Genomic DNA, 129744 nt, shown 5'->3' with positions numbered 1-129744 from the left:
AGCTGGCAACAGTCCCAGCGTTTTTATTACACATGTACCTGCCGCTGTCCTGTTGGCAAACTCAGAGCTGGTGATGATACTCCACCTGTCTTTCTGCAGGATCACAATCACTGCTTCACATAGTGGCCTCTGCAGCTTTGTTTTACATCTGGAGTCCAGTCTGGCTTGTGACGCCTCACTTCTGATCATGCCAATCACTCCAGTCAGAGATGTGTGTGTGTGTGTGTGTGTGTGTGTGTGTGAGAGAGTGATCTCTATCTATGTGTGCATGTGGACATTTCTTGTCAACATCACCTCCTCAGACCTCGTGTATGAAACTTCCCTTTGGCAAGCATCATCTGCCTGCACCCTAATTAGTGACAGATGCTGTTAGGAGCACATGTGTGTTAGCAAGTGTGTGTGTGTGTGTGTGTGTGTTTGTGTGTGTAGTATGTGTGTAGTATGTGTGAGTGAGAGAGACACGCCTGCAGCCACACAGATAAAGGTTATCATTCCAAAAATATGTTCATCCGCTGACTCCTCTCCAGCTTAGCTGTCCCCCAGAATGCAACTGTGGCACATGAATTATTGGTCCTGTTTGTGTGTGTGTATGTGTGTGTGTGTGTGTGTGTATGTGTGTGTGTGTGTGTGTGTGTGCATGTGTGCATGCACATACTATGATGTGCCTTGTGTGCACATCAGAAAGCCTCATCAAAAAGCTGACATTTTAACCACAGGACATGGCGTGGAAGCTAAGCAGGCCTGAGCCTCCTAAATTATACAGCGTTCTGGCTCCTTCTAGTTGGAGGGGGGTTGAGGAGGAATACTTGTCAAGCTAGATTCCTTCCCAAGTGTCTTGTGAATTTGTGTTTTAACTCCCACACAGCCCATGGCCATGGCATTAGCTTGGCTTAACTATGGCGCTTTAGAGGAGGACACGCAAGATGCTTGTAAAGTGTTTTGATGGCTTATGTTCGTCACAGCCTCTTAATATATGAGTGTGCCACACTAATGCCGCTAATAAGCCACAAAATGTTAATGACTGACTTATGAGGCCACATTTCTTTAATTTCCTGGAACAACAAGAGAAAGAGGAAATTTGCCCTTTTATTGTTTTATCCCTGATTTTTTTTTTTTTTTTAACATTACTGGATATTGACTTATTATATGTTTATTCTACCCAATCACAGAATTTTATACAAACAGAGACAGAGCAACCAATTTTTCACCAGAGCAAACTGTCACTGCATTGATTGATGCGTCAGTCAATACAGGACAGGATAATGAAATTGACCTCTCACCACTCCTACGGGGGGTGTCATTGCTGTATGGCCCAGCTCTGCTCAGACCCACATAAATTTATTTTAAATTCTAGTGGACTCGCCAGTGTTTCCAAAGATACCCAAATATGATGTGCTGAATTACAGAGATTTGTACAAAATGATACATAAGACATCTAGATATATCCTATTTAATGTAACGTGTAGCCGTAAAACTCAATATAAATGTTAAGTAGCTTATACAATGTGGGAAAATTTGTTTTTTCTAACTTTGGAACTTCAAAACTACTAGTACTCGTGTGTTATCATTTGTATTCTTTGTATAAAGGTAAAAATTATTTGCATATTGTTAGGCTGTCTCTACCATTTCTCTCAGATTTAGAGAAGTTTCACAAAGGTGGGGAAATCAGTACTTAACCGGAATTGATACCACACGACTATTCAGTCCTCACCTTCACTTGGAGGCTATCATTTTTGTCCTCAGGTGATGTTTTTGGTTAATTAAACTGATTGTGTAATTAAGTATTGACCACAAGATAATGTGTATGGACAAAGTCATTGCCTCCTCCCTGTCCTCCTTTGTCCTTCCTGCCAATCAGCCTGTTGTTCTCTCCCAGCACACCAGCCATCAAGCTCTCGATTTCTTTCATTTCACTGCTGCCTTCTGTCTTTCGTCTATTTAAAACTTAACCCTCAGTCCATCGCCTCTCATCTGTCTGCATATCCATCTGTAGATGTGAAGACTTGTGAAGTAGCCGTGTTCCTCCACACAGTGAACCTTAACCCCGTCTTCTCTCTCCCCATTTTCTCTCCAGAGCACTCGAACTACTTTGGGACAGATGACAAGCTGGGCCCGGTGGCTGTGAGCATCCGCAGGGAGAAACTGGACGACACCAAAGATCTGAAGGACCAGTACCAGTATCGCCTCATTGTCAGAACAAGCGAGGTATACAAAGACTGAATGGCTGTGTGTGTGTATGTGTGTGTTATGTGTGGATGTGCGAGAGACTGTGTGCACAAGGGATTTTTTTTCTGTCCACTTTCATTTTGGCTGTGCCTTCTCTTTGTCTCTCATGGCCCCTAGCTGGCTCCCTGACACCCTTTACCCCCTCTTCCTCCCTGTTAACCTCCCCTCCTCCCCCTCACCTCCTCACTCCATTCTCTGTCTTTCCTGCCAGTGGAAAATTCCACCTGCCCGGGCCTCGCACAACAAAGCCAAGCCAAACACCGGCTGTCTTGGCCTCAACCTGCTCTGATAGGATTCACACAACTGGTCCACTGTCCCTCTTTGATTTGTTCGACACCTCTTTACTCTCATGGGTTCTGATTTAAATGCTCCTCTTACGTTTTCATACCGTTGGGCTGTGATGGCATGAGGTGCAAATTAGAAACTTCCAAAACTGTCACAAACCTGTTTCCCAATCTCTGGTCTTATTCTCGGCACAGTTCTTAAAAAGCTGCCACAACACAAAATCATGCAGCTTTGCTTAAAGGATCACTTGACCCAAAAAACTATCCATAATTTGTATTATTTATTCTCTTGAATGGCCAACAAAAACGGTCTTCATCTGTCAGAATGGTGTTGATCGGCTACTTGGATGAAGAGCAGCAAATTCTCAAACTATTCATGCAGCGTAATCCAGGTTTTGACTCTTCATTTGTATGATTGAACATTCAAGAAACTCGGATGAGTCAGTGATAGAAAATGTACAGCTTTTAGGTAAAGCATTCCTCTAAGATCTGATTCAATCCAACTTGCACTGACTACATTGCCCGCGTTCATTTTGATAAGACGCAGTTCAAACCCCTGGAGTGGGATTGTTAGGGAGGACATTAGAAATATTCATTATGTATTTCTTTCAGTTTATATTGGATGAGATAAAACTCATAGGTGTAAGCTTTCTATGAGCAGTTAGGTTTCTTAGTGTTTTACTTGCACCTGTCATTTTCTGGGTTGCACAAACAAACAGGAAGGCCTGATTCTGACTCTGTTCTGTGTATCCTTGTAGTCTTTAGTCAGTGTATGGCTCTCACTAGCTGGCGCTGTGTTGTTTTTAGCTGGATTACATGGCTGCCTGGCCTCATCACCTTAGCTCTGATACAACAATGGAGCAGCTCCGCCATCTAAGTACACAGAGCTCAGCTCACAGATGCAGCCAGCACACCCAGGCCTTCTGTTCCCACAGAGAGATTGATTGCAGACTTCATTCTCTCCCAGCAAAGCCGCAACTGCTCTCAGATATCAAACCCCCTTAAGTCTGTCATTTAATTCTGTGCAGCAGTGCTGACACAGCAAGGTGGAGAGACCCTCTTATTCTCTGTCTCTCTTTTTTTCCCCTCTTGTCTGTCCCTCCCTCCATCACACATTCATACATACCCGCAGCCCTCTGACATTCCAGCTCAGCATATTGCAGTCTCCAACTCCAGTGTCACACACAAGCTGAGTAGTTAAAACCGTAGCTCCATAACTTCGGCAGAGTCAATCAGCTTTCATTTCCCTGCGGCGGACTCCAGACCATGAGGTTCAACTATCTCTGTGGCCCCTGCCTGCCCCAGAGTCCGCCTTGCATTTTTAATGAATCTGTGTGTGCGTGTGTCTATGTTTGTGTGCATGTGTGTGTGTGTGTGTGTGTGTGTATGTGTGTGGTGCAATGAAAGCACAGCCCACTCCTCCCAGCTGTACCTCAGATTATTATAGCACCATTGTTTCAAAGCGAGTCACTTGCCCCTTTTCCAGGGAGCAGCACTCCATGGCAGAAAGACACCGAGGAGAATATTAATTCTCAATACAAGATTTTAAATACCCCATGCAAAGAAGCTGCTGTGTGTATGTGTGTGTGTGTGTGTGTGTGTGTGTGTGTGTGTGTGTGTGTGACACAGAGAAGTAAAGGTTAGTGTTGAGGCAGCAAGACACTGTAGTGAGACCATCCTGATCATGTCAATCATACCAGGATATGTCCTTGAGGAAGATGATGCATGAGCCCCATGGTGCTGTACTGTAGCTCACCCTGACCTCTGACCTCTCTGCACAGGGAGCACAGGGATCAATAAATTCATTATAATTAGTATCACTGATTTGTTAGAGAGCTGTATATGTGTATTGCCTTTCTGCACATGTGCCAGTATTTTCACAAGCTATGACTTATGTGCTCACTGATTGATCACAGTGGAATAATCCCATGATGTACTATGTTTAGTTTGGATTATTTACAGACTTATATTTTGGTAATGTCTTATTAACAGTTTGATAATCCTTGTACGTTCTCTGCACACAGCTGGTGACCCTGCGAGGCTCCATTTTAGAGGATGCAGTGGCGTCCACAGGGAGGCATGGCACGGTGCGGGGTTTGCCCCTCAAAGAGGTCCTGGAGCAGGTCGTCCCTGAGCTCAACGTGTCCTGTCTGAGACTGGCTCTCAGCACGCCGAAGGTCACCGAGCAGCTCCTCAAGCTGGATGAACAGGGGGTGAGTATGAGAATCTGTTGAGGACTGTGCATCTGTTTCTGTTTGTGTAATAAAATGTTATAATTAAACGTTGTCTAGTGAATCTTATAAATATATCCACTGCTATCTAATGTGTTGATAATCTATCTATGTAAAAAAAAAAAAAAAAAAGCGAAACAGTTCTTCTAATATTGTTCATGGGCTGCAGCTGTTTTTAGTTGGTCTTGTTAATTTTGTTTTTTTAAATAAAAGACTCATGTGGGGCACTGGTAGAGAAGGGAGGAAAAACTAGAAACTAGTCAACCTGCTCACAGGCGACCGACTGTAGGGAGGTGCTATCATTGGAAAAAAAAATCCAAAAACATAAAACAAGTAGAACTTACACTCTGTAATGGAAAAGGACCCTTAGAGAGAATTACAAGGTCTTTAGCTAGGTGTGACGTGTTTTCAAGCACGCAGATTAAATGCAGAAATGTAAAAAAAAAAAAAAATGCAAAGTTGGATTAATAGAATAAGAATAGGGTGTGTGGTGCACTCAGAGTTGTGTGAGGTTGTTTTTAATCTTCACAGTTCAGTCAGCAGTAGTCTGGAGTGCAAAGTTGGACGGATGGCAGTGAAAGCTGTGTGAGGCAGGGTGTGGCGCGTTTGCATGAGAGTGCAACCGTAAAAGCTTTAATGTTTAGCCATGTTATCTCATCTCTTATTTAGTGGAGGGTGAAGTGCAAGTAGACGAGGTGGTGTGCCAGTGGTATGTGTGTTTGTATTTGTGCAGGCGGCGTATGCAACCACATAGTCTTGCTTGTTTATCTACCACTTTCTGTTAAATTGCATGTGTGTGTGTGTGTGTGTGTGTGTGTGTGTGTGTGTGTGTGTGTGTGTGTGTGTGTGTGTGCACATGTGTCGGTGCCCCCTCATACATTTAGATTTGATGCTGATCTGTAACATCTCTCCTGACAATAAGTTGCATCAGAAACACAAAGTTCAGAATGTGGTGCACTAGCTCTTTCTGTGTGTGTGTGTGTGTGTGTGTGTGTGTGTGTGTGTGTTTGTGTGTGATGTAAATGTGAACATTATCTCCTCTGCCTTGTAGTTAAGTCAGAAGCACAAGGTGGGCGTTCTGCTGTGCCGTGCGGGCCAGAGCACAGAGGAGGAGATGTACAACAACGAGGAGGCGTCGCCCGCCTTCTCTGCCTTCCTGGAGCTGCTGGGGGAGCAGGTGCTCCTCAAAGGGTTCACCAAGTACGCCGCCCAGCTCGACACCAAGAGTAAGTCCTCTCGGGCAGCAGCCAGGCCCAAGTGTCACCAGAGAAGACAAGTGTCAGTCTCAAACACATTTTATACATAAGTGACAGGTGCATCTCTGCACCTAAGTTGATGCTAGTTGACCCATATTTGGGGTCAAATAGCATCAAGGTACATGTACAGTCTCCATGTTGGTGCCATGTACCTTCTCAAGAATCTCCACTTCATCATCAAATCTGTGTGAGATCGTGCTCTCTGATTGGTTGGTGTTTGGGACATGTACAGCAATTCAGCAATATGCACATGATTGCAGAGGAATGAAAGCTTCAATACAGTATGCACCGTCTTGTTGTTTATATTCACTCTTTACGTTGCATTTCCATTACATCCGACTATAAAATGTGTCTTAGTTTTGCCTGTAAACGATTCCAGTATGTTGACAGTTCCCAAGTGTCCTACAAATAGATCTGTGCTTCTGCTTTAGCTGCCACTCAGCTCATCCACAGTATTTCATGCTCCTCATCTGTTTGCAAAGCTAACATAAAAGTATAGCTTATCTTTCTCTCTCTCTCTCTCTCTAATCTCCCCCTCTTCCTACTCTTCCCTGCTCCAGCGGACTCTACGGGCACCCACTCCCTGTACACCACCTACCAGGGCTATGAGATCATGTTCCATGTGTCCACCATGTTGCCGTACATGCCCAACAACCCACAGCAGGTAAGAGCTTATCTGAAAACCCTTCTTCCTGACCCCGACACCAGAAAATTTGTGTGTCGCAGTTCAAGCTCTGACGTATACAGTCGACTAAAATAGCGAAAGCGCATAAGGAAAGTACCCACACGTCCATGCTGTCACCCAAAGCCTTGCAAAGCCTAGTTGCGGTTAGTTACAGCCTCTGTCATTTGCCCCGGGACATAAACTATTCCAAGCATTCACAAAATGGAACCTCATGACTAGTGTCGCCCTCCTCTTTCAGAGTGTCCTTTCTCTTTTTTACTCTGCCTCTGGTGTTTTTATAGAGGCTTTGTTCTCTCAGACTGGTGTTGTCTGTCCTCTCTTACTCTTTCGCTCTTTCTTTTGCTCTCTGCTTGTCTGCATTCTCTTAAATGGATCAAGGCAGGGTGGGGTTCAGTAGTCCCTAGTTTTTTTTTTTCTCTCTCTCTCTCTCTCGCCCTTTCTCTTTGCTTCTTCAAATAAAGCTGCCTTCCTACATATTCTCTTGGGCAGTGTGTTAACAGCGTGGGCTTTGTATGAGTGACCTATGTGTAAGGTAACGTGTTTTGTGCATATTGTTAATAGTTTGCAGAAGTGTTCGCATGAGAGGTTCACGTGGGTGAGCACATGTTGTGCTCAGGCAGACTTTGTGGGTGCTCATGATTATACATTTGTAATGTGTCAGCCTAACATTGTAGAAGAGTCCTGGCTATGGTGGAGTAGTCATTAGTTACTCCTTGTAAGTTTTGTTAATCAAGCTGTGGTACGGTCAGTTTGTAAACTGGAGAACTACATTTGCTGCAAACATTCATCTGTTGTTGCAAACAGGCCTTTCTGACGGTTACATCATCCAGTAAAACACCTTGTAAAAGGTGAGGAAGCCAGTAATGTTAGACTCACACATGTTGGGGTGAGCAGGTTATGTGTGTTTGAACAGTATAGAAAGCACCTGGTATCAGCTCTTCATTCAGAGAGTTTAGGTTTATAAACAGCACAATAACTCCATCCAGAGGCTTAGTGAATGCAGCAGCAATGGGGGCCACTTCCTCAAATGGGCCCCTAGGGGGCAGCACCCACATTAATAAAAAACAAACAAACCCTGCAGTGGATGAGGGGAGGCTGTAGAAGAATGAAGCTGATGTAGTTACTGTGAAGGCTCTTACATTCAAGAGAGAGGAGATGGAAAGCACAAGCTCAGACTGCACAGTTAATAATGGTTTCTTGTATGAAACAACTGCTTCCACAGTTAATAGCTATAATATCTTGGCCATATTGGAGCAATTTGTTTTATATTCAGTGTCCCCTATGGTGGAAAATGGACATGATGCTAATATAAGAAGCAAAATGTCAGGTAACAACATTTTATTTTTCACATGATCAAGACTAATTGTCATGAGGCTCAGTGTTTTAAAGCATGTACTATCTAACCGCAGCGTCCCAGGTTTGTATCCGTCCAGGATCTTTGTTGCATCTCACTCCCTTTTCTCCTCCTTTCCTGTCTCTCTCAACCGTTCTGTCCAATAAAACAGAAATGCCATTTAAAAAAATAAATAAATAAATAAAAAATAAACATGATTAATGTTTGCTATGTCTAGCAAAATAATCTGGATTATCGTTTTAGCTAAAATAGTGCAGCCCTAGTATGAACACGGGTGGTCCTGAGGGCTCTGGTGACCCTGGAGAATGTGTGTGTGTGTGTGTGTGTGTGTGTGTGACCGAACAGTGGGCTGGATTACATAATTGAAACTTTAACACTTCCCTCTGCAGAAAAAGAGAGGACTGGCGAGCTCTGTAACGCAGACACAGCCTGGTCTCTGTGCCATGTCTTCCTACGCATACACAGACAGACGCACAAACCAGCACACACACACACACACACACACACACACACACACACACACACACACACAAACAGACACAAATAGCCCACACACCACATAGACACAAATAGCTGCACACAGTGCGGCTAATCACACAATATTCAAAAAAACAAATTACATAAAGAGCTGTTGTTTGGTTTTCTAGTGTAGCTCTCCATCTCTCACTTGCCTCGTTGGTATGTCTCTGTCTTTTCCTCTCGTTTAGTGAGTCAGGAGTGTCAGCGCAAATTGTTCACTCAGTTTAATTTGTATTTTTGTCTTTCCATGCTTCCCTCTCTTTTACTTTCAATTCTGTTCTTCTGTCTCTCTCCATGGTGATTCCACTCTGATTTTCTCTCAATCAACCCCACAAATTTCTGTTTCCCTTTACTCTTTCTTTGTCTCGCACACATTGTCATCTTTTACTTTTTCTTGTCATCCATCCTTTCATCCCTCCTCTTTTTCTCCTCTCTTCTTCTCTCTCAGCTCTTGAGGAAGAGGCACATAGGGAACGACATTGTCACCATCATCTTCCAGGAGCCTGGAGCGCAGCCTTTCACCCCTCAGAATATTCGCTCACACTTCCAGCACGTCTTTGTGATTGTCCGCGTGCACAATCCCTGCTCTGAAAACACCTGTTACAGGTAAATGGATGGTGTGCGACACATTTTTGCACAGTTCATATACACACAACTACAGTGGCAGTTTCTGTGACAATCATTTTTCAAATTTACACTTCCACTCCTTAACTTTCAGTGTTGCTGTGACACGAATGAAGGACGTTCCCCCTTTCGGCCCACCTATCCCCAGCGGTGTCACCTTCCGTGACCCGGAAACCTTTCGCAACTTCCTGCTGGCCAAAGTCATCAACGCAGAGACCGCAGCACACAAGTCAGAGAAGTTCCACACCATGGCGACACGGACGAGGCAGGAATACCTGCGTGACCTCGCTGAAAACTGTGTCAGCAGCACGCCGCTCGACTCTGCAGGAAAACTCAACAACCTCATCTCCCTCGCGTCGAAAAAACGTGAGCGCTCAAAGGCAAGAGAGGGAGCGGAGTTGGGAGCGGCGGGGGCCGTAGCCTGGAGGGTGCTGGCCCAGGACTTCAGCGGGGGTGGGGCAGAGATCCCCTGTGCACTGGGTTTGTCAGCTGAATACGTCGTCCTGATAGACTGCTCCACCAAAGAGGTCGTGTTTAACTGTTTCTGTGCTGATGTGATCGGCTGGACGCCGGAGCGGCTGGCGCTGAAGATCTTCTATGGCAGAGGAGACCACATCGCGGTGCAGGTGCCAGAGGGCTGCGCCCAGGACATCAGGGAGGTGGTACAGAGGTTAAAGGTGAGAGAGTACAACTTGCAGGGATTGGACCAAATTCAACTTAAGATGGATGAGACGCTGTTTTCCCTTTGGGGTCTTGGGAATTTCAGCTGAAAAATGATTATTTAGATGTGTGTGGATGTGCACCTTCAAGGAGCAAAGATGTCTTTATTATCTCCGAGGGCCAATTTGTTATACTGCCATCACTACCAAACAACCATCAGGCAAACAATAAATAATTACAACATAAAAAACTCATTGAGATATTTCAAAAGGCAGTTAGTGCACACAAAAAAAATCACATTTCTTTCTTTAAAAGGCCACTGGCCATCGGGACAAATGAGCACTAAGCACCATATAAACCTTTTTGTCAACACTGAAAGACCAATGTGTGCTACACTCAAACCCATATACCAACTCACAAAATAAAACCCTGTAAGGGGGCACCTACAAGACCTTCAAAAGACCTTAGAGTCAAAATTCAGCAAGTCATTATGTTTCTGTTAATATGTGATTTATGACAGTTGTGTCTTCATTATCTGTGACTCTGCCTTCATAGACTTCATGTTAATGTAACACCTGTCTAACATTTGACCAACTGGTGCGCTTACATCTGCTGTGAAGCTTTGAGGCCTGAGGGACTTCTACTGCTGAAATTATTATTTTTTTATTACTAGACAGGTTTCCCAAGCATCCGGAAACCTGAAAATTAACACAGTAATTTTCCACTCTACCTTGCAGCAAATATGTTCATTCTGTAAAAGTCGCAAGAACTGTTAACCGGGAGCTCGTAGGATAACCAACTACATTACAGGCCCATTAAATGTATTTTAACATATTTTATGCTTTAGCATATTTGTTTAATATGCCACCACATTATCAAAGTTGAATCTTTTGAATGAAAAGGCACAATTGCATGCACATGGTGGCCATTAAACACATTTCATATTGACTTAATCATGGCAAATTTTGATTATTTACATCCTGAGAAGTGGATATTCCCACACTGGGGATGGCAAAAATGGAAAATTTTCTTGGTCGACCACCGGGCCTCATTAATCGGTTTATTTCAGTTAACCAAGAATATTATTTGACTGTCTGTAAAGTTTACAGACAGTCAAGAACGCGACCATGTCCGTTCTGTACCACGGATGTCCCCTCAGCAGGCCCAAAATCAATTCAGACATAAGATAATATGGAACACCATTCAGCCCAAAGTCAAATATTGTACATAGCCTACATGATATCCTACAAACATTATGTAATTTATGCATGTTGCTTACCGTGGTGTAGAAGAAATCTCTCTCTCCTCGGGAAAAATATTGTCTCCAGATTCCTCGATGAGTCTGTTTGGTGGTTTTATGACTCTTGCAGACTTGCATGACATACTTTGTTCAAAACTATACGTGATCACCATAAGCTTTGCTCGTTTCTCCGGTCTGTCTCTACCGAGCTGAGCTCTGTGCGTGATGACGTAATCTAAGCCCGGCAGAGCGTCCCGTCGCCATGTTCACCGTATTAAACTGTATGTGGGTTCATGAGCAACTTCTTAGCTTTCAGGAACAGTTGGAATTGTTTTGATAGAGCAAACTTTACGGACGTTACGGTATTTACAATATGACATGCGCATTTGTGTCGGCAATGACACGTTCGGCCTTAATAGAATCTCTAGTCGTAGACGGGCTCTGCCTTAGCCGACAAAATTATTCAGTTAAAGTTCAAACGGTCAACAACCGGTCAAACGGCCACCGGTTAGCAGCACTATCCCACACAGTTTTCTTTTAATCTACCAGAGATGGAAAAAATGAGTCCATCTGTCTAGCAGTACCACATACTGTACTGCGTACTTAAGGCTCATAAAGCTCCCAAAGCAGTGGCTGAAGTCGTCACCTGATACTGTTCAGATACATGAGAATTTGAGCATTTCAAATTCAAGAATTAGACACAGTTGCAGATATAGATCTACTGAATGGTGAACTTCCCAATTAAATGCTTTTTCATTTCAGGCTGTTTGATGTCTTTCATATTTAAAGAAATAGTTAATTCTCATAAACATGAAATGATGATGATAAATGTGTTCATCAGACAGAAATATTTCAGATCCACCGCTCTTCATCCTTCTGATAACCTCTCATCCTCGTTTCCCTCCTTGGCCAGTCGCTGACAGTGGGCTGTGAGACGGTGGATATGACCCTGAGGAGGAACGGACTGGGACAGCTGGGCTTCCACGTTCGCCTGGATGGCACCGTGGCTGAGGTACCGTCAGATGGCCATCTGCTGCAGCGTGTCCTAATAAATAAACTATTCCAATACTGGAGCTCATGTGTACAGAATCTTGGCTGCACAATATGTACTTGCTGTTTGTTTGAAGGCCAGTTTCAAAGACTTTTTTGTGGTTTCCTCAACGCAGGTGGAGGAGTACGGCTTTGCCTGGCAGGCAGGGCTGAGGCAGGGCAGCCGATTGGTGGAGATCTGCAAGGTTGCCGCGGTGACACTGACTCACGAGCAGATGATTGACCTGCTGAGGACGTCGGTCACGGTCAAAGTTGTCATCATTCCTCCGTACGAAGAGGGGGGCCCCCGCAGGTGTGTGGGAGTGTGTGGGCGTGTGTTGGAGTAGATGTGTTCTGCACAAAGAGCAGTGTGAGTGATTCATTCCTAAATGGCCATTGTGCCGCTGTTTGCGGTGAGTGCAGATGTTGAGGCGGTAGCTGCGATACCTGGAGGTAGTTGAGCGCTGGCCAGCAAACAAGGCAGAAGCGAAGAGTGCAGGAGGGAGCTGGAGCGAGTACAGGACGCTCTCACTCAAACACACAAAAAGTACGAGTGAGATGGTGGCCAGACTCCAATGTTCTGAGAGGATTCTGTGTGGGAGTGTGTGAAAAGAGGGAAGCGAGCGAAAAGAGAAAGAGAGAGATGTGTGGTTCAGTCGTGTGATTCCCTGCGAGCGGCCGAGAGAGAAAGTCAGAGAGATGAGGGGTGGAGATGGAAAGAAAAAAGAAGCATTTGTTTTACATGAATTAACAAAATCTGTCATTCTTAGTCTCCTTCTGTTCTTCATAGCTTATCTCGCAGCGTTCTGTCGCTCTCTCCCTTCCTCCCCCGGCCCCATTTAATTTCTTTTTCCTGCCGTCATCCTTTTTTTAGCCTTTCATCCTTGAAACAAGGATTTGACTAAAACTGAATAACGAGGCCTTACGAGACACTGATGTGGCGTTATAGAACGGTTACGTTGGTGAACATACAACCACAGACACTGTGACTATAGTGTGTGTGTGTGTGTGTGTGTGTGTGTGTGTGACTGAGTATCAGGGCTCCTAAATACAGTAATTGTGGTTGGCTGTGTGATTGCACTGTGGTTAGATTTCTTTAATGTTTGAGGCAGTTTAATTACACCAAGTTAAATCCCTTTGATACACACACACACACACACACACACACACACACACACACACACACACATACACACACACACACACACACACACACAACCAACACACACTAATACACACACTCTCTACTGTGGCATTGGAGCAGCTGATAATTAGAGTCTTGTATTTCACTCTTTCCCTTTCCTTCTCTCTCTCTCTCTTCCTTTTGCCCCCCACTCCTCTTCCTCCCTCCCTCCCTTTTTCTCCCTCCCTCTCTCTCTCTCTCTCTCTCTCTCTCTCTCTCTCTCTCTCTCTCTCTCTCTCTCTCTCTCTCTCTCTCGCTGTGACTCACTCACTGTTGTGTGCCAGGCAAACAGATTGCATGAGATTAAGGCCTTGAATCTGCAGAAAGAAGGGAGGAAAAATAAATAAATAAATGGAAGCGATTAATTAAAAATGCACTCCCTGCACGAATGAAAAAAAAAAGGACTCAAAGAGGGAAGAGAGCAGGAAAGAGGAGAAAGGCATGGGTGTGTTCAGCTGGAGAGGCGTAGAATCGTTTGGTGAAGAGGACGTGTCTAAACACTACCGAGAGTGAGAGGCGAAGTGGGTGGGAGAGAGAGAGAGAGAGGGAGAGAGAGAGAGAGAGAGAGAGAGGGAAGTTGCACGTCTCTTTCCTTTTCTCTCTCACTCTGCCTCTGCTGTGCACAAGAGGGAAAAAGATAGATGGATAGAGCGGAGAGAGGGGTGTGACTGATGTTCTCAGTGCGTTAAAGAGTGTGTGGCTCTGTGTGTGTGTGTGTGTGTGTGTGTGTGTGTGGCTTAGTTGGTTGAGCTCCAGTTGTGCCATCTCAGCCAGTGTGATGGAAGAACCTCTCCATGTGAGCACAGGATTTGCTCGCTCTAAGGTCGGTGCTCGCTCATTCTGTGTGTGTGTGTGTGTGTGTGTGTGTGTGTGTGTGTGTGTGTGTTTGAGCTCAGAGCACACACTCCTTTTATGTGATCTAAGAATATGGGCATTAATTGACTCAATAAGGTGATAGACCTGTGTGTGTGTGTGTGTGTGTGTGTGTGTGTGTGTGAGGGCTAGACAGTGTATCAATATTATATGAACATTGCGATATGAAACTAGATATTGTCTGCGGTTCAAATATTGTAATATGGAAAAAACACTGATATGATATGACATCATTGTTTTTCTTCTCCTTTTTCCTGATTTACAGTAAAATGATGCAATTTTCTGAGCCTCTATCTGTTCTGTTCATTTGCCTCGACCTGCTTGGTTGTCATATCATATTGCTAGTGAATGAAATGAAATGAATGAAAAATCTCTTGTGTGTAAATATCTTCTGAAAGCACCGGTAGTCCTCACAACAATATCGTCAATATGTTAAGGTATTAGGTCAATCTGTCTGTCTGTATATATATCTTTATCTATATCTATATATTTATTTGTTTATTTATTTATTGTCAGCATTGTGTGCCATTTTCATCATCATAATACTCTGTCCAGCGTACTAAAATTCGTTTTCTACCCGTATTCATATTTCCTTGTTTAAAATCTGTTGGTGTGTGTGTGTGTGTCCTCTTGTTGTGTTTACCTTTCTCTGCACTTTTCATGTGATGTTGTGTTTGTGCTCCTATAGCTGGATGGAGGGCTTAGTGTGGCCATGCACTTGGATTAATCCAGGTCACACACACACACACACACAAACACCCACCCACCCGCACACACACACACACACACACACACACACACACTCACATTTGCCAATCCGTTTCTCCTCTTGCCTCCGGCCTCTGCTGTGTTGTTAGTTTATGTAGGTTTTTGTTTTCACTGGATCGTCTACCTTATTTCACCTCGTTTCCTTCATGCCACACTCTTCCTTCCCAATTTGTTACCCCCTTTTCTCATCTGTTTCTCTCTCTCTCTCTTGCTTCCTGTCAGCATTTAGGTAGATTGCCTTGTCTTAAGTACGCCCTCCATGCATATTTGATGTCTCCTCACCTCCGGTAATAGACTTGCGGCATAAAATAATGATGATGTGTAAAAGATGTATTTACTGGATTTGGTGTTTCAGCCGGTGGCTTCTGTTAGCACATGCAGATTTATTTTGCCTGTCATGTTTTGGTGTGAGTTATTTGCTTGTGTCCACCCTGGGTTGATCAGTAAAGACAGATCAGCCCCCCTCAGCCCCCCCCAGCCTCCTCCACCCCCCCAGGAGGGCACTGCGTGGATGGCTCTATAATTGATGAGCATAACTGCCAGCTCATCTTCATTTGAGGGCTCTTTTCCTCACATGGGGTTTAATTTCGTTGTCTGACAGGCTGTTAGCTGTAGTGGTTCGTGACATCCCTTGTACCCTGGATACACGTGGTGGACAGTGTCACACACCCATACACGCTCACACACGCAAAAACACAGTACACATACACAAGGGTCAAGGCTAGTTCACTGCTCACGGTTCATTTCAAAATGTGAATAATGTTTTCACTTTCAGTATTTTCAGAACATCTCTGATTTAAGAATTCACTGGTAGATGAATTATGCATATATGAATTTCTGGAGAAAAGCCACTTCTTGAAATGACTAAATTCAATGTGAATTGACTTTAACTATGGCACGTGTACATGCAGACACACACACACACACACACACACACACACACACACGAAAGATACATGCACATATGTGAAAACCTTGAGTAAGAATCTCTTTGATGGGATTAGAGGGTTATAACTGCGCTGTTGTCTACCAGTTCATGCTTAAGTAATAACTGGGTCATTGCTGGTTTTCGTATGCACACACATACACACACAGACACACACACACACACACACACAGCTGACCTCAGTCTCACAGTAGGCAAGGTGGAGTCCTGATGTTCCAATAATCTGTTTCCTCTCCTCTGTTTCTCTTTGCTTGGGTGTCAGGGGAGCTCATTAGCGCACTTGCTTAAATATCTGCACTGTGTTTAAGCCTGTGTGTCTGTGTGTGTGTGAGAAAGAGAGAGAGAGCATGCACAAAGTGTGTTTCGAGAGCATGATAATGGAGAGGACACTGAGGAAAGAGCAGTAAGCAGGTTTGATGCTTTGAACTCGGTGGCAAGCACAGTTCAGGTTCAGCTGCAGTTCAGCTCTTCAGAGGAGACGCTGCTGCCTCTCCTCCGTGTTTCACACTGACTCGCATCTGAGCAACAAACTGAGGATGAGGGGTGTGTGTGCAAGAAAGAGGAGGAGTGGGGGGGTATCATCGGAAGCATTTGGTTCACTTGTTGAGATTTCCTAACAACCCCAAGCACTACTGGGCTCCTGGTTGTATTTATATGTATGCTAATATTTTTAGCTTATGTACTCATACTGGAAATACAATGCTGTCGCGATATTTTATCCATGATTACATTGGTATCACGATTCAGGCAATTCTGCCATATATTGTTCAACGGTCAGCGATGATACATCACAATATCTGTGACTGCAGAAGACAAAATACCCTGGAAAAGGCAAAATAATTTTGCAGTAAGCAGGAATCAGTTGTATTTTTCAGTGTTTTTGATGCACAGTAACTGCAACATGAACATGACACAACAGTCCCAGGATAGTGCTGTATAGTTATTTGTTGATGGCTGGTCTTCCTGGCAGCTGTAGCTGACTTAAAGCTTTCATATTGCTTCCCATGATGATTTTTTAAAGTGTTTGCTTAGGTTGCTGGTGTTACACAATTTCAGATTCTGCCTACATCTCCTCAGAGTGCAAATCATGCATTCTGTAGATTAGTTGTTCATGGTGAAGTGCTACCAAATTGCTGACATTTATGTATTTTAATACTGTTGGAACACTTAACCCTGAGTCCTCAGTCTGTACAGGATCGTGTCTCACAGTCTGTGGTCTCATATCTTTTGGTGTCGGCGCACTTGGCCTGGTATCAGCCCCAGTGCTGGTATTGGTGCACCCTACTTTGTCCCAGCAGGCCTTCATCTATGTGTCTCTCTCCAGGGGCTGCACAGAGGAGTATGAGATGAAGACCATGGAGCAGAAGCCGGAGCCGGAGCCTTTGGCAGCAGGCTACCGGCCCTCCCCTCGTCCCCCAGCCTGGCGATGGGACAGCCCACCCATCACTCCAGGGCTCCACGCTGCCCCCAACCCACAGCGCTGGACCCCCATGGGCCCCCCGCTTCCTCCGCTGCCCCGCTCACACAAGGCACTGGTCCCTATTCCCTACAGGGAGCCTCAGCACCTCAACTCCAAGAGGTAAGACACAGGACACTCTGTGTTTTTAGGTGCATGTTACCAAAGATGGTGGCTGAAAAGAAAGACTTTGGACTTAATTGTGAGAGTCTGGCAGCATCTGCTTGCCACACTGATCTGTTTGTGTTTCTGTTTGTTAACTATTCGGTCCGCTCTCCCCCAGGCCGGTGAGTTACCCAGAGAACCACTACAGCCTGTCTCCTGCAGGGGGCGACAGAGTGGTGCCCTACAGGAACCCCTCGGCCAGTTTCTCCTCCCCTTCCTCTGGCCTTGTGGGCCTGTCCACCATGGGACCCCCTGGAATCACACCGGGCCCTTTCGTACGCTACAAACCTTCACCTGAAAGGTGTGTGTGTGTGTGTGTGTGTGTGTGTGTGTGTGTGTGTGTGTGTCCCACGTGGCCTTGAGCTCCTCTCAGTCACTCCATTGATCTTGAGTATACATGTCCGACGTTATGTATAACAACCGTTTGTGCACAAGAGGAGGATTATATGGGTTCATAACAAACGCTGAATAATATTCTGTTGTGGGTTTTAGGTAGACATGTATGAACACACACTCTGCTAGAGGAGGGATCTGTTGTGTGGGTGGCTCGTCTCGACTGTGTGTGGGGGTTGATAACATCCCACCCAACCTGAGGAACACGTTTTAGTCAACCGCCATTCAGAAGCAGAGGAAAAACAAAAGAAACAAGAAAATCTCTTCATCTGCTCAATCACATTCCAATATTACAGGTTTCGGGCCTGACCATTTGATATAATTAAGTACTGTGCTCGTTTTTGAGTTTGCTTTAAACACAGATGCTCTAATAAAGAAAGATAATGCTTTACAAGTGGCAGTGGTATGAAAATGGTTGACACCTCTGGTCTCAAAAGTGAGAGTGTGGTTGGCCTTTTGCCTTTTTCTTTTTTTTTTTTTTTCTGTTGCCCGGGGATGTCTCTGCAGCAGGGAGTGCCAGCAGATAGTGGTTAGCTGAAACAGCGCAGGTTACAAACAAACTCACTTTCCTCCTGACTTGTTGATCTGAAAAATACCAGTTTGATGTCAGAGTGTTTGAAAAATAAGTGGCTTGTGGAAAACATGTCCAATATTCTCTTCAGTTCCTAGGGGACATAAGAATTAGTGCAGAATCTGTACTCAGGTGTGTCTTCCTCCATTGGAGTGAATAGGCTCTGGCACTTGTCTCCTGATGTAGGGAGGGGAGGTACAGGGGGGTGCAGCACTGCAAATAGAGGAAATGAGTCAGAGTTGTGCTGTCCTGCTCTGCCCTCTGAATCATCTCTGCTTTAACTTAATCCTCCCTTTGTTCCCGTGTGTCACTACAGTTGAGTGTTCATATGATCATAAATCACATACCCTTCCTCCTCCTGTGTTTTGTCTATAGGTATGGGACAGCACCGCGCTCCCTGCTGCCCTTCGAGCCCCATCTCACTCTGGACATCACCTCCAGCGGAGAGTCTTCCTCTGGCTTCACCAGCCAGGACAGCACCATGGAGCGCTGCAAAACAGGTACATCTACATTAAACTGCAAGCCTTGTTCTTACTAACTAATAAATGTGCAGAAGTATCAGCAGTAGTGTTTACTTGCTTTGCTTTAAGGTTGACATGTTTCCATTTCCAATAATATCCAAGATGTCGCTGTTGATAAGTGTGTTTACTGGGGGAGAGGGTCATTATTCATATGTGCTATAAGTATTTAATCCTCTTTGCCAACCATGGAGGTCCAGTGTAATTTGCTTTAATCCTGTTTGTGTCTGTGTGTGTATTTTCTGTCCAGAACCGCTGTGGCATGTCCCAGTGTCGTCGTCTCGGGGGATGGGTGGAGGAGGGGGGCAGAGGAGGCCAACCAGACAGGACGTCCCAGGGAAGGACTCTCCAAACCGACACTCAAAGGTCAGACTTGGCTCATCTGTAAACTCTCCTACACTGCGCTCAGTGCTGAGCAGGCATATTCCTGAAATTGTTGCTTCTTTCACATGATCACATGCACCATCTCTCACCTCCCGCCTCATCCTGTCCTGTTTGTCCTCCTCTCTGGCTGTTTTTTTGACTCTGCACAGGGTGAGACTCAGTACTCCAGCCACTCCAGCAGCAACACGCTGTCCAGCAATGCCTCCAGCAGCCACAGTGATGAGCGCTGGTTTGATGGAGCACCTGGAGGAGAGAGAGGAGGCGGCGGTGGCAGCGGCGGTTGCCTTGGCGACCCGGTCGACCCCGACCATGACTTTCTCAACAAGGGGGGTTCCAGCGACAGCGGCATCGACGCCCCGACCCACTACAACCACACTCGCCATGGAAACGTGTCCAACAGTCAGCCCCACAAGCCCATGCACTCCTCTGCGACTTACAGCGGCCTGCAGGAACTGACGGTGGGAAGGAGCGGCAGCGGAGAAGCAAGGAGACGAGAGTCGTCACCCGTAATACCGGCGTCAGCCAATCAGAACAAAGGATACAGGACCAAGACATTCCCGCCCCCCGGCTCCAGCGCTGAGAAAACAGACGTTTTCAAACCCAGGTAAGAGACACTGACACTCTCCAGCTGCATGCTGGACCCAGTAAATCAGAGTGAAAATGAAAGACAGCAGAAAGAGGAAAAGATACTAAAGGCCCAGTAAAGAAGTTTAAATTCTGTCTGATGTCTCGTGTGATTTTTAAGGTTCATGTAATCTGTTGTGGCTGTTTTAGTGGCGCACACTGCATGCTGTGTCAGCTGTCATGACTCCTGTCCACATGCTTAGCATCACCTCTTTGTTGCTGGGCATCATATGTAAAATAGAGGCATCTAGCAAACATTCACACTACAGTTGGTGCTAATGTAAATTCTGTATTATTATGATGAATTAAAAAAACATGTTTAATGTGAAAGTTAGGAAGTATTTTCAATGCCAGATGGCAAATTTTATGGCAGACAGAAAGTACAAGCCAAGAGTCAAAGTGGCAGTCTCTCACTCCCTCCTTCTGTTTCAGTCTAGCTCCTATTACTCATACACCTGTGCACACAGACCAGGTCCCCCACTTTCAGCTCAGCTTGTCCACGTAGGCTGACGAAAAACATCCTGCATGTAGAAGATCAGTGAGACATTACAAATATTAACTCTTATTGCTATTGCTCTCGCCAGCCACCAAAGCAAACTCTCTGTTTCTGCTCTCTCTCTTTCACACAGTTTCCAGAGTGAAGCACATAGACAGGCTGCTCTAATCACAAAATATCAAATAAGCCTCATTTTAAATATAAACCACCTATACATACACATTTGTCGTCATTCATACCAGGAAGTGGTTTGATTTCTACAATTGTTTATTCTGCTGACAAACAGAGGGATAGTTTCTCAAAGGGAAAGCATCAAATTTCCACATTAATGGCACTTGTGCTATTTCAGGTAAAACAATACCATGAAATTGGCAAATAAGATTCTTTTTACACAATTTTTTTAGAGTGTGAGCTGAGTGTGTGTGAGCTGATGTTGCACAGACGGTTTCCCTCCTCACAAAGTGTCGAACTATTACTGATTTAAAGATCAGATAAATGTGTGCATACCTTTGAGATGTTTTACATTATTGGGTGGCCATAATACACTTTGTGTGATAAAATAGAGGTGAGTTGGATACCTCAGATGTTTTAGTTGAATTACTTTTTGGATGCACTTGGAAAAATTGGGTCAGTGGATAAAGGAAATGTCAGCTGTTATGTGTTGTGTGTACCAAGGCACTTAAATGAATTGATAGATGATGCTGGTAGTAACTGTCAGTAGTTAATACACCATCTGCTGTGTAATACTGCATATCCTAGATGTATATGAACATGTGGTATTTTATTACATACTCCTGTCTTCAGTGCCCGATAAAAGAGGAAACGGCAGAGCAGAGAGGTTAATCTTGCGTGCAAAATGTCTGCGGGCTGCCAAAATGTTATATTTGTGGGACGGCTGTCTTCCATTTAATTATACAGCGGTTATGTTATCAACGCTACATCACTGCACTGGATGCATTAACCCCTTACACATCTGCTTGTGGCGTCTGTCGTCTCAGGGCCTGCTACACACCGCAGGGTTACAAGACTCCCACTGCAGAGAAAGCCCGGCCTGTCCGGGCCTCCACAACCACACCCACCTCAGCTCAGCAAGGCTCCGCCCCTCTGTCCAGCTCCGCCCCCAAGGCCTTTTACGGAAAGAGCAGACAGGCTGTGTGGCAACCGGAAGACAACAGCCCATCACCCTCAAACACAACCACAATATCCAGCTCTGACAGCAGCAGCAGCAGCAAGAAGTAAGTTTAAAACCAGGAGCTTAAAGTTTTCGACTCTGATTCAGTGCCTTCTCATAAAATGGATTCTTGTTGAACTAATCTAGCCATCACATGGATCTTGCTTCATGTGTCACCTCTGATAAAATGTTCATTTTCTTTGTTGTATCTTGTTTTGTTCACCAGTGACATCCTCAATATTCTGTAGTCCGTTCAATGTTTTGTCTTAAATCATATCCAGAAAAATAGAAATAACATCTCTACACCGTATGCATGTGATCACCAAAAATAAGTTTATTAGGAGCAAGTTTTGACTGATTGACTGAATAGATGAGTGGTTCTCAAACTTTTTTCACTTATGTACCCCCTTTGAAATATTTTTTCAGCCAAGTACCTCCTGACCAGGACAAAAACAAATTTAAAAAAAATGGTAGAAACAAAAGCCTGTAAAAAGAGTTTGTTGATTTGAAGAGATTTGTTGTATTGAAATGCCAACGGTACAGCCTCGCCAAGACAGAGACAGGAACCAGAGAAGATGGAGGAACGTGATAATGGTAGCTTCATCCATTTTGACCTCGGTGCTCATGTCTTGTTTCTTCAGGCAGGTCGACGTGAACTGTAAGAATGTGTTTGGACAGCCTCGGCTCCGAGCCTCGCTGAGGGACCTGCGCTCCCCACGACGGACGTACAAGAGCACAATTGAAGACGACCTAAAGAAGCTTATTATCATGGACAACCCCGGAGAGACACCGCCGAGAGATCCAGTGAGGAACACACACACTCAGACATACACTAATCTCACGATACGATACGATACACAATATTCAGCTCACGATACAATATATATCACGATATTCGGCCAACGATACGATTCGATACACCTACATCATTTTCTGAAAGATTTTAAAGGGACAGAGTGATTTTGGTGACATCTTGTGAGTGTCCCATTGACTTGGATTGAATTAATTGAACTGAAAACTGAAAGCATCAATCAATTACACAATATATGGCTCTGACTGGACAGAGAGTCTACAGTTTGCAAGTGCTGGACAAAATGAATCAAAGATGTGATGAGAAAATTAGTTTGGCTTGACTCCAATGATTTAACAATATGTTAAATTATTACTATTATTGTTTTAAAAATGTAAATTACTTATCAAACAGACCTAACAATTCAGCTACCAATGAATGAGCAGTGGTATGCATGTGATAACAGAGATTGAAAAATAAGCCGAAGTGATACCACCTCTCTAAATGGACAAGCTAAGCCAGTGTGCTGCTGTTAGCCAATGAAAATAGAGCGGAGTGGCAGCTCTTCACTTTGTTACACAATCTATGTCAGTGCGCTGCTGACATGGATTGAAGGTGCTGGATTTATATTCGCTGCCTCTCTCCTGAATCTCTTAGCTCTGACTGAGTAAACAGGGAGAGAAAGACGTCGGCGTCTGTGTAAAGAGAGTATCTAGACGGGTAACTTGCTAGAAATGCTCTACATGGACACTAGCGGCTGGCTGACCTTGATTTGAATGAGGCTTAATGTATCGATACTCGCGGCTGAAAAATCGTTACTTTCTGGGGAAACAAAATATCGATATATATCGCAGAATTGATAAAATTTCTCAGCCTTACTCACACACACACTCACAGAAATAATTTAGATTAAATCACCAGTCTTTCATTGATGAACATGTACACGCAACGTCTCTCACCACAGTCTCCCAGACGCACCTTGCAGCGAACCTTCTCAGATGAGTCACTGTGCAGCGGGCGCAGAGATGCCAGCTTTGCCAACTCTGAGAATCCGACCACCCCCACTGACCTGCTGTTCACCTGCACGCTGCCCACACGCAGACACGCCGTCTCTGCCAACCACTCCAGCCACATGCAGGGCAAGAAGGGTGAGTTGCACTGGTTCTTGTTTGTACAGTTTCAGGCATGATGGAACGAGGATTTGTTCCACCGTGGTGTTTTGCTGCCAAGATCGATTCCTTGAGGAAACCTGTTTTTAACATTTTGGCTGCCAAGTTTGATTTTTTTGGTGGAGTTACAGAGGTCATCTGTATTTTTTCAGCAGCCCTTGTACTGCCAGCATTAACATCCCTCACTATCAAGATTTTAAATGTGACTACTGACAACCACAGAAGTTATTTGTAGCTTCCACAGCTAACCTGTGTTATGAGGTCGCCCTGATAGCTCTCCTGGTAAGAGCACATACCACTTGTTAAGGCTGAGTCTTGATGGCAGCATTCTGGGTTCAGATCCAACCCCAGGCAGTTCTCTCTCTCTCTCTCTCTCTCTACTGTGACTGTCAAATAAAGCAAAATGCCCAAAAAATTACAATCTGTAATTCTGTGTTATAGACCTATACGTTTCATATATCTGCAGTATGTATGAATGTGACAATAATGTATCGCTTTAGATGTAGCATATATGGCAAATGACTCTTGATATAGGGCCATATATGACATTTCCATATGGGTATGACTGCTTGTTTCATGAAAAGATATATAAAGGTAAGGTAAAGGTGTATACATATACGTACAAATATATACATTTTATAGATTTTGCGTGAAACATGCAAAATAACTGGTCCTTTAAGATCAGCTGAAATATACTGTGATGGTGAGAAACTATGCAAAAAGGAAAACTGTTTTTTTTTCCCTTCCTTGACATCACATAGTGCAGGAGATGTCAAATGATGTGCCCTGCACTTCACAAATAGGTTCATCCTCTTGGAAAAAGACTTAAAATCATTGCAATGATCCCTTCTCCACTTCTGTCTTCCAGTCCCTCTGTCTGCGTCTGAGCTGTCCCTTACAGAGGTGAGGGACAAGGTTCCCCCCCTGAGGAGGCTGGACCCCGGGCTGATGCCCCTCCCTGACACCGCCTGTGGACTGGAGTGGTCCAGTCTGGTCAACGCCGCTAAAGCCTACGAAGGTGAGGGTGCAAGTCTGGCTGCACCAGACACTTGAGGAGAGAACTGGATGTGCTCTGCTTGGGCTCTAATCCCAAATGTAACATCTCAGTGATACATGGCAGTACTTCCGGGATTTTGTGGATTTTTAAGTCAAGATTCAAGATTCAATTCTTTATTGCCATACCAACTTCAATGATAAAGAAAGGACAACTAGCACAACTTCCACACAACATACTCTAGGAAAAGTACAACAACATGCCTAAGGACATAACCTCTCCTCCACTTCAACAAATAAAAAGTAAATAAAAAGTACAGGGTACGTAGTGCAACATCAGGTGGCAGGTGAGGTGTCAGGTGCTGTTTGCATTGATTACTGTGGTAAAGTGCTGGTGTTCGTCCTGGGAGGCATTCAAGGCCTTGACACTCGTAGAGTATGAACTGCTGGGGAACTGTGATGTTTTGGTCATTGCTGGAACCAAAAATGCTTGAATTAGCAGCACATTTTCTCAAATACTGCATTGCATTTTGAGATTTGTTCTGCTCTTTTACGGTATGTTTGTGGGAATGGCTGAAGATAGCAAATTTAACAAAATGAACGACTCTGCTGTTCTGTATAATTTGTCTCCCTCTGCTGGCTGTAAATTAAATGCATGAAAAGTAAACATTGGGTCGCTCTTTTAATATTCATGTTTTAAAAGAAAAACATGAGGAAAAAAGTTGAGTGTCATGGAGTTGTCAGATGACGTAATAGCCATTCTATAATTTCAACTATGCAATTCCAGTAAGAGTTGTGAAGTGTGATTGACTTGAAATGCTTTACTAAAAGTCAATCCAAAACAATGCCAAATGCAGCGAGTTTTATAGGGGCGTGATAGGATTAACCATAATATGTGGATATATTTGGGATTAGGTTGAACAAAACATTATAAATATGTAAAAAAACAAAAAACAAAATCGTAACATAAGTGCTGGAAAGTGTAATGACAGTCATGCCGTTTTGACTGTTTTATAGAGATAAGTTGTGAAAGTTGGACAAAATGTCAAGCTTGAAATTACTTTATAACGTTGCACAGCCACAAAATCCTGGAGGGTCTGATGTGTGTTGTGAGGCTGATACTTTGCACTATGATCTCCTCTCTCTCTCTCTCTCCCTCTCTCTCTTTCTCTCTTTCTCTCTCTCTCTCTCGTCACATGACACTCCTGGGAAAGCAAGAGGGATCTGGGTGTACTTCAGTCTTTAATAGACAGTCCCCTTCTCTCCTCCCCAGCCGGTTTCTGTCCTGTCCCAAGTGTCCCCCCGCTCCCACAAAGCCCCTCACAGCACAGCCAAACACACTACACCCAGGCCAACACTTGATCCCTGGCCTCAGTCGTTACTGAAGCCAAGCTGGTCTCCTTGTGGCAGGGTGTTATTGTGTGATGTATCCCAGGAGACGCCAGACTGACGAACAAGAACCATCTATGCAGCATTTATGAGGGTAACACTGTGTGTGTGTGTGTGTGTGTTTCTGTCTCCCTCCCAGTGCAAAGAGCAGTGTCCCTGTTCTCACTGACGGAGCCTCAGGGTGGCAGTCCAGACATGAGGCCGGTCATCAGTCCAGTCCACTTCCACACTCCTCAGACGCCGCGCACCACGCCCACCTTCAGCGGGTAGGACGCCACCTGAAAAACATACAGGAGCAGGAGCACGAATGAACCGTTCAGGCTTCATGGCAGAGTCAAGAGGATTTTAGGAGTACAGCTCCTCTCAGGACTCGTATTGTTAGACCTGCCTGTGTCCTGTTAGAAGCTTTGTCAATGCTGCCACCCAGTGGTCGCTCACAGTATGTCAGGTTTTGAAATGCAAACCTTCACTTGATTACTCCCCAGTGCCTTGTTGCTAGAGTCAACAGTGGCATGTTTGTGCCAGTTTCTTTGCCAGGGAGCGGCTAGAGAACAATATCACTGAAACCACTGGGCTTTTGTCTCGAAAGTTCAAGCACCTTTTGAGCATCTGCACTCCCTCTTCACTCTTTCAGTCACACACACACCCACACCCACACCCACACAGCCATGCCTGCATATACACACATGCACCTGTTAAACCTTTCTTCTCTGTATGCTTGATGGCGTGTTTGGGTGTGTTTTTAGAGAGTTGTATTGTTTGGCTTTATGGAAACTGAAAGTGTGTTGTGTGTGTTTACAGTGATGAAGTGCCCAACGATCTGTCAGGAAGACTCCACCACCTGGAGGTGATGCTGAAACAGCTGAACAATGATCTGGAGAAAGTGAGAATCTGCTTTTTTTATTGTTTTTTATCAAGTTGAAAGCAGAGAGACAGGAAAGCTTTGAAAAGGGAATGGCATGCAGCCTCTATCCTGGGACAAATCCATTTATACTATTTATTATCACAGTGTGTTCCCAAGTAGCAGGATGCCTGCCTCTTATCCTTTTTGACCTCTCAGCTTCTTAAATTCACTTATTTCCTTTTTTTGATGAAAAGTGCCTTCCAGACAGGGAAAGCCGGGGAAATTAATGAATTCTTGGGCCAAGTTACGAAATATAATGGGATTTTCTCAGCCTCAGTTTCAAAGAATCAGTAGCTGATTATTTACCAAAAAGGATATTTATTTTACAATGTTGTCTTCCCCCACAGAAAAATAAATTTTAAAAGTGCAGTATTCAAAATTGAGGAGGGTTGATTGAGTTAGACTCAACTGACAAAAAAAAACATGAAATAAGCAAGAAATTTGATGGTTGAGTTTACTTGGTCTGCACTGCAATCAACCCTTCAGTCAGTTTTGAAAACTGAACCTTTAAAAAAACACCTGAATCTGAGTGATTAAAATTTCAGTAAAGGAGGGGAAAAAGCATTTTTCTAAGTCTTAGAAATTCAAAATGTTAGTCATGGGAAAGCCAGGAGATTGCACACTCGACAGAACAGGAACCCTGTGAAAAAATGAACATGAGATTGCACAGTGACACTGGTTTCTCCTTCTTCCCTCCTTCTCTTGGTCTCCTCTCGGCAGGAGAAGAAGGACAAGGTTGTGCTGCTGGCAGAGATGGCCAACCTGCGAGAGAACAACCAGCGGCTGCAGGAGGAAAGCCAGTCGGCCAGCGAGCAGCTCCGCAAGTTCAGCATGCTGTTCAACAACACCCAGCCGGAGAGGAAGTGACCCGGCAGCTCTCCCCGCAGCACAGGGCGCTGCTTCAAAGAGGGAGCGGCGGCCACCCGCTCAGCAGGGTGCCGCGCAGGCCAGAGGAGGATCGCAGCGGGCACAGAAGAGAGAAATCGCCTTTTCACTCTGCCCCCTCAATACCCACGATTCCTTGCACACACAGGGCCAGCAGAGACCCCCCCCCCCCCCCACAGATGTTGCCTCACTCAGCTTCCCCTGGACTGCCTTAAACCGGAGAGAGCCACAGACAGATGAGCTTATTTTTGAAATGCAGAGTTCAGCGCTCCCAACAAGTGTCTCCTCGCCCCGCCCTCCTCTGCCCTCAGCCTGTGCGCCCCGCAGAGCGGCGTCCCGCCACCTCTTGCTCTCTGAGCCGACCCGTCGTCTTATTTTTCTAAACCCAAGTCTTACGCTACTATGCCAGAAGAAGCTAGTAGGAGAGGAGATTCTGACTGTAGTAGAAAACACTACTTCACCTGGAGAGGCCTAATACTGTTCCCAAGCGAATCAGCCAAAAAAAATAAATAAATAAAAATAAAAACTAAAGACTGCATCTCCCAGAGTGCACTAGAAGTAAAGGATTTTCAACTTCTAAAGACATGGTACTGTAGTCATATGCCTGTGTGGTACAATTCTCATATATCAATATTATCTATATTGTACTGATATTCTATAACAGTTGTACTAAAGAGGTGTGTGTGTGTATGTGTGTGTGTAAAAGTTGGAGGTGAAGGGTACAGCAAACACTCTGAGGCAACTTATTACACAACACAGTGTGTGCAGGACAGGATGTGTTTTATTACCCTTTGTGTGTGTGTGTGTGTGTGTGTGTGTGTGTGTGTGTGTGTGTGTGTGTGTGTGTGGTGAATGCAAGAGAGTGGGTGTGAATGCGATGTTCTGGTACAGGACGTTTTAGTTATGAACAAACTAGTTTTACTGTAATATGAATCTTAGGGGCCATGTTTTTTTTTTTTTTCTCCCTCGGTTTACATGGAATAAACTTTGGTCCATCGATGTGAAACAAGCCATCAACTTGTTCAGAGAGCAGTGAATAGTCGATGTCATAAACTCAGTGATATATAACACGACCATATCTCAAACGTAGTGCATTATTGTTTTGAATTTTCACTGTTTCCAGCGATGTCATCTCAAATCTAGATGTACTGGATCGTTATTTTTGCCTCGGTATCTCTGTATGTCTTTCAGATAATGGACTCTAATATTTAATACCTTTTTTTTGCGTACTAATTGAAATTAAGCTTCTAATTCACAAGTAATTTGTGCATATAGAGAGAAACTATACATTTACTGTTCATGTACAACACTGTAGCTCCTGCCGTCATATCAGAACCAACATGCTGGCTGTTTGTGTCTGTGTGAGAGCGACTGACAGGATCTGGCCCTGTGATGTTCGGTTTCCTTGCTCTGTGATAACTAATGAACACAAAAAGACACTATTTATACTGCTAGCTTGCTTGATGATATTCTCTACTATATCTATTTTTCATACAGAAGTGTGTCTGTCTTTTTTTTTTTTTTTTTTTTTTTTAGCAATTGAACGCTGGTACTGAATGGAAGACACACCTCTCCAGTAATGTGTGTGTGAAGATGTTTTAACTTCCTGTTTCAACATGGATTCTGCTGAAAAAAAAACTGTACTAAATTATGGCTTCCTACCCTGCAGAACAGTGAATTTTCTCCCACCAGGACCCCCTCTCTCCTCCCCAACCATCCGCTGGTCTAACTGGAACTGTTTCTATCTTCTTTTTTTTTTTTAATTTTTACTCCCCCCCCCACCTTGACAGTTCACTCAGGTTCCTCAAAATACTGTTAATGACACTACATCATCGTACACGTTGGTTTTTTCCCGGGCGTGAGACGGCACAAGCTTCGTGTTCTGACGGATCCCAGGCTGGACAACGAGACGACACTGGTGCACAGGACACTGCCACGTCCCCCTGCTCCTCCTCCTCCTCCTGTGTGCAGCCCTCAGTTCTGCTATTTCTACATCACAGCCCCACCTAAAAAACAGTGTGTGTGTGTGTGTGTGTCCCGCCTCGTCCTCCAGCAGCCTCTGTGTGGAGTGTCACCATCCAGCTGGAACGACACCAGTGACACCCGCGCCTAAACCAGACGCGACCTGAAAAGACTTTCTGTCTGCACGTCTTAAAAAATATTGCTGGAGAGAGTTTGGCAGTCAGTCATCAGGACAATTAGTCTCAATTTCAGGCTTTAACAGGGGTTGGGCTCGTAAAAAGCTCCAATCCTCAGGCTGAGTTTCAGGTTTGTACTTTTTTTTTAGTGTTTTGGGATGAGGCTCCACACCGACACAATCCTACACTCCAGTTATTCCTCAAGTGGGACGTCCTTTGTTGAACCATACAGCTGGGCAGATGGAGCTGTGATTTTGCTATCTGCAATGTCTTAATGTTAAGTTTGTTTGCATGCGGAGGGGGCAAGGTAGTTGTTTTTTTTTTGTAAGATTTTTGTTTTTATATACATGTAATTAAGCTATACAGTATGATACTTGTGGAACATAGCTTGGTGCATTGATGTTGCACTTGCACAAAATCAAACAGTAATACATTAAGGTAAATGGTAATATTGTATAAGTTTAGGTTTGCTTTTTAGATGTTAAATATTTTGATAATTTATTTTTGAACACATTGGCCACTTTTGCAAACTTTTAACAAAATGGTGAAGATGAGAGGGTACTGTTTTTATTGCTGTGTATGCTGTTTGATTTCTGATCTCTGTACAAAGCTGATTTGTATGATCCCGCATTTCTATCTCTGGCCTCATGTTTCCTCTCTTCTTTGCGTTGGTGCTGTCTGCATGCCGCAGGGGCACTAACACATAGACGATAACTTTTGGTTGAACATTGTTTTACTTGGGGTTGTATCAATGAGTGTACATTTAAAAAGTGTAAATTATGTTTTCATTATTTTCTAAGAAAATATATTAAAAAAAAAAACTTTCAGAACAGCAACTGTTTTGTCTCTTCTTATTAGAACAGATGTCATTAAATCGTCATTAAACTGGGACCACCACTCACTCCTGGTGTTTTCTGACGCCGCAGCAGTTTGTCTTGGACCTGCACCAGTTCTCTGTTCAGGCTGGAGTTTGTTCCTTTGCCTAACCTGTGATTTTACAGAGAACAGATTGTGACATGACTGACAGCGTGCAGAAGGGGGGGGGATATGAAAGTTTTCTTGCTGATCAAGGTGTGAACTCAGTCTTTCACATTCCTGAACATGAAGTACATCTTGGCATCTGACCAGCTCACTGCTGTGGTTTCAAGGCTGTCAAACTTTGTTAAATCAACTGGGCTGCACCATCAGATGGCCTGCATACCACTGCTACAATTGTTTTCTTGTAAATCCATTTTTATGTCTTGTACTAAAAACTTGCATATTTTTAAGCTCAGCAAATGTTCAGCAAAGTCTAATATTAAGTCTTAAAAATGACCAGACCCCTTTTCTGCCCTCTGTAATGTGCAGTGTGCAAACTAGCGAGTGAACCTTCAAGTACTTGACATTTTAATGACTGTAAAGTATTAAGTGAGAGTCTACAAGTTACAGCTTTCGTTTTTTGTATTACAATTTTATTTTCAACCTATAAAACACTTATGTTTATTAAACTTTACATATCCCATACATTTGACTGAAAGAGCCACTAACAGTTCATTTAAACATCTAATTCTATACATGCTGTCAAACATTTTCATTAAGACAGTGCGCCCAAGAATGATAGAAAAAAAAAAAACGTAAGTTTGTGACTGGAAGACACAAGTGCATGTAAATATCAGGCTGTGGTCTTGAAGATGAGCCAGCGACTGTAGTGGGTGCAGTTGTATCATTTTTATACCCGAAACCTCACGGCGAGAGAGATTTTAAGAGCCACACATCATGCATTCGTCCCTGTTCTCCAAGGAACAAACCATGGCAGCTGTGTTGCGCTCCCTGATCTCCTCCTCTGCGCTCTTGGTTGTCTGCGTCTCCTTCAGCTTCTCCTTGTTCAGGGTGAACTGGATGGGGTTGGCGGCAGGCTTGGTCCGCAGGTAGTACATGCCCGTCTTCAGACCCTGCAGTGGGGGAGAGGGGTGTGAATACAACATGTCTGGTGGTGTTTCTGGTAGGTTTCAATTCCTTCTCCCCTCTAACTTTAACCTGCAGACTTCATCTTACCTGCTTCCAGCCGTAGAAGTGCATGCTGGTCAGCTTGCCGTAGTTTGGCTCTGCGATGTGGATGTTGAGTGACTGGCTCTGGTCGATGAAGGCGCCGCGGTCTGCGGCCATCTTGAGGACCGTCTTCTGGGAGATTTCCCACACAGTTTTATAGAGCTGCTTCAGGTCATCTGGGACCTCAGCAATGTCCTGTTGAAGACAAACCAGGAAAAATGTGTTACTATGAAAACTCAATCAAATCCCTGGAGCTTTTTTGAAACACTAAATGCCCCATGGTATTCCACTCAGGATAACCATAATGCTACTTATGTTCTGCAAATAAATGTCATTTAGTTTAGTCAAACTGAACTTGCTAAATTGACTGAATGTCAAAGCCAAACTGGAGTTGATCTCAAACTGCCTGTGAAAAAGGAGTAGGAAAAAAAGGGAATACAATTAAATTCTAACACTTCATTACCTAGCCACACATTTTACTTCATTAAAACACCTCGATCATGTAGTGTGTACTGTACAGAAATTATTGTTTCATTTTTGATAATACAGGACAGGAAAATTTGGCCCGACAGTTTACCTGAATAGAGCCATTCTGGGAGATCAGCTGGTTCTTCATCTCCTCGTTCCACAGGCCCCTCTCCGTCAGGTCCTTCAGCAGGTGAGGATTCACGATCTGGAACTCCCCGGAGAGCACCCTGCGGGTGTAGATGTTGCTGGTGTAGGCCTCAACAGACTCGTTGTTGCCCAGGATCTGTGCCGTGGAGGCCGTGGGCATTGGGGCCAGCAGCAGACTGTTCCTCACGCCGTGCTTGGCGATCTTCTCCTTCAGCAGCTTCCAGTCCCACAGGTCAGTGGGAGTCTTCTCCCACATGTCATACTGGAGGATCCCCTTGCTGACAGGAGAGCCCGGGTAGGTTTCATATGGGCCTTGCTCGGCAGCCAGCTCACAACTGGACTCCAGGGCAGCGTAGTAGATGGTCTCAAAGATCTGAATGTTGAGCAGCTGGGCTTCGGGACTTTCAAATGGGAAGCGCATCAGGATGAAGGCATCCGCCAAACCTTGGACACCAATTCCGATTGGCCTGTGACGCTTGTTGGAGGTCTCAGCTTCCGGCACCGGGTAAAAATTAATGTCGATGATCTTGTTGAGGTTCTTGACGATGACTTTGGTTACATACGCCAGCTTTTTAAAGTCAAAAGTTCTCTCTGGGGTGACGTACATGTTGAGAGCAATGGAGGCCAGGTTACACACAGCTACCTCATCTGGGCTGGTGTACTCCACAATTTCTGTGCAGAGGTTGCTGCATTTGATGGTGCCTAGATTCTGCTGGTTGCTCTTCCTGTTGCAGGCGTCCTTGTAGAGCATGTACGGTGTACCGGTTTCTGTCTGGGACTCTATAATGGCGTACCACAGCTGCTGAGCCTTCACCACACGCTTCACCTTGCCCTCCCTCTCATATCTGGTGTAGAGCTTCTCAAACTCCTCACCCCAGCACTCATTCAGCCCGGGGCAGTCACTGGGACACATCAGAGACCAGTCTTGATTGCTTTCCACTCTCTTCATGAAGAGGTCGGGGATCCACAGAGCGTAGAACAGGTCTCTCGCCCTCTGCTCCTCCTTCCCCGTGTTCTTCTTCAACTCCAAAAAGTCAAACACATCAAAATGCCATGGCTCCAGGTACATGGCAAAGGCTCCAGGTCTCTTGTTGCCACCCTGGTCGACATAGCGCGCTGTGTTGTTATACACTCTTAGCATAGGGACTAGGCCATTGGAGTTGCCATTAGTGCCGGCGATGTAGCTCCCTGTTGATCTGATGCAGCTGACCGCCACGCCAATACCTCCAGCGGATTTGGAGATGAGGGCACACTGCTTCAGAGTGTCATAAATGCCTTCGATGCTGTCGTCCTTCATGGCGAGCAGAAAGCAGCTTGACAGCTGTGGCCTGTTGGTTCCAGCATTGAACAGCGTCGGTGACGCGTGTGTGAACCACTTCTCAGACAGCAGATTGTATGTCTCAATGGCTGCTTCAATGTCTTTTTTGTGAATTCCAACAGAAACTCTCATAAGCATGTGCTGGGGTCTCTCGGCGACTTTGCCATTGATCTTCAACAGGTAAGACCGCTCCAGGGTCTTGAAGCCAAAGAAGTTGTAGGAAAAGTCTCTATCGTAGATGATGGCTGAATTGAGGCGATCCTTGTTCTCAAGGACGATGTCGAGCGTCTCCTTGGAGATCATGGGAGAATGGCGCTTATTCAAGGGGTTCACATAGCTGAACAGATCCTCCATGACGTCGCTGAACACTTTCTTCGTCTCCTTGTGAAGGTTAGAGACGGCGATCCGTGCTGCCAGGATGGCGTAGTCGGGATGTTTGGTTGTGAGCGTGGCAGCGATCTCCGCTGCCAGCGTGTCCAGCTCTACGGTGGTGACTCCGCTGTACAGGCCCTGGATCACCTTCATCGTGATCTGGGTCGGATCCACAAAGTCCGAGTTCAAGCCATAGCAAAGCTTCTGAATGCGAGAGGTGATTTTGTCAAACATGACGCGCTCTTGGCGTCCATCTGAAATGCAACAACACTTCTAAGTCAGTACTTACAAGAAGTCAGAACTCAGTAATTTGTTATGATGAAAACAGTCAGTCTCAAACACTTTAAATCACAACTGTAGGTCCACAGATCATATCAAGTAGTGGACCGCAGTCGTCCAAATGAGACTTCACTGAGGCCTTTTTTTTTTTTTACATAAAGCAGAAGAGACATGCAACAAGTATGTAGCACACAGCTTTGCCATTTACCCCCCAGAGGAAAACTGCTCTTTCCTTCTTTCTGCACAAATTCTACACACCATGTCAACCTTTTCCTTTTTGATAACAAGCTTGCTAAACAAAACTACACAAGAGCAACTAACTAACTTTATCACAACTTACTGATGAAACACAATCTGGTTCTCTGGGTGGGCGATCAATTCATAATAACATTCGTCTGGTTTTAGATCTGATTGATTATAGTCACAAATTATCAGTTGAGGGGTTCATTCTTTTCCTAGATTTTTACAAGGCTTTCGATTCAGTGGAACACCATTTCATATTAAATACTCTAAATTACTTTGGTTTTGGTCAGAAATTCATAAACTTGATTGGTATGTTATACAGGGACATTAAGAGTTGTGTGTCTTTGGAGCACTGTACCTGTTCAAGATTTCAAGTACAAAGGGGTATTAGACAAGGGTGTAACAGCTCTCCCTTATTATTTATTCTAGTGGCCGAGCTATTATCGATTATGATAAAAAAACAATGGTGTTGAAGGAATACACATTTTTGAAAGAAATATTATAATTTGGGCTGTAGCACATCTAATGGATGATCAGGAAAATATATTAACGCATGAGGATTTTGGTGTTAAATATAACTTGCAGTGCTCAACTAAAGAGTACAAGAAAGTAATAAAAGCCATTCCAACACCCTTTAAAACAATGGCTGTGTCCGAAATCTCCCTAACCACTATATAGTGCGCTATATAAGTGATTACGCCATTTTGTAGGGGCGTCCAAATGTTTAGTGATTATTAATGTTCACTATATAGTCCACTGGATGTATCCCACAATCCACCGCGAAATGTAGTGGACATCCGATGGTCACTAACCAGGCAATAGGCCTATATCCCGTCATGCATTGCGGAACGGCGCCGAACGAGTGAAGTAGTGTCCGAAACGGTCCACTATTGAGTTCACTATATAGTCCACTACATTGAGTTCCATATATAGTGAGTAGGGAGTAGTGAGTGAGTGATTTCGGACAAAGCCAATGACCCAACAAATGATGGTACATTCAAATGTTTTTAATTTAAGGTCTCTTGGTGTGGAGGGAGTCTGTTTGGGGAGCAATCTATTCTCTAATAAGTTTATTAGGAATATCCTGACTGCTCAATATTACCCCTGTCAGCTAAAAAGGAAATATGTTCTATGTGATTTCAGTCCTGTGGAGGCAAGAATGATAAGAATGCTATATATGTCATATCCAATTCCACAGAAAGCCAAAGAGGTTACTTTTAAAATACTAAATGATATAGGCTATGTCCTTCTCATCACTTCTTACATACAAGATTTAACTGGGACAATAATTCATGTGGAACATACACTACTCACAAAAAGTTAGGGATATTTGGCTTTTGGGTGAAATTTATGGAAAATATAAAAAGTTCACGCTACAGTGATATTGTATCATGAAAGTATGGCATTTAAGTAGAAGCATACACTGGTGATTTCCTCATCTCAAACAATTTCTTGAAACAAAAGCCAACAACAGTGGTGGATATACCACAACAAAAAATGTCAGTGTCAATAACTTGTCATGTGCCCTTGAGCATCAATTACAGCTTGACAACGACGTCTCATGCTGTTCACAAGTCGACTTATTGTCTGCTGAGGCATGGCATCCCACTCTTCTTGAAGGGCGGCCCTCAAGACATTGAGGTTCTGGGGTACAGAGCTCCGAGCCTCTACACGGCGACTCAGCTGATCCCATAGGTTTTCTATGGGATTCAGGTCTGAGAAAGTGCAGGCCACTCCATTTGAGGTACCCCAGTCTCCAGCAGCCGTTCCCTAATGATACGACCTCGATGAGCTGGAGCATCAAACACCTGATGTGAATTTTGCCGTTAAACTCCTTGTTAGAGAACAGCATCTTGTGCAAAAAGTACTGAAACACTGAACAGTTGGACATGTGCATTCAAAAGTTTACAGAAGGTCACATTAAGTTCACCTGTAAAGGTTATAATGCATTTTAGGTTCATCCTGAAATTTCACCCGAAAGCCGAATATCCCTAACTTTTTGTGAGTAGTGTATTTTCTTTGAATGTGAATATGTAATGGAATTTTGGTTAAGTTTTAAAAGCTGCCAGTTATCTAAACAAATTAATTTGCACCCTCTAAATTGGCTAGCTGTAAAAGTTGGAGTGCAGTTAAAAGAAAAGAACTTAGACTTCCTGGTAAATATTTTAATTACTCTTGGAAAATATTTTATTCATAGATCTAAATTTCTCAAAGTAAGACCCCACATCAGCTGGATGGATAAACTATCTCAAATTAACTCTCACATCTTTGGCTTTCCTTTTGTTCTTTTTCTTTTTTTCTATTTTCTTTGTCTGAAAGCTGTTCAACTTTTGATAATGGAAACACAAGTTGTACCTTGAAGATGACTAAATAAGAAAGAAAAAAAGGGGGGGTGGGGGGTTTACACTAAAAACCATCGTGACATAATGACACATGGGGCATTTTGGCGCCAACCATGACAAAGGCTAACGTGATGGATCACACCACATCACTTTCTAGCCAACAGGCTGTTGGCTATTAAGACGGCACCTATAATTAAGTGTCAGACATGCCGTCAGTCCAGTTTGTGCCGAGCAGAGCAGAGAGTCACACACCGAGCCTATCGGCCAAGGCCACACGATAAACAACAGCATGCTAAGCTAGCTGGTTATGTGACTGCCTTCCTGCTGCTGTTAGCTGAGCGGCTAAGCCAGGCTCGCTGCTCCTGAAGCCTGGACGAGGTGTTCGAGTCTGGGTGCAGCAGACAGTGAAGCACAGCGTCTGGCTGGAGCACCGGTGAGGACAGACGGAGCCTGGCTGTGCTCTCTGAACATCGCCTGCAGTGAAACCAGTACAGAGGACAGCTAAAGGCAGCTCACCTCGCTTGATGACGTACATACTGCCCGTGTGGAGAGGCTGTCTGCCGGGTAGGAGATGAAGGAGCCGTGACCCTCTGACCTCCTGCTGCTGCTGCTGCTGCCGTCCGCTCCTCACACTCGACCAGGTTAGCGCCAATAACCTAAAAACCCGCTAACATCGTTTTTGTACGCAGGGCGTCGCCATCGCAAGCAGTGATTGACAGACGTGTGGACCAATCCGCGACGCCGTAGAGCGGGATGTAGGCCGGACAAAGTGACACGCCGACCAATCGCAGCGTGAGAAGAGCTGTTTCCGCTTCCGTTCATCTCTCCGGAGGAAAATCTGGCGGGAGTTTAGTTTAATGAAAGAAAGTAGGTCACGTTTGGATGAAACGCTGATTTGTTTTCTAATATAACATGAAGTCACACAGGTTTAGATACTGAACTGCGATCGGCAGCACTTCGTAAGGAGCAAATCTAAGGAACTTTCCGGCGCCGCATTTTAAGACAAATGTGCTAGTTTGATCTTTTTTTATTATTATTATTATTATTCACTGCTGCAGACCAGGCTGATAATTTCCCACCTTCATCATAAAACTCTTGTGCTTTCAGCTCCGACTGTGCACTTAGAGCTGTGAACCTCCTGTGCACATAGAGCTGTCAGTCCTCTATCAAATATATGGCACAATAACTAAACTAAAACATAAAAACTTTAAAAGGAGGAGGAGGGGGGGGGAACAAAACAGGACTGATGCACATATTTAGAGATAATGCACATATATTTTTACAATTACGATTAATCCACAAGTAGGATTAATGCGCATACTTTTTTCAAGTGAATAAGGCAAGTATTTTTATATTTATTGTTTTTTTTTTCTATTTCTTGTGATTCCGTTCTTTGAGAATTTGAGTAACTGACCCTATTTCCCCTTGTGGATTAATAAAGAAGGCTATTTCTGAGTCAGAGTCTGAGTCTGATTGTGATTTATTTTCAAAAGTAAGGTCCAGACAGCTCCAAGGGTAGTCTAGAAGGCTCTGAAGCTTTCCAGCAAGATTAAAAATCTTGTTGAATCTTGCTTATCTCCCTTGTATTTCATGCACTCCGAGTCTGAACTGGAAGAGAATGAAAATGTCCATACGATGATTAGATGATTCATGGGTGATGCTGTGTGCTGTTATATCAGTTTACTAAAACTAAACTAAAGAGTGAAAATAGGTATGGAAAAGCATTTTAGCAAACGGAAATTAAAAAAAAAAAAAAGAAAAAAAAAGACTTTGGGAGGGAACTAACTGATAGGATTCTGTTTGCTTCCGAAACAAACTGAAATAAAACCAAAATATACAGAAAATGCCTTTAGTTTTAGTCTCTGTCAGTTTGGTCAAATTTGTCAACACAACAAGTATGAGGAGGTGCTGGTGTTTACTGAGACTGAGACATCTGACCTGCCTTCACAAAGTGCTGGGTCTGTATTGAGGTCACTCTTGTCAATTTATTAAATCTTAGCCTATTTGATCCCAATCCTATTTGAATAAGAAAAAAAAAACAAAAAAAAAAAACGAAACATTTTTAAACGATTAACGCTAAACTGAAACGAGTTGGAAACTTCCTAAAACTAAACTGAATTGAAAACAATAAAGATAGAAATGAAGTTAATAAATAAATTAAACCGGTGACGCTGCGCCTTTAAGGAAGACGTCACCTTGTTGCTATGAAACCCGGAAGTGCCGTCCTGCAGGAGGCAGTAGGCTCGGCGGTGGCAGCAGGAGTTACGCCATTTGAGCAGAGCAGGTCCAGCCGTGACTTGTCCTCCTGACAGTGGCTGACAGTAGTGTTTTTGTTTTCATCATTTCTGCTCTGAGGGTGTGATTTAAAGTGAGTGCAACGTGACGAGCCTGGATGAGATGTTGGATGCGCGGCTCAAGCTAGAAGTTGGTCGCTTCACGCTCCGGGTTCCCGTGCAAAATGTCTTATAAGACTCAGTCACTGTAGGTTCAAGTTTTTCAAGACAGCCGACACCGACAGTGGAGAGTGTGGTGCCGCCAGAGACGCTGATATCTGCTGTTCACCCAGAGGACAGAGCATTATGGTCAAAGTGGAATGAGTAAGGCATCACAGATAATGTGTGCCGGCAGAGACCAGCCTGCTGGGTGCAGTGCGTGAGACCTGCACGCTTTACGGCTGCCTGCCTGCCTGCCTGCGTGCGTGCGTGCGTGCCTGTGACTGTGTGAGTGTGAGAGTGAACCCCGGCTCACATGCTCCAGGTTTTGACACGTAGCTCTTAGAGCGGCGGAAAGACGAGACGCTGTCAGCCGAGTGCTGAGTGAGTCCGTCCGGCCAGTCATGTCCAGGTCCAGCCGCCGGTACAAGTCCCTGCAGCCCGGCAGCGGCAGCAGCGGCTCTCTGCCTGGATGTGACCGGGTGCGGATGCCCCGGGCCCGGGTCCTGCTCTTCTGCCTGTTCGGCGTCCTGCTGCTGGCGGTGGTGCTGAGCATCCACCTGTCCAGCGACACCGGGGCGGGCCGCAGCGTGCCTCCTGTGGATCTGGCCAAAGACAGGGTAAGGACTTCACTCTGAGTGTAATGGCAATTTCTCCTTTTCCTTCAAACATTTTCACTCTTGCCATTACATACACAGGAGGAGCATTAGTGATCTTTACGCAGACCCAAAAGACAGCAGGTCCAGACAATCTTCGTATCTTTACTTGTTTTATTGAAGAAACAAAATTCTGACATACCAGCTCTTGTCCATCCTCCCTGCCTCAGGTCTGGTGAAAACTTGTGTGCCCTCCACCTTCCTGTGCCAACACCTATGCCCAACATATATCCTGTCTCTAATCACTGCCACCATGTGTTAGAAATAATAGTGAATGCTAAGTCTAAAGATAAAACATAATAAAAAACAATAATATGCCAACACTAAATTAAACTGCTCCTACACTGAGTGTACTGTACATACTGTAGTTAACACAGCTGAGCCAAACAGGGGCCACATGGCAGAACCGGCAAGTTCAAGCATGTAAGCATTGTGTCTTAGTGTTTGTTGGAGGTGATGAAGTTGAAGTGTGGCTTATGCATCGTAGTGATATGATTGTTTCAGCTGCACTGCTCCTGTTCCTAACAAGTTGTGCAGCTGTGCAGTCTGCTGCAGCTGGCCAGATGTGCCACAGTGTGCTGATCACCAGGGGTGGAGGGGAAAAACTTAATACCCTGATCCTTTTTTTTAATTGATTTTATTTTATTACTGAATAGGTTTAAAGCTCTCCTCTTTGTAGACATGCCCCCCTCATGCTAATCCCGTGCAGTTTGGGGCAAAAACCATGTAACTTTTTGCATGCAATACAAATGTGTTATTTTTGCTGATTCTAAAATGGTGTATTTGTGCAGACTGGGGCCTTGGAGTTGCATCAATTGGCTTTGACTAGAAAGCTGAGACTCTTGTGGATTCAATGAGCCACATTTGATTCATGTGTGATGATGTTAGCCCACTTCATATCACTGTATAAAATGACCTGTTGTGACTTTTAGGATAATCACAGCTTCATGAAAGTTTACATCCACTATCTATAGGATACTTCAAAAAACAAAAGTCACAATAAATCATAATATCGAATCGGGAGATAAACATATCATCCCAGCTCTACTGACCACATGTCCAGCTCAAACATTTTCGCTCTCAGGTGTTGTTGTTCATCTGTCCATTCAGCCTTATTCTGTCCTTCTAATTCTCCATTGTCCTATTCCACTTTACTCTCTCACATGCCCCCCCATCCCCTTAACTTTTGTTCATGAAGCACATCCTTCTCTTTAATAAAAACCCACCCACTTCTTCATCAGTGCTGTTGTCTCCTCTTCCAGCTGTCCCACAAGCCCAGCAAATGCTCTCCAGCTCAGATTCGTCGTTTAGCCTCTCAGGTGGATGGAGTTCGCCTGTGGGAGACTCATCTGAGGCCCATTCTGATACAGCGGCTCCCCGGGACACAAGGCAGCCTGGCAGTACAGCAGGTACATTCGCTTCTGCAATGGCTGAATGCATGAGTAAATATTTCAGCATTGATTAAATATGTAAATAGTTTCCTACTCTGCACACTTTTTCTCACTTTTTTATGTCTCTCTCCTCTGCCTCAGCACATCTCCTCCACGTTATCCTCGCTCTCTGCGGGCTGGACAGTCGACCTCGACTCCTTCCAGTCTCCCACCCCCCGTGGCCAGGTCACCTTCACCAACATCATCGCAATCCTCGACCCTTCGGCCCCCCGCAGGCTGCTGCTGACCTGCCACTATGACTCTAAGTCTCTGCCTCCGGACCCCCGAGCCCCAGAGAAGGTGTTTCTGGGGGCCAGTGACTCGGCGGTCCCCTGCGCCATGATCCTGGAACTCGCCACTTCTCTGGACGCCCAGCTTAGATCCCTTAAACAGCAGGCAGGTTTCTGCTTGATTTGGTTATTATACTAACATACAGTTGTCCTCTACTTTTATTCTAACAGTTGATTCAGTTTTTATTTTATGGTGGCTGTTGGTTTTAAGGCAGGAACGGAAACACAAGCTAGGGAGAGCAGCTGGAGGAGATGCTGACACGTTGTACCTTTGGGTCTATATTTTTACTTCCCCCCTCTCTCCTATTCCCTCTTGTCCTGTGCTCCTGTGCTGCTCCTCCCCTCCCCTCTCTAGAAATAAAAAAAAAAAAAAAACAAAGGGGGGAGATGCTGACTCATTTTGTTTCTAGTACTCTCATTTCTTCTCTCTCTCCTCTCTTCTGTCTACCTCTGCAGTGTAGGGCAGAAAGTGCTGACTCCAGCCACCTGCTGTGAGTGCAGCAGTCATATGTGAAAAGCAGGATCCCTCCAGAAGTTGTCATCTATGATGGCTGGGAATACACACACACACACACACACTCACACACACTGCGACAGTGCTGCAGACAAAGGAACTGGCCCCATTTGCTCGTTATAGGCTGCTCCTACTTTAATTTGATTCCCGCAAACAAACATCTCTCCCTCCCTCCTTCTCTCCCTAGAAACCTCCAGTAACTCTCCAGCTCGTGTTTTTTGACGGGGAGGAGTCATTTGAGGAATGGACCGATACAGACTCACTGTATGGCTCCCGCCACATGGCTGAGCGCATGGCGAGCACCCCGCACCCTCCAGGCTCCACTCACACCACCCTGCTCCAGGCTGTGGTGAGGAAACGTGTTTGCGCTGCATTCGCTGTACAAAAATACATGTCCTTTGTGGCCATCCTCACATCCTGATCCAGAGACAACACTCTAAATTATGCATGACTAGGCCGATTTTAGTTTCCTACCTAAATGAGCCCATTTGAAACATGGTTAGCAATAACAGTAGCTTCAGTATTGTCTTTCAGGCCTTACTCTCCTACTAGCTTTAACTATCAGGATGGACATACAAATCTAAAGCTTACTATTAACCATTTGCCTCTTCCCTTGTTTCTCTGCAGCAATGTGGTGCACCATAATTTCATGGAAACGGTGTGTGTAGAGCCAGGATGATGAGTTGTGCGTTCAGAAATCAATTCTCTCTGCTTCGGCTTTTCTTCCAGGATCTCTTTGTGCTGCTTGACCTGCTCGGTGGCCCCGACCCTCTGATCGTGAATCACTTTGATAACACGGCCCGCTGGTTTGACCGTCTCATCACTGCGGGTAAATACTGCCAAAAAGGAGTCAAGGGTTCTTGGTAATATTTCTCTCTTGTCTCTGCACGCTGACTCTGCCATCTTTGCTCATTCTCAGAGAAGAGACTCCACCGACAGGGTCTGCTGATGTCTCACCCCTCAGAGCAGACCTACTTCAGAAAGGACGTGTACCTCGGACCCGTGCAGGACGACCACATCCCCTTCCTTCATAAAGGTGGGAGATGAAGACACCTACAGACAGCCACATTACTAGTTTGATTATTTAACACAGATGTGCCCTGTACAGAGACTGGTTGAATCTGTGCCAAGGTGCATTGAAACTCCTTACTATGACACTTTTTTTTTTTTTTTTTTTTTTTGTGTCCTTGAATTTGCTACTCATCTGTATATATTTGAAAGGCACCAGTCAATTCCAGATACACTTGCAAGGTTAGTTTCATTAACAAAAACTAACAAAATAATGGGGAAAAAAAAGTTTGGAAAAAAAAAAAAACATTTTCATTAACTGAAGTAAAAATGAAAATGTGACTTTACAAAAAAGAATAATTAACTGTAACTGTATTGTGTGTTTACAAAGCTAACTAAAATAAAATAAAATAAAAATTATAGGGAAAATGTCTTTAGTTTTAATCTTTGTTAGTTTATTTGGTTGTTCATCTGTCCTAAGTCAATACATTTTTTTTAAAAAAGTTATGTTTTGTTGAATTTTTACTACACAGTATTTTTTCTGACCTCTTGAATCTTGTTCCTGACAAATACACATATTACAAAAAAAAGACTAAAAACTGAAACTGATAAAAACTAAAATAAAATTAATCATTTTCAAAAAATTAAATCAAACCTAACAATCAAACCTTGTTTAAAAACTAATTAAAACTAAACTGAAATTGAAAGCAAAAAGTCAAAGGGAAAAAAAAAAACTAATGAAAAATGCAACTATGATAATCTTTTCATATCACTTGCATTTTATCAGAAATCTCAACAGTTTTTGCTTTAAGAGAGTGTGTGTCCAGAGGTAGTCATGGGTTTGTGGAAGTGGCCACTGATACACTTTACATCGGCTCATCACCTCTGTCTTTCTCTCTGTCTCTCCCCCATAGGCGTCCCTGTGCTGCATGTCATCACGACGCCCTTCCCCCAGTTCTGGCACACTCTGGATGACACAGAGGAGAACATGCACCGACCCACAGTGGAAAACCTCACCAAGGTCCTGGCTGTCTTCCTGGCAGAGTACCTGGGCTTCTGAACGTGAACAAAAACACGAAACACTGAGGTGTCCTGCACGCCCAGACCCAAATCCACCAATTTCACCTGAGGACTTCGGCTCACTCGCACCCAGTGCTGGAGTGCAAGTGGTGCTCATCACACTGGGTGACAAATGGGGGTTTGGAGTAAACGATAATAACCCAGAACCTCAGATTCTAGGCCCATATGTGATATTCAGGAGTGGACTGGATGCAGACACACAGGAGAAGAGCCTGCTGATCTGATCTGAACTGATCTAGATCAGTGTACTTGAGGCCCAGATGAACTCAGCCAAAGACTTGCACTATTGGACTCCCTGGTCTCCTTCATTTCGTCAAAACAGATGAGCTTGAGGCCCCAGTCCCACCTTGTAGCCATGCCTTGTCTTGCATCCAAATAGTCTTAATTTAACGGTTAATGCTGGCTGATGAAGGCGGCCTGTTAATGGTATCTTTTACCCGAGGAGATGTGTAGAAATTCATCTCTGTGAATTCAAAAGTTCTCTGAATCCTTTTGCTCCATTCTTGTGAAAAATCTCAGCCTTATCCCTTCTTTAACCCAATGTGATTTGCTAAAGTGTCATATGGTGGACATTCACCTGTGATTTTATGCAATAAGCTCTCTGAGCCACAGTATGAACACTGTTCATAGAGTGACAATGAAAAAGTGACTGAGTAGACTAAGTCTTACCTGTGAATAATTCTCTTGCCTGAAGATCCTCTTGCCTTAAGCCCTATTTGAACAGGACTAGTATTTCCTGGTGACCTCTAGTACTTTATAAGAAGTGTAGGTCCCAGAACCCTCATCATCTGGGATCTTAATGTCGTGCAAATTGTCCATGTCCGTAATTTGTAAAAATTCCAGCGCAAATTACCTACCATATTTTGGCAACCACAGAGGTCATCAGATAAAATGAGTCCTGTGCTAATCAGCATTTGCACCCTGCTGTTGTTCACCATTATGTTTCATGTTGCACATTCTGTCCAGATGATGCCATGAGACTCAGTAAAATCAGACGAATGTTTTTTTTTGTTTGTTTTTTTTACACCATACGTAAGGTGTAGTGAAAGGTCTGCAACAAAGTGTTAATGGGTTTATTCCGTTATAGCCCGTTAATTTACACAATGAAGTCAAAAACCTACACAAAAATGGTTTTCACTAGACATAATATATCTTTGTGTGTACATAGGAGAATGTCTTAACTTTCCCATCTTAGTTTTCCTCATCCTCTGACAAATGAAGACATATGGCACCTGACTGGAATGAATGTCGGTGTCATGTGGTTATATTGTATGTAATGATGTGTGTGTCTTTCCAAACAACAAAAATCCAGGCCAGTTTGCAGCAGCACATCTGTGCGTGTTACATTTTGTTCAGTCATGAGGCCTGCTTTCAATGTCTGTCTTTTCCTGCGCATCTGTATGTCTAATGTGTCTCAGTTATGCGGCGGTGTCTGATAATAAGCCATGTTTGATAATAAACATTACTGAAACAGGAAGATACGCTTTACATTCACGAAGAAGCAGAACTAAGATGTCAAACTAAGCAGTAAGAAGGAGGCTAACAGTAACAGATTGAACATGAATGGTATGACTCAGAGGGGGACGAGTCTTACAGGAGGTGGTGAGTGAGACGGGGCGGACGAGGAGGGCAGGGGCAGTGGGGATGGCGACCGTTCGGAGGTCAAAGGTCATTGTCAGAGGAGGGTAGTTGCCTCCAGAGCCCCATATCTGGAAATCGCATGCAGAGCTGAGGAACATGAAACAAAGAAGTTCATCTCACACCCATTGTCAAATCTTTGTATGTCTGTATCTTTATTTCACCAAAAGAGGGTGTTGTTGTGCTGTGTGTAAACTGAATAAAACCCAGCAAGCCATATGAGTTAAAAATAGATGACTGCTGTTACGTTTTCTGTGTGTAATCATCGGGTTTTTCCTTGCACATATCTGGTAAAACTGGAAGAGTTTGGTCCTCTTGTAACTGCTTCACAAAACTGCAATGTATTTTACACACAGCTGCCAAGTTGATGTTCAAAAACACCACCAAACTGTGCTTGCAATTTCTGTGAGTTCATTTTTATTTAGAGCCTCAAATCACAGGCTCAAAGGGCTTAACAGGACCGGCCCACGAGTTTACAACAAACAACAGGATCACAAGACTTGAACCCTCAAAGTGGGCAAGAAAAAAAAAAACGCCCCCCAAAAAACCCCACAGATAAATACAAAGGGAAGAAAACATTATCACAGAGAGGGGCCCCTTCCTAGCTGGTCAGATGTGCAATAGGCATAAAATAGAATAAAAAAGGTTTTTTGCATTTATTGTCAGTTACACTTACTGATCAATTATATAGTGTATTATATTCTGTTTTATTATAATTTTATTCCTTAGAAAAAAAAAAACTTTAAACAACCACCAACCAAATGGTGGTTAGACGAAGCTAGAGGTGAAGATGAAAGACATTTATTTCGTGACTAATACTGAAGTTGAGATAGTGGGTGCCTGAAAAAGCACTATGATTAACTTATTACCTTTGTCATCCGGTGCTTTGCAAACACTTTAAACAAAGTAGCTGAAGGTATCCTGTCTAACAAAAGCAGTGAGCGTTTCTCCAAGGCATTATGTGTAACTTGGGTTAAGGTTGCCTTTGCAATCTGCGTGATCAAACTTGTGCTGGAACAAAGCAAGAACCTGCACACTGTCTAACTCTCCCCCTCTTTCACTATAATGAGCAGAATTCATAGTGGGCCTGTTTAAAGTCTATACACACTTAGATCAGGCCTCCATGTGCGATGCAGTGCATGACATAAGACTAATTCAAGATTGTGGAGCTCAGTCTTGCCTACCTTGAAGCAGTATTATACAGTATTATGTGTGGTAGAGGGAACTTTTGTCTCACTGTGTATGTCCCCATCGCCCCCAGCGGTCGACCTCGCAACCTCTCCGCCTCCTTGTTGTGAGCTTGGAGCCACAGTTGCTGCAGGAGCGGGAGGCTGTGTGGGAAGAGGGGGAAGCCCTCCAGCAGGGTGTAGAGGTCAGAGAATCAGCCCTGCTGGAGAGCCACCACTGCCTCAGCCCTCAGCACACTCTCCAACCTCCCCAGGGAAAGAGGAGGACGGTGAGGGAGGAGGAAGAGTGCAGTGCAGCCGCTCTGTAGGACAGCGATTGCCATGAAAACGTTTTGAACGGTGACCTGAAAAAGTCACGAGATGGAAGTTAACAAAAAGTGTGTGTTAAAACCCTTTCTTAATGTCCTGATGAAAGCTGCTGTTGGACAGAGCTGGAGGCTCTGATGAACACACTGTGAATAAATAAGTGTGTGTGCATCTATCATTAACTCATCATGTCTCTAACTTACTGGCAACCTGAGCACATGAGGGTTACAAAGAACACACTATGCATCCCTCCTTTTCTTGTGCAAACACATACACACACGCACACGCTCGCAAACAGTTTGCACGTTTGTAATTGTACTGCCATCAAAACAGAGAAGCCACAATGTCTGTGCAGCGTAAAGAGAAAATGCATTTGAATAAAATTTTCCTGCCAAATTAGAAGCAAAACATCTCAACAAATGATTTAAGCGCTCCCCATTAACACAGTGTTGAAATGTGATGAGAATACTGAAGGTCCATTATATCACACTGTACACATTGCTGTTTTGTAACTGTAGTTTATTACAATATCATGAACAGTAATATAAAAAATAGAATGCCTTTGAGTACAAAATGAGAAAACAAGAACCTTGAATGACAGATAAAAACGATCCCTTTCAAAACTAGCAATAAGTCAATTCACAATACATTATCTTTGGTTATTTCTGGAGGCATAGATGGGTCACATAGGAGGGAGTGAATACACTATTTCCCAGGCTAGGCAATTATTTGGGGTATTATTGTGCATAAATCCACAAGGGCTTAAACATCTATATACTTTTGCAAGAAATGGCTCATATAAACAAAGGCTGCCATACTGTACATATACAAGCAAACTTTCCCTTTCCCTAAATTCATGTATTGTATGATTGGTATAACTCAAACTAAAAAAAAAAAAAAAAAAAAAAAGATTTGTCTAAGCCATTTCACAATCTACCCAACGGCCATTAGGAACTGAACACGAATTTGGCAAGCAACAGGGGCTGACCTACTTTAAAATGAAGCTATAATGACTGATGTACTGGTGATTTCAGCACCTGCAGTCTGAGAGAGCAACACCCCAGTTTGGAGAAAACAATATAACTTCCCAAGTAAAAGTGACTGCCATTTCCTATGTCCGTTTTCCACAAGGACTTCTTGTTCTCTTTCAATCAAAACTAGAAACTGATTGATACATGCTTTAAATAGATTACATGTACAAAAGACAAACAACAACCAACAAACACTACTACTACTACAAAAAAAGGCCACTATTGTAACTAGATGTGTGACACTGAAGTGTTGTTTTGTGTACCATAATTGGCCAAACATTTGACTGCTACCTGTGTCATGACAGTGAAAGCTCCTGAGGTGGCAAGTGTTTTCAGGTTTAAATCGAAGGAGCTATTGCACCAAGTCACAATGGATTCCATCAGCACATCCCGTTCTGATTTACCATTTCAACTCCTCTTTCAAGTGCGAGTAACCACAGTGGAAACTGTGGCCACTGCCATAACAACACAGCAGAGCAGCGTAAACATGTTGTGAATAAAAATGTGCAAAATATACAAAAGGAGGAGACAGAACAATGACCATGCAACACAGACCATCATATTACCTTTCATTAGAGATCAAACAAATACAGAAATGGGGTAATCATGATATCCATATGGAGTAGAGGCAGAAATCTGCTATAAAAAATCAAAACATTTTTTTTAAAAAAAGCATTAATCCTGCCAACTTCAAATAAGGCACTTAAAAGTTGTAAAATAAATTGAAAACACACACCGTGAGACTGTGGATGCAAAAAACAACAACAGAAAATCCTTTGTGGGATCACAGCAAAAAGTTTTTAGTGTAACGCACCATCATGCTTCATTTAAAAGCTCATTGTATAAAGCTTTTCATCTCCCAAGTTTACTGGCTTTTGAACTCAGCCACTGAGTGTGTCCACGTAGTGTGTCCTATAGAGAACTTTGCATGCATTGCATAGAGTACGAACCATTTTTGTTTCCAATGTTACATTTTTACACAGAGAGGACAGAGCTGTAACTTGGGTTCTACGCAAAGTATCTCAAAATCATTTACTGATGAGTCATTTAGGCCGCACAACCCAGACTTCAGTAACATGCAGTGATAAAATACTATAGCATAGCCCTTGAGGCTGTAATGCAACATAGGGTTGAACAAAAATATTAATCTCAATGATCTCACACAAAATTATGATCTAGGTTTTCCAGATACCTCATAGCTCCTCCTGTGAAGAATAACAGTCTGCACCCTATCTCTGGAGTGTCTGTTGAATACCGTTTCATTCAGGCTGCAAATAAACAAAAAAAGACTAAAACTCCTGAACCACTGGGTTCTGAACAGGCAAATAGTACTCAGCTATCCTGAGTTTGTCTTGACTTGTACCTTTTCCAGACAGTCTGGTGAAAAGTAGTGGGCCCATTGCTCTGCTGCTGCCAACTAAAACCCCAGACATCCACTTCTGAGCACAACAAATTTTTATGGCTGAACTTGGTCTGCAGTACACAAAACTGCAGTGCAGAATCAGGAAAATAGGCCACATCTTGCATAACATAGCATCATTTTTTTTATACCTAGACCTACAGCTGGGCCAAGCAGACCAATCCATGTTGGTTCTCCTGAATAGATCTGGTGATCCAGATAAGGCACAACGTTTATGAGACTGAGAAAGGCACATTAAGAGTTTGAGTAAAAATCTTTGCTCTGAAACCCAAGACTGTCAAACAGATGACTATCCTCCGGATCATTCAATATGGTATTCAATCAGTGGGTGAATATCCCATGATTCTGCCAATCCATGCGAATTAAAACTGGAGAGGATTTATCTCAATGGCTGACTAAGTGCCAGCCAAGACCATGATGGTATCAGATAACACTGGAGGAGCATCACTGTCATACATGTCAGAACTTGTCCATATCTTCATGCAAGTAATTAAGTGAGGCATCTAGGTCTTACAAGAAAGCCAAATTGCCAAAAACAAACACTGTAGTCTGTATCCTTTGACTTTTGTTTTCAGACAGGTGGGGGCCAGCAAGGGACTCAGACTACAGGCCAAGCTCATCGTCTACAGGAACAGACTGGAGCTGAGTAAGAATCTTGGAGTCCCCGTCCATCTCCTCTGGATCGCCAAGCGGTGACCTAGCCTCCACGTCCTGCTCTGGGGAGGGGCTTCCAAGGAGCAGGGACTCCCCTCCAGGTAGGCCTAACAAAGCTGGGTCCTCAGGGAGGTCCCCCTTTCCGCGGACATCAAAAAGAGTTAGACTAGCTGACGTAGAGAGGGGAACGGGGCTCCAGGCAGGCTGGGACAGTTGGATATTGGGTGTCACTCCGCTGCACATGGGACTGAAGGAAAGCATGCTCTCTGGAGTGAGGGTGTTGAGCGGTGTGGAGGTTACCGAATGGTCCAAGGCATGAGGGGAGGGAACAGTGGGTGTCTGGCTGGTTGCAATCCCAGTCTCTGGAGTACAGTATAGGGGGGAAGAGTTGATGAAGCTGAGGGGAGATGATGTAAGGGTGCTGGAAGTTGAGCCTGTGGTGGTTGCCGGCTGGGAGGCAGCAGGAGGGGTGAGAATGGGGCCCACACCATTGGTAGAGGCCGGAGAAGCCTCAGGGACTGGTTTGAGGGGCAGGCTAGTCAGCTGGATGCTTGCTGGTATGGTGAGTATCAACTTGCCTTGCTGGACACTCAGGTAGGGACTTCCACCTAGGAGTAGGTTACCTACAGTAGAGAAAATGACAGCTTAGACTGGGACAATGTTTAGCTTAAACTTTAAAACTTTACAAAAGTCGTTCTCTTGCATATGCGTAACCCTAGTGCATTTATAAACGGATAAACAAAACAAAAATACCTGGAGGGCCAGAGGGGAGTTGAATCACCCCAGAGTTGAGGAGCTGCACACCAGGGGCTACGCTGGTTGGGGGTCCAACACTCTGAATAGGCCTCAACTGGTTTATCCTAAAAGGGCCCTGTGTGACTCCTGCAGGCCCAGGAGGGGAGCTCAGGATCTGTAAGGGCAATCCAGCAGAGGGGATGGAGAGAGAAGGAGTGGCAGGGACCACCTGGGGGAAAGAGAGGGTGGAAGACGTCTGGATGGAGGAGACTGGGACCAGTTGCGGTACGGAGAGGGAAACTAACTGTGGTGGAGCCGAGTCTTTGGACTGAGGGACTGGAACCACCTGTGTTGGGGAGGAGATGGGTATAACTTGTGGCGTCGGGATTTGGTTGACAGAGGGGGTGCTGGTGGTGGTTTGGTCCCCCAGTTGAAGTGTCAGTCCCTGCGGGAGCTGGCCACTGGGGAGCTGGGAGACAGAGACTATGGTGGTGGCACCTTCAGCCATAGTTGTGGACCCATTCTGCTGCTGCTGCTGCTGCTGCTGCTGCTGCTGTTGTTGTTGAGGGAGCCGTTGTGCCAGTCTGTGCCCTGTGTTTATAGTCTGGGGGCTTTGGAAGTGAGGAATCGTGGCTTGGGGTAGTGGAGAAGTGAGAGGTGATACAGGGACTAATTGAGGGCCCTGGGACACCTGGGCTCCGGAAGAGTGCTGGACCAACTGGGACACTGGTATACCTTGGATGGAGGGCACAACCTGGGGCAGAGAGAAGACCTGAGGAGTGGAGTGGCTGGAGGACACCACCTGGCAGATGGAGCTAGAAGGGGTTAACTGGGATCCAGCAGTGGCACACACAATATACTCCCCTTGCTGGCTGGGGAGAGAAACAACAGAACTGGAGATGACCACCCCACTAGAGGACAAAGATGCTGGGAGGGTGAGGGGCTCCTGCAGTTGGGTGTTTTGTGTTAAGACTAGCGAAGAGAGAGATGTGGGGGAGGACAAAGCTGATGAAGAAGGGGATAACGACGAAGAAGAGGGAGATGCTGTCTGATCTCTGCCCTCTGATTTAACTGCCATTCCCTCTGGGACACTGATGAAATCCAGGGCAGGGGTCGTCCCATTGCCACTGTCTGTCTTGGCTTCCAGAGGAAGAGAGATCTTTGATGAAGGGTTTGAGACGGGCGTGTTGTTGGTGCTCAGAACCACTGTTGGGAGACTGCTTGACTTAGCCTCCATGGCTGAAACCCCCTGCTCTGCAACAGATATTGTTTGCTGCGGCTGCTGTTGCACACTGATACTGGGTTTGGCTATAACCTGAGCCCCATTGAGGATCAAAGGAGAGTTGGCTGCAACAGGACTCAGTGTGACTGTCTGGCCATCACCCAGAGTTAGCCCATTGATTATGACACCAGCACCAGTACTGGAGATAAGAGAACTCCCATTAAGTAGTAATGGCTGGGAGGCTGTGAGGAAACCACTGGATCCATTGATGATGAGCTGGCCTCCTGTGCTGCAGGGGACTCCAGAGAGAGAGATGATGGGAGTTGTTGAGCCAGCCACTTCCTCGGGCTTGTCAGAGGTGTCATCCATGTTACTCGCTTCATCTTCTGTGCTGTGGTTGCCATCAGACTCACTGTAATAGAAAAGAAAAGACAAACTAGTCAAAGAAAAGGGAAATATGAGTGCGTGGACAACTGGGCTGATGTATCAAGCACTAATCATCTCTCACTGGCAATGTAAGGTGTTAGCTTGAACCCCTCAAAAAAAAAAAAAAAAAAAAAAAAACACATCCTACACCATTCCCTTTTCAATTTAATAATATAAACTATACTAAGTCTTTACATGGTGTCATGTAGAAGGTGATGGAGTATTTTTCTTGTTGCTATAACTGCAAATGTATTACAAGACAAATGTTTTGAGCTCACCACTGCCCAAATGAGACAAAGGGATAAAATTAGATTGAGAATAATCGGGAATCCCAGCATTCCTTTGGTTTCTATTTAAAGGTTACATATTGGTTACAATTCACTATGAATCACGGGCAATTAGGCTGTGATTTTTAATAAACTTTGGGAAGTAAACAACCTAATGCAGAGAGTGTAGCTGTTCACCATGTGCACCAGTTTTCTACTGTTTTTTGCTGTTGTTTTATACCAATTTGATATCTTTAATTGGAAGGTTTTGACTTTCACATTCCTAAAGTAAATCCTCAAGAACCTAAAGAAAGTTTTCTTCCCATGCAGCTGTCTGCATTTTGTTTTCAAAGTGATGTCAAAGTGCATTCATTAGTGTGACTTCTGAACAGGATATGCCACCCAAAATGTAAGTTTAATGTGTGCTTTAAGAAAAAAAAAAAAAAAAAAAAAAAAAATCACATCTGTGTCAATAATGATACATAACCTTTGTGCCTCATGTCCTACATAGCATTTTGTTTTCACTTGACCTGAGGCTGTAAAACCTTTTCCAGGAGTTTGTGAAAAATGTGTCATAGCGTCCTTTTCCCCCAACACGGCTGCTCTTAGCCCTGCTCAGTGCATCACAGTGGAACATTTAAAGGGAGTGTGGACTTTATGGTACATTTAGTTTGGAATAGACTGGCTGGCAACAAAGTCCACCAACTGAGTCCTCAAATACATCACTACCCTCCATGAACCTGTATACACACAGATGGTGTACCCAGACTTTAGCTGTGGTTCTAGCAAATTCTATTATGAAATAAGTGACAAGTATTTGATCAAGGTTGTCTAGTGAAGATGCTAAAAAAAGTAATTTTCTCAAGTGAATTTTAAGTTATTACATTTTCATAACAGCATTCATTGTTAAACACAGCAGTTCCTTTGAATCACATGATGAAGTTCAAAATATCACTAACTTTTAGTCATTCTTACAGTATATTTACTGTGAGGCAGAATGACAGTGATTAGTGTGTTCATTTCACAACCGTCTAGATAGACTGAAATTAAAAACAGAAGACACTTTTGGTACCATTTTACCAATTATGTTTTTTACTAAAGAGTTCTGAATGCTGTGTAGGACTAGCACAAAGCAATTGGTGAATAAAATGTAAACTGAGTAGTGCATTTATATGGGAAACTGGCCATGATCTATAACTGGATGGTTCTGATTAATTTCTCTCCTGTCTTGTTCAACTTCACATTCTTAGACAGAAACACTGAAAGCAGATAGATTACTCATACTCTTCAAATCAGGCCTATCTCCAAGTAGATAGGAGGTTAATGGCAACAACTAAGTGGTGTAATATTCTATAAACAGTTTTGCACACATGCCTCAGTATGATTTATGTCTTTTCAAGCCCTTATCAACACACAGTTATAAACTGTTATACACTTGTTTGTAAACTAAGTGCAAGTTAAGTATTTCCATTCGGCAGATGAACTCGGTAGATGTGCTGGAAGGGAAGTCTGACCTTTTAATTATTATTGCACAGTTCTTAATCAGGCTTATCATTTTCTGCTCATCTTAACCATACTATCTGCACAACCCACATACTGCATGTGGATAAACCACCAAAACCTATAAAAACTAGGTCAGAGCAGATAGAAAACCCTCTATTATAATGACTGTCCTTGCCTCAACATTGGGGACTGGGCCTATAGTAATGTGGTAGTACACTAGCCTGGTTTTACATACAGACAGTCTCATTGCCAGACCACCACAAGCCCTGAACTCTGATAAGCTAAATCTGTGGGACAGTCTGCGGTATTCTCCCTTATCTCCCCACATTTTCCTCTTTCTCCAAGATAAAACACACCACTATAACATACTCTCTGATTTCAGCCTGTGTACAAGTGAAGCTGTAATTGTTTTCAATAGGGAACAAGTCATCTGATTTAGTCTTTTGTTGCTGTTGTTGTTGTTGTTTTTTCTTCCTCTTCACTTTAAGCTTGACTTGAACCTCAGATAACCCAGCTCTATAGGGCCAGTGAAGCGGTGCAGGATTTCAGGAAACTTGAGCCCTAGTGGGCGCCTGGATCTCACATTTCATAACAAAGCAACATGCTCTTGGTTCCAGACCTGCTCTCTAGGACCTTTGCGGCCTCATCCCTGTCAATAGCTATTTCAGCAGTCCATCCATTCATCTCAAGTGCTGTCTGTTTATGTCTTGATCTTATTTTCAAACGTCTTCACTCTTCTTTTTAGCACAATTTGTGACAACTAGGCCTGTTGGGGCTTTGTTTACTTGTAAGCTGTGACTGGGCAGTTTGAGTGATCACTGTATGTGAAATTTCTGGATATAAATCATCATTTAGGATACCAACAATGTTTTGCTGTTGAAATCGCTTACAAAACGCAAACAATTACATAAATGAAGGCTCAGGGAAATGATTGACTGACCGGGAATACAAGTCATGCATGCCTCCAGAGCTTTAAATTAGTGTAATCTAACAGCTAAGACTTAATTAAAGTGTCTGGTGATGCACTGGTGTGTGTGTGTGTGTGTGTGTGTGTGTGTGTGTGTGTGTGTGTGTGTGTGTGTGTGTGTGTGTGTGTGTGTGTGTGTGAGTGGACGCCTTGCCTCTTGCTGTGGGTCCCGGACGGGGTCCGGTCTCTCTGCCTGCGGTTCTTGAACCAGTTGCTGACCTGAGTGAGAGACAGTCCAGTAACTTTGGCCAGATTTTTCTTCTCGTCCGGAGTGGGGTACCTGTTGCTCTTGTAACACTCTTTCAGGGCATTGCGGGACTTCTCCTTGAAGCAGTACACGGTCTCCTCTCCGTCCCAGATTGTTTTGGGCAGAGGGAACTTCTTCCTCAGCCGGTATTTGTCCACGGCGCCCAGGCTGCGGCCCCGGGACCTCTCCGCCTCCTTGTAGCGGGCTTGCAGGTAGAGGTCCTGCAGGAACCCATGGTTAGACGGGTGGAAGTCGTGGCTCTCCAGGATCGCGTACAGCTCCTTGAATTCCTCCCGGTGGAAAGCCACTAATGCCTGGGCCTTGAGCAGGGTCTCGTTGCCACGTAGCAGCTCGGCCGAGGAAGGTATGGTGGAGAGAAATCTCCACAGGCGATCCACATTGCCCGCCTGCAGAAGGGCCTCGCAGAGACATGACACTTGGTCAGTGGAAAAACTCAGAGCCGACTTTTGGAAAGTTTGGAGCAGTTGTTCCGACACTTGGTCCGGATCCGTCTCCTGTTTCAGCTCCGCTATTGTGGGCTCCTCCGGGCTATTCTCTGTTTGTACTGCAGACTCCAAAGACAAGGAAGCCATTTTTACTTTAACTTTTTTTCCTCCAGTTCCTCCTCCCTCCCTCTGCAACTCTCTCTCTCTCTCTCTCTCTCTCTCTCTCTCTCTCTCTCTCTCTCTCTCCCCACCTCTCCCCCATTCTCCGATCGTCGACAAAACCGTGAATGTTTGCTACAACTACCATGAGTCACGCCCCTTTCCCTAAAAAAAAAAAAAAAAAAAAAAAAAAAAATCACCGATAGTTTTCACTTATGGACTTATGATTGTGCTCAGTTGCCATTAAGTCTCTAATTTATTTAATTCAATTGTGGGACTGAATGTAGCCTATTTATGACATCCTATTGTGTAAGTCTTATAATATTCTTGGATAATATGATTGATATTTATGGTATCTGTGGGCTATGTCCTCCTAAGTTTGCACCATTCAAATACATGGTGATATGAAGTTTCAGAGCATCAATATCAATATAAAAAAAATGTGGCTCAGATATAATTTTTTGGACCCTTGTTGCTGCAAAAATATTTAGGTGGGGTCAATGTGGAAACAAAAACAGGCCTACCTAATAGTCTACATAAACAATCTGCAGAGGAAGACGCAGGTGTCTTTGTTATGCTGCTAATAAATAGGATTTTTAGATGTTCTCAGCCCCTAATTTGATCAGCAGCTCAGCTAACACACACACACACACACACACACACACACACACACACACACACACACACACACACACACATTATGTCAGTAATGGCTTTTGTTAATTTTCAATGGGAGCGCCACACCCTGTAATAAGCCTAAAGGGACTTGTTGTGTCTCTGATACCCAGTAATGAGTTTATGGTGACTTTACTCCACTTTTTTATTTTTCATGTTAAGGCCAACACTCATTTTGTAAGTTATTCTTCCATATTATCTCTGTTTTGGATCCGTGTCTGCACATGTGAGCACCAAACAGTTCATGAGAAACGCATGTATTGCCGAATAGTCAACATTTGCAGGCCTGATGTGTAAATATGGTGACTTGTGCAAGGCAGTGTCTCTATGTTTGCTCAGGTGGGACCTTTGAGATTGCTGTCTTGCCAGTTCTCCAACTAGATCCCAGAGATGGTTTTGTTGGATATTTACTTTTTTTCTACCTTGTTGTAGGCCTACTTTACCAATCTGACCTACTCCGGGTGAGGACCTGAACCTAAAGATACAAAGAACAAGATTTATCAGTCATTAGGAGAAACAGTAGCTGTGTGTGCCATAAAAAGTGTGCGTTGTCTTTATCTGCCTGCAGCACGCCTTCCACAGCAAAGGCCTGCACACTGGCTTGACGGAGAAACAAGGTGTGATCAGTCAAGGCTTGAAGAGGAAACATCCATCTGCACTCGCAGCCATGGGAATGTAAACCTTCACTGCTGAACTGAGGGCTGTTTGGCAGCGCTCAGACATCACTTTCTTTGATCTCCGCTGCTCTGCCCATGCATGCTCTGTTATTACCCAGCCGTGTTTACCAACCAGTCCTCTGAGCGGAATGTCCGTGTACTGGTAAAAAACAAAACAAAAACAAAACAAAAAACAAGACATGGACTTGAGGGTATAATCATGGAAGGTATGTTATTTTCCAGTTTCTGAAATGTACACTTAGCCACTTCAAATAAAATATAGATAGATAGATGGATAGATAGATACTTTATTCATCCCGCAGGAAATTCACATTTTTTCCAGCAGTATCCACAGATTACAGATTAAGTAAAAATAAAAAAAAAATAGAAATAAAGAATAAGATCTAAGTACAACAGAATAAGATCTGAGTACAACAGAATAACCTAAGTACAACCCAGTGTGCAAAAAGCAATGTGCAACAAAAAAAAAACAGAAAAAAACGAATATCATAAGCCATGTGATGCAGAGAGCAAAATGGTAAGTTAATGTGCGTTATGAACACGAGTCGCGCACCATCTTATAATGAGCTTTAATTGTACTTATGATAACACCAGCACCAATGACACATAAAATATACCAAGTCTAATGTTACATGCCATAAATTTGGACACATGTAGTCGTTCACTTTCAAGACACAAAGACATGTATTTAAATAGCTTGTAGTCCCTGTCCAATGTCTTACAAATAAGGCTTTTTTGTACATTTTTTCTTAAGTTTACAGTCACTGATGCAACTATAGAAACTGTCGGCATCTGTATGTGAAGTATTCCGTAGCGGTGGTTACGCACGTACTCACTTCTCTATACGACTTTTTTTCCAGCATCACGATTGGTTACTAATCATGTCAGTTATAGTAAGTAGGCGTGCCAGAGCGGCTTTCGGCCGTTGTATCGTAATATCATTGGTCGAGCCGGTTGCTCCTCGACGCGATTGGCTCGTTACAGTCGGTGGGTGGACAGAAATTTCCAGAACTGGGCGTAGCAGGAATTGGTGTTGTTGTCGGTCTCTAAGCTGGGCCCTAACTTCCATGCTGGCTGTGCGGTCCTCCCATTGAGCTCCTGTGCTTGTGATCTGATCCGATCCGCGGCCTAGCGCTAGCTGCCAACACGTCTACAGACTGATCGTTTCCCCACGAAGTTCTGGTATCAGCGAAGGATTATACATAATTTGTAAGTAACTATAGCAACCTCGCTAAGCAACCTATGCTAACTAAGCGCTCTCCGTGTCTACAACGTGACTGGTGCTGTTAGCCGCCCAAACGGTCCGCTAAATTAGCTAGCAGGCTAAATTAAAATAAAATAAAATCAAAGTGTATCGGAGGGAGGGGATCTGGTAAATCGCTGCAGTGGAAAATGGAGTAGAATTAAGGCTAGCTTTATTAAGACGACTTAATAGAAATAAACGACCGAGCATTTCAGTGTTTGGGCATGTCAAATGGAAAATTATGTTAGAGAGTAAGGAAGCTACTGTAACTTAGGAACTAGCTAAACCTCCTTGTCTGTGTTACTGCCAGTGATGATCAACAGATGGTTATAGATTTCGGTCGCTATTCCATAGATGGAGATGCTACAGTCAGTGTATAATGTTGTATGATCTTTTCCACCACAGGGTTTGGTGTTAGCACAGACACATTGGACAATGGACGGAGGAGTGACAGTCATCACCAACCCCACTGTGAATTTGCGCTTGACCAGCACTCTCATTGCGTTTGAGACTCAGCGCAGATTCAACAAAGGTATCAGCATAGCGGAGTTTAAGGTGAGTCTCAAGGGTTTCCTTCAGATTCGCCTCAGTGCCTTGTCACAGGAATGTACAATTCACTATAAAGTACTTTGGCTGTTTTGTTTGTATGGTGTAGGGGAAGTTGGAGCTTCTTGTGGGCACACCTGCCTCCTGCATGGACCTGGAGCTGTTCAGCATCAGCGACAAGTTCCTGCAGAAACTTGATGAGAACGAAGCCCTGCTCGGTTCCTATCCTGTGGATGATGACTGCAGAATACATGTATGTAGCTGGTCAATGATACACACACATCAGTACATTCAGATTCAGGCAGGTTTTACAGTACACTAAATATCATATGGTGGTAAAGTTTCTAATCTCTTTGACAGTTATGAGGACTCTGTGCTAATAACACAATCAAAAACAGCACAATGTGCATTTTTGATCCATTTTTAGTGATGTGAAATCATTCAAAACAGGGAGGTCTGCCTTGGCAAACTGGCTGTCGTTGATTTTTAACAGTGCTCTATGGGCTGCGTTGGCAAACTGGTGTTATTTGACTACAACTGAATAATTGGATTAAAATCAAAAGTGGACTTGCATCCATAAACTGCTTGTCTTAAATGGCTCCTTTGCTCCAGAGTCATGTTCCCTTAAGATATGCTCTTTCATCCCGTTTCTTGTAAGAGGAAAAAAAAAACAAAAAATAAAGTATCACGTAATTGTTACAGGCAGTAATTTTACTGAAAACAAAATGGTTTTAGGGCTAAGGAGCTAAAGTGATTTGGCAAGTCTTGGCTCTTTGGAGTGATTGTTCCACAGCACCGGGGCTCTAAATGAGAAGGCTTGGTCTTCAGTGTGTACTGTGCAAAGGGCTCTGCCTGAGGACCTCATCATGTGGTGGATAATGGTTTGCAGGGAGTCAGTGGTGCACATGGGGGATAAACCTTGCTTTGCTCTAAAAGTAATTAATGAAATCTTAATATCATTCTAAAATTAACCAGCAGTCAATACTTGAAACTATCATAGTGTAGATGTCATGTAATTTTTAAAATAGTTAAAAAGCTGTGTAAAGCACCTCTTCGCAGCTGTGTCAACCTGTATGTCTGAAATCAACTTCGTGTCAAACAACATGCCTAGCTTCTCAGCTGCAGGTTTGCCATTAGAAGCTAAAATACTCAATCTGATGCAGATTATAATATGGAAGCCAAGATGAGGGTAAAGTACAGTCTTGGATTTATCGTCATTAGGTGGGAGAAAGTTTTCAGAAACAGCTCCACTAACTTTTTATATTGGTTGCACTGGTGCACCTACCTTTTTTTTTAGGCTCACCAGCACATAATTTAGGTTTACCTGAAATTTCTCAGTGTGTCTTATGGCAGTGCAATAACACATTTTAAGTGTTAGCTCTTTTTCCTCACTGCTTCAGTTTGCTGCTGCATGGCACTGGTACGCTGCAGGGAGCAGGGCTGCTCTGCCGGCACCTGTCACGGCACAGGACGTGTTTCTTGGAGACGAGCGTTTTTAACACTTCAATTCAGAATCTTGATTCTCGGATATTCCAAATTCTGACAGTTTCTTGGATGAGAAGTGAAACGGCTTCAAGAACCAACAAACAAGTCCAGTTGACCTCGATGCAACTCAGTGTAGATAATCATGACCTGGATGGCTGAGAACCTACACAGACATGTTTCAAACCAGGCTTTGGCCACACTCGCAATAAATGTAATGCATAATATTGGCTCTTTCGTCATATCTGATCCACAGAGACTGGACAAGCCATTTTTTACTAAAAGCATGTATTTCGGCCCTTTTGTATGTGGTAAGCTCTGGCTCAGAATCAGATAAGGCCATCTCTGCCGAAGATGTTGGGTCAGGATTAGGCATCTTAGGACTGGAGTCAGGGGAGCCCGGGGAGACAGGAGGTGGAATACTTGCCTCCACCCATGGTGTCAGGTCTAGGCTTGGCCGTCCAGGGCTGGGGACAGGTGCAGTGGGCACTGCAGTATTTTACTTGATGACAAAATAATCAATAGTTCTTTGCATTTTAAATTACTGGGATGTTTCAAGGTTGTGGTGTCACTCAAGTAGGAGCGCATGGCGTAGTCTCACACATACACACACGCCTATGTTTTTTTTCCCACCTGCATCCCTGGAAGACCCACCTTACTCTACCTCTAATTGGTTAGTACTTGTTGCCTTTGTTGGTTAGATTGGTTAGGTTTCAGCATGAGGAGTGAGATGGTTAGGGTAAGAATATCAAGGTCAGAGCCCGTCGGAGGCAGAGTCGGATGCAGTAGGATGAGCAGTAGGGAGTTCTAGTTGCATGTATTCTGCATCACAATGAAAATACTTTTTCAAGATGCCTCCATGTCACCGTCGAGGACAAGATTTGTTTCAAGGATGGACCCATTTAAGTATATACCTAATTAGGCCTGTCATGATAACAAATTTTGCTGGGTGATTAATTGCATCAGAAATTATTGCAATAAGTGATAATATTGCGTAATATAGTGCTTTTCAGACCATTTTTATTATTGTTGTAATTTTGACATTTTCAGATCATTCTTTAAACTTATATCATGATAATAAAGGCATAGCCCAATGATCCAAGTACACCCTTTTGAAGAGAAATCAACATTTATTCAACAAGAATATTTAAAAAATGTAAACAAGAAAAATTAAATATCCAAAATAAATAAGACGTAAAAATACCTAAATAAACAAATAAAGACCACATGAATACAAAAAATTCGACCAACTGGCCCTGATAACAAAAAAATCACTGTAATAAAATAAAAAAAAAAAAAACACAACCAGAAATGCTGAAATGGACTGTCTCTTATCAAAATTGCACTTGAATAAAAACCAAAAACAATATGAAAAATTAAACTACACACAACCAAAACAACAAATGAAATGGATGATCTTTGTAAACAATACTTAGATAAATATTAAACATCAGCAGAGAGGTATAGAGACTAACATTCCTTAACAGCCAACACTTCCCTTTGCATCTTGGCTTGTTGTTGTTTTTCTTGACTGGGAAAACTGCGCGGGCTGGTTGTGCTTTGGGTGTGCACTTAAGTTGCTCGTATTCCCTCTTTCAGTTTGGATAGTTTTAAAACAAACGCGGCACAGCGGCTCGTCCAGGTTGCTGGGCTCCCCTCTCTCATCTGCTCTGAATCCAAAACATTCCCACATGGGGGTTTGGCTGCGTTTGGTTTTGGAAGAAGTTCCATGTCGTTCTCGTTCGCTCTTTTCTCCGCCTCGTCTCTACCTCACAAAGATCTCACTCTGTGTGTGTGTGTGTGTGTGTGTGTGTGTGTGTGTGTGGCCCATGGCTCTGCCCCCCCCACGGACAAAGACACTCGATGACAAGAGCGTTCCCTCCGTTCATTCCTCTAATGAACCAGGTCACCTCGCTGACAGACGACGCACGACAGTGAACGCTCTTGTCGTCTGGTCTCTTTCGTAGAGAGAGACAAGGAAAACAAACACGCATGAATGTGGCAATTAATCGCGGTCAGAAAAGTTACTTGTGTCATTCTGAATCTCATTTGTCTCCACAGGTCATTGATCGAAGTGGCGCTCAGACAGGGGAGTACACTGACGTATCTAAAGTGGAGAAGTTTGAAATCTCAGATGATGCTTATGAAAAAAGAACAGGTACAGTCTGGTGTGCTCAGTTATTTCTCACAGCGTCTCGCAAACTATTACTTAAAGAAATGAACTCATCAAGAGCCAGTGGTGTTATTGTGTTAGCAAAGGACATGATATTGATGGCTTTGCAAAAAATTAAAAATACTGAAAATCAGAAACACAATGGCCTCAACATGCAAATACTGAGTTCCAAATAGATGTCCTTTTATGCTGCCCATTGACAAATGTAACAAATGTTCAGTGGACTCGTGGTCTCGCAGTGTTCTCAGTAAGTTTTGAAGTATCCCACTAACATGGAAGAGGTAGTCAGCAGGGACATTCTGTAGCCTTGTACTGACTCTTGTCTGTGAAGCAGGACAGTAAGTAAAAACCAGCCCTCTTCCTTTCAGAATCTGCTCGGTCATTCATGAAGAAACATCGCATTGGCCGCTACAATGAGGAAGAAGTGGCCAAGAAGGAAGCTGAGCTTGCTACTCGGGAGGCCGAGGAAAAGGCCGCTGCTGATGCCATCGCCGTCGGCAGCCGCTGCCAAGTTCAAGTCTCTGGGCAGCCCACTAAGCTTGGCACAGTTATGTATGTTGGTAAGTGTGGTTAAAGCTGAGCCGATGTAATTTCTTCAGGATACTGGTTCAAAGCCTGTGCTGATGATTATTTTCTTCCCAACTGAGCAGCCTTTGTTGTAATTTGTGATTGCTAAAAGGGAGGTTCTCTTAAACACTAGACAGGAAAGAACAAAATCTGTGTGCCATCTGTGTCTCATATTTATTTATCAAACTTTGCCCAAATATATTTGTCATCTTTGTGTGCGACCATATTTACAGTCCAACTGTGGATTTTGTTGTGTTGCACCCAAGTACAGTATGTTGGAGTACAGTAAAGTGTGGTAGCTCAGTGCCATCTAGTGGACAACAGTGGCATGTGACTCCATTTGTAAGTCATTTGTCTTTCAATAGGAGGCCATGCCACCCTTTGGCCAATCAGTGTTGAAAGTTAATCATTTCATTGTCCCATTGTCAGCCTTCTCACAAAGTTAAATGGTGAATTTGTTCAGAAGTTATATACCTTTTAGAAACAGGCCACACACACTGTCATGTCCTCCTTTGACCAATCAGTGTGAAAAGGTAGCTTTTTTCCCTTGCCCCATAACCAGCCTTTCCACAACGTTTCATGCAAATGTATCAGACAGGAAATGCAGCTTAACAAAATCTCTGTCCAAATCTATATTGGTGTGGGTAAATATGTACTTTGAAATCACATGTCAACAAAGATGCTTACACATTAAATTTCCCCTGCGATGAAAAAGATCTGAGCCTTTGGAAGAAATATCTTGGTGTGTTTTTCCTGTAGCTGCCCATTTCGGTCACTTGCTTGGGCTGGAGGAGTGAGGTGCAGTAAACAATAGAAGAAATTTCATACTTGATGTAAACAACAGTTCTGACTTTGATTGCAGGTACGACAGATTTCAAGCCAGGCTATTGGGTGGGTGTGAAGTATGATGAGCCACTGGGTAAACACGATGGGAGGTAGGAGTGCTGTCGGTTCTTGTAACTGGGCAGTTTTCACAATTTTACATAATTTCTTGTAGCTGTACAGTTTTTCAAAATTTTGGATTATTAGATGGTTCTTGAATTTTTCTAATTGACTCTACCCTTTTGCTCTCTCTCCAGTGTCAAAGGGAAGCGGTATTTTGAGTGTGAGAACAAATATGGTGCATTTGTGAAGCCCCTGAGTGTGGTGGTGGGAGACTTCCCGGAGGAGGATTATGGCCTGGATGAAATGTAAGGCGAGGACGTCACCTTGTCAAAGGGGTGGAGGTGATTTCAGATTTCAGTCAGCAGTGACCTCCTGACGTCGTTAGTGTGCCAACACGAGATGACAGGAGTGGCACCGTGTTTGCAACTGATGTCATCGTTGTGTTTTGTGCTAGTGCAGGAAGGCGTGAGTCTAAATCCAAAGAGCTGTGTCAGAAGGTTTTTAGTAACCTCTGTTGTTCCCTCAGAAACACCAGTGCAACCTGTTCAAGGTGTCTTTTTGGTAGAACTTGGGGTGTTAAATATGAGCATAACAAAGGATGTTCACTAAAGAGGAGCTCAGATCAACAAGGTTTGATAAAGAACAGTTTAAAAAATATCTTTGTTGCATGTAAACTCAGCATAATGAGGGTTTTGAAGTGTTCCTTCATTAAATCACTTCAGTTTCGTTCACTGTCTGTAGTTGTACTCTGTGCTCCCTGCTTGTCACAGTAAGGGAGTCAGTTCTTCGTTCTCTGTAATCTAACAAGCTGTTAGGCAGTTTGGATACCAGCTTCATCGCCACTTTGTTGATCTGTTAAGTCTGATCAGTCTGTACAAAGATAATTATGTATAATTGTTTATACTTAGCTAGACCTACCTAGTTATTTTATTAATGTTTGTTTAAGACTGTAAATAGTTAAGAGACTGGCACAAAGATATTTTTGGCTTGTACAACTGTCTGTTGAAGGAAAAATTCACCCATCATTTAAACACTGTTTAAAAGACACAATTGGCCATGTGCTTGCATTCCATTTTGTTGTCCTCTGTATTATTTTTATTTTTATTTTGTCGTAGATAAGTGGCCATATAGTGATGGCATGGTGTCACATCAACAGTTCCTGCTCAGCTACAGTTTAGATGTTTTAAGACATCAGAGGTGGACACAAGGATGTGTTGTCAGAATTAAAGAGAAAATGTTTATTTCTGCATTCACTATTGTGCATGGAACTTAAACATTCATAAGTTCCAAGACCGTAATGCAAAGCCACTTCAGATATATTTTGAGTAAAAGGCAAGACTCTCTGCTTTCTCTCTGCTGGAAAGTATCAGGCTCTTGCCTTTTCTTGCACTATAATATTGCTCTTTCCAACAGTGCAAATCCCAGATCCATGTAACAGGCTTGGATGGATTTTCAGGGATCTGTCAAAAGTCATTCTGGGAAACGTGGGAAATCAGTAATTGAAGTGCAGAACAACAGAAAGGCAACTGTCAACACTTAAAGGTGGAATGAAGTACATTGAATTCCACAGATTTATTCATAACAGTGTGAGAATATCTGAGGCTGGAGTTTTCCTTTCAACAGCGTGAAATGTTTCGACTTTGTCCTTTTTTTTTCTTGGCAGCCCTGTTCAGTGGGATATTCGACAAAGCAAGATTAGAAAGTTAACCAGATACCTGTGGTTAGGGAACTGATACGTCCTGGTGTATCACTTCAGTGTTGTCACCAGGCTGTATCAGTGCACTATCACCAGTGTCCTCAGTGTTGAACAAAATTTCAGAAGATAGTTTGTGGCACTTGCTAAAGTTATGTTGTTATGTGGAAAAGACCCCTGGACCTCCTTCTGCCAATGTTGTGGATAAATGATGCAGTTAACCTGATTATTCTGTTACTGAACCCCTCACTTGATTTAATTTTTGTTGGAGTTTCAATCCTCTGCACTTTACTAAAAAGTCATGAACATGTCTTTCGGAGGAGATTAATCACCAGGAGAAAATATTTGAATTGCATAAATTTGGGTTTGCTGTCCTAACATTGAACCATTGAAATGATAATAATAATAATAATGATGATAATTAATGAATGTTTTGAATTTGTACCCAGTCCTCAGGCGTTTGTCTTAATGAATTCTGACTGAATTGAGAAAACATCACCTGTAGTGACATTCAGTATCAAATTGTGCATTACATTTTTAAATTCATTTATTTAAAAAAAAAAATGCATAAATTGAATTCAGTATTGCAATGTGAGCATGTTTATGCAGTTAAAATACAGTCTCTTATGGCACTAATCTCCTTCCGTACTTGTGGCAGGCTTAATTTTTGTTGATAAGGTTTTGGTTTGAGGTGAGGCATAGCTAGCTGGAGGGGATGATATTTTCTGAAACGTGCAGACGGTGTTATTTCTGCCTGGCGTATCCTTTGTTTAAACTTAATACAAGCCATGTTTTTACTGAGATTCATGATGCACCTTTACAGATATTCTTCTGACCACAAACAATTATAGCACCATTACAACTTATCACACATTTGTTAACAGGCTGAATGTCCAAAGTTAATATTCAAAACATACAAGCCCCGGCCAAACCAGTTCTACTGCCACGTGTTGACTGCTTCTGTGTGTCTTAAGCCCTTTTCACTCGGCTAACACACTTAGCCCGGGGTTAAGGATTCACACTCGGTGCCCAAGGTTAGTGTTCTTATAACACGTGTAGCACAGTTTTGATTGGATGACAAACCCTCTGGTGCTATAACCTCGATTCACGCTGTAGTCCTTAACCCTGACTTTTTGATGGCCTGAGAGAGGGGACATCCCACAGTCTAAGTTGTAAGTGTGAAAAGAGAGTTAACCCAGGGCCAAGTGTGAAAAGGGCTTCTGTCACAGATTATCATTTTGTGTCCAGTCTCTTTGTCAGTAGTCTGTAATGCCGCTGTTCAGCCACTTCTGTCACTCCCCAGTCGACTGTTTACCTTTACAACGCTTCTCAAACAGGTGACAGTATTTTATTCTTTCTTTAATTTGTTGCCTGTTCAAAATGATCAACTCATGAAAGTGATAACTTTCCATGCTTTCTCATCCTCTAAAACGTAGAGAAGTGTAAATACTCAAAGGAAGATGAATTATTCTTGTAGTTTCTTTTCAATGAAATGCCCCCTCCCTACCCCCCGCACACACTTACATCCCAAAAAATGAAATGTTGTCTCTTTACCTTTTTTTTAATTTTAAAGGTGCTGGTGTTTTTTTATATGTGCCAAAGGATTATTCTATCTTATGCATAATAAAATTGACTTGCCAGTACAGTAGTGCACCAAGTGGAGTTGGTTTGTCTGTGCATATCACACAACATCAGTCACACAAGTGAGAAGGCACGAGCTGCTGAAATGTAGTGAAAGGAGAACTGCAAACATAAGAATTAGTTTAATAATTAGTGTGAGGGAGAAAACATCCTTGTCCTTGCTTTGCTAGTACGTTAACTAGTGAGTTGTGTGTCATGACATTGGCTCAGAATAAGTTTGTACACCTCAGTAATACACATACCATGAACTACCCTACCCTGAAAAAAATTTTTTTTTATAAAAAGTCTGAAAAACATCTGCAGTGATATTTATTAACTGAGAATGGAACCAAGATAATCAAAGAGCATTGTGGTTTTGGATTTTGAATTTATGATTTAGGGTGGATGTTTTACAGTGGAAGGTGGGCCAGCTCAGTGAAAATTAATGAAGGATTTCTTATATACTGTTTTTATTAATGATCAAAAGCAGTCATTTGGTTAAAGAGGTAGTTATGATGATTTTTACCCTTTTCCTATTTTCCTAGAGTCACACAAACCCATTTTTTCTGTATTTGTGTGCAGTTCAAACAGCAATGTGAATATTTCAACACTTAACACGTGAGATTTCCTTGAGAGGCCCACAGGCTCAAACTTTGAAAACCCCTGATTTAGAGTTTGCAGATATAATAAAGGAGACTTGAACTCTAAGAGGTTTGGCTTATGACAAGAAAATTAGAATTTAAAAAGTAACAAAACTAACCTGTGTGAAGTCTGACCTCTAATGGTGAAAAGTGGGCTGGCTGGTCTCTGTGGTGGGTTAATAATGGTCAATTTAGTAAGGAGCTTTTGAAACACTAAATACTAAAATACCAACACTAAATAATAAAATACATATCACTTTTGCCACATTGGTTGAATGAATGAGACACTATAGTCTGTGTGAAAGTGAAATATTGCAGTTTCAGTTCACAGTTTTACAATTTGAAAGTTTCATGTCCAGTTTTTGATTGTGTCATCAACTGTGCGGCAAAGAGGAACACACAATAAAGCCTGTCAATCAACCTCATTTCACAAAGTTACTTCTACCGCTGGGCAGGCTGTAAAGTGCAGACTGCTGCAGGTATTTAGCAGTCTGAAACATGTCTGTGATATAGACCCCTGGGTCCCACAGAAGACTCTTCAGGTGGCTCCAGTGGGTCTCTATTAAAATGAGGTTTAGCACAATTATGGGTAAGAATGACTACTTTGTTCAGAACTGTTACACTCCTTATTTTTTACCTCCTTGCCCTCACTCACTTACACTGTCATATTCAACATCAAATTGGAAAACAACAGCCTAATGCATGAGGGTCCATGCATCAAATGTACAAATCCACAAATATATGATTGCTTTCTAACTAATAAACTATCAAAATAATTACCGAGAGCTACCTTGAGAATCAAAAAAATTGGTTTTTGGTCATTTCATTTTTTTAAATTACTAGAGTAAGTAATGAGAGACAAAAAAAATGCTTAAAAAAATCTAGATGCCATTTTGTTTTATTAGGCTACATGGTTTTGCAGCTTTCTTTCTTCTTTTCTTTTTTCTTTTCTTTTCTTTTCTGTGGTGTTTCCCAAGTATCTCTGTCCATGTCAGAGTGTGACAGGTCCTTTTTATTAAAGTGTCAAGAATAACCCTATACATCAGCATATATATGCATATACACTCAGGGCAAAAGGTGATTAATTTTTTTTTTTTTTTTTTTTTCTAATCCACAGAATTCACAGTGACACTCTACAACTACCTAACTTAAGTCTCTAAGACAGGCTCGACTGCATATATCTGATGCAAAATACTTAGTTTCATGTAATCTTTATTTCACGTCATGAACAAAGATAACAACATTGTTTACAAACAGAGCATAAACTTAATACATAAGATAGAGCAAGAGAAATACAACAAAAACAAAACATCTCAATAGTAATAATATTAATAATAAATAAATAGACAAACGTGAGTGTATGACTGTAGTGTATGAAAATCTTGCATACATTCATTGTCTTCATATCTTTTTCTGTTTGTTAGGAAGAAATTGTTTACATATGTTGTTCCATTTCCTTCAAAAATACAACGAATTGAGTTTTTTGTTTGTAAATTTACATTTGTGAATGGTGAATGGGGCAAGAAGCAATACTGGACAAATAATTTTGTTACTAAAATCCCAATAGAAACATTTTTTTTTTTTTCAAAACTTTCTTTATTCAAACAGGCAATTAATTACAAATAACATACAAAACAAACAGGAACAGACAATGCCAGGGGATCATATTACAGACAGAAAAATTCATCAGCGTGTAAGAATACTATATTGGATACATAGATCTATGGTTTTGATGGCCTTATTCTGAGAAAACTTAATTGTTGAAATTTATTGTTTGAGTTCACTTTCAAAATTAAAAAAGAGGGTTTGTGATTAGAGAATTTGGATTTGTGAATATGATATTTTGCAAGTAACAAGTTGATGATGTAATATTGTTTTGTTTTGGTAGCAGTATAAGAAAAAAACCCAAACAATACATTCTCATATGTGAGGGAAAAACCAAAGTCAATATGTTGGGAAATAAAAGTACATAAATTTGGCCAAAAAGTACAGGAGGAGGGACAGGACCAAAATTGATAACATAGATCCTCAGGAGCCAGTTCACAAAATGAACCGTCCACTATAATGTCCTTTTTGTATCGCTGAAGAAAAACTTTTCAGGGATAGAAACGATTAATTACTTTAAAAGTCACTTCCTTAACTTAATTTATAATAACGTATTGAGAAGGCAGACACCAAATCCCAATAGAAACATATTTGTGCGCCCCTCGTCAACACACACACACACACACACACACACACACACACACACACACACACACACACACACACACACACACACACACACACACACACACACACACACACACACACACGTCACTTTGACGCTAAAGCGGAGCTCTCGCGCGGAGTGCAGCAGCGAGATTTCCCAGCCAGCAGTGTGCGCGACAGAGACAAGGAAGATGGCGACGCAGGAGAGCGAAGCAGTTCAAGCCACCGTGAGCAACGGCGAGGTAAAAATGAATGAGTCAGTGTTACCGTGTCTGATTGTCTCATGCCCGGTCGAAGGAGAGCGTCCTGTCCGGCGGGCAGGACGCCGAGCGGGGCTCCGCCGACGGTTAGCCGTGTTAGAGACCACAACACGAGCCCAGTGACGTTGTCAATGCCGGTTGGTTTTAAAACGACCCCCTCCTCCTGTTCACGATGTGTCCAGAAATCTCGGGTAACATTAGTTAGCCCGGCAGCCTCAGGTACACCGGGCTGTATTAATTTAGCGCTATTGTTCTATTTAGTGACAGGCGGCAGTGTGATGGTAGCATGCCGCTTCTCTTGCTGCCTGTTGTTGGTCGCTAGCTAGCTGCTGCAGTGAGACTGTCAGTCAAGCTATCAAGGCCTGAAACAGTCAGTGCAGCTCGGCTTGTCTAAACAGGCCAGTCCTCTCAGCCAGCGCACTGAAACCTGTTTACCCACTGCTCTGCCTGTTTTTTTTTTTTTTTTTTTTTTTTTTAAACACCATGTCATGAGAAAGTTTTGTGATCCTCCGTGAAGGCTCGGTTCAGAGCTCATCTTTACAGCCGAGTGAAAGTTCACATCAAGCAGGTCCAACAGTGTTTCTGCCAGCCGCCACTGGAAAACAGCATTTCACTGTTGTCATTGTTCTAGGAGTGATGCTTATAGCTTCTTTTTGCCATCAGTGCATGTTGTACTCAGTGATTTACTCAGTGATAATTGATACCTAAGGATAAATGCACCTCTGTTAAGTGTTTTTGTTTTGATGGAAGGGTGAGTGAGGTGATCTTAATCTTAATTTTCCTCCATTTGCAGGGGTATAATGGTTGAATAAACCCACAATTCGGGTTGTATTGCATTTTTTTGGGTCACAATTTCCATTTCGGTTCATTTTGTTTTGTACATCAGGGAGAAAAAAAGACAGCATCAAACAGCAAAAAAAAAAAAAAAATAATAATAATAATTCTGAGATTCAGGATAACTATGAAATCAACAAATATTCTTTCAAAAGCAAAAGTCTATTAGACTATTTCAAACAAACATGAAAGTATTTTCAGTATATTCATTAATACATCAGTTAAGTTTGTGGGTTGTGTGGCTCTCCTACAGTGGATGTGTTTGTAATGCTGCACTTTTCTTCTCCCAGTTCAAAATATAATGAACACTCACAGTTAGATAGCTTTCAGTCACCTTAAAGGTCCAGATATCACAGGTGAGAGCTTTGTAGGGGGTGTTGTGTATGTGGTATTACACTCCTATTCATCTGGGGCTAATTTTTTGCTGTGGACGTCCACTGCTGCTGAATCAATCCAGTGGAAATGCTGCGGGATTAATCTAGAGGAAACACCAAGTGGCTACAAGCCAGCCGCAACAATAGTTGTCTGCTTTCCTTTTCATTACTCCTGTCCACTTCAGTTCTTTGTTGAGCACAGGCATAACAATATTGAGCCCCAGGAACCCCCCACACACACATGACTGAGCAGATATTTGCTGTGTCTCTACCCGCTGCATCTCGAATTTACTTGTTTTACCATGACCTCTTGATTGTGAGTGTGAAAGAAACATCACTACTGTGAACAAATTAGTATCAGTATTGTGCACAGACTTTATTTTCTGTGATAGATTATCACATATTTAAAATCAGCTGCCATCATTTCTCTCCAGAGGACCACTTTGCTCCGCCTGTGTTAGTTACTGTTCTCAACCATCACCTGTAATGAACAACACTGCAAGAGTAATCTGTCTGTGAAAGATTGACACATCAGTCCTTTGTGTCCTTTTGTGGCCACACACACACACACACACACGCTCTTCTAACGCTGAAGCGTAATTCAGCCTTAAGGATGCATTGTGCCAAGCATTTCCTCTGCAACCTGAATAGGAGGTTAATTGTTAATCCTAACTTAGTAAATTGTAAATTATTACCTTTTGCTCAAGCAGATAACCTCTCTCTGTTGTTGAGTGTACCTGTATGTGTAATGGTTTTTACAACGATCTCTCCAGGAGATAGAGGACTCTGATAATAGAGCTCCAGGACATGGGCGCATGTGGTTAAAAAAAAAAAATCTCATTTTGTGTCACTTTATAGGCTCAAAATAAACTGTTTATAGTTGTGCTGTGCCAGTGTTTAATCCCAAACCACTGTTCACTATATGAATTTACTCACCCCGAGGCCTGTTTGTCACCCTAATAAAAACTGATGTTTTTTTTTTCAGACTCGAGCGCTGTTTGTGTCCAGAGGCAAACCATTGGTCTCGTTTGTGTTGGTGACAGGGGGGAGATTGGATGTTTAGATAGCGAATGAGTCTCATGACTTGGCATGTGCTTGTCCATTGTGTCACTTGGATAGAATGCGGCCCTGCTGGGGGGTGGGGGTGGGAGGCTTTTTCATGGACGTGCCGAGTCCTGGAAGTGTGCAGTGACACCATCAAAGAGCAAATAAATGAAATAATACAAAATGGGAATGATTTGATATGTAGTAGCAAACTTATATGCTGACTTTCTTGTGACTTTTCAGGATTAGGACATTGAACCGGACCTATTTAAGACATGCCACAAAATCTTTATTAGGTCAAGAGATTATGCTCTTAATCTATCTGGTCAATCAGTTTTGAAACAATTATTTTGGGTAGTATTGTCTGCCTTAAAGTAAAATTGGCCTTAATCAGAATAAAGAGACCCTAAAACTGCTATCTCATGCTCTTTGGCCTCTCTGCACAGCCATTTATGTCCACTTTAATCTATTTAGGTGTATGCTCCTTGCAATTGGTGGTGGTTCAGCCCACCATAGTTGTGACTTATCTTAATGTCTCTTATTGCTTTAAGATTTCACTGAAGTGCAGTGGTCATGCCTTGTTGGTCCAGACTCCTCATGATGCGGCATCCTGTTGTTCTCTCTTCATGTCATGTTTCATTACATTTTGTCAGGGCTACTGAAGTCACTACTGTTGCAACTGGCTATATATTGAACCGTTGTGTTTGGTGTGTGCAGGTAAGCAGCAATGGAACTGCTGCAACAACAGATGGCCAAGCCGTGCAGACGGCTGGAAATGCACAGGACCCTCAGCAGCAGCAGCAGCAGCAGCAACAAGCACCTAATGCATGGCAGGTCATTAAAGGAGTCCTCTTCAGGTGCCTTTTCTTTTGTCTTTAAATCTGCCTGCCTCTCTTGACATGTGGCGTAACATATCACACCTACTAACACGCTATAAAAACCATTTATGCTTTGCAGATCCAAAAATCCTGTTATGTGCTGAAGGGTATGCTAGTTTTTCACCAAAGGTGTAGCTTAGTAGGTAGGGCTGCTATGTTATTATTGAGCTCATGCAAATTTGAAACGGTTAAACAAACTAAACCAAATGTCTGTGTAATATTCCCAAAAATAATATGCTAGTAATGCTCATAGACATATTTCCTTGATCTTGATTTAGTTGTGGCCCCTCCTGCTAGGGCTAGTTATTGTCACAAAGTCATATTATGGTACATGTTTTTTTATAGCCAAAGCTAATTTCCAAATTCCAACACTAATCCCTTGATAAGTATAGGATGAAACATTTTTTGACTACCATCATTTTTATTATTTTCACTTGAAGTGTGCCATTTTAGCACTCTATTTCTGCTATAGTACATTGTGTACTAGCAAAGAAAAGGAGGCATAGACACACCCGGGCAAGTTTGTTGTTTTTTGCTGTAGTGAGTAATTACCTAGACAGCCAATCAGCCATCACTTTAGTTAAAGGACAGGTATCATTTTTGGCTGAACAGCAATGTTCATATTAACTGTCCTTAACTTTGACACAGAATGTTGTAACATATTTTGTAGTTGGGAGCACTAATGTGATTTTGTCTGTATTAAATAAAAACAATAATTAGTACCCAGTCCTGCCTTTAATGGCTGGATTTTGCCATCAAAATGGATGAATGTATAATGTGCAGTGAAGCTTTCTGTCGTCAATTAGTCTGTCCAAAATATAAACCAACTAACTGACACACCATGATTTTGTATATCATGACAAAAATTTCATATGAAGAGCTGTTTTTTTAAACTGCATGATCTGATGATTTTTTTTTTTCCATAACGAGACTGGACTGATCCTGGAATGGGCGCAGGGGCAAACCTGGGTCATGTTTAACCAAAAAAAAAGAAAGAAAGAAAAGAGAGACATCCATCACATGTACACTGATCATGTCTCCTTCAGGAAGCTGGTATATTTATGATTGCCAAACTGAGATGTAGCACGAGAAGTGAGAGAGCAGTGTAGGTTTTAATGTCCAGTAGTCTTTTGTTTTATTTTAGTATTTCTTACTCAGTTTTTGGTTAAGTGGATGCATGTATTGATCTGTTGAATTATGAAATGGAAACTAATGCACTATGCAATCATGTGACCTTGTTTCAGATGCCAGACAGGATAGTGTATTGACTACTATGCTTTGACAGTTGGTACCTAATTATCTTGCCTCTCTAATAAATATATTTAAGAGATTTGGCTTGCCCTTAGCTGTTCTCGGTTGTTCTGGTTGGTTGAGAACAGGACAAAAAACATTTAAGCTTGTCAGTTTGATTTGTTGAAATATGGTAAACAAAAAACATTAATAATGTTGACACAAGGGGAATAAAAAATGGAACTGTTAATTAGAGCCTGAAAATACAGCACTGGGACTTTTCTAGCTTTTAGCTCCAATTAGTGTTTGTGCTGAGGATAAAAATATATTGTATTAGCACACCAGAGCACAGCACATCCAAGTCTACACAACATGTGGATACACAACAAAAGTGTGAACAGCCGATTGAACATTAGGAAAAAGTTTGTTGAAAAATGTTCATAGACCTGGATCTTTTGCTGTTCTGGGTTGACATGAAAATCAGCTACATATTAAACAATTCATGAAGAATAACACTTATTCAAAAACATGTCTCAGTTAATATAGCATTTAAACCAATTGAAAACACTAGCTGTCACCCCTTTATTTCTTATTACATGACCATGGTTATCTCACCCTTAATTATCATCTTGACAGTTAAGGGTGATTTAATTGGTGCCCAGAGGGATGCAGTTGCTTAGTTTGGTCCCATTAAAGGTTTAAGAGAATGAGTGAGGAAGAATATTGCAATGTTGCAGCATTCTCCATCGTGATGTTGAATCCATCAGGGGGCTGGTAACTAAAGTCAAAACAGTGTGACATGGTCTTGACATGATGGTCGTTTTGAACAAACTCATTTGGTAAGGCACAGGATATGTAGCCAACAAATCAAATTAACATTGTTTACAAAAGGAAAAGGAAGTGCTGAATGGCTGAATGGGACCCTGAAGAAAGACTCATTGATTAAAAAATTTTAAATGACAGATTTTGTCGCACTTGTCAAAACAGCCCAAAAAAAAATGCATTAGATTGTTTACTTTTACTGTTGTATGGCTCTACCTAAGCCGAACCCATACCAAACCAAGAAGTAATAAATCTGAACAGTGAACAAAATCAGAAAAGCCACAAACACAGAAGTTGAGACTGAAAGAATGTGCCTGTTTCTGATATCTCTGCAAATGTTTCGCAATATTTTCTTAGCATGGCACAGTGTCCTCCGCATTCCACTTTGCCCTAAAGTATGTCTGCTTGACCTACTGCTGCTTTATCATAGACTGAAGTCTCCTCACAGAGTCTGAATGTAGCCTAACTGGATACAGCTTAATCAGATTAGCCTGCTGTTGGTTTAACTCTGCTGTAGCAGCCCGTCAGATCTCAAGAGATAAGAAACTAAAGCGAAACACTTTGTCTCACCAGTTTTTTTGTGTTACCCACTTTTTGGCAAACTGCTGCAAGAATTTCAACATTAATCTAACTTGTACCATTTTGCTCTGATATCTCTTTCTTTCTTGACTTCCATTTTTCCTTTTCTTCTAATCTGCATGTTCTTGTTCCTCCAGAATCTTCATAATCTGGGCAATCAGTAGTTGGTTTCGTAGAGGGCCATCCACGCCTGACCCCAACACCCCAGCAGGAGCACCAAGGGTGCCCAGCAGGAACCTCTTCCCCAAGGACACCCTCATGGTACTGAAGCAGACTGTCTTAGGACACAGACCAGTCTCCTGTTTTATGATAACCAATGCAGTGTCTACATCGCCAGCTGTTTGAATTACACTGAGTCTGTTTTTAAATTTAATTGAAGAGATGCACTTGATACTGATACTGAGCTAAAACTGAGTATTGGAGACATTACTCAAGATTAATGTCTAAGACGTAAAGCCCTGTTTAACAGGCCAGAAATTAAAGCAACCTGACTTGATTTTTCTCCATTTTTGGCACACTGAAGCCTGTGTTTCTCAGATTGTGGAGATTTTATTTTTATCCAGTAACCACAAACTAAATGCTGTTTTATGGTTTTGTGTCTGATGACCAAAGTTATGTCAGATGCAAAATGCATAGACAATAATGTCTTGTCCTTGTCAAATAAATCATAAGGTCACAGGGCGATTATTGATTGTTTTATATTTCCATTGCTTTGATGAATCACTAGATTTTTTGGTCAAGGGGGTATGAAAATATTGGTGGTAAAAAATGTGCTTGCTGCAAAGTCATGGATGAATTTTAAGAGAGACTCTGTGATGAATCATACAGGTGAGGAAATCACCTGTACGATTCATCACAGAGGCACTCAGACAGTCAACTCCTGGGGGAAGTTTGTGGCAGCACTTTTTCTCCTGTGCTGTAAAAGCAAGTTTAAAAATGTCCTTTTATGCCAAATCAAACACATCATAGTAGCGAGCATAGTAGCAAACACATCATATTTAAACATGCCTATATACAGTGAGCCCTGTAAATATTTGAACAGCAACACAATGTCTTGCTTGCTCTCTCTCTCTCTCTCTCTTGCTGTGCTTGCTCTCCCCTAAGCCTATAATGTCATAAACACCTCTGTTGTGTCACTGTGCTTCCAGGACCTGTATGTGTATGTCTCCCAGGAGGAGGTGTTCTCTGACTTCAACAACACGGAGGCCCTGTTCTGGTTCCACAGGGACCTCGTCTACGGAGACTGGACCATGGGGGACAACGGGGATGGCTGCTATGAGCACTACAAGGACATGGCCATCCCAGAGGTGAAGATGGACGGGTTGTTGAAGTTGAGCAATGCAGTACAAGTAAAAGGAGAAGGAAGTGGCACTGTGGGGGATCAGGGAGAGAGAGACGTGACAGTGGAAGACAGCAGCTGGTTATTGAGTCACTCAGAGAAATGGGGTTGGATGTCATGAGGGGGCAGGAGGGACAAGATAGTTAAAAATTTCAGGAAGAGATTTGGGTGAACTGCTGAACTTATCTGAATCTCATACATCTTTTCAACTGTTTGGTGTGTACTTGCAGAAGGTGCAGCAGAATGGCTCCCTTTACATACATGTCTATTTCACTAAAAGTGGATTCCACCCAGACCCTAAACGCAAGGGGCAGTATCGCAGACTGGCAACAGTTCATGCATCACGAAGTAAGTGCTTGCACTCATGGCATGAATTGCAAACCTGTAACTAGGTGGATAAAATGAAATAATTTGTATGTTAATCTTTGCCTATGCATTTCTGGTTAATTCTTTCAGTGCTGAATAAATACAAGCGCAGAAAGTTTCTGAAGACCAAGAATCTCCTGACAGGAGAGACAGAAGCCGATCCCGAGATGATCAAGGTTGGCCATTTTGTGCAGGGTGTACATTAAAGGAATACATGGCCGTAATGCACTCTGGCTTTAGTCAAAATGTAGATAACTTCATGACAGCATTTGAAGTATCTCCCAGTGCAGTACAGATTTGTTATGTGCCAATTTTGAGCTATGATATTTAACGTTTGGATTCTGGAACTGGTGATTGTTATAATCAAACAGAATCACCTCCTTAACTCTTAATTTTTGAAAGCAACTGAGTGGTTTTTGATTTGCAAGTGGAGCACTCTCCACTATCCACAATCCTTGTTGTGCTATCAAACATTCATAATGAACAGTGTTGCATTTAATTTAGTTTCAGTAACCATTCACTGTTTGAAAATGTATCATGTGATTTTTACTGCTCAGGCTAAATAGCCATTACAGTTTTCCATATATCATGACATTTACATCCAAAATCTGTCATGAATTGAAACACCCTCTGGAACTAATCATAGAAAGGTTCCAGGTGTGAATCTGACTTGCATTAGCAAAATGTCCCTGCATCTACTGGAAACACCGGTAATGAGCTATAGATTTGCATCACAATTTAAAAAAAAAAATGCCGTCATGGAGTGCCCTCTTCTGCATTTCGACTCAATTACGTTGGTTCTGCCCCCAAGCTATATTTAGGAGTCAGGAAGCTGTCTCTTTAGGATCTGACTCTTAGTACTTGGCAGGCACAGCAGCTGTTGCATCAGCTGGGTCATCAGTTGATTACATCATTTCTGGATCGCTTCAAATCGTATCTCAAATCTGAAGCATAGCTTGTCTCAAACATTGTTGCAGTACTCTGCTGAGGTGTCTAATCAAATGTCTCTGCATGCAGCGGGCAGAAAGCCACGGTCCAGTGGAGATCATCTCTCATTGGCACCCCAACCTCACCATCAACATGGTGGATGACCACACAGCCTGGGTGAAAGGCTCGGTTCCTCCTCCACTAGACCAGCGTATGTTCTTCCCACGTAGTTTTCTCCATTTGTGAGCTAAGCCGTGGAAATCTTTTATGGAGGATTTTGGCTAATTAGCTATTTAATGTCCCATTTTAATTCTGTTTCATATTTTTCACAGTGGAGTTAAGTGAGAGCACATTTTGTTACTGGTTTTATTTAGCCACATTATAACTCCACAGTGTTGTCCTCCTGTTTACACATTTATACCCTGTCCACCTCTAGATGTTAAGTTTGATGCAGTGAGCGGTGATTATTACCCCATTGTGTACTTCAACGACTACTGGAACCTTCAGAAGGACTATTACCCCATCAACGAGACTCTGCAGTACCTGCCACTGCGCCTCACCTACTGCCCGCTGTCTTTGTGGCGCTGGCAGCTGTACGCCGCCCAGAACGCTCGCTCACCATGGAATTTCCTACCTGAGGACACCTACGAGCAGTCCGATGAAGACCAAGACACTGTCAAGGTAAGAAGTCATGGAGTCACAGAAGCAGCAACAAGAAACTGTTTTATACAGGTTGTCTGCAGGTCTTTAAAAGGTCTTAAATTCACACATTAGGCCTTCAAAATAATTAAACAGTCTTAAATTCGATTTTATGACATCTTAATTAAGACAAACTGTTTAAAATTTCATCTATCTAGCTTTTAATTTTTTTGTCAAAATGAATCCACCTCTACTGCTTGAAATTCAACATTTCTGATATTAGAAAACTACAGCTGAACCTAATACTTTCTTAAAATGGCATTCTACTCTGAGCCTGTTGGGAAAATGCTGGTTGTAGATTAATGTAAACCCACTTTTCATTCATTCTCACACAAGAAAACAGTTTATTCACTTCTATAGAGAAAGATCCACAAGAATCTTGGACTTACCTGTCCCAAGTTCTTTGTTTGTTTTTAGAAAAAGGCCTGGTTAGATTAATTCCAACAGCTGCTTGCTATCTAAGTAAAAGGAGTCATGTAGTCATTAACAGACTATAGTCCTACCTAAAACTGACCTCAGTGCAAGACTGAATGTATAATACTTGCTTGCAATGCTCATTTGAATAAGAAAAGGCAGATTTTTTCCAAAAATCTGTCTTAAATTTTGATAAAATGTATCTTGAATAGATCTAAAAAAGCATTACATTTATCACTCTGTGATAATAAATAATAATAATAATAATAATAATAATAATAATAAATAAATGTATTACCTGTAGACAGCCTCGTATAGATGACCACATCATGTGATGAGGTATTTTTGGTTTTAGGATCCACGGTTGTTTCTTGGCCCATTCCATGATCATTGAAATAATCATGGCTCTTATATGTATCTTTTTATAATGACATGGAAATGGTACTTAAATTGTAATCGTAAATTTCTTTGTGGGTAATTGTCCAGTGGTCGTTGACTGTCTGTCCGAGTTAAATGAAACATACTGACTTGAAGATCCTAGCTAAAAGTTGAGATCCATGGTGTTGTCTCTCTTTCTGAAGGTGGCCCTTCTGGAAACCAACCCATACCTCTTGGGACTAACCATTGTTGTCTCCATTGTGCACAGCATCTTTGAATTCCTCGCCTTCAAGAATGGTATGTTTTCAAGTCTTAGTCTTTATTAAGGTCCCTTTTTTTCCCCCAGACAATTTGATTGTAGTGGTTTCACTTCCTTTGCCTGATTCCTGCTTTCTTCTCTTTCAGATATTCAGTTTTGGAACAGCCGACAGTCTCTGGAAGGCTTGTCTGTGCGCTCCATCATCTTTGGGGTGTTCCAGTCACTCGTGGTGCTGTTGTACATCCTGGATAATGAGACCAACTTTGTGGTGCAGGTCAGCGTCTTCATCGGCCTTCTCATTGACTTGTGGAAAATCACCAAGGTCATGGACGTCAGAGTAAGTCAACAAATCTGAACTATTTCAAGCACGTATGTGCCCGGTTAAGCCGGCGGTGTCTTGTCCCGTGCCATCGATGACCATAAATGTACTTATTTCAACCAAACATTCCACCAGCTAATTTCACAGAGTATCTCCTTCCTCTGTAGTTGAACACTTACTCAGGGGACACATTGAACTCCTGTTTTAGTGTCATGATTGCATTTATTAATTATGCCTGTCATACATTTTTCTAACAGCTAAATTTCCCTTACTTCCCTTTTTATACATTTCCAGTTCCTCTCTTTTATTTGTATCCTGCACATCCTGTGACACTTTAAACCGTACACTCCAGTAACCTCGTTTCTGTCTTTCCCCAGTTGAACAGAGAGAACAAAATTGCCGGGATATTCCCACGATTGGTATTCACAGACAAATCTACATATGTTGAGTCCTCGACCAAAATCTACGATGATGTAAGTCATACCAGTACCCGGCTGCAAAACTCTTAACACTATCTTTTGCTGTCAGAGCTGCACTTTAAAGGGTTTACATTTAGAATTTACATCTCCAGACATCTTTAAAGCTCCTCTGTGAAATGTCAGTGATCATAGCACACAAAAAAGCAAATGCAGCCAGGTGATTAGGAGGATAACTTCTGGTTGGGTAGTGAAAATGTCTGAGAAAAGATGCCCACATAAAAGTACTTCAGTGTCTTTGAGCAAGAAAATGACTCCCTGTCAGTTCCAGAAGCAACACTTTTTCCATCTTGTGAATGAGGGCAAACAAAAAGACATTTCTTCATTTTCTTCAGTTTTTAACAAAATCGTTAGTGATAATTCTTCCCTCTTCTCTGTCCCATCTTCAGATGGCCTTCAAGTACCTGTCATGGATTCTCTACCCTCTGTTTGGCTGTTATGCAGTCTACAGTTTATTGTATGTAGAGCACAAAGGCTGGTACTCATGGGTACTCAGTATGCTCTACGGCTTCTTGTTAACCTTTGGTAAGTCAATCTTTCTGCCACTTATTTTATGTGTCCCTTTTTTGTGAGTGCAGTTATTTTTACTGCTTGTCAGGTGTTGGCCTTATTTCCATTACACAGCTCTACATCACATAATTGGGACCCTGGTACAACATGTTTTTACAGCAAAACTAGACAAGTGCACTTAGAGTGCAGATCTCCGCCAGGCCTGTTGTCTCATCTTGGTGTGTAAATCTGGACAGGAATAATTCCAAAAAGACCAGCAATGTGAAGTGTCACTTTCTAAGTGAAAATGCCAACATTAACTGTCTGAGTGTGTTAGTATCTGTCGGCAGCTAATCTTATGTGCTTCTGGGCCTATCAGCCTAATATTTTTTGTGCACAGTTATGACTGCATGTCAAGGACCTCTCATGGTTGCGATGATTCAGAACCTTTGAAAACCGTGTCTTATATCACTATTGAGTGCTAACTCATGAGAGGAGAGATCAAAGGCAGTGGCTTTGTATTTTCCCTTCTCCTGGTAGGCAAAAAAGGGGTGTTTTTTTTGGGCTGAAGTCCTTGTACGGAGAAGGTGAGATACAGAGGTAAAAGCCAGCTGAAGAGTTAGCATTCAGTTGCGGTATAAAGCACTTTTTTTCATAGGTTTTGAATCGCCACAAGCATGAGACATCCTTACATATACAGTCATTAATGTGCACAAAAAAATCAGGCTGATAGGCCCAGTAGTATGTGAGATTAGCTGTGTACAGATCCATACAACTAAACGCATGATCCCCTCCAGGCTATGAGGGACGAAAAATGACAAAACAATAAATAAATGAATAAATAAATACGCATATAAATATATAAATGCATAAATAATTAAATTAATAAATATTTCTACATTTATTTATTTATTTATTTTTGTTTTTATTCATGCATTTATTTATTTATTTGTGTATTTATACATTTATGCATGTATTTATTTATTTATTTTTACATTTATTTATTTATTTATTTATTTATTTCTACATTTATTTATTCATTTATTTATTTATATATTTATTTTTACATTTATTTATTTATACTTTTATTTATTTCTACATTTATTCATTTATTTATTCCTTCTTTTATTTCTACATTTATTTATTTATTTCTACATTTATTTATTTATTTCTACATTTATTTATTTATTCCTACATTTATTTCTGTATTTCTACATTTCCACATTTATTTATTTCTGTATTTCTGTGTCGTATGTTAATAAGGTGGGCGGTTCTTACATTAGTCTTAAGCACGATTGGTTTGTGGGTGTGATCCTATCCACTGCTGCTGCCTGGACTGGCAGTAGCAGTGGATAGCAGTGGACTAGCTAGTCCGTCAACACCGGGAGATTTTTGGGGGGGCTAGCGGGGCTCCAACCGGAGGGAGGGAGGGGTTGTAGTGGAGCGCCGACCGGGCGATCGGGGGGGGGGGGCTGTAGTGGAGCGCCGACCGTGTGTGTAGTCGGACTACTGGAAGTAGTCGGTGGGTGCATGATTTACCACATCATTCGCCAGTGACCTTAAATCACTGACGATGGCTCTCAAAACACTTTCCATTGCGTTTTACACAGTAGCTAGTAGGGCATTAATGTAAACATCGACCCGTCGAAAGTCGAAGAAACACACACACACCCACACACACGGTCGGCGCTCCACTACAGCGGGGCTCCAACCGGAGGGAGGGAGGGGTTGTAGTGGAGCGCCCCCCGGTCGCCCGGTCGGCGCTCGCCCGGTCGGCGCTCCACTACAACCCCTCCCTCCCTCCGGTTGGAGCCCCGCTAGCCCCCCCAAAAATCTCCCGGTGTTGACGGGCTAGCTAGTCCACTGCTATCCACTGCTACTGCCAGTCCAGGCAGCAGCAGTGGATAGGATCACACCCACAAACCAATCGTGCTTAAGACTAATGTAAGAACCGCCCACCTTATTAACATACGACACAGAAATACAGAAATAAATAAATGTGGAAATGTAGAAATACAGAAATAAATGTAGGAATAAATAAATAAATGTAGAAATAAATAAATAAATGTAGAAATAAATAAATAAATGTAGAAATAAAAGAAGGAATAAATAAATGAATAAATGTAGAAATAAATAAAAGTATAAATAAATAAATGTAAAAATAAATATATAAATAAATAAATGTAGAAATAAATAAATAAATAAATAAATAAATGTAAAAATAAATAAATAAATACATGCATAAATGTATAAATACACAAATAAATAAATAAATGCATGAATAAAAACAAAAATAAATAAATAAATAAATGTAGAAATATTTATTAATTTAATTATTTATGCATTTATATATTTATATGCGTATTTATTTATTTATTCATTTATTTATTGTTTTGTCATTTTTCGTCCCTCATACCAGGCTGCCCTCTGGTCAAGATAATTAAAGATAAACATAATGAGATGGAAAAAAAGAGGGAAGTGATAAGTCAAACAGTAACCTCACCTTACTCCATCCTACTGCATCGTTTGTCATCGTATGACTTCATCTATAAAGCTACAATAAACACATTAGTGTACTATGTTTCAAAACACTGTAAATTAGTGTTAGCCACTGATTGGCATCACTATTTGTCATTGAGATGCAGTGAAAAACATTTCAAAAACAAAGAGCATAATATTTTTTTTTTTAATATTTTTTTTTAAAATTAAAGCAAAAGACGTAACGCATGATGATTCTTACACTTGTATATTGAAGTAAACACCAAGCCCACATGAGCCATATTCTAACAGACATCTGTTTGTATAGATAATAATGTCAGTATACCCACACTTTTTGTTATGTGTTGACACCCCCTGTCCAAATAGGCTGTGCTCCTGTTGGTATAGGCCATAGCTGAGCCTTAACAATATGGTCTGCCTTAATTACTCTGTCTGAGTGGATGTGCACTGGAAACTTGTGATGCTTGCAACATGGTTACGTATCCAATCCCCAATACCCTCTGTTGATGTGCTGTTCATGAATAGACATTAGTGAGTAGCTTTAAGTCGTGTTGCCCTCTGTCTGATTGACTGCCTCTGGTGTGATATTTTTAATTTTAACTAACTGGTGCCTGATTTTACCTGTCTTTTTGTTTTAGGTTTCATAACAATGACGCCACAGCTATTCATCAACTACAAAATGAAGTCTGTGGCCCACCTCCCGTGGAGGATGCTCACCTACAAGGCGCTCAATACCTTTATTGATGACCTGTTTGCCTTCGTCATCAAGATGCCCATGATGTACAGGATAGGATGCCTCAGAGATGGTACGTCTTCTTTCATTCAGTAGTTCTCAGTTTTTCCTACGACCTGTGTTTATGTAAGTTTTATGTTTTATGAAATTATTTAAATATATACCTTTTTAAGGCAAAGCAAAAAATAATATACAATCAAGGCAAAAATATATACGCTCAGTGTTCCTGTCTGCATGTACCTTTAGTCACAGAATAGGAGGAACTTATTGGCTGCCCAACATATCAAATAGGAGTCTCACCTATTATCACCTATTAACACCCAGGTGTAGCTATTTTGAGTCTGTTCAGCCACATGATGAGTTCAGATATGCAGTGTTTTGCTATAGTTGGTTCATAATGTGGCTGGGCTGTAAATGGTTCAGCATGTATGTATGTAATATAGATTCAAGATATTTTATTGTCACTCCAGTTATACAAGTACAATTGTATCAAATGCTTTGGCCAGGAGGTTTCATTGCAAAAGAAAGGCAAAAAAAAAGAACATTAAATAAATGTAAATAAAAAGACATGTATGAAAATATTTAAATATATACCTTAAAGGTAAAAGAAAAAATAATATACAATCAAGGCAAAAATATATACACTCAATATGTGTATTGAGGACAGTTAGATGGGCTAGATTGTACTACCAGGGACTTCCACCGGTTACTAGTAGAAGTCCTTGAGGATTTGGATCGTCAGGCCAAATTTCTTTAGGTGTCTGAAGCTGCACAGACGCTGCTGGGCCTTTTTAGCTACAATGGCAGTGGGATTAGCCCATGCCAGATCCTTGTGAATGTTTACCCCCAGGTATTTGAAATTGTCCTCCTTCAGTACACAATGACCTGGCATGGTTGTCCTGGCACCACTATTCCAGGGTGGTCACCTCCTCCCTGTAGGCTATCTCGTTGCCATGGGAGATCAACCCCACCACTGCTGTGTCGTCCGCAAACTTCACAGCAGTGTTTGAAGTCTGTGTCCCCGTGTGGTCGTGGGTGTAGAAGGAATACAGGAAAAATATTTAGTTTCAAACAGCAGATGACATTTTATTCTGTTTTAGGTCATCTGTGTAAAGTCTGTTTGACAACCTAGTTTTTTCATAGGTTAGCAATGCCATTATTTCAGTGTGCCAGCTCCAGTGTAAATTTTCTCAGGCTCCATTTTATATTTTTACTCTTTACAAAATAGAATGAATACAAGTTTCTACTTGCATATATCTCCACTGATCTGGTGAGTAGGATGGTGGTGATAATGGAAACCACTGCAAGGGCTGAAAGACTTTAGAGAATTCATGGGATTCCCAACATGATTAGCAAGGCATGAGTTGTTTTTATTTGATCCCCTGAAATATAAGTGAGGGATTACATTTCCTGTGGTCACAAATTGTGATGTACTGTATTCTATATGATTTTGAGGTCAAGGAGTATTAGAACCCAGCCACCGCCTGTAGAGTTTAACCACTATAAACAAGCAGGGTGCCAGATGAGCTGAAGTGATTTAAACTTCTTGCATGTTCTCACTGAAATAACCTCTGTTTCCTCTCCTGCAGATGTGGTATTCTTCATCTACCTATACCAGCGCTGGATCTATCGGGTCGACCCCAACCGGGTCAACGAGTTTGGTACCAGTGGTGTAGACCATGCCAAGGACAACACGGCAGAGGGAGAGACTGCTCCCGCCGCGGCTGCAGCCATCACAGACAAACCAGAGGGGGAGAAGAAGAACGATTAAGACAGGCCATGCACCTATCTGCCTCCCTTGCCCTCACTCCTGGGGCAAAGAGGACTTGTGGAATCCAGGCAGGGTCAAACGTCCGTTTGCCAGGGAGGGGAGTCATTGTTTAGCTGTCATGGACACCGCTACAAAAAAAGAAAAAAAAAATCAGTTCAACTCTCCCTCTGATTTCTGTGTGGGGATCCACAGCGAATCATATTCAGTGTAGACTTCATAAATTCATAATTCTGTTCCCCATCCATCCCCACCCTCTCGTTTTGCAGTTCAAGTGAAGTAAAACAAAATGTGATGTACTGTATTCTATATGATTTTGAGAGGGTAACAATGTTTTGGAGTAGAAGTTGGGTGGGGGACGGGTTGCAGTTCTACTACATATCATTTTTTTTTTTTAATAATACAGGGAAAAAAGAGGCCAAGTGCAACTTTTGTTCTGTCTGTAGATTCCTTGTGATTTTTTTTCTTTTCATTCCATGTGAGCAACGTGTTTTGGGTTGCCTGGAAACTGGTGAGTAGTGCCAGAGGAAACTGGAAAGTTCCTGAGCCACAGTGGAGGCCTAGAAGAGAGGTGGTAAATGGAGCCAAGATGGATGACCCTGTCTAAACGCTACCCACAACACAGTGACTACTACCCTCAGTTTTAAACAAATGGTTGATGTTCCAAACTTCAACAGAAAAAAAGATAACGGCCTTGTTGGTATTAATATAAATATATTAATATTGTCAATGACTTGATTTTTTTTTTCACTGAATCTTTCTTTTGTATGTCCTGAAACTGTACAGAATCTCAGCTTGTCATGTTAATAATACCGATGTCAAACTGTCTAGCAATAGCTAATTTGAAAGTCTTTTTATTTTCCCCTGCTGAATTTAAGGTTTTCAAATTGTTTCGCGTTTACGATCCAAGCCAGATACTGAGAGTCAGGTGTGTATGGAAGAATTACAGTGTCTCTCTTGCTTTTATTTTGGGTGCTGTAAATTCTGAAACAAAGAGGGTTCCATGTTGGTAAATATTAAATTTTGAGCACTCATGTTTATAGTAAAACATCAGTGTGATTTAAAATGTCTGTGCATAACTTTTTTTTTTTTTTTTTAAATGTTTATTAACTGTATTACTCATTCGAAGATGAGGACCACCTAAAGGAGATCTTTAATTGTCCCTGGAGCCCTGTGCTTGTTGATTTTGAGGGAAATGCAGGTTTGCCAGTGCCCTTAAACAGTGGCTACTTGTTTTGTGTTCATCCCCAGAGTTAGATGGTTGGAACTGGTTCAGTTTCTGTGAGGACAGACAAAAGTTGGAGAAACATTTCTGTAAAATAGAGTTGTGCCTAATAGAATGAAGAACTGTGTTTTTCCACCTGCAAATTGTCCCCTTAGTATTTAGCGGTGGAAAGAGGACCAGAAATTTCTGCTCATGTGGGAGTACTGTTACTTTACTGATAGTTTACTTAAAAAGTAGAAGTGCTACTGAAAAAAAAAATCTGTAAAATTAAAAGCGGCTCATTTAAAATTTACTCAGAGCCCAAATTTACTGAGTCACTTTTTATAAATAACATTTTAGATATAATTTGCTTCCAAGAATTTCTCTATGTCCAAACTACATTCTTTTGATTGGAAATTACCACAAAAACAGTGCACCAGCAAAGTAAAGCTCAATTTCTCTTCTCATATCTGCTGGTAGTTCACTGTGAAAAAATCCACTACTGGTCAGTTTATGATGAGTGTCTGATGTTTACAGAGGGACAACAAAATGTGAATGGGGGATGTGATTTAAAATGTTAAAGTACAATTCAGCAAAAAGCACTTACAAGGAAAAGTAACATTGCTGACTTTAAAAAAGCCCTCAAATGCTGTGAAAAAGCTACTCAACTGAAGTAACAACAGTGATTGTAATTAATTCCTTCCAGCTCTAATCAGCTTTGGTCAATAGTACAAGCAGATCTTCAGATTACTGTGATTCCTGTGAAGCAAGATGATGATTGATTTAGCACCATCCACATCTGCCCTTAAAAGGAGATGTGACACTTCATGTGGATTGTCCAGTGTTGACATTCAAATAAGGTGACAAATGGAAATATTCATCAAGACATAATTTATGAAATATTTCTACAAACAATGTAACCCTCACACAGACACTGTGTATATATAATTACTCATCACACCACTAGATCACCAATTTTAGTTGCACATTACAGTTTCATAATAATAAGATGAGCGTGGGCACATCCAAATAAAGTCATCCTCTGCAGTGAGTGGCCCTGGCTGCTTTTGGCTCTTCAAACCCCCTGTTTTAGCATGTGTTCCGTTTGGAAAGCACACACGGATATCTTGAGCCAAACAGGCTGGGCTGGGTACCATTTCTGTACACGCCACTTTTGTGATATTTTTATTGATGGCCTCTGTTAAACGCTGGCTCTTCTTGTAAACGGATGAGCTTTCGCTTTCCATTTCTTCCTAATGGTGTGTGTACTCTGTTTGGCCTGTGGGTGGCAGTGTTGCGCCTGGTAACTCGTGAGGCCGATCATTACAGACCTTGTTTATGGTGACGCTCGAAGACAGCACATTCCCACTTTAAAGTAAGGCGGCCAGGCGTGCAGAGCGCGTGTTGGTGGGGTTTTGATGATGAGGTGTTAATGCTTGAAGCGGGGAGCTCTCCTCACTGCTCCTGCGGGAGAGGAGGAGACACGCTGCCTCCCCGCGTGATGCAACCAGGAGAAATCACCTCTCATGTCTCCAGGAAAAGGTGAACTCTGGCATTATGGCAAATAAATGGCTGGAATGTGTGTGTGTGTGTGAGATAGAGAGAGAGAGAGAGGGAGTGAGAAAGGGGGAGGGACAAAATGCACAAAATTAACAATTCACATTGATTTGCATATGGGGTAAAGGGGGGAAATCAGTGGCATTAGATCACATAAAAAAAAAAAAATAAAAGTGGTTCACAGTTCAGGATGATTCACCTTTAGGATCCTGATTTTAAATATTCAAATTAACTCTCATCGCATTTGAGCGCTACCTGCCTCGCGGGGGTTTCCCGTTTGGGACGTGACGTGAGGGGATTTCCACACCCCAAACCAGCAGCCAGTCACAGCTCGGCTCGGCTCGGCTCACTGCGGAAACAAAGTGAAGCGTCCTCAACTCCTGAGAGCAGTCGACACATGGCTGGCGTCGGTCAAACACTCACCTCCAGACTAACACCAACAAATACTCACCGTCGGCGTCGAGTTTGACAAGCGCTCGCTCGAGTTTCAGGGACAAAGACGTCCGGCCGAGCAGGAAGGGAAGTGTCTCTCCCCGCCGCCGCCGCTCACACCAGCTACGGGATCATCCGGCTGGGAAGGACAATTAGAGACAGCAGAGCGACTGCAAAGTTTATGATCTGCCTGTTGGGTTGACAACAAGAGCATGTCGTATGCAGCGGGAAACATGAGCGCCTCCGAAGGTAGGTTGTCTTTTTTTTTTCTTTCTTTCTTTTTTTTTTTCTCTTGCGTCTCTCCAGCTGCGTGTTTGTTTGTCAAGCTGACATCACACGGCTTCAGCAGCATGTGATTTGTTAGAAAAAGAGCCAACACCCATTCCAGGGAATCGCATCATTCCTGCCATGACTCCCAGTCCACAGTTGGAGCTGGGAGGCTGACAGCAGTGTGTAACCCGCAGACATTATTTTCCTGTGTGCTGACTCTCTGTTCTCTCTCTCTCTTTCTGCAGCCATGGCTTTCTTCGAGCTGGGTGAGTAGGCTCGCCACCTTTTTTTAATCACACTCACTGTTACTAGCAATATCATAATGGAAAAAAAGTTTTACTTAAGTCATTATGAACAATGATTCCTGTCAATGTTGAATTATTGATGCATATACCTGTATATGTTAGTTTCAGCTCTTAACAGTGCATCATATTTTGCATATTCTGCAAAGTAACTACTAGCTGTCAAATACATGTAGTGCAATAAAAAGTTGAGTATGGCCCTCTGGCATGTAGTGCAGCAGAAATACTCAAAGTACCAGCACCTATTCATGAGTTCACTAAATGTGTGTAACTATTCTCTGGAGATATAAGATAGTTCACCTCGTCTGAACTCGTGACGTGTAGATGAGTATTTCTACTTCCTCTATTTCCACGTTGGTGTGCGCGCTGTTTTGAGATCACGTTTATCGCCTGTGGGTATGTTATTGTCTCTCTCTTGTCTGTCAACTGTTGAGCAGAGATCATCCAGGAGGTGATCGCAGAGGGGTGTCAGGGCACCTCGGGTTCCTCCCTCCCCAGGCCTCCTCCGCCCCCCGCAGACCTCCTCTGCCCGCCCCTCAACCAGAACCACAGGATGCCCAGGCAGAGCTCCTCGCCCTCATCCCAGCCCGTGCTGGTTGCGAGAGGCACCGCCCCCCAGGTGAGCCGCACAGTTCCACTCCTTGGATAGTGGTAACACTCATATATGATCAGTCTGGGTTGTTAAATGCATTCCAGGATTAATATTTTGTGAGAGGAGGTTTTAATAATTTGCTGTTTCGTGAGCCCACCTGCCCAGTTGTGTACTTTCACCTCACTTAGCGGTTTCCTACATCTGCCAGGATGAGTCATGACAACCACCTCACAACAGCCATCAACTGTGTGGTTAAGTGTGTACGTGGAGAGAGAGGGATAGCATAACACGTGTGAGTCACAGCCTTCACTCAAAACATAATGCATCTTGTTGTTGTGTTGCATTCTGGTCCGTTAAAGCTGCTGTTGTTCTCTGTTTATGCTGGTTGAATGTCACTGTAAAATATAGTGAGAAGCACTTTTGTCTTTGATTCTGAAACACAGACACTAAAGCCTGATGGATACTGATGATGTTTTAGGTACATTAAAAAACTATATTCTGCTATTGAACTCCAGTAACCGTGCTGGAAACATCAACAAACAGCAACAAAGCAAGCAAAGATGCATTATTAGCTGGCAGGATGTTCCATTTAAAGCTACAATATGCAGCATTTTGCCTTTAGGCGGGTAGCTTTTTTTTTTTTTTTTTTGGTTTGTTTGTGTGTCCCACCCACCTCACTCACTGAGCTGGTGAAGTTTCCGTCTCACACTCTTGTCACCCATGTTGATGAGCCACAGGATTTTGCCTGAGGCTGGGCTTAACGGTTTCTCTAAAGCCACCACAAGCACTGACACACCACATGGCAAACACAGGGAATATACAGTTTGAAAAAAAAAAAAAAAAGAGTGAGAGAGTCTTGAGTTATGTATTTGAAGAAGTGCTGTCTGCTGCATGTTTAGTTTTACTTTTCTTTATGGTTGCTGTGGCCGCATGCAGCTGAAGGTGTAGGTGCCCAAAACCCTCCTGAACATCAGTGGAAAGCCAGTTTAAGGCAAACTCAGGATTTAGGTGTGTGTGTGTGCACAGACACAGACTGACAGTGTACAACATATCCTCTTTATTTTAGTGTTGAATATTGCAGCTTGAATCTCGGGCTCTGATTCTGAATACATACTTGCACATTGCTATTATTGACCCTAACGGGGGAAAAAACATTTTTACAGCACAGGAAGTTGTGCAACGTTTCATTCTAGGATCTTGCAATCTCTTTTCATGAGGTCGACTTCGCGTAGTCTTGTTTTCAAGGGAATTAGGCTCATGGACTGGAGAGGGGGGCATGATAGATGGTGAACCCACTTCCTTGACTCACCACAACGCCGTTGTTGACGTATCGGGTGTATCACCTCAGCGTCGTCTGTGAAATCTTGTTATTGTTCAGCCACTGGCACGACAGAGGAAGCTGCCGTTGGGAGTGTTTTCTATTAAGAGCTAAAAAGAGGTAGCTGTGCCGCTCCGGTTCGCAGGATTATTATGTGCAGCCTGTGGTTTCCTGGGTGTTTGTCAGGGATGTGCAGAGCAGCGAGGCTGTTAGTGAGGTCAAGCTCTTACTATAAAGCACGTGGTTTACAGAGAGCAGGGAGCTCAGAGGCTGCAGTCTGATCAGCAGATGGAGACAACTTCACCTGGACACAGAGGTAGTACCGAAAGAGCTTCACCCTCACATGAGTGAATCACCCCTCTGTGTGTTTTTCATTGACATTTAAGTGTTTTTTTTTTTTTTTGTTTTGTTTTTAAACATTATTTCTTGTAAATCAAGTGAGGCTGTGTGTGTGGCAGACACGCCCCTTCTGCGTGTCGAGTGTGTGTTTGATGGCCGAGGCAGAGAAAAGGGGAGGAGGAGGAGGAGGAGGAGTGGCTGGATGACTTGGAAAGACTGTAATCTGATTCCTACTTTCGGTTTGCCTTCCTTTCTGTTCGCTTGCCAAACCCAGCGGGGTGAAGGGTTACATTCTTTGTGTGCTCGGCTCCTCCGATTGGTCGATCCACAGTAAGTCGGGGATACTTCCTGTTTCCTGTTCTCTGGCTCGGTCAGGCCAGCTTTTGTTTGGCGTTTTCTTTAGACTCACAGGTATGGCCCGCCTCAACACACTCGCTCGCATACACGTGTGCACATGACAACGTGCGTTCGAGCCTCAGTGGGAGAGTCTGAAACACGATCTGAGGCAGAGGCAGCACACACAGCTCTGCAGCGGCGCTTCACTGAGGCCTCAGCCTGCTGCTGACAAAGAGGTCAGCCTCTCTCCTCTTGCTTTGTTCTGCGTGGGTTTGTTTGCTCTTCTTTTGTCAGAGTCGACGATCACATTTCATGTTCAAATCGGCTGATATTTAAGGCTATTGTTTGCTCTTTTGTTTTGTTAGGCCAACATTTTTCAGTAAAAGTAAATGATAAGGGCAGAGAAGACGATCTTGAAGACGGTTGAAGTGAAAGCTAAAGCTGTAGACATTTTTTAAAGGAGTGAGAGTGGGAAACGGAAAAGCTGGTGGTCTGTGGTGCAACAGCAGCTCTAGACATCAAGGTGAGAGGTGGAGTCAAATGAGCACAAGGTAAAGTAGAAGAGAGCTCTCAGTAGTGTGCAGGCGTCTGAGGGCATGTGGGTGCTGAACAGGAACTGCAGGGCAGGCTGTGTATCCAGTGTGTGTGTGTGTGTGTGTGTGTATGCATGCATGAGAGGAGTGGGATGAAGGGTGTTAGAGGGAAGAGTGTGTTATCACACCAACATAAGTGACAAGGTAACCGACAGGTGTTTCAGCAGCTGGCTCACATTATTGAATGTTTTGCTTCAACGTTTGTTGGAGTGAATGCAAGCCACAACTGTGTAACCTTGGCATGTGAAACCCGGACAGGAACAACTCCAAAAGACCAGTGATGCAAAATGTCAATTTGGATGTGAAAACGCTAACTAACCTACAGCAACTTTTGAATCTCTAGCAAGAAATCACGACTGTAACTGAGTTTGAATCTGTGGTCGTCCCTAGTGGAAAGAAATGGAAAATACACAAAACAAAGCAACCAAAAAACTAGATTCCAAACTGGGGCAGGATCATGTGTTCAGTGTGTGTGTGTCGGTGTGTGTGTGCGTGTGTGTGTGTGTCTCGTCTTGTTGCTGCAGTGACTCAAAACCTTTGAAACCCTGTTTGACACGGCATGAGTGCTAACTCCTCAGCACCGGAGAAGGGCAGATACGCAGGCAGTGTCTCCACACGTCTCCTTCTCCAGTGCTCGGACTTGATGAAAAAGCAGCCGAGGAGTTAGCTCTCAGCTGCGGTATGAAGCAGTAATATGTGAGATTAGCTGCAGACAGATATTCGCAGACACATGGAGACGTTAATATGCACTGATAGAAAGCACATGTGTGGAGGAACAGCATGACTAACAGTCTGGCTTCGTTTAACTGAAACTATAATGCTGTGCTCTTGATGATCATAACAATGTCAGGGTAATAACACTTAAATGTACCCGTTTAAATGTCATATTCGTATGATCAGTGTATTGATATTATATTAGTCACATAATAAGCAATGTCATCTTGGATTTTTGATATTGTAATACTGTGATCTGCTGTCGTGTTCTGGATTTAAAGGCTCTGTTACTGTAAGGATTCAGTTTTCCCAACTTATTATAGTGTTGTAGCCGTTGTTGTTTATCAAAAATGTCGGTCTAAATAACTTTTAAAAGTACAAATAGTTATCCCTACAATATCAATATTATTATATTATCACCGTTATTCAGTCAGTGATGCCATGATATTCGGTTTTGCCCACATTTCAAACATGTCTTCAGTATGTCTCTCTGGCTGTTTCATTTTCTTTGACTGAATATCACTCACTCAGCCATTACACCCTAGAGTTGTATTTTATTTCATGATCTAAGTGTGTGTGTGTGTGTGTTTTTTTTCCCTCCCAACAGGGACCGTCCTCCTCCACCCAGCACGTGCAGACTTATTCCTGCTCCAGGGAAATGGCGTCGGCTAATCCCGGCCGCGGGGTCTCTCACTCCGGCTCGCCTCGCCGTGGCCGCAGCTCCTCATGTCTGGTGAGCTCCAGGCGCCCCGGCTCGCTCTCCTCCACAGCCCAGAGTGACACCGATTTGCTGGAGCGGGTGCTGGAGAAGCCCAAACTGGTGGTGGTGGAGGAGCCGAAGGAGAGGGGCATGAGGTTCCGCTACGAGTGCGAGGGTCGGTCAGCCGGCAGCATCCTGGGAGCGTCGAGCACAGAAACCTCCAAGACTCAGCCTGCTATCGAGGTACTGCTCTGACCTGCTGTTAGGTTACCTCACACATACGCCACAGTAAGGAAACAGATGAATTTCTCTTTTATACAGCAGTGGCCGTCACATTTGATACCATGATAGGCTGTTTAAAAGGTGTTTGAGACATTTCATTCTTCTGGGTGTGTTTCTGAGAATGCCTTGGACATGCAAGGGCGTTACCGTCTGCCCCAGGGAGGGCTGTCTCACTTTTAATTTTGGTTTGCATCACTGTAAAACGAAATCTCTTGCATCGACTAGATAGATCGGTGGGGGGGCGGCGAGAATGTGGGTTGGTAGACTGAAATAGAAAGTCCCCACAAATCCAGACTCAGAGTGCGGGTAGGAGACAAACCGCCTGTTGTTGACCACAACTAACAGACACTGCTCCAGCTTCAGCGCTCACACTTAGTCATGCGATGGTAAGCACCACTGACAAGTCTCAGGACATCTCACCAGGATTCATCTGCATGTGTCCACACTCTTAGTCTCGTAAAACAGTTAATTTTAAGTTAAGGTAAGTTTGTTGGTGTTTTCATCGTTGGCATGTCTCATTCTTTTCCCATTCGCTTCTTGGGGATGACTGTGGGTCAGCCTCCTTCTCTTTTGCTTATTTGTATGTGAGATACATGGAGTGTTCTTTTGTTTGTGTGTGTGTGGCTTAAGGTTTGTTTGTCTGTATGTCTTATGCGACATCTCGAGCACCATCGATCAGATCAGGGTGAATTTTTGGGAAATTGTAACTCTCACGATGGTGTGTTTTGGCATTTGAAAAATCACAGTGTTTTGCCCCTGGAGGTGCTTCAGTTTCAGTTCAAAACGAGGTCGTATTTGTTCGACCTACTTGACCTACTTACCCTCCCAAGCAGAACATAATTTTTCGCTGTAAATCGGAAGTGAAGAGTGGTTTATAATAATTGCCTCTGGCCACATTCATTGTTAATGCTGATTTTTTTTTTTTTCTTCTTCTTGCTTTCAGTTTTTAAGTGTTTCTTTCTTTGCTGAGATGGATTCTAATGGGGTTTGAACTCGCAGTAATAAAAAAACAAAACCTTGTTTGTATTCTAGCATTTTATGGAACATAACAAGGTCCAAAAGTCAGCATGAGGCTGTGTACACGGCTTTAAGTGTTTCTTTTGCTTAACAGGAGCAAAGCTGAGCCACACACACTCAGACGGTGATGTTTTTGTCTTTCGCCATTATGTAAGATGATGTATTTACTGTTCCCGTTTTTCCTCCGTGCCCCCCCCCCATTCCCATTCCCATTCCTTCCATGCATGCTCTTTCAACCTCTCTCTCTGTTTTTGTCCCTTTCTCCCTTTCAGATTCAGGGCCCCATTGAGCACATAAAGAAGGTCACAGTCACCACTTCCTTGGTGACCAAAGACTTTCCATACCGCCCTCACCCCCACTGCCTTGTGGGTAAAGACTGTCCCGAAGGCTCAGGAATCTGTGTGGTGCAACTCAACCCTCACAACAACAGACGTCACAGGTACACAAACACCTCCTCCTGTCAGATAAATAGAAACAAGAGTCCACCCTGTCCGTCATCTTCCACAGATGCTAATATCCTCTTTGTATTTGTTTTGATGATAACCTTTATTTTTATAGCACTTTTCATACAACATATGCAGTTTTTTCTAAAAGGTCAGTTATGACCGCTTTAAAGTAGGCAGATTAAAAATTCCAAATTATTCATTCCACCACTTGACCTTCACTGTTTACCGCCACATTATTGATAAATAAAACGATATTTGTCCTGACAAATCTATCTATCTATCTATCTATTATTTATTTTATTTTATTTTATGTTATATATTTCTTAATTAAATAATTAATTAATTTTATTTCTACCATGTAGCTTCTCCAACCTTGGCATCCAGTGTGTGAGGCGGAAAGAGCTGGATTCTTCACTTCAGAAGAGAAGAAGCCAGAACATTGACCCCTTTAGAAGTGAGATGGGTCCCACACACACACACACATAGACACTCAAGCACACACACACACACACACACACACACCTCTGTATTGTAACTATCATCATTATCATCATCATCATATGTATCATCATCTGTCCATTTCTATACAGTGGGGAATAACATTTCCTCTGTTTCTCTGTCACATGAGTTATGACTCAGAAATCTGTTTTGTGTCTTTTTGTCCCGTAGCCGGTAACTCAAAGAGCATTGAAGATATGGACATGAATGTAGTGCGTCTGTGTTTCCAGTGTGAGCTGGAGTGGGACGACGGCAGAAAGGACTGTCTCAGCCCTGTGGTGTCCAACCCCGTCTACGACAAGAGTAAGAGCTTCAACAGCACACACACACACACACACACACACACACACACACACACACACACACACACACACACACACACACACACACACACACACACACACGACTGCTGACAGATATAGAGCATGAGCACATTCCAGCGTGATGTACCAATGATATGTAAATGTATTTCCTTCCTGAAAAACACAGCTGATGCTCACTGTGTTACTACTTTTATGTGTTTCGCAGAGGCCACCACTACATCACAGCTGAAGATCAGCTGTTTGAACATCTACAAGGGGCCCTGCACTGGGAAGACAGAGATCTTCATGTTGTGTGACAAAATCCAGAAAGGTGACGGGAGAAACACACACACACACAAACCAGGGATATCAATCAGCTTGTAGTGCTTTAGTTGTAAACAAAGGATGATAGTATGGTTAAAAAGTCAAATTATGAATTATAATATGTGTATATAGTGATATAGCTTGTGTATGATCCTCATCATCGGCTTGGCTCACTGGTGTGTTAAGTTCTTATCCGACATTTTTTTCTTTTTCATTTGAGTCTAAACGGTCCCTACTTGATTTATGTTATGTAAGATAACGTCTTCAATTAGCTGTTACATCAGCTTTGCCTCAGATTCTTTGTCAGAATATTGACACTTTTATAGTCAAGATTAAAAATACCGTAACGCCAGCAAAACTGGACCACACCTGGGACTCTCAGGTCACAATTCAACCCAGGACAAATTATGATGCGGATTTCCCCCTGCAGCTCTTGCATCCGCTGTCGGGTAGGCGTGAATTGTGTGACTTCTCGATGCAAACGTTTGTGTTGTCATGGATCCACAGATGACATAGAGATCATCTTCAAGCGAGGCACGTGGGAGGCGAAGGGGGAGTTCTGCCAGTCTGACGTGCACCGGCAGATCGCCATCGTGTTCAGAAGCCCGCCCTACCAGGACATGGACATCGCCAGGGAGGTTGACGTCAGCATCGTCCTGCGCCGGCTCTCCGACCGCATGGACAGCGAGCCCGTGACCTTCACTTACCTGCCGTACAACTCAGGTGCCAGACTGCCAGACAAGCCAAATCTATTTTCTCCTTTCCTCTCTTCTCTTATGGCTCTCGGTTCCCCTCAGACTTTCCCTGCGACTTTATTTGATCTGTTCCTATCAGCTCTGTCTGACACAGCCGCTCTGCAGCTGCATATTGCATTCAGCTCCTTACCACTGCATTCTTGTAATTTTGATGATTTAGAATTTTTTTTGCAGTAATAAGTCATGACCCACATCAGCAAATGTGAATTATATGCTCTAAATGGAATAGAACATAACATGTTACGCCATAGAAAAATTGAGAAAAAGAAAATTCATGTTTATATGACTTGTTCCTATTTCAGATCCATACAGTTTGAAGCGGAAGAGAAAGATAAAGTCAGACATCAGCTTTCGAGATAGGCCTTGTTTGGCAGGTGAGTCTCGGCCATTGGCCTTCCCTTGCTTTCTCTTTATTTAAAATATGTTCCATTGAGTACAGTGACGAAACAAATGTGTTGCTTTTCAACAGACTGTAATACACCAGACTCTCTAACCTTAACACCCTGCAAAAGATTTGGTTTGGGATGTAAATCAGACATGCAAATAAAGCAAACCATTTACATTCTACCCATAGTCCTGCGGTAAAATATTGTGTATCAGTAGTAATCTCATTTCCGTCTTCAGTCTATCATGAATTTGTAACACACTAGTCTCTTATAGACACATATCGTGGAATGCTCCAGTCTTAGATTTTATGTTGTACTTCTCTTAGGTAGTTATCGTTTGGTTCGTTTTAGGCTCACACTGCAACTTTTAAGCTGAAATTGGTGAGTTTTGCAGCGATGTGCATGGATACACACATGCACACAGCCAGCCAACAGCCTCACTCAGAGGCTTGAATGATTTTTTTTTTTTTTTTTTTTTTTTTTTGCATCAAAATTTGCCTGTTAGCATTCCCGCAAATAAAGCGCAAATCCTGTAAAATAATATTATTGCTAAGGTTTGTCTTGGCAAAGATATCAAGGTTCAAACGCCAAGGATAGCCACAGTGTGACCCAAGTATAAAGTGTATCCCCTGTTAAGTAAATTTATCCTCATACTTCTTAGAAGAGTCTACTGTGTCTCTAACACCAGTCTTATTGTTCCCACACAGGTCAAAGTGCAGCTGCAGAGGAGCCATCCTCCTCGATGTCCTTCCTCTTTTCCCGGGAGGGCGTGCTGCCTGCAGAGGACGGCCTGGCCTCTGCCCAGCCCAGCGTCTCCACTGTGGGGGAAAGAAATTACAGCAGCGGCAGCAACAGCAGCAACAGCAGCAACAGCAGCCAGGACAGCGACCTACCTGACCTGTTGAGCAACCCCGAGGAATTGGCCCTCTTCAACCGGCTGCTGGAAATGCCCTCGTTGTGGAACATGCTGAATGAGCCAAGCATCGCCTCATCGCTGGTCTCCAGCTTTGACCAGGGGCCCGACGGAAACCTCATGTTCCCTAGCTTTGATCTGAACTTTAACCCAAACTTTGGGCAGTACGGACAGGACTTTTCCCAGTATAACGACGTGCAGTTTAACCACCTTGTGAACGAGAGCCAGACCCCTCAGCCAGAGCCTCAACCGCAGGACAGCCCCTCCCACATGGTTCAGGTGAAGACTGAAGACGAGCCATGAGGAAGCGAGAGGCAGTGCAACCACGCACTCTTCTTCCTTTTTAACCTGTACAAAATGTAGAGCCAGGAAAACTTATGTTGCCCAAGCGGTCCCTCACTCAAACTAGTTGAGCTGTGCAGCGTCTCCTTTAGGCTCATTTAGTTTCACAAGGTTGCATCCTGCACCTTGGTTGCCTTCTCATTAACCCCAAATTTTCATGCAAAGGCCTTGCTGGTCAAGGTTTTGGCAACCAGGGATGAGTTAACATTCCAAAATGTCTGCACTTCCGGACCCAGGCCTCTGTGAGCGGACTGGGTTGTCCTCGTGCTGCTAGCATTAACCTTCAGGCTGAAAGGCACCGGAGCTTGGCACTCACAGTTAGCATGTCGCCCCAGCTCGCTTAAAAAGGAGAAGCCACAAACTTCTCGATTTCACCTGGGAACTGAAGAAACTCTCTCCATAAATTGCCATCCATTGTTGTTATGAGTCATTGGCGAGAGAAGACTGAAATGTGTGTGTGTTGTCTTGTGGCTCTGGCTGTGTATTTTGCATTTTAGTTTAACCTATGATGTGACTTTCCATTCCTCTCTTAGTTGTCAGCAGTAGTGAAGGGATTTTAGAATATAATCACCATGTTCGACAAATATGAAGTTTCAGATCTGTTGCTTGTGCACAACTCTGCTCTTGCCTGGTATTTCTCTCTGTTGATGTGACAATAAAGCCACGCCAGCTGGCCTGTTCAATGTTTAACCCACATACATGCAATAGAAACCAGTCATCATATTCATAGTGCCGCCTGCTCTTACTTCCTTTTGTCCTGTGAGTTTCACTGTTGAGCCCAGCCTTCAAATTCCTCTTGCGGCTTGTCATAATGTGCGCTTTCACACCTCCTCACTGTAGCACTGAGCTTTAGTACTATTTCCAAGAAAAATAAATATCTGTGTATGTAATTGACGTCATGGTATAGTGTGTCCTGGATTTTTTATTTATTTTTTTTTTGTTCTGTATCTTTTGCAAGTATGAAGGAAGGGAAAAAATCCGCGGCTGAGTGACAAAGTTGATGTAACAAGTCCAAGGCCAGGTGTTTTCTTCTCTCCTGTGAATGTTGTCATCAAGCCTTACTTCTCCTTTATGTGGCCTATAATTAGTCGCCTATTTGATGTCACGCCAGTCCAGCCTACACACCCCTAACTTTGAAAAACGTTTGACTTCCACCTAAATATAGCACCACAGCAGTGTTTTTGTTTTGTTTTTTTTCCACAACTGGGATTTGAATTTTAATGTTTGATATTCAAAAACAATTTTGAGTGATGTATTTGCCCTAGAAATAAGGCATGCACACACTAGGATGGAAAAAATGTTGCCCTTATTTATGATCATCGGACACTGTGGTTAGTGCCGTCGCTGTGTCTTAACCTCCAACAATGCCTGCCTTTCTTAAAGCTCGAGTCTCATCTGAAACTACGGCGCCTGCTATTCCATTTCTGTTTTTTCTGTTTATATTATTAGTTAAGATTGCGTGGCGTCTTATGAGTCACACAGGCATGTCTATTCTTAGCCAATCCTGGGAAACTCGTTAGACTTCTTCAGAATTTCTTTTTTTTAACCTGTATCATAATTTTCTTTTTTTTTTTCTTTTTTTTAAAGGGTTGTGATAATCAAGTAACTTCCATATGTAACCTTGTCTGCTCTCTGCCTGGTTGACTTGCTGTTGGACGGTGTTGCAGCAGGTGTGAACCTCTCTGACTTTACGTGTCGCTGTTGACCAGCCATCGACATAAACGGCTTAAAGCTGCTGGGAAAGTCCACGCTTGGCTGGTTTCCAAAACCTTTCATCTTGTGCACACACACACATACAGATATTATTTCCTGTAATGAGATCACACCAAACTCTGCTGCTAATACTTGTCTCGACATGTTCAGTTATTACACACGGCTATTTTCTAATAAAAAGACAATAAAAGAAGAGTTGTTAGTGTCATTACAGCATGGCAATACTGGACTGACCTCGAAACTTCCCTAAATATTTGCCTACTTCAGCATGTACTTTGAGTTTTATATGGATAAAAAAATGTACTGGCAGCAAAGCAGAGACAATAGTATCCACAAACTATTGTAGTTTTACCATTTCTGATGCAGAAAAGGCGCTCTCATGATCACAAAGTGCTTGTGAAGAACATGGGTAAGCATACAACTAGGAGAGCAGGTAAAGGTGGGGAAAAGGGGTTTTATTCACCCAAAAAAATGTAAGATCTAAGATTTAAAATGTAAGATGGGTAACAAAATCAGGCTGATGTGACAAAAAAATGATAATGCTATGTAAACTTTAAAATTAACTGCTCTTGAGCCTAAACATAGATCAACCAAACAGAATTTAGAGCAACATAACGGGCGCTCCTCTGACCAAGAGACTCATCTCCAAACTGCAGGATGTACACTCAGCGGCCACTTTATTAGGTCTGCCATAAGGTTTACTGTTATGCTGCCTGTAATGCTCAGGTTTTCTTTTTGTCACAGTAATAGAGGTGTTCATTCAGTTCTATGTTTTGTATTGAGCTCATAGTTAGTGCTGCTGTTGTACTGGACTGCATTTTATTGAGAGGTGTTTCCACTATTCTGTCCCCCTCATGTATAATGAATAGGGAGGACAAAAAATTAGAAACACCTCAATATAATGTAGTCCAGTACAAAACCTCTGCAAACTACAACCTCAGTAATAAACATAGAATTAAGTTTACACATTCTCCACAATGTCAACAAAAACTGAACATTATAAACTTTTTTAAAAGGTAGAATTTATGGCTGAGCTGTGTTAGACTGTACAGGTGGAGCTGATAAAGTGGCCCCTGAGTGTATGTCAATGTCAATGTCAATGTCAGCTTTATTTGTATAGCACATTTAAAACAGCCAGTGGCCTACCAAAGTGCTTTACAGTAAAGAAGCAGAAGCAATAAAAGCAATAGCAAGCAATAATAATAAAAAAAAAGACATGTAACATATAAAAGACATAAAAACAACAACATAAAAACAAAACGAGTATAGACCCAATAAAAATAATTATATTCCGCCAAAAGCTAAAGTGAACAAGTGTGTCTTCAGTTGGGCTTTAAAAGTGGAGAGACTCGTGAATGTAGTCTGTGTTGGCCAGTCCATAGAAAACTGCAGGGGTGTGACGACACTTTTGTTAAGTTTGTGGTTTTGATAGCGCGGCTCCTGAAATCCCCCCTGTGGCTGCAGCAGAATGGCACATCCCAATAACCCAGTCCCCATTTCTTGAAGCTGGTGTGACGCAAGACAGGAAAGCTGTTATCACTTTCCATCAACATCTCTCACTGAATTTAACTTACTCAAACTCATTCTAGAAACATAAAGTGGCTCTATAACAGTGTGTGTCTTGTATTCTGATGCTAAAAAACTGAAAACCACCAACCTTCAGCACGCCGGATGGAGCCGCCACAGGGCCTCTTGTCAGCTTTACCACCTTCATGGACAACCTTCACAACATCACAGGTTCAAGTCAGTCTTCTCTGCATGTTTGTCATTATTATTAATCAGTGGTATGGTTGGGGGTATGCACATGAGACATAATAAAGAGCCATATGATTTCTGAAATAACCTTAGTGCAACCCTAACAGATTTCACTTTACATAACAAAGTGCCAAGCCTAGGCTGTGATCATGAACCTTTCATAGCCTGGTTTAAATATTCAAATATTGTAATGTTAGAGATAAATAACTGTCTGTTGCTCTGGGGAGACTCTGGGGAATAACTGAGCTAGCAGGATGAGTCATGCGTTGTGGAAATAAACAAATGCAGTGATGCTCTCTGATTTACTCAACAGGTCGTACGGTTTAACTGTGTGCCCTCAAGAGAGGAAAATGTTAGGAGTTGTTGCACGGCTCGGATGAGGTCACACTGAAGTTACGTCTCCATTGAGGGAGAGTGTTCACCATACCATCGCCCCTCTCACTGTTATTTAGGTGCTCACAAGATGGCGATGGGAGACGGGTATGGCGGCATAACAGCCTGGACGCTGTGATGCTGTGTGATGTCACCAAGTTAAAGTGACCCAGAGTGCCATTGTTTTTCTGCTGTGGACTAATTCAGCAGACATGTGCTTAACGCATGACGGCATCCCCAGTTTCAGTTCTGCTCCGCCCTTCCAACGAGTGTGGAGGCTTGCAGGGCAATGAACAGAGAGAGGAGGAGTGGCTGAGCGGTCTGATGATGCAGAGGCAGACTAAACACTCCCAAACACCCAGTGACGCCCAACTGCTTTTGATTTTTAACCCCTGAAAAGACACAATCCATTCAGCACCTGAGACACTGGCAGCTCAACTTAACCCTTATAAGGTATTCGGGTCTGTGGGACATGTTTTCACAAACAACAAACATATGTATTGTTTACATTACTTGCAATTGGGATGAAGTAAAAATCTGCTGAGTATTTTTACAAAAAAAGGTTTGATTATGTTAAATTAAAAGCCCCAATTTGCAATGGGTCCACCAGATCCAGCAGGACTCCCTGTGTAACAAAAAAACGAATATCATATAAGGGTTAAGCACCACCATGTGGAGATGAAGCCTTGTGTTATGGCTCTCTATCTCAAACATCTTGATATCCTGTATATTAATTACCCACAAAAATATGGCCAGTTTTAAAATGCAACAAACCAGATATGAGGCGACCTGGAGTAAAAAAGTCAACTTTAGACAGGGATGATGAACAAATGATCTGCCAGTCAGCACAGTAAAAGGCCATCAGATTCATCAGGACGGGAAATCTGGGGAGGCCCGAAACTGAACTGCTGTTGTGCAAAGCTGTTGCACAACAGTTAAGTTGAGAAACATGACCTGAGGCTTTGTGGCCTGATGGTTAATGCTGCTGTGACAAAAATACATCAGCTCAAACAGGGTGACACAACTTGTGAATTCACTGTTTGAACTACTACTGCTCCTACTGATAAAAACACAGACATTTCATATTTTGTATGAAAGGTGCTCAGAGTTCTATGTAATAAAATGAAAAAATAGTGCTTAAAAATATACAAAGAAACAGATCAAAAATAGACAAACTAAATCAAATGCAAATTGAAAAAAAAAAAAGAACAGTAAACTTAGCACTAATATCAATGGATGATTATATGCTGGACAAAGTGAAAACACAAACTGTTAGGAATAATAAATATGTAAGACATAGTCAAATAAAAATAAAAATAAAACGAGATGATGGTAAAAAGTGAAGTTAAATAAGTAAGTAGATTCTCAGTTGTCATTTAAAAACGTTCACTGAGCATTAGGCAGGTTATTCCTTTATTTTTTTAAGAGCTTGCAGAGGATTATAAAACAACAAAAAGGTAAGATAAAACTTTAACTGGGCTACTTTAATTAAATAAGCCCTATTATCTACACACTTACCATGATGTTATACACCCAGTGGCTACTTTATTAGGTACACCTGTACAGTCTAATCCAATCCAATCCAACTGTTCTACCATAAAGTTTCCTTTTCTGATGCCTATAATGCTCAGGTTTTCTTTTTGTCACAGTAATAGTGGTGTTCATTCAGTTCAATGTTTGGCATTGAGCTCATAGTTAGTGCTGCTGTTGGACTTTATTGAGAGGTGTTTCCACTATTCTGTCCCCCTCATGTATAATGAATACGGGGGGACAAAAAATTAGAAACATCTCTCAGTATAATGTAGTTCAGGACAACACCTCTGCAAACTACAACGTAAGTATAAACATAGAATTAAATTTACACATTCTCTAGGAAAACGGAACATTATCAGCTTTCTTATAAGGTAGACTTTATGTCAGAGCTGTTGTATTGAACTGCATTAGACTGAACAGGTGGACTTGATGAAGTGGACACTGAGTGTATAGCGTCTAAGTGTTGACACGTCATTCATAAATGTATAATGAAGTAAAAAATAAATAAACAAATAAATAAACCCCTCATTCAGCTCGGCCGGGTGGAAACTGTCCTTTTGTGGTGTGCTTTGCTGAAAGCCGATGTTTTGTTTACCATGTTTCGTCCCATGCCCGTGTGTGCGTGCGGGTAATTCCGCATCAGTCGGCCGCAGCTCTATATAAGGAAAGGATCGACGTGTTTACAGGTGAAGTGTACCTTCCTCTGTTGCTAGGAGACGACACCCACGGGAGTCCCCGGCAGCCGTCGGGACTCCCCGTCACCCCGCAACAGAGCTGAGCCGCAAGTGACAAGGTTCACAGCCGCCGAAAGAGAAAGTGACACAGAAACTACTTTGTTTGGTGTTTTCGTTGTCACGGCCGTTTTCCCCATTTTTGGCCAGCTCGAGCACCATATATGGCCGTGCGCTGCAGCTGGAGCGCGGGCTGCTGTCTCTGGGGGTCAGGGTCAGGGTTAGGAGTAAACACCATGGGTTTACTGAGAGGGGGCGATGCGACCCGGTGATACACATGTGCAGTGTGTGGTGTCAAACATCACGGCTGACACACTGCAAACACACACACACACACACACACACACACACACACACACACACACACACACACACACGAGCCTCATTCAGCTCTCATGTCCTGACACTCTTTATTATAACACACTCTGTGTTTGCTCTGATCCGCACATGTGATCTATAGATTTCATTATAGTCGGTGCAAAGGTTCAGAGGTGAAAGCTCCATATTCTATAGGCATATTTCATTGATTTATTACTCTTATAGGGTATGCACAAGATTTTTCCCAATATTTTTTGTACTGATTTACTTTATTTCGCTACTTGTGTGGAATAATTATCCTTTAGATATATCCCCTAGTGTTCACAGGTATATTTTGTGTAGACTGCTGTTGTCCCTGTGCAATGTCCGGACAACCTGCTGCTGTCCCTGTGCAATGTCCGGACAACCTGCTGCTGTAGGCTAATAGAAGAATTTTCTAATGTGGGATCAATTTAGTCTATCTATCTATCTATCTATCTATCTATCTATCTATCTATCTATAGGGTTAGGGTTACAAAACATGTACTGCTGAATTTCAGGAACACTTGTCTAAAATGATGCAGGAGACATGCAGATATTTTGTACTTGACGTGATGGTGCAGTCATATTAAACAGTGGCATCTGGGGTTTGAATATTTCCCTCAGAATAAGTGTGATGTCATTTCACTGAAGAGTCATAACCAACAGGTAGAGGATATGTGTGTGTCACTGTTGAACAATATGGGGGAAAAAAACATGTTTTTCTAACTTTGAAGCTGAAGGGGAAATCTGAGTCAAACGACCCCACATTTGTTCAACAACACTCTTCACGGATGGCACCTCATTTCAAGCGATAAGCTCCCCCTGGTGGAGAAACAGATGCATAACTTGGTGCTGGGTGACTGCTCCAACATATTAGAAGGGATTGAAAACACATTTTGTGCTCACATGTGAGAGGCTTAGGCTGTTTCTGCAAACAAGGCAACTATACTCCCACCTAAAATCATGTGAGCTGAATAACAACAGCATAATAACTGTGAAACAGATTAGAACAAAGAGGGTTTAAGAAAAAACAGAGCCTTTTATTTATTAGATGACCTCTGCATCACAGCGGCTGGGGGATATTTACATCGGTGGAGACGATCTCAGACTGAAATGGGGTCTTACAAATCAAAAACTAAAATAAATAAACATGACTCCAACACAACCTTGTCGTTTGTGTCACTTCCACCTTCCGTTGCTCACAAAAGGAAGTGACTCGACACTTTCAGGAAGTTATCCTGTGTGTACATTCAGTACGGAGGAACTCGAGTTTCCAGAGAGAAAGTCAGAGGTGGCGGCTCACAGCAGCGCCTGGAGAAGCCCGACCGTTCGACCGAATTCATTTCAGCCTGAGAGCTGCCTGTGTCCTGCTCCTGTGGCCCGGGGCGTCACTTCTTCTCTATGACTTGCGGCTCAGAGAGCTTCTGGATGGTCAGTTCCTTCGCCAGCTGGTCCACACACGTCTTAAACAAGGGCTCTGGCTCCTGCGGGACAAGAGCCAAACAGAGTCAAAATGACTGCAGAGAGTGATGACACACCACACAGTGATAACTGTCATGTCCTAGACCGCCCCCTGCTGGTGAATGCCTCCCTCGCCTCTTGGACGCACACACACCCATTCTAATTCAGCAGCTGATGTTGGTGTCACACATTTGAATCCAGTATGTACCAAGGTGTGTGTGACAATCCCACGCAGAATTAGAGGAGGCAAGATTTAGTAACACACTGCAAACCAGGCTTACCACGAACAGTCTCCTCTGTTTAATCAAAATTTGGTTGACTAGGTCAGCAAATGTTGTTAAAAAGGAACCCCAACTATGATGACTTGTGGACCTTAATAAACCATGATTGTTCTTTTATACTTGAATATGTTGTTAGAAACAGATAAAATATGGCCATTGCTTTAAAAATCCACATTGTTTAGTACATATTTTTACCTTTACTTATAAAGTCTACATGTCATCATAGTCGGGGTTCCTTTTAACATTATACATTTTAGATTGGCACTTACTACCTCAATGAGACCTGCTGCTTTTTAACACAGGTCTGTGTGAAGTTTACGTGGATTAATCTGGGAGAGGAGACCTTCTTTGGTAGGGGTGCAATCCACAGCATGATTACAGCTTTTCAGCATTAAAAATGTTACATGATTAAATTGTTTTTTAAATAGATTTAATTGGGTCAGTGGTTCTCAGCATGGAGCCCAGGACCTCAGAAGGGACTGTGAAATGACTTGGGAGAAAAGAGAGGATTTCTGAAGACTCAAAAAATATCCATTTCTAACATATAATTATTTAAAATACTATTTTTGATCTCTGAGGTAAATGTCTTTTTCATGACACAGTCAATATTTGCAGGCTCCAGGCTTCCTTTAACAGCCTGAGTTCTGCACTCCAAATTTGCTCCTGCAAACGGTTTCAGGAGCTCCACCTGCGTGACTTTTGGCAGCTGCAACTTGAAACAGTTGAGCAGCACTGAACCAGGCCAGCTTGAGTCCTGGGTGTGTCAGGACTTTGTTACCTTGTGCTCCAGCAGCCTCTGTTTCTCCACAGCCTCCTCCAGATTCAGACCCACCCACTCTGCCTCCTCCTCTGGGACCTCAAACTGCTGCTCGGGACAACAGATACAGCCAGGAAAGAGAGCAGCAAGAAAACAGAAAACATGATTCGACTCCTTCATTTCCTTCACCTGCACATGAGCTGTCATATGTTAGTCATTATATACTAGTGGTGTCATAATTTTGATTGTAAGTCAAACATCACATGAAATGAGTCGACCTTTGAAATCACAAGCTGGTTTGCGATGTTCCCAGTAAATTTTTATTATTATTTTTTTTAATCATCTCCAGCCCATTTTTGCATACCAGGGGAAAACAAAACACAGAGGCACTTCCTGTGATACATTCCAAAATATATGGGAGTTATATCACACTTGGTACCACGCAGTCTATCTTTTTAAAGAGGAATTTGTCAGGACATAAAACCAATAATCTGTTGGATCTTTAAAAATCATGACTTGATACTCTCACAGTGGCATGGCTGTCAGTGCTGAAAGTGAATCGAATGGTGGCACTCCTACGAGGTAGAGGATATTTATCCATGACTGCAGTACCCTGTAATAAAACACAACTTGGTTACCTTGTATTTGCTGTAGACCTTCTCTCTCATGGTCGGGTTGTCGGGGTACAGCTCTGTGTCTTTGCGAGCCAGGCGAAGTAGCATGGCCCGCTTCAGGTCCATCCCCAGTTTGGAGTTCAGGTCTTCCTTTGGGGTCTAACGCAGGTCGGTCATTAGAAACAGCGTCAGCATACGAAAAAACTCAATTACAATTATCATTTTGGGAGGCTGTGTTGTCAAAGTGTGTCTTTAGAAGCCTGTGAGATGTACGTGAAAGCCTCCCCGTACCTTCAGTATGTAGAAGTCGAACCCGAAGGCGGCATCGATGAGGTCCAGAGTCCGGGCCGTGACGGTGATGGTGAACTTGTGCTCGAGGATCTCGCTGTAGAGCTCCCGCTTGAACAGCTGAGGTTTCCACACCTTCTTCAGGCGATTGGACATCTGAGCAAACGGACAGTGTAACAAACGTTAAACCCGGGCAGAAGAGTGAGAAAGATGAGCAGAGCAGCGTAACTTGGTTTGAGGTTTTGTAGTTACATGTTAAATGTTACAGCTTAGAACAATTTGATGGTCAAACAGAAAATCTTAAGACAACCGGGATTTAGTGTTAGCAGAGGATATACATTTGCTTATTGGACTGTAAATAACACAAACTTAATTTCCATCAAGATCACTCTAAACCAGTTTTTGTGGTCCAGTGTTTTTTTTTTTCTTCTTTTCTTTGGTATCATTCCATGTGCAATCGAACTGAAAGTCATGCCACAGCCTGGACACACACATCTGCAGTTAATATGTCAGGACAGGAGCCTTTGAAATTAATGCAACCTACTGACCAACACTGATAAAAAATAATCCTGATAAAACATCATCCATGCCCTCTGGAGTAAATAGTTATAGATTATTAATGCTCAAACACATTTAAGGGAGGTAACTACCAGTGTGGTGTTATCATCAGTGACAGAAATGATCTCCCTGTTGCTCACCTTGTCATCGTTGGCGTATCTGTACCCTGATATCCACCCCTCTCCTCCCCACAGGCCATCCTGCGAGTGTGGAGGGTAGTAGATGGGCACAGGGACGTCCTGCACCCGCTCCTTCTGCCCTGTGACGGGGTTGGCTCTGTACTGGACTCCTAGGGGCCTCCAGTGGACCGGGGTGGGCTCCCTCTGCTCCAGGGACTTGAGGTAGTGTTGAGGGAGACGAGCGTAGATGCCCTTCTTCAGTTTCAGGGCCTCCCAGATTTTGGGGGGGTATTTATGAAGAGGCATGGCGGATTGTTTGTGGAGTTCAAGCCAACCTGGAGGAAAGAGTGAGGAGAGAGTCGAGACAGAACATAGACAGACAAGCAGAAATGTTAAAATCATGCGTTTTTCTGTCTCATTCAAATGCAGCCACCCTCAATGGACTCATTGGACTGATAGTAGAGTTTAACTGGTGTTACTGGGAGGAAAATGCACCAGCTTCACCTATCCTAAAGCTTTTATGCGACAAACTTCCAGCAAAATGTCAGCTCACTGGGTTTGTAGTGAGCTTTGTGGCTGCACTGCAAAACTAAGAGTTCAGAGCAGGAAAAGTAAAAATTAGTACTGTTAATGCGACTGTTGTCTAACGCTGCTTTTAAAGTGGGATTTAGGAAATATCTCCTCAAACTGTGAATCAAATAAAGAGGTACTCCGTGGCAGAGAAAATTCGCAAAATGACTGAATAACAGTTCAAACCACGAAAACCCCGTTAGCAAGTGTGGCTAACAGTGGCTAACAACCAGGCTACAAAACGGCTTTCTTAATAAACTAACGCTTTTGTCATTATAATGTACTTTTAAGAATGCGATTAAAATGTAGTCTTACCAGCTAATTACAATACAAAAGGCTTGGTAAAACACAAGTTTGTTTGTTTTTTTTTCCCCCTCACGTCACCCAACAACCAAGGACATTTTACACATTGCCGGACGGACACATGACAACTTCCGCACTGGTCGAACACGCCTCGCTGAGGAGGAAAATGATTGGATGACAGAGAGGAGGTTCTCGTTGATCATTGGTTTAAAGTGGATGTCTGTCAATACGTAGATCCTCAGCGACCCGACGCCACATTAAAAGTCCAGCATGATGTTTCCCAAACCCAGTACATGTATAAAGTCAAAAATCGCTTTAATACAATCAAATCGCTGTAATACAATGTTGTATGAAGTTTGTATTGTTTGTTTTTAAGGCGCCATCAAATGTGAAACCAAATCAAAGCGCAGAAACTTCACTTCTATTAGAAAAAAGAAAACACACACAATATCATTCAAATATGAATGGCTGAAAGAATTTGAATGACGCTTTTCGCCTTAAAAACATTCACAGATCTACTTTGATTTCATTGTTTCTGTCACCACTGGGGGGGAAAAAAGTTTCTCACAAATTAATTACACTGACATGTAAAAGAGACACAATTATTATTTATGCATCCTCGGTGAAAAATCAAACCGTGAGCCATGAGAAGTTTTTCATTCACTTAGACAGACATTTTTAAAAAACACTAAGTATGATATGATAAAAACAATACTAATGATAAAAAGAAGCTGCAGTTTATGTCTGCTCAAGAGTTTATGTTTATTTATATTTACAGCATATATGGAGCATAGGCGTACCTTTTAAATATGCTTTATCCCTTATATCTGTATTTGTAGGGTTAATGCACATGTTAAGAAATAATACACAAAACAACAACTTTATACATCATGCACATCCTTTTTGTCAGATTTCTAGGGCACATATATATTTTTTTATATCTCCTACTTCTTCTATTTCTTACAATTTAATTCTCTTGAGAACTGAGCGGCTGCAGCTGTCCCCTCGGGATCAATGAAGCATTTCTGATTCTGATTTAGACTTTAATTGTGAAATGCGAGCGGAAGTAGACATGTGAGAGATTTGCCACTGTGTGGCAACTTACACGTCTTTCTTTACGAAGCCACAGCTCCTCCGCATTTCAGAGAGGCTGTGTACAAGTTCACTTAATAAATACCACCATGGGTCGTGCGTGTTTTGTTTACTTTTGTTTACCTGAGCGTGCTTGACGTCGACTTTGAGGTTCTCACGAAAACAAACACATAATAGAGTAATGACAGATATCGGTATATAATTAATGAAACTGTTACTATTTCGCCCGAAAGGTGGAATTGAACCACTCTGCCGCTAAGCAGCTACAGGTTTGAAGCCTGCACCCCGGACCACCGAGGCTCATCCGGGCATTTGAAAACAGTCACGTGAGATCTATATAAAGCTCCTGACTGTCACACACACCTGAGTCACGGTTTCACCTCGAGTTCCCTGTCTATCTCTGCTTACTACACACAGAGCGGAGTACATGAAGCCTCAGAGGGACAGAAGCGTCTCCAAGTGTTTATTTGTCTCTTAAAGCCGAAGAAAAGCGCAGGAGACACACCGCGCTCACATTATGCACACAGGCTCGTCCCCTATTGGCTGTCTGAGCACGAAGATGGGCGAGGCTTCCCGACGTCATCACAGGTCAGAGGTCAGAGCCAATTACACCACAGCACGAGTTGAAGGTAATACTTTTACTCATCTTACTGTGACTCAGTGGCTTTTGTGTACTTGTACTGTTTTGAGTGTTTTATACAATCTAGTCTTATATAAAAAGAACTTGCTTTCACTCTGAGGACATTTTAAATGACTTTACATTGTGTTGTTAACATTTTTTTTTTTTTACTGTAGTAGGCTACTTCTACTTAAGTGAAATATCAGTGAAGTAACAATACCTTTACTTGAATAACAGTGTCGAGTACTCCTTTTGTCATTTTTTACCTCTGCTTCATTAGCTCCGTTTTAAATCACATCCATCACAGAGAGCAGTCCGGCGGCTCTTTATAAGACTGGGGCATCGTGAAATGGGAAATTTCTTTTTTTTGAATTTTTTTTTTACATTTCCCATTAAAAGAATCTACTTTAAATTTTGTACTTGCATATTCTTAGTACTGCATGGAAAAGATCACATTTAACAGCTATTGTTTTGAAAAAAGTAACTTGCTTTTACTCTGAGGACATTTTAAATGACTTACATTATGCTGCTTAAATTATTTTTTAAAGTACTTAAGTGAAATATTGTGAAGTGAAGTAACAATACCGTTACTTGATGATTACTTAATTTACCAAATGCCTTCAAGTGAAACAGTGTACCTCATACATTTGAAGTGTGTTATCAATTGTTTTGGTAAGTACTAGAGTTTTGTTTTCCCCCCACAAGAATCACCCTGCTCATTAGGAGAAAGTGGGTGCACCTGTGATGTCCACTCCCAGCTGAAGGTCTTTGATTAATCAGCAGGGCTGGGAGGTTATATAAGGAGCAGTTGCTGCTCAGTTCAGTTTTGGTTCAGTTGGCTCTCTTGGTATTTTGAAAAAATAAACCAGGCTTTTGTGTGGGGGGGGTTTGTGTTTTGCCTCCGGGTCCACTGACTTCCACTCTTTTCTTTTACTGGGTTGTATTTTTTAGTTCTGCTATCATTTTGATAGATTTAGTGGGTGGCAGGAAGGAGAAATAATCCCCTGCCACCTTTTTGAACCCAAGACCCAGTTTGTTTGTTTGTTTGTTTGTTTATTTTTGTTACATGCAGTTTGTGTTAGTTTTCCCCATTAGCAACCTTTATTTCTCAAGTTTGTGTTCTACGTGGGGGGGAAATGTAACAGCTCACACAATGAAAAGTGACAGATGTGGGGTTATAGTATTTTATTCCAACACATCATGGTGAACATGGAAGTTCCAGGCAAACAAAAAAAAAAAAAAAAAAGGGAAACTGAAAGCGAACCTACTCGATGACAAATATCCATGGCAGTGAAAATGCCTCCACCCTCTACTTGTCATGCATTAAACAAATTCCTTGTCAGCTTGATTTGATTTGATGATTTGACATGTGTTGGACATGTTCTTTGGTGTGGCAGCCTGTTAACACAATAAAAATAACAATGTTTTAATCTCAAAAAAACAAGAAAGAAAAGAAAACATAGTTAGTGTCTCACGAAAACTGATTCCTTCACCATCTTATTGAAAAATTGGTCCCCCCTTGTTTCGGCCAGTTCAGCTGGTCCAGCATGACATTAGTGAGTCTTTACTGACTGAACACCAGGGGCTCCTCCTGTGTGACGCTGGGATGGACTGAGTGTTCATTAATTCATTAATTTTGTCACGGTGTTGTTCTTTGGTTCAAGCTGCAGGTCAGAGGAAGGTGTTTTCAATGACCAACATCTGAGGCTCTTCCTCAGCGTCTCCAGCTGGTGGCGCCAGCGGCTCCCTGCCCTCCTCTGTTGGCGGGGAGCAGCACATTTTGTCAGCACAGTCTTTCCCACAGGCCAGGCTGCAGGCCGGCAGAGGAAGCAGGGAGGCCGCGTCTCTGCGGATGATGGACAGGCCGCTGTCGCCATGGTCACTGCTGCTGCCGGACGTGGAGGGAAGAAACTCTGTCTGCACGGTGCAGCAGCTCACCCCCACACTCTGAAACACTTTGGTGACTCCGGACGTTAGGTCACCACACCTGGACAAACAAATTGACTTTGCATTAATAACAAAAGGAGAAGCAATACATTCCTTTTAGCTTTCTTCTCGCACTGCACAATTGAGACTGATAAAATACCCCATAGAAAGTATACACAAGTGCAATTATATAAAGACTTTCTCTAAAAAAAAAAAAGTCTTTCATCTGAAAAAGAGGCAGCTATTAGGCTACAAGTAAACCAAATTTTGTGTTTTAAATGGCAGGTAACTTAGCTTACCTTAACTGACAAAATCTTCTTTACCAAGTGGATTCTCCAGATTTAAAGCTTTAAGGCTGTACTAGGCAATACTATTTTTAAGCACACCTCATCAGCTTAAATTATAAAGTGGCACTGCAGCAGAGAGCAGGGTTCCAGCCCCCTAAATGAGACTGTGCATTTTAAACCTGCTCATCCAAATAAAAGTTCAGGAAGAGATGGATCCAAACTGTAGAACAAAATAACAAAAACAGTTTCCTAAACAGTGTGTAGCCCCTCTGTCCACAGAAAGCTGGACCACCATAAGTACTCCTTTGATGTACTTTGGTATAAAGTATCACAGGCTAGTAAATATGAACATGCTGTGGGTAGTTTACTGGTGTGGATTACATGATTTCTGGGTGCTGGGAGTTAGCTCTAGTCTCTCATATATGTGCCGCTCCCTACTCAGCTGCCCTCTCTGACCTTTTTTGTTATATTTTCCAGGTAACACTCCCATCCCTGCCAGGCGTCTCTACCGTTTCCAGCTGCTGTAGCCTTTAGGCCTCTATCAAATTTCCTAGTGTAAGGTGTAAACATTAAACTTGTGGCAATGATTATTATAAAGTCTTCTGTCACGCCTGACATGATAACCTGGGTGATTATAAACATGCGCTTTTCACAACCAATTCCGCTCATTATTCAAAAATCATGAACTTTAACGTAACCCCAAGTTCCTATTTGACACAGTGGCTTAACTAAACTGGAATCACGCCGCTCAGTTTAGCTCTTTTATAGCAAATGTTTTTGTTGATTTTTGTTGATTTTTCCATGCAAAGAAAAGACTCACTCTGTGGGGATATTCAAAATAGCCTCCTGAATCAGCTCGCTCACATGTTTTACATTGCTGCTCCAGAGGTTATTCAGGATGTGCATCATTTAACCCAATTTGATCCCTTCAGACATGTTTTGTAAATCAGTGCACTGTTAAACCAGCCGCTTGCCTGCTTGACCCCCTACATGTTAAACTTTACATAGAGCTTTTCTTTTTGGTTCTCGGCCCAACAATGCTCAGTCTTGTAAATTTGTCACTTAAATCTGGCACTTAACTTCAACCCTGAAGCCTTACATAATTATAGGCTGACCTCCGGTTTCTCTCAAAAATATTTAAAAAAAATTGTAGCTCAGTTTCTCAACCACAACTATCTGAAGCATTTCAGTCAGGCTTCAGGCGTTTGCTTTCTACTGAAACTGCGTTACTACAGTGACAAATGACCTTTTACGAGACGTGCAACCCGCTGCGACGTCTGTACTTATCCTATTTGATCTGAGTGCAGCATTTGTTTGACACGGCCGATCACACCATACTGTTAAAGTGCCTGGCAGATCTAATTGGTATTCTTGGCCTGGCGCTCTCTTGGTTAGAATCTTATCTCTCAGAGAGAAAGCAGCATGCTCCATAGACACCTCTGTGCATCACATGTTGAGGGAAATTACTTTAATTTGTCATGGAATAACAAGGGAAAAGGACATGGACCTGGACATGAAACTGCTTTTTAGTCAAGTGTCCAATGACTTTTGAGCCTCTGAAAATGGAGTGACGATGTATAGAACCGGCTGTAATTACTAAAAGGTTAATGCCATATTTTTGTTCAGCCCCTTAAATAAAAGCTGAAAGGCTGCACTTCAATCCTGTTTTGATTACTCCATTTCAAATCCACTGTGGTGGTGTACAAGGGCAAGATTTTAGATATAGTGTTGCTGTCCAAATACTTATGGACCTAACTGTATAACATTAGTCTCCACTGTTATGCTGTTGATACTTGGATCTTCATCCTCATTGAGCACAGTGACCGCTCTGCATTGGCTAAACCTGACACGTCTGTCTGTGTTTGATGTAAACCTGTGGGCATGTAAAGCCCCGTGACACAGTAAACAGTGATAATGGGCTTTAAATAAAACTGAATTTGAACTTGTTTAATAGAGTTACCTCTTGCTGCCAGCTGGAACACAGTTGCGATAGTTGTCTTGTGTAGCTTTATATTGAATTATAAGCAACTAAAATGAACTTAAGGTGAGGCGTTTTATTTCCCATGAGCATATGTATAGAATTTCAGAAGTTAACATTTAAATTTATCGTAACATAACACTAACTCTAAGCATTGAATTAAAGTTTGCCGCTTCACCTGTGAGTCTGAAACTCGGCATGACAGTGCACATGCACAGAGGCCACCATGCACGTCTCTGTCAGCTGCCAGATGTGGAGGTCGTGCAGAGACTGGACTCCCGGCACACTGACAATCCTCTGCCCAAGGTCCGACACACAGATTTGAGGAGGGGTGGCCTGGAGCAGCAGCAGTCCATACTTGTACACCTGACGATGAGATGCATTGGTTAAAAAAGCATCACCAGTCATTTGCCATTCACATTTGCGAGGTTGCCTGTGATTCTGAGGATCGAGGGAGTTAAAGGATCACTCAGCGATTTTAGAGTGCAAAAATATGCAAAATTTAAAAAGCGATATATTTCCTTACATATGTTTTAAATAATGTACATCTCTTATGAGACAAAGTTGCATAGGCTTAGGACGATCTATTTTAATCTATCCATTAGTAATTTGCACCTGATCATCTGAGCGCGATCAGCCTTTCATAACTGGTGAGGGCGGCACTGAGATTCAGTTGCTTTGTTCTGTTTGCTGTGTAAATCAATGCTGATAAGAAAATTGGTCAAATGCCTACATTTTTATCCACCGAGTCAGGTGCTATCCACAGCAGCTCACCTGTGGCAGAGCTGTGGCCAGCAGTGCGATCACGGCCAGCAGGGACAGGCCAGGATCCAGGTAGATAAGGAAGCTGCAGAGCTGCGAGCTGTGCAGGCACTCTGGACCCACCAGCAGCATCACCAGCCCGCTGATAAGAGCCAGGATGGAGCTGACGAGAGCCTGGGCGACAGAGACGAAGGACGAGAGACAGTCGGACCACCAGGCCCTCGGCCATGAGCTCTTCATGTTGTGAGTATAGACTGAAGATGTTTGAGGTGGATTTTGGTTGTCTGAGAGGGAAAAAAAACAATGACAGTGAAACAGTAAACAGTGAAAACCGAAAATATGACATCCTCGTCCTGACTGACATGGTTTGGGGATGTTGGCTATTATCAAACAATAGTAAAAATGGTTAAGCCAAAGATGGTCTCATACACATGGCATGTTTTTATATGATGAGCCTATGATCATACTTGCCAACTGTGACATTGAGTGTGTGTGTGTGTGTGTGTGTGTGTGTTTTGAGTTTAAATGTTTTTTGCAATTTCATTTATTGCAGCTGTAAACAAGATGCTGTCTTGCCTGTGCCCTTGTCAGAAACAAAATGTATTACTCCTAATGTGAGACTCTCATGGACTCCCAGCCAAAACAGAAGCAGTTTAATCTGCCTGATTGTTTTCACTGAAGATGGAAGTAACTGGAAGTGAGAAATGCCATTAAAATCAAAAATGCAGACGGAGTTTTAGCTGTAATGTATTTGGTTGACTGTTCAGAAACAGCTGATCAGAATATGGGAGGAAGAAATGAGACGATGGCAGAACTCTCCTGGGAAAATCAGAGGTTTGAGAAGTTTTTGGTCCGCTTACAGTTGTGTTCAAAATAATAGCAGTTCAACATCACTAACCACATCAATCACTGTTTTTGGTAGAAATTATATTCCTACATGGCAAATAATTTACTAGTAGGTGCAGTAGAGTAATAGAAAACCAACAGATCCAACAGTCATGACTTGCATGCTGCTGATTCTGTGTAATTGAATCATTAACTGAAAGGGGTGTGTTCAAAATAATAGCAGTGTGGAGTTCAATTAGTGAGGTCATTCATTCTGTGAAAAAACAGGTGTCAAACAGGTGGCCCTTATTCAAGGACGAAGGTAGCAAATGTTGTACATGCTGGTTATAGTGCATTTCTCTCTGAAAATCTGAGTAGAATGGGTCGTTCCAGATATTGTTCAGAAGAACAGCTTACTTTGATTAAAAAGTTGATTGGAGAGGGGAAAACATATAAAGAAGTGCAGAAAATGATAGGCTACTCAGCTAAAATGATCTCAGATGCTTTAAAATGGCAACCAAAACCAGAAAGACGTGGAAGAAAACGGAAAACTACCATTCAAATAGATTGAAGAATAGCCCAAATGGCAAAGACTCAGCCAATGATCAGCTCCAGGGAGAACAAAGAAGGTCTAAAGTTACCTGTGAGTACTCTAACAATTAGAAGAGGCCTATGTGAAGCCAAGCTATGGGCAAGAAGCCCCCGCAAAGTCCCATTGTTGCAAAAACGATGTGCTGAAGAGGTTACAATTTGCCAAAGAACACATTGACTGGCCTCAAGTGAAATGGCGCAAAATTTTGGGGACTGATGAAAGCAAGATTGTTCTTTTTGGGGCTAGGGGCTGCAGACAGTTTGTCAGACGACCCCCAGACACTGAATTCAAGCCACAGTACACTGTGAAGACAGTGAAGCATGGTGGCACCAGCATCATGATACGGGGATGTTTCTCATACTATGGTGTCGGGCCTATTTATCGCTTACCAGGGATCATGGATCAGTTTGAATACATCAAAATACTTGAAGAGGTCATGTTGCCTTAAGCTGAAGAGGAAATGCCCTTGAAATGGGTGTTTCAACAAGACAACGACCCCAAACATACCAATAAGCGAGGAGCATCTTGGTTCCAGACCAACAAGATTAACATTATGTGACCAGCCCAATCCCTGGACCTTAATCCAGTAGAAAATTTGTGCGGTGACATCAAAAATGCTGTTTCTGAGGCAAAACCAAGAAATGCAGAGGAATTGTGGGATGTAGTGCAATCGTCTTGGGCTGGAATACCTGTTCACAGGTGCCAGAAGCTGGTCGACTCCATGCAACACAGATGTGAAGCATTTCCCAGAAACCATGTTTATACGACTAAATATTAGTTCAGTGATTCACGGGAAAGCTAAATCTTCAAGCATTTTTCAGTTTATACAGTAAATGTTTGAGTTTGTAAAGAAAAATGCAGACACTGCTATTTTTTTGAACAGCCTAATATTCCATTTTCTTTACTTTCTGTAGAGTAATAACATATTTGATACATTTTTCTTCATGTTTTGATTTGGAATAGAATGTGGAGTGTTCCCAATGCATTTGTGTGTATGGAAATAAAAGCTATTATAAGGATTATGGACTTAACTCACTTTTTTAAACACACTGCTATTATGTTTTTTGTTTTTTGTTTTGTAAGGGGCACAGGGTGAAAAAAGACAACAATCAAGCCCAACATCAGTCCAAGGCGGCGTGCAGACAGGGCGATGCTCCCTTACCGAAATGTCCCACGCAGGTGCTGGATTTGGACGTCTCTGTGAGCTCGTCATGTGGATAAGCTTCACACTTGCAGACTTTCTCACGCTCCTGTCTGTCTGAGCCGGGCCTGGCTGAATCCACACAGTCCGTCACTGCTTGGTGACAGGGCCCACCGCCCAGTGGGCCCCCTGGTGGTGGATTCTGGGTTTGTGATGGGGAGTTGCTGTGTGGGACACTGGAGGTTCCCGGGTTACAGAGGACAAGCGCTCCATTGTAGAGCGACCCGTCCATAGCAGATGGGACTTGGCTGACATCATCCACGGCACGCCCCTGCACTGCATGATGTTTGGCTTCCTCCTCTGCCCTGACTGTGGGAGCTGAAAAGAGGAATGAAAAACAAACATGGGAGCCGTTTGATGCAACTTACAGCTGAATATACACTTACCACATACTTCAAAGTGAAATGCCCATGTGCTAGAATCCATCAGAGCGATACCACTGTATCCTTTCTGTAGAAAAAGATACTATTACATAATGCAAACAAAAGACTGTGACTGCACTCCGTGTTCCTTTCACACTTACAATTTAAAATCACAATTCAAAGGCATCTTGGTTCTGTAATTTCATGCATCTCTGGTTGGAGCAGGATATGTTCAAAATTTCAAAACACTTTGTGTATCATCTAGAGCTGCCACAAATCCTTTTCACGGATTCTTCAGAATAAAACCTGCCACTATGATCCAACACTGGAGCCTCAGGGAGAGGAGACGGGGATTTAAGGGTTCAATCCTCTAAAGGGCAAGATTTTAGATGACAGGAGGGACAGACTAGGAGGCTCTTCAAAATGGTATTATGGGCTTGAATTTTTATCTACACCTGCTGGTACACGGTGAACTGGCCGCTGAAGATGAGCCATTTTGCAGGAGGTAGAGGTAATGGCTGGATATTGTTATAGAAACATGAGCACATAAAAATTTTGTGATGCAATTTATTGTTTTATGTTATGATATGGAAAATTAACTAACAAGCTTAAAATGTTTTATTTCATTGTGGCTTTAAGGAACAGTTCAACCAAAATACATGAAAATATAATTTCCTGCTCACACTCTCTTCATGCAGATAGTTTCTGTGTGATTTGGTGAAGTTTCCAGTCTGTCACGATCTTCCCTTTCTCCCAGCACCTCAACACGGCGAGGCTGGAAAAAATTACATGTGTAAAGCATGTTCATGTGAACAGCCACAGCTCTTTCAAAAAGCAATAATATGGATATGCAGTATAATCCATAGCCCGTGGGGATGAAATGCTTCGTTAGGAACTATTTCCTGCTGAAGAATACCGGCAAATTATATATGTCTGCCACCGGAGTACAGATTAGGGGTGGATGGATACAGTTTGTTGTGTTGTATTATATAGTTTGTTGTATTAGGTTGCCAGGAGACAGAGAAGGTTGCGACAGACTGGAAACTTCACCAAATCATAAAGAAACTATCTTGATGGATCTCATCTTTTTTGTATGTTGGGTGAACTGCTCCTTTAAGTAGGTAGACGTACGATCAGCACTACCTTTCCTGCTCGCTCCACGAGACTCCGCCTCCCAGGCTGCTCCTGCCCTGAGGTTCAGCAGCTGACCCCAGCTCAGACCGAGGACCAGCAGCTTGTGGAGCACACTGACGGCCCCTACCACCGTGGCCATAAGGGGGCGCTGCGTTGGCTGGGGCTGCATGACGCTGTTGAGGATCTTTATGCAGTAAGAGACACACAAAGAGGCCAGGAGGAGAGCTGAGATCATGGCCTCCACAGTCTCAGCCCTCATATGCATGTAAGAAAAACCACACGAGGAAGCCGGAGGAGACTGGAGGGTTTTTGGGGCGACGCTGGAGGAGACTGGGGGGAAAAGTTGATTTGACTTAGCTTGTGAGACTGATGCATGGACAGGAGAGGGATCCAGAGCGGGAGGGGGAGCAGATGAGGTGGAAGAGGTGACTTCTGGGTCACAGGTGGCTGACCGGACGCCAGGTTCGGGTTTGATCGATGAGTCTGTGGAGGCGGAGGTGCCAGGTGGGGATGGACTGGGGTTGACAGAGAGGAGCTGGGATTCATCCGACGCTCCTTTGGCGCTTTCATTTTGCAAAAGGGGGACAGCCATGTGCATGAGGATGAAGAGCGTGTGGAATCCATCCACCATGATGATGAGGGACCTGCAGAGGTGGCTGATGACCAGCTCACACACCAGCAGCAGGGCGGTCAGCACCAGCATGCACCTGTGTAGCACCATCATACCTGCAGCTGGAGGAACACACACACACACACACACACACACACACACACACAGTGAAAAATACTGATTCCAACACTGCACAGCACACACTGGACAACTCAGTGGACTTGAACTACACTTGGTGCAAAATTCCCACTTCACTCATATGTAATCAGTGGCCACACAAGGAGCTGAAATACCAACTTTGAATTCTGATTCTGATGTTTACATATAAATAATAATAATAATTAAAAAAGTTAACTTCACATATTGCAAGACTGACCTTGCATTTTGCAAATGCATTAATGCAGACTTTAAAAAAGCCATGGTTAAATTAGGGACTACATGTCGGGACTTGAAGTACAGTGAAACCCGCGTAACAAAACTTTGCAAAGCGGCGTCTGGCGCTCGACATGCACAGCAAATGATCGGCTACCGCGACGCAAGCGTCCTCGGTACAAGTTTGCACATTACCCCAGAGAAGAGAGCGATCCCGGCCAAGAACCAAAGTCAACCTGCTTTCTGGAAAAGTGTGTGTGCGCCGAGTCCATGTACTGTCACTCAGTGAGCTCCCCACCATCTCTCTCTCTCTCTCTCTCTCTCTCTCTCTCTCTCTCTCTCTCTCTCTCTTTCTCTTTCTCTGTAATCGCAGTCATGTGAGGGGGGATTCGTATCGTCCTCACTTTAACCCTGTTTGCGTTCCCAGTTCATTACTCAGGGAGGGGGACAAGAAACCCCTCCGCAGCCCACCCACCCTTTACTGCATCTGTCAGCCCATGCCGATCAAGTGAGGCTAACTCGGACTAATTACATCCCATTGCGTTGTGTAATTATATAACCACATCTCATCTGCTGCTTAGGCCTATTACTTTTCAAAGCATAACAAACATATACAGCTGCCCTGTAGATTAGGTATATCATAGATCACACCACAGGTTATCACAGGATTATGTCTATATTTAACTCAGATGATTCAGATGAGCGTTTTCAAAGACACTTCAACAAAACAGCTCTAAAATGATTCTGCGATACATTCTGAACATTATAAAAAATGCCCCCAAACTACGAATACCCCAACTTTGGGCACCCCTGGTCAAAATTTCTATTACTGTGATTAACTAAGCGAGTAAGAGATGATCTGACTCCCAAAAGGCATAAAGTCAAAGCTTAATATTTTAAGCAAGATTACCTTTTTATTTCCACCTTTTACAGTTTCAAAGTAAGAAAAAAGGAAAAGGGCCCGAGGCACGCGTTTGGGCACCCTGCACGTTCAGTGCTTAGTAACACTACCTTTGGCAAGAACCACAGCTTGTAAACGGTTTTTGTAGCCGGCTAAGAGTCTTTCAGTTCTGGTTTGGGGGATTTTCACCCATTCCTCCTTGCAAAGGCTTCTAGTTCTGTGAGATTCTTGGGCCGTCTTGCCTGCACTGCTCTTTTGAGGTTTTTCCACAGGTTTTCGATGATGTTTAGGACGGGGGACTGTGAGGGCCGGGGCAAAACCTTCAGCTTGTGTCTCTTGAGGGAGTTCATTGTGGATTTTGTGTGTTTAAGATCATGATCCTGTTATAGAAGCCATCCTCTTTCCATCCTCAGCTTTTTTTTTTTTTTACAGACAGTGTGATGTTTGCTCCATGAAACTCTGCTTCCTTTTTTCTCCAAACATACCGTCGCTCATTGTGGCCAGAAAGTTCTATTTTAACTTCATCAGTCCACAGGATTTGTTTCCAAAATGCATCAAGGCTCGTTCAGATGTTCTTGTGCAAACCTCTGATGCTGAATTTTGTGGTGAGGATGCAGGAAAGGTTTGCGCCTGCTGATTCTTCCATGAAGGTCCTGTTGGTGCAGGTGGCGCTGCACAGGAGAACAGTGCACCATCACTCCACAGTCTGCTAAATCTTCCTGAAAGTCTTTTTCAGTGACACTAAGGTTTTGATTTGTCTTTCTTTGCAATCCTACAAGCAGTACAGAAAGTTTTCTTGGTCTTGCACACCTCAACGTGACCTCCCCCTTTCCTGTTAACTTTTAATTTTTTCTTAATTACATTTCAAACTGAGGAAACGGCCTGAAACCTGAAAACACTTTGCTATCCTCTTATAGCTGTCTCTTATAGCTGTCTGCGGCTTTGTGGGCATCAATTATTTTAATTTTCAGAGTGCTGGGCTGCTGCTTAGAGGAGCCCATGTCGGCTGATTGTCGGGACAAGGTTTGAGGAGTCAAGGTATTTATAAAGCTTTGAAATTTGCATCACATGGCCTTTCCTAACAATTGCTATGAACAAGCCACAGTCCTAACAAGCAAATTAAGATCTGAGACCTTGGTAAAATTTGTCCGAGAGCTCAAATCTCTTGGGGTGCCCAAACTTCTGCATGGCGCTCCTTACCTGTTTTTCCACTCTAAAAATGTACAAAACAAAACGAATACACTGATCTACCTTAAAATGTTGAAAAAAGTTTAATTTTTAACTTTATGCCTTTTGGAGATAAGTTTCTCTTTTACTCACTTAACTATTAACAGTAACATAATTTTTGACTACCACAGACACATTTGAAACCTCTATAGAAATATTAGTATTTATTATTAGATGATAAATTCACATAAAGTGTAATAAGATAATTATAAACTAAGTGTTAAGTATGACAGGCACAAGAAGTCCCTAATGTAAAATCATTTAAACTATTAAAGTGTTTTTTGTGTATTTACATAAAATGTTAGAGCCTGCTCACCTGTATTCTGGCTGTCATTCTGTAAAGTTTGAATAATCTGGTTTTTCTTCATCTATGTGTAGCTAACAGCTGAAAAACAGAAATGTTCCACAACATAGACAAATAATCTGTGTAGATATGTGACCTGTAGTTTGGTTAAAAAAAAAAAAAAAAAAAAAAAACAAACATATCTGGAGAGAGAAAAAGCTATGACCATGTTATATCTCCTTAAGAACTTTACATTTAAACCCCCAGAAAAGTCCAGCTCATAAACGTGTATTGGACGAATATATTGATGAAGGTGTCTTGAATCTTGATAGTGCACGGTGTGTGTGTGAGAGCCCAGCTGACGCCTCTGACAGAGAATCTGGACAGGTGCAGGTGAGGAAGGAGCAGGCACTTCAGTCCAGCTTGGATGCATCACAGAAATCCTGGTATCTTGTTAGCTGATTATTTGACCACTTCTAGTTTTATTGTTTTGATGTTCACTCAAAAAATTAGAAGTATAAACATTAACACCTCTGGGGTCCAAAGGTTTGGCAACACTGGTGTTAACCCACGCAATGGCTCTTTCGGTCTTTGCAGAAGCGACATATTTGGCATCACACGTTGCAGGCCTGGTCTGGTGTCAGCAGGCCATGCTTCACTCTGACTGTCTGCCCTCCAGTCCTCATGGTCCTTTGAATCCTATGAATGATGCCAGCACGCAGGAGTTTGGTGCAGTCCAGTGGACTGCAAACCAACAGGCCAGATAGGGGCTGACACCGTGGATAAGTCCCTACTGTTACCCTGGCCTGCCAGCACATTCCTGAGGCGAGGCCGGGCCCAAGGAAAGGCCCGAGCGAGGAAGCATTCGATCACTCGCCACCGTCCTCAAACAGCTGAAGAGGCTGCATCATCGCCTTGAGGTGACAAGCGTTGCATTCCACTTTATCTTGCAGTTTGGAAAACCATTCAGCATTAACAAGCATGAAATCTTGAAGTATCACTTCTATTCTATCTGGCTGGACTAAAGGACTCCCTCACCCTGAACCTGCTGCATTGAGTGTCTTTCTAATTTCAGTACGGTCTCATCACAGTCAGTCTGATTTCCCCCTTAAATTTTCCCTTATGTAGCTTCAAAGTTAGATTTTCCCCCCATATCAAACAACAACAGCACACTAGTGCCTGCATGCACTAGTGCAATACTTCAATGAAGCTACATCTGACTTATATCGAGTGAAATATTCAAAACTTAATATGCCATTATTTTAAATAGAAATAGAAAATATCCAGATGTCTTGTGCGTCATTTTATACAGATTTCCCTGTAATGCGGCAGGAGATATTTGGTATCTTTGGAAACCTTAGGAGGTCCTCCAGAATTTAAAGCAAAGCTCTATGGATTTGAACCACAGAAACGTCCTATTTCTGTGGTTTTAATAACAAAGCCACCGATTGGACCTTCTTCTTGTAAACATCAGGTCATCAGAGCCAAGATAAGACTTGAGTTGAATCATACTGAAACTGCCTGACTAAAAAGGGGAATAATTAACCTGAATAGATGTGAATGTGCACAAAAGTGAACATATTTCCACTAACACTAGAGGAAATATGTGTAGTATAATAACTAAACTGCTGATTATCAGTTCTTCTCGGCAGTCACAGTAAACCCTGGTCAGACAGTAAACTCTGTGTTCTTAGCAGTGACCAGTTAATGTTTGGTTCACGGCGCTCTCTCACTCCTGCTGCACTTCCACGCTCCGTGCTGAGACAACAGGAATCAAAGAACTATTCAAGCTCTACTGGGTGTGAAGCTTGGCCTCTCGAACCTGGTGAGAGCGCCTCTTTCTTCTGACACATCGACTGACATGATCATCCCAATCAGCAGGAGAGCCCAGAGATCAGAGCTTATTTCCGAACTTTCGAAACAGTAGATCAAAACAGAATGTACACCTGTCCGAAATGTGAACTTACTGTTTTGACAGAGACAAAGAAATAAATTTGGCATCTTTTTAAAGCACATGCAGCATCATATAGATTAGAATAAGTTATCATCTGTAGCCAAGACGGTTGCCCAAGGGTCTACTGCAACTGCAATCAACAATTTCTCCATTTTCACCTTGAAACGCAGCAACACTCAGATAAATCTCATCAAATATAACATGAACGCCCCGCCCCAGTCATTTATTAAACCCCTAAAATATTCTCTGTTCATCAATATTACATATTTTAGACATTTTTTTTTGCATGAAAAAAACTCCCTTAGTGTCTTAAAATGGTTTAAATGTGACTCTAAACCTTGCCCTCATAAAAAAAATGTGCAGAGCTATGAATATGAAAATAGTTGTGAACATTGTGCCATGTTTGATAATCTAACCATGAAAATAAATAAATAAATAAATAAATCGGTGAATCTCTTAGTTACACTAATATTGTTCATGTGAAGCAGCCATTTCCAGTTGGTGTTGTTGATGGGACCGGCTGTCAGGTTTATGACCAAATCTAGTTGGCCCGGGGATTTTAGGGGCTTGCACACTCAACCTGACTGCAACCAGACTGCAAAATTCAGTAATTTCCATGATGAATAATTGAAAATTAACCTGTTCTGTTACGGCTCGGTTTCAAAGTGCCAAACATATGCTGGAATATGTGGATGCACCGTTTGAAATGAGCAGGGATTTCTCAAGGAAATTGAAGCTTGCCAGGCCAAAACAAACATTTGCTGG

At 42.6% G+C, this 129744-nt stretch overlaps 9 protein-coding genes and 1 long non-coding RNA gene across 13 annotated transcripts in view; 5 read left to right on the top strand and 5 right to left on the bottom strand.

The window, feature by feature from the left end:
• The window catches only part of sipa1l3 (signal-induced proliferation-associated 1 like 3), a 79092-nt gene extending 50491 nt beyond the window's left edge, over window positions 1–28601 (top strand). For both annotated transcript variants that reach the window (XM_030067796.1, XM_030067797.1), the window contains 20 exons: window positions 2075–2205; window positions 4535–4723; window positions 5793–5967; window positions 6558–6661; window positions 9004–9161; window positions 9274–9856; window positions 11993–12091; window positions 12246–12421; window positions 17203–17457; window positions 17618–17800; window positions 18839–18963; window positions 19232–19347; window positions 19515–19969; window positions 21484–21720; window positions 22298–22460; window positions 23411–23594; window positions 24484–24633; window positions 26137–26263; window positions 26799–26880; window positions 27622–28601. In XM_030067796.1, coding sequence (XP_029923656.1) covers window positions 2075–2205; window positions 4535–4723; window positions 5793–5967; window positions 6558–6661; window positions 9004–9161; window positions 9274–9856; window positions 11993–12091; window positions 12246–12421; window positions 17203–17457; window positions 17618–17800; window positions 18839–18963; window positions 19232–19347; window positions 19515–19969; window positions 21484–21720; window positions 22298–22460; window positions 23411–23594; window positions 24484–24633; window positions 26137–26263; window positions 26799–26880; window positions 27622–27768 — 3839 coding nt within the window. In that variant the 3' untranslated portion in view covers window positions 27769–28601. The remainder of the gene's footprint in view (window positions 1–2074; window positions 2206–4534; window positions 4724–5792; window positions 5968–6557; window positions 6662–9003; window positions 9162–9273; window positions 9857–11992; window positions 12092–12245; window positions 12422–17202; window positions 17458–17617; window positions 17801–18838; window positions 18964–19231; window positions 19348–19514; window positions 19970–21483; window positions 21721–22297; window positions 22461–23410; window positions 23595–24483; window positions 24634–26136; window positions 26264–26798; window positions 26881–27621) is intronic.
• A 2752-nt stretch (window positions 28602–31353) lies between these two features.
• LOC115370676 (ribonucleoside-diphosphate reductase large subunit) lies at window positions 31354–37804 on the bottom strand. The gene is made up of 4 exons (XM_030067798.1): window positions 37638–37804; window positions 32530–34511; window positions 31959–32147; window positions 31354–31855 (listed from the first exon to the last, which is right to left on the bottom strand). The coding sequence occupies exons 1-4, from the start codon at window positions 37654–37656 to the stop codon at window positions 31664–31666; spliced, it is 2382 nt and encodes a 793-aa protein (XP_029923658.1). The 5' UTR covers window positions 37657–37804; the 3' UTR covers window positions 31354–31663.
• A 1521-nt stretch (window positions 37805–39325) lies between these two features.
• qpctla (glutaminyl-peptide cyclotransferase-like a) lies at window positions 39326–46010 on the top strand. Its single transcript, XM_030067719.1, has 7 exons — window positions 39326–40173; window positions 41472–41618; window positions 41742–42035; window positions 42631–42792; window positions 43173–43272; window positions 43363–43479; window positions 44366–46010. The coding sequence occupies exons 1-7, from the start codon at window positions 39958–39960 to the stop codon at window positions 44509–44511; spliced, it is 1182 nt and encodes a 393-aa protein (XP_029923579.1). The 5' UTR covers window positions 39326–39957; the 3' UTR covers window positions 44512–46010.
• A 4574-nt stretch (window positions 46011–50584) lies between these two features.
• On the bottom strand, window positions 50585–56765 carry six5 (SIX homeobox 5). Its single transcript, XM_030067738.1, has 3 exons — window positions 56041–56765; window positions 51521–53136; window positions 50585–51390 (listed from the first exon to the last, which is right to left on the bottom strand). The coding sequence occupies exons 1-3, from the start codon at window positions 56724–56726 to the stop codon at window positions 50717–50719; spliced, it is 2976 nt and encodes a 991-aa protein (XP_029923598.1). The 5' UTR covers window positions 56727–56765; the 3' UTR covers window positions 50585–50716.
• A 2360-nt stretch (window positions 56766–59125) lies between these two features.
• tbcb (tubulin folding cofactor B) lies at window positions 59126–68327 on the top strand. The gene is made up of 7 exons (XM_030066939.1): window positions 59126–59299; window positions 59739–59888; window positions 59989–60132; window positions 63423–63519; window positions 63903–64094; window positions 64964–65036; window positions 65181–68327. Exons 2-7 carry the CDS (start codon window positions 59769–59771, stop codon window positions 65293–65295), a joined length of 741 nt encoding a protein of 246 aa, XP_029922799.1. The 5' UTR covers window positions 59126–59299; window positions 59739–59768; the 3' UTR covers window positions 65296–68327.
• Window positions 68328–71265: 2938 nt separating this feature from the next.
• Window positions 71266–89311, top strand: clptm1 (CLPTM1 regulator of GABA type A receptor forward trafficking). Its single transcript, XM_030066654.1, has 14 exons — window positions 71266–71393; window positions 74381–74520; window positions 77310–77433; window positions 78321–78479; window positions 78742–78859; window positions 78968–79053; window positions 79895–80015; window positions 80241–80485; window positions 81499–81592; window positions 81701–81891; window positions 82251–82346; window positions 82739–82874; window positions 85976–86143; window positions 87660–89311. The coding sequence occupies exons 1-14, from the start codon at window positions 71343–71345 to the stop codon at window positions 87839–87841; spliced, it is 1911 nt and encodes a 636-aa protein (XP_029922514.1). The 5' UTR covers window positions 71266–71342; the 3' UTR covers window positions 87842–89311.
• A 266-nt stretch (window positions 89312–89577) lies between these two features.
• LOC115369924 (uncharacterized) lies at window positions 89578–91171 on the bottom strand. The gene is made up of 3 exons (XR_003929203.1): window positions 91051–91171; window positions 90855–90948; window positions 89578–90614 (listed from the first exon to the last, which is right to left on the bottom strand). It is a non-coding gene; the product is annotated as an uncharacterized LOC115369924 (long non-coding RNA).
• Window positions 90890–102354, top strand: relb (v-rel avian reticuloendotheliosis viral oncogene homolog B). Its single transcript, XM_030066655.1, has 11 exons — window positions 90890–91280; window positions 91547–91567; window positions 92041–92222; window positions 96103–96438; window positions 97767–97933; window positions 98303–98394; window positions 98610–98741; window positions 98967–99071; window positions 99572–99787; window positions 100122–100193; window positions 100913–102354. Exons 1-11 carry the CDS (start codon window positions 91244–91246, stop codon window positions 101419–101421), a joined length of 1869 nt encoding a protein of 622 aa, XP_029922515.1. The 5' UTR covers window positions 90890–91243; the 3' UTR covers window positions 101422–102354.
• Window positions 102355–108922: 6568 nt separating this feature from the next.
• On the bottom strand, window positions 108923–114331 carry mrpl28 (mitochondrial ribosomal protein L28). Of its 3 annotated transcripts, none has more exons than XM_030067802.1 (6): window positions 114310–114331; window positions 112003–112316; window positions 111308–111460; window positions 111041–111175; window positions 110424–110510; window positions 108923–109387 (listed from the first exon to the last, which is right to left on the bottom strand). In XM_030067802.1, exons 2-6 carry the CDS (start codon window positions 112285–112287, stop codon window positions 109292–109294), a joined length of 756 nt encoding a protein of 251 aa, XP_029923662.1. In that variant the 5' UTR covers window positions 112288–112316; window positions 114310–114331; the 3' UTR covers window positions 108923–109291. The 3 variants fall into 3 exon arrangements, with proteins under 3 accessions (XP_029923662.1, XP_029923664.1, XP_029923661.1); XM_030067804.1 differs by lacking the exon at window positions 114310–114331 and adding an exon at window positions 114070–114090; XM_030067801.1 differs by lacking the exon at window positions 114310–114331 and adding an exon at window positions 112867–113012.
• A 4599-nt stretch (window positions 114332–118930) lies between these two features.
• On the bottom strand, window positions 118931–124353 carry LOC115369711 (zinc transporter 10). Its single transcript, XM_030066381.1, has 4 exons — window positions 123642–124353; window positions 122098–122454; window positions 119531–119802; window positions 118931–119122 (listed from the first exon to the last, which is right to left on the bottom strand). The coding sequence occupies exons 1-4, from the start codon at window positions 124351–124353 to the stop codon at window positions 118931–118933; spliced, it is 1533 nt and encodes a 510-aa protein (XP_029922241.1).
• Between the last annotated feature and the right edge of the window lie 5391 nt (window positions 124354–129744).

This window comes from Myripristis murdjan, chromosome 13, assembly GCF_902150065.1.
Source record: "Myripristis murdjan chromosome 13, fMyrMur1.1, whole genome shotgun sequence".
NCBI classification, from domain to species: Eukaryota; Metazoa; Chordata; class Actinopteri; order Holocentriformes; family Holocentridae; genus Myripristis; species Myripristis murdjan.
The sequence above is the reverse complement of the archived record's forward strand: the minus strand, read 5'-3'. Positions and strand labels throughout refer to the sequence as shown.

What these genes read in the sequence shown, in the direction of transcription:
- relb (XM_030066655.1), top strand. Translation starts at nt 91,244, where the DNA reads ATGTCGTATGCAGCGGGAAACATGAGCGCCTCCGAAG. An exon ending in AAACATGAGCGCCTCCGAAG is followed by an intron (nt 91,281 to 91,546) that starts GTAGGTTGTCTT and finishes CTCTTTCTGCAG; the next exon opens with CCATGGCTTTCTTCGAGCTG. An exon ending in CACAACAACAGACGTCACAG is followed by an intron (nt 97,934 to 98,302) that starts GTACACAAACAC and finishes TCTACCATGTAG; the next exon opens with CTTCTCCAACCTTGGCATCC.
- clptm1 (XM_030066654.1), top strand. Translation starts at nt 71,343, where the DNA reads ATGGCGACGCAGGAGAGCGAAGCAGTTCAAGCCACCGTGAGCAACGGC. An exon ending in AAGACCAAGACACTGTCAAG is followed by an intron (nt 80,486 to 81,498) that starts GTAAGAAGTCAT and finishes CTCTTTCTGAAG; the next exon opens with GTGGCCCTTCTGGAAACCAA. An exon ending in ATTCCTCGCCTTCAAGAATG is followed by an intron (nt 81,593 to 81,700) that starts GTATGTTTTCAA and finishes CTTCTCTTTCAG; the next exon opens with ATATTCAGTTTTGGAACAGC.
- tbcb (XM_030066939.1), top strand. Translation starts at nt 59,769, where the DNA reads ATGGACGGAGGAGTGACAGTCATCACCAACCCCACTGTGAATTTGCGC. An exon ending in TCAGCATAGCGGAGTTTAAG is followed by an intron (nt 59,889 to 59,988) that starts GTGAGTCTCAAG and finishes TGTATGGTGTAG; the next exon opens with GGGAAGTTGGAGCTTCTTGT. An exon ending in TGCTTATGAAAAAAGAACAG is followed by an intron (nt 63,520 to 63,902) that starts GTACAGTCTGGT and finishes TCTTCCTTTCAG; the next exon opens with AATCTGCTCGGTCATTCATG.
- LOC115369711 (XM_030066381.1), bottom strand. Translation starts at nt 124,353, where the DNA reads ATGGTGCTACACAGGTGCATGCTGGTGCTGACCGCCCTGCTGCTGGTG. An exon ending in TCGTGGAGCGAGCAGGAAAG is followed by an intron (nt 122,455 to 123,641) that starts GTAGTGCTGATC and finishes TCCTCTTTTCAG; the next exon opens with CTCCCACAGTCAGGGCAGAG. An exon ending in CACCTGCGTGGGACATTTCG is followed by an intron (nt 119,803 to 122,097) that starts GTAAGGGAGCAT and finishes TTTCCCTCTCAG; the next exon opens with ACAACCAAAATCCACCTCAA.
- LOC115370676 (XM_030067798.1), bottom strand. An exon ending in CCCAGAATGGCTCTATTCAG is followed by an intron (nt 32,148 to 32,529) that starts GTAAACTGTCGG and finishes TGTCTTCAACAG; the next exon opens with GACATTGCTGAGGTCCCAGA. An exon ending in ACTTCTACGGCTGGAAGCAG is followed by an intron (nt 31,856 to 31,958) that starts GTAAGATGAAGT and finishes CCCCCACTGCAG; the next exon opens with GGTCTGAAGACGGGCATGTA.
- mrpl28 (XM_030067802.1), bottom strand. Translation starts at nt 112,287, where the DNA reads ATGCCTCTTCATAAATACCCCCCCAAAATCTGGGAGGCCCTGAAACTG. An exon ending in GATACGCCAACGATGACAAG is followed by an intron (nt 111,461 to 112,002) that starts GTGAGCAACAGG and finishes CCGTTTGCTCAG; the next exon opens with ATGTCCAATCGCCTGAAGAA. An exon ending in TCGACTTCTACATACTGAAG is followed by an intron (nt 111,176 to 111,307) that starts GTACGGGGAGGC and finishes GACCTGCGTTAG; the next exon opens with ACCCCAAAGGAAGACCTGAA.
- six5 (XM_030067738.1), bottom strand. Translation starts at nt 56,726, where the DNA reads ATGGCTTCCTTGTCTTTGGAGTCTGCAGTACAAACAGAGAATAGCCCG. An exon ending in TCCGGGACCCACAGCAAGAG is followed by an intron (nt 53,137 to 56,040) that starts GCAAGGCGTCCA and finishes TTTCTATTACAG; the next exon opens with TGAGTCTGATGGCAACCACA. An exon ending in ACTCCCCTCTGGCCCTCCAG is followed by an intron (nt 51,391 to 51,520) that starts GTATTTTTGTTT and finishes TCTCTACTGTAG; the next exon opens with GTAACCTACTCCTAGGTGGA.
- qpctla (XM_030067719.1), top strand. Translation starts at nt 39,958, where the DNA reads ATGTCCAGGTCCAGCCGCCGGTACAAGTCCCTGCAGCCCGGCAGCGGC. An exon ending in TGGATCTGGCCAAAGACAGG is followed by an intron (nt 40,174 to 41,471) that starts GTAAGGACTTCA and finishes CTCCTCTTCCAG; the next exon opens with CTGTCCCACAAGCCCAGCAA. An exon ending in GCAGCCTGGCAGTACAGCAG is followed by an intron (nt 41,619 to 41,741) that starts GTACATTCGCTT and finishes CCTCTGCCTCAG; the next exon opens with CACATCTCCTCCACGTTATC.